At 43.1% G+C, this 137,177-nt stretch overlaps 19 protein-coding genes, 3 long non-coding RNA genes and 1 other non-coding gene across 44 annotated transcripts in view; 14 read left to right on the top strand and 9 right to left on the bottom strand.

The window, feature by feature from the left end:
- LOC105279968 (ankyrin repeat domain-containing protein 29) overlaps window positions 1-4,825 on the top strand; it is a 13,599-nt gene extending 8,774 nt beyond the window's left edge. The window contains exons 4-8 of the mRNA XM_011340104.3: window positions 1,597-1,695; window positions 1,819-1,917; window positions 2,369-2,566; window positions 2,708-2,803; window positions 3,224-4,825. Coding sequence (XP_011338406.1) covers window positions 1,597-1,695; window positions 1,819-1,917; window positions 2,369-2,566; window positions 2,708-2,803; window positions 3,224-3,421 — 690 coding nt within the window. The 3' untranslated portion in view covers window positions 3,422-4,825. The remainder of the gene's footprint in view (window positions 1-1,596; window positions 1,696-1,818; window positions 1,918-2,368; window positions 2,567-2,707; window positions 2,804-3,223) is intronic.
- On the bottom strand, window positions 4,440-11,401 carry LOC105279948 (condensin-2 complex subunit D3). The gene is made up of 2 exons (XM_011340076.3): window positions 7,480-11,401; window positions 4,440-7,360 (listed from the first exon to the last, which is right to left on the bottom strand). The coding sequence occupies exons 1-2, from the start codon at window positions 10,995-10,997 to the stop codon at window positions 6,886-6,888; spliced, it is 3,993 nt and encodes a 1,330-aa protein (XP_011338378.2). The 5' UTR covers window positions 10,998-11,401; the 3' UTR covers window positions 4,440-6,885.
- LOC105279958 (syntaxin-1A) lies at window positions 5,057-12,900 on the top strand. 2 transcript variants are annotated; one of them, XM_011340084.3, is made up of 9 exons: window positions 5,057-6,189; window positions 6,450-6,545; window positions 6,629-6,722; window positions 6,779-6,853; window positions 11,633-11,830; window positions 11,942-12,015; window positions 12,093-12,230; window positions 12,375-12,485; window positions 12,569-12,893. In XM_011340084.3, exons 1-9 carry the CDS (start codon window positions 6,157-6,159, stop codon window positions 12,647-12,649), a joined length of 900 nt encoding a protein of 299 aa, XP_011338386.1. In that variant the 5' UTR covers window positions 5,057-6,156; the 3' UTR covers window positions 12,650-12,893. The 2 variants fall into 2 exon arrangements, with proteins under 2 accessions (XP_011338386.1, XP_011338395.1); XM_011340093.3 differs by lacking the exon at window positions 12,093-12,230 and having other exon boundaries at window positions 12,569-12,900.
- On the bottom strand, window positions 12,480-14,684 carry LOC105279939 (lymphokine-activated killer T-cell-originated protein kinase). Its single transcript, XM_011340067.3, has 5 exons — window positions 14,426-14,684; window positions 13,980-14,213; window positions 13,597-13,893; window positions 13,157-13,378; window positions 12,480-13,066 (listed from the first exon to the last, which is right to left on the bottom strand). Exons 1-5 carry the CDS (start codon window positions 14,547-14,549, stop codon window positions 12,903-12,905), a joined length of 1,041 nt encoding a protein of 346 aa, XP_011338369.1. The 5' UTR covers window positions 14,550-14,684; the 3' UTR covers window positions 12,480-12,902.
- Window positions 14,685-14,956: 272 nt separating this feature from the next.
- Window positions 14,957-21,478, top strand: LOC105279984 (cell division cycle protein 27 homolog). 2 transcript variants are annotated; one of them, XM_011340136.3, is made up of 13 exons: window positions 14,957-15,157; window positions 16,204-16,279; window positions 16,383-16,530; window positions 16,605-16,988; window positions 17,069-17,390; window positions 17,482-17,670; window positions 17,750-17,996; window positions 18,083-18,263; window positions 18,370-18,595; window positions 18,693-18,820; window positions 18,924-19,245; window positions 19,330-19,477; window positions 19,625-21,478. In XM_011340136.3, exons 1-13 carry the CDS (start codon window positions 15,134-15,136, stop codon window positions 19,759-19,761), a joined length of 2,532 nt encoding a protein of 843 aa, XP_011338438.1. In that variant the 5' UTR covers window positions 14,957-15,133; the 3' UTR covers window positions 19,762-21,478. The 2 variants fall into 2 exon arrangements, with proteins under 2 accessions (XP_011338438.1, XP_011338430.1); XM_011340128.3 differs by having other exon boundaries at window positions 17,069-17,396.
- Window positions 21,479-21,666: 188 nt separating this feature from the next.
- On the top strand, window positions 21,667-25,647 carry LOC105279975 (ras-related protein Rab-38). Its single transcript, XM_011340116.3, has 6 exons — window positions 21,667-23,056; window positions 23,596-23,628; window positions 23,941-24,037; window positions 24,190-24,246; window positions 24,479-24,720; window positions 25,008-25,647. The coding sequence occupies exons 1-6, from the start codon at window positions 22,924-22,926 to the stop codon at window positions 25,130-25,132; spliced, it is 687 nt and encodes a 228-aa protein (XP_011338418.1). The 5' UTR covers window positions 21,667-22,923; the 3' UTR covers window positions 25,133-25,647.
- Window positions 25,648-26,592: 945 nt separating this feature from the next.
- On the top strand, window positions 26,593-29,718 carry LOC105280008 (phosphotriesterase-related protein). Of its 3 annotated transcripts, none has more exons than XM_011340177.3 (8): window positions 26,809-26,842; window positions 26,979-27,138; window positions 27,284-27,474; window positions 27,663-27,821; window positions 28,046-28,210; window positions 28,373-28,593; window positions 28,730-28,884; window positions 29,349-29,718. In XM_011340177.3, exons 1-7 carry the CDS (start codon window positions 26,809-26,811, stop codon window positions 28,865-28,867), a joined length of 1,068 nt encoding a protein of 355 aa, XP_011338479.1. In that variant the 3' UTR covers window positions 28,868-28,884; window positions 29,349-29,718. The 3 variants fall into 3 exon arrangements, with proteins under 3 accessions (XP_026827546.1, XP_011338479.1, XP_011338480.1); XM_011340178.3 differs by having other exon boundaries at window positions 28,730-28,906; XM_026971745.1 differs by having other exon boundaries at window positions 26,593-26,842; window positions 28,730-29,718.
- Window positions 28,850-38,249, bottom strand: LOC105279994 (G-protein coupled receptor moody). Of its 3 annotated transcripts, none has more exons than XM_011340155.3 (9): window positions 37,383-38,249; window positions 33,394-33,545; window positions 33,085-33,225; window positions 32,767-32,937; window positions 32,479-32,606; window positions 32,147-32,300; window positions 31,864-32,063; window positions 30,161-30,430; window positions 28,850-29,434 (listed from the first exon to the last, which is right to left on the bottom strand). In XM_011340155.3, the coding sequence occupies exons 2-8, from the start codon at window positions 33,519-33,521 to the stop codon at window positions 30,189-30,191; spliced, it is 1,164 nt and encodes a 387-aa protein (XP_011338457.1). In that variant the 5' UTR covers window positions 33,522-33,545; window positions 37,383-38,249; the 3' UTR covers window positions 28,850-29,434; window positions 30,161-30,188. The 3 variants fall into 3 exon arrangements, with proteins under 3 accessions (XP_011338457.1, XP_011338451.1, XP_011338464.1); XM_011340149.3 differs by having other exon boundaries at window positions 30,233-30,430; window positions 37,383-38,247; XM_011340162.3 differs by lacking the exon at window positions 33,394-33,545 and having other exon boundaries at window positions 30,233-30,430; window positions 37,383-38,248.
- Window positions 38,250-40,533: 2,284 nt separating this feature from the next.
- On the top strand, window positions 40,534-46,410 carry LOC105280019 (G-protein coupled receptor moody). 5 transcript variants are annotated; one of them, XM_011340191.3, is made up of 6 exons: window positions 40,534-40,753; window positions 40,826-41,075; window positions 42,147-42,368; window positions 43,574-43,812; window positions 44,025-44,334; window positions 44,546-46,410. In XM_011340191.3, exons 2-6 carry the CDS (start codon window positions 41,049-41,051, stop codon window positions 45,452-45,454), a joined length of 1,707 nt encoding a protein of 568 aa, XP_011338493.1. In that variant the 5' UTR covers window positions 40,534-40,753; window positions 40,826-41,048; the 3' UTR covers window positions 45,455-46,410. The 5 variants fall into 5 exon arrangements, with proteins under 5 accessions (XP_011338493.1, XP_011338489.1, XP_011338512.1 ...); XM_011340187.3 differs by having other exon boundaries at window positions 40,534-41,075; XM_011340210.3 differs by having other exon boundaries at window positions 40,535-41,075; window positions 42,064-42,368.
- LOC105280335 lies at window positions 45,776-56,338 on the bottom strand. Its single transcript, XM_026972088.1, is given in 20 exon segments — window positions 45,776-46,980; window positions 47,191-47,417; window positions 47,508-47,719; window positions 47,809-48,064; window positions 48,805-49,007; window positions 49,382-49,581; window positions 49,893-50,050; window positions 51,071-51,187; window positions 52,195-52,218; window positions 52,221-52,304; window positions 52,306-52,385; window positions 52,388-52,477; window positions 53,418-53,602; window positions 53,977-54,203; window positions 54,277-54,488; window positions 54,781-55,036; window positions 55,225-55,439; window positions 55,501-55,697; window positions 55,843-56,000; window positions 56,222-56,338. Coding segments are annotated over 20 exon segments (3,417 nt in total). The 5' UTR covers window positions 56,330-56,338; the 3' UTR covers window positions 45,776-46,772.
- LOC109611037 lies at window positions 50,057-51,050 on the top strand. Its single transcript, XR_002193358.2, has 2 exons — window positions 50,057-50,425; window positions 50,606-51,050. It is a non-coding gene; the product is annotated as an uncharacterized LOC109611037 (long non-coding RNA).
- A 4,933-nt stretch (window positions 56,339-61,271) lies between the features above and the next one.
- Window positions 61,272-68,103, bottom strand: LOC105280343 (zinc finger protein 512B). 3 transcript variants are annotated; one of them, XM_020031932.2, is made up of 3 exons: window positions 67,993-68,103; window positions 62,583-62,859; window positions 61,272-61,948 (listed from the first exon to the last, which is right to left on the bottom strand). In XM_020031932.2, exons 2-3 carry the CDS (start codon window positions 62,854-62,856, stop codon window positions 61,533-61,535), a joined length of 690 nt encoding a protein of 229 aa, XP_019887491.1. In that variant the 5' UTR covers window positions 62,857-62,859; window positions 67,993-68,103; the 3' UTR covers window positions 61,272-61,532. The 3 variants fall into 3 exon arrangements, with proteins under 3 accessions (XP_019887491.1, XP_026827409.1, XP_026827410.1); XM_026971608.1 differs by lacking the exon at window positions 67,993-68,103 and adding an exon at window positions 64,952-65,038; XM_026971609.1 differs by lacking the exon at window positions 67,993-68,103 and having other exon boundaries at window positions 61,272-61,945; window positions 62,583-63,977.
- On the top strand, window positions 64,165-67,024 carry LOC105280072. 2 transcript variants are annotated; one of them, XM_011340275.3, is made up of 5 exons: window positions 64,165-64,626; window positions 64,959-65,054; window positions 65,393-65,583; window positions 65,824-66,058; window positions 66,329-67,024. In XM_011340275.3, exons 1-5 carry the CDS (start codon window positions 64,618-64,620, stop codon window positions 66,755-66,757), a joined length of 960 nt encoding a protein of 319 aa, XP_011338577.1. In that variant the 5' UTR covers window positions 64,165-64,617; the 3' UTR covers window positions 66,758-67,024. The 2 variants fall into 2 exon arrangements, with proteins under 2 accessions (XP_011338577.1, XP_011338569.1); XM_011340267.3 differs by lacking the exons at window positions 64,165-64,626; window positions 64,959-65,054 and adding an exon at window positions 65,082-65,211.
- Window positions 67,107-72,026, top strand: LOC105280064 (zinc finger protein 627). Its single transcript, XM_011340254.3, has 2 exons — window positions 67,107-68,053; window positions 68,136-72,026. The coding sequence occupies exon 2, from the start codon at window positions 68,251-68,253 to the stop codon at window positions 69,817-69,819; it is 1,569 nt and encodes a 522-aa protein (XP_011338556.1). The 5' UTR covers window positions 67,107-68,053; window positions 68,136-68,250; the 3' UTR covers window positions 69,820-72,026.
- Window positions 71,221-90,105, bottom strand: LOC105280058 (histone-lysine N-methyltransferase setd3). The gene is made up of 7 exons (XM_011340242.3): window positions 89,608-90,105; window positions 88,518-89,009; window positions 88,303-88,426; window positions 73,686-73,800; window positions 73,468-73,620; window positions 72,924-73,247; window positions 71,221-72,828 (listed from the first exon to the last, which is right to left on the bottom strand). The coding sequence occupies exons 1-7, from the start codon at window positions 89,723-89,725 to the stop codon at window positions 72,703-72,705; spliced, it is 1,452 nt and encodes a 483-aa protein (XP_011338544.1). The 5' UTR covers window positions 89,726-90,105; the 3' UTR covers window positions 71,221-72,702.
- Window positions 76,307-88,240, top strand: LOC105280044. The gene is made up of 2 exons (XM_011340223.3): window positions 76,307-80,944; window positions 84,541-88,240. Exons 1-2 carry the CDS (start codon window positions 80,813-80,815, stop codon window positions 87,562-87,564), a joined length of 3,156 nt encoding a protein of 1,051 aa, XP_011338525.1. The 5' UTR covers window positions 76,307-80,812; the 3' UTR covers window positions 87,565-88,240.
- A 956-nt stretch (window positions 90,106-91,061) lies between the features above and the next one.
- Window positions 91,062-101,122, bottom strand: LOC105280084. Of its 4 annotated transcripts, none has more exons than XM_026971708.1 (10): window positions 99,893-101,122; window positions 99,173-99,730; window positions 98,993-99,096; window positions 98,590-98,878; window positions 98,221-98,347; window positions 96,411-96,558; window positions 94,994-95,907; window positions 93,346-93,910; window positions 92,669-93,230; window positions 91,062-92,582 (listed from the first exon to the last, which is right to left on the bottom strand). In XM_026971708.1, the coding sequence occupies exons 1-10, from the start codon at window positions 100,308-100,310 to the stop codon at window positions 92,416-92,418; spliced, it is 3,852 nt and encodes a 1,283-aa protein (XP_026827509.1). In that variant the 5' UTR covers window positions 100,311-101,122; the 3' UTR covers window positions 91,062-92,415. The 4 variants fall into 4 exon arrangements, with proteins under 4 accessions (XP_026827509.1, XP_026827510.1, XP_026827511.1 ...); XM_026971709.1 differs by having other exon boundaries at window positions 98,221-98,344; XM_026971710.1 differs by having other exon boundaries at window positions 99,908-101,122.
- Window positions 101,123-102,960: 1,838 nt separating this feature from the next.
- LOC105280165 lies at window positions 102,961-104,383 on the bottom strand. Its single transcript, XR_003406885.1, has 2 exons — window positions 104,291-104,383; window positions 102,961-104,207 (listed from the first exon to the last, which is right to left on the bottom strand). It is a non-coding gene; the product is annotated as an uncharacterized LOC105280165 (long non-coding RNA).
- LOC105280148 (G patch domain-containing protein 2) lies at window positions 104,380-107,499 on the top strand. 6 transcript variants are annotated; one of them, XM_011340440.2, is made up of 5 exons: window positions 104,380-104,724; window positions 105,269-105,444; window positions 105,562-105,913; window positions 106,004-106,206; window positions 106,305-107,499. In XM_011340440.2, exons 1-5 carry the CDS (start codon window positions 104,705-104,707, stop codon window positions 107,045-107,047), a joined length of 1,494 nt encoding a protein of 497 aa, XP_011338742.1. In that variant the 5' UTR covers window positions 104,380-104,704; the 3' UTR covers window positions 107,048-107,499. The 6 variants fall into 6 exon arrangements, with proteins under 6 accessions (XP_011338742.1, XP_011338735.1, XP_011338727.1 ...); XM_011340433.3 differs by having other exon boundaries at window positions 105,559-105,913; XM_011340425.2 differs by having other exon boundaries at window positions 105,269-105,450.
- LOC105280142 (mitochondrial import inner membrane translocase subunit Tim9) lies at window positions 107,471-108,320 on the bottom strand. Its single transcript, XM_011340409.3, has 2 exons — window positions 108,136-108,320; window positions 107,471-108,024 (listed from the first exon to the last, which is right to left on the bottom strand). The coding sequence occupies exons 1-2, from the start codon at window positions 108,181-108,183 to the stop codon at window positions 107,806-107,808; spliced, it is 267 nt and encodes an 88-aa protein (XP_011338711.1). The 5' UTR covers window positions 108,184-108,320; the 3' UTR covers window positions 107,471-107,805.
- A 1,629-nt stretch (window positions 108,321-109,949) lies between these two features.
- LOC109611039 lies at window positions 109,950-113,700 on the top strand. The gene is made up of 2 exons (XM_020032005.2): window positions 109,950-111,462; window positions 111,763-113,700. The coding sequence occupies exons 1-2, from the start codon at window positions 111,171-111,173 to the stop codon at window positions 111,861-111,863; spliced, it is 393 nt and encodes a 130-aa protein (XP_019887564.1). The 5' UTR covers window positions 109,950-111,170; the 3' UTR covers window positions 111,864-113,700.
- Window positions 113,701-118,321: 4,621 nt separating this feature from the next.
- Window positions 118,322-118,393, top strand: Trnat-cgu. Its single transcript has one exon. It is a non-coding gene; the product is annotated as a tRNA-Thr (tRNA).
- A 4,729-nt stretch (window positions 118,394-123,122) lies between these two features.
- Window positions 123,123-124,763, top strand: LOC113562393. The gene is made up of 2 exons (XR_003406893.1): window positions 123,123-123,788; window positions 124,611-124,763. It is a non-coding gene; the product is annotated as an uncharacterized LOC113562393 (long non-coding RNA).
- Window positions 124,764-137,177: the final 12,414 nt, after the last annotated feature.

The following is a 137,177-nucleotide window of genomic DNA, read 5'->3' as shown; positions in this document are numbered from 1 at the left end:
AGAAATAATGCTGATATGTAAAGGAAAAGCTCTACGCCATTTCTCGCAAAGAGAAAGATTAGAGTTAAGGAAATTATTCGCCTTGCTTCGGGGCACAGCGAGACAGCGAAGTACGTAACAGATGAAACTGGCGAGCTCGGCGGCACTCCTTCGACAGGAGCTTTTATGATAGTGAAAGTGCATTTTACCCAGTCGTGGTCGGACCCAGTGGTAGATTATTCATTAGCCCGAGTATATATGTATACAGAGAGACCTCAAAATGAAATACACGATTACGAAATTAATATCCATAGGATTAAATTCATAGTAAAACACCTAATGAATGAGCGAGTTCCGTATCGTTCTTTCCTCTGACTCAGATTTAAATAATATTACATGAGAGAGCTTATATCTTGATCAAGATTTAAAATGTCTTAACGGGGGACGTCACTGTAACGGTTTAAAAAAATCGATTTCTTTCTTTGCATTTTCTTAATTATATTTGCTAAAATTCGCAATATTAACGGAGTTACAGCAGTTTTCGCAGAGTAGCGCGTGGTCGGTCGCACCTGGCCGCATGCTACCTGAAAATATTCGATGCCTAATTCCAACGATTTGCAATTGTCCCCTCGATCTTGTCTCGTTGCGTTTATTCGAAGGAGCAACATTTCTAATTTCTAGTTTATATTTTACGACTTTTTCTCCGCGTTCCTGGAACAGGATCGAAATCGCCGGCACTCCAAAAAGATCTATCTGCCGTCGTGAAAGCGTAACAACCGATTCTAATTGCCTCGTCGTAGACGAGGTCGTCGTATAGAACTCTCAGAGTCCGCACCTCGAAACAGCTAAGCCAGAAACTCTGATTGTGTTTCGATCGACGAAAGTTTTGACGATTTATCGCCGCACTATTCAAAGCACACAACGCACGTGCTTTAGATGGCGGATAGTCACGCTTTAATGCGAGACATTATCTTAAATCAGGTGAAGGACGTGTACACGTATACGTACCATTATAAAACAGAGACTACGTTGCTTCTCTCTCTCTCCACTGCTTGGATTGTCAAGCTTAGAGTTGGCATTATCAAAGAAAAATTCATTAAAAATTGTAATAACATTCCTCTGGAAAAATAATTCGCTCGAATGCAGAAAATGAGGTGAGTTTTTCTCTCCTCTCGTAGACCCGTAAGGCCGTACATCATCGATCTTTTCCTTCTTAGTGTCTCCTAGCGTGCTTATCTGCGCGTCGTGCAGAAACTGTTACATTCTATCGCGTTTCCGGCTTCGCGAATGCGATCTCGTACCTCGCAAACGATCACAGACTGGTCCACTTAAACTCAAGCACCTGGATCCTCGAAGGCAGGGAGCAAAGTACTCCCGACGAACTTATTTCCTCGGGAAATGGAGTAAATGAACATCAATCCAAGCGGAAAAATAGTCACAGAAGATCTTATCGCATATCGTATATTTGCATAATTTTACTTTACAAGAAAGTAACTGGAAATATTTTTAAACCACCGGGAAATAAGTGGATCATCTTGCGGATTGTTGCACAATTATATACAACGGCGTAACAGTAAATCTACGACGTATACGATAACATCTGTCGTGTGTTCGAAGACCGGGACGACGGCACTGTTCTTCGCTGCCCAGGGCGGCTACATGGACATCGCGGGTCTGCTCCTGGAGCACGGCGCGATCGTGGATTCGTGCAGCATAGTAAGTGAGAGTCGAGAGGCCAGAAACATTTAGCGTGCATGCACGAGACCTCGCTCTTTGATAATCTATACGTTATCCTGTCGCTGATTATCCTATCGTATCATGTGATGCTGTGGATTTCAGGACGGCGGCACGCCGCTCTTCGTCGCATGCCAGTACGGTCACCTGGACGTCGTGGAGGGCCTGATAGAGAGAGGCGCCAGTCCGAACGCTCACATGAAGGTAGGAAACCCGGCTCTTTTATTCGTGTACACTCGATACATAAAGTTTCATGCATTAAGAATAAGGCTTGACGGCGAGACAGTTCACATCAGTTTTGTGCAATTTATTTTTAGAATGTCGTTAGTTCCGCTAAACGACACGCCGGTTATGTCCCACGTAGCGTATTCGACTGAGGTAGTCGGAGCGGTCTAGCTCCACAAGTGAGTAACTCCGAATTTTCAGAGCTCGTTTGACCGGTCGAGCGTGAACCGGCAGGTTGAAAATCGCCCGGCGATCGCTCCTCCACGCGTGCGTGTCCAATGTAAGTCCGTAAAAATTAAGTTTATCGCCCGCCTCGGAGTGATTTTGTTTAAACGCGCCTCAGTTGAACGCATCGCTATTGGAGATAACGGCGTGGCACGTTAGCAAGCAAGCGTGGAAGCCAAGTTAAAGAGCGATTACGACTCGTTAGGACGGCGCCACGGCGTTGTTCATCGCCGCGCAGAACGGCCACCTCCGCATCCTGGAGGTCCTTCTGGATCACGGGGCGAAGACGGACGCGGCGAGGACGGACGGCGCCACGCCGCTGTGGATCGCGTCGCAGATGGGACACGATCACGCCGTCAGGAGGCTGCTGAGAGCCGGTGCGAAGGTCGACGCCACTAGACACGTAAGCGCTGTAATGTAAATCGCGCGTCACGATGAGGAGACATCTCCGCTCGTCTCCCGTCACTGTTTTCCACGATTGCCGAAAGCAAGCGAGCTTCCTCGCTATTGTCACGCGAGTGTCATTATGATCGTTTCTTTGCAGGATGGCGCGACTCCGCTTTTCAAAGCCGCCCACAAGGGTCACACCGCCGTCATCGGCGAGTTGCTCAAGTATCGTCCTTCGCTCGGCGTGCTTCCGGTAAGCGAGAGTTCTAGCGTGTTAGACAAATATTCATGAGGTAATTCAGCGAAGCTGGTAGTCTGTTGACAAAAGCTTGCGATCTCTCTCTTTCTCTCTAGAGTTTTGTATACAGTTTTAGAATCTCTATAATTCTATATATTATACATCATAGAATTTTATGAGCTGCAGAAATACTTACAGAATCAAGATTAATAATTTCAAATCATTTATTCAAGCATTTGTAATTTAGCGAAAACACGAGGATTTTGACAAAATTAGTTACCTCGTCTGTCGACAAAGTAAAATAAAATGAAGCTTTTAAAACGTTAAAGATAACTTTCTTACAACAAAAAATAAAATTATTATTTTTATTTCGTAACACTTGGTATACTGTAAATTATTATGCGCAAGAAACTAAAATTCCTCTTACGGTTTTAGAACGGCGAAAGTGCACTGCATGCCGCAGCCTTGACGGGACACATGACGGTCGCGAGGCAGCTCGTGGGAGCGGGCGCTGATCCTTTGCTCGTAAATCAGGAGGGTATCACGCCGCTTCAGCTGGCCATGAGGCACTCGCAGACACAAGTCGCCAATTACCTTAAGGATAAAGTGAGAATGCGAACCGCGTCCTGTTAGCGATACTTCCTTCACTCTAACAGCATATCGAGAATCTCTAGATCGTGCGCGTTCCGATTCAAGGAGCGCGATACTTCTAAGCAGGACGCAGCGTGTACGAAGGATGTAGTCTAGCTTTAGCGCCAATAAGAATCTTGTCACTAGAAAGAATATAAAGAAACGTTAAGTCATGATGTTACATGTTTGTAATTTTATTATTTTATTATTGCAAAAGAATTATTAAAGTGCGCGTACTATTTGTTGATCTCTTATTACCTGATAAAACTCTTATCGGCACTGGAAATTGGCCGGGCTATTTTTTTCGCACGCTTGCCACGACGTCAGTGAACGCTTCAAGCGCGCAAAAGACGTGACGGTGAAAGAGAATGTGTTAATTTCCGTAGCGATGCGAACGAATATTCCGATTAAATCGCTAGAGACTGTAAACAGAAATCCGTCTTTGCGAGAGTGATCAAATTTGTATTGATCGTGCTCTTTTTTTCCCCTCCGAAGTCTTCGAAGCTTCCTGCTTTCGAGTACGAAGGATAACGAAAAGCGCGATTGAGGCAAACGAAGATCCATTGTTACGTAGTGTACATAATAATCACTATAGCATTCCGTTCCGTTAGAAATCCCAACGAAAGTATTTTAATACAATTTTCTAACTGTAAGTGTACAGGCGCGTGCAATGAAAATCAACATTATCGACGTTAGAAAATGATGGATCTATTTCTTTTCTTTTTGTGTCTTACTGCGACACTGCAGGAGTGATATTACGTAGAGATTTGACAAATTTCACTTTATTAGGAGCGATCTTGCGTAGGGAAAATTTATCAGTAGTCCGTCTGTGTGGTGTAATTGTCAAACAATTACTTATCGATTGGTTCGTCGAAACTGACAAGTTTACAAGACTGACTTGCCTTGAAATATAATATATATATATATATATATATATATATATTCTTCATTGTTCTATTGCGTAAGGGACAGATCTATCTATTCTACGTAAGAGATGTGCGAGAGACGATAAGGCTGTAGTCGGTTTTGCAACGCTTTTATTAACATTTACGTTGAAAGTTACAATTAACGGAAATAAGTTACGTTTTACTGGAATAGGAATATCGGTGCGCCGATATGAATGTTCCGCGAAACGCGCAGTGTCGCGTACGCAATAAGTCTCGGTAATCGAAAACGAAACGTATATGAACTCCTCCGTCGCGGAAGTCAGATTACGGTGATACTTAGAAAACTTTTTACTTCGGTACGATATTCAACTATTTTACGATAATTTTAGCACCACGCGTAGCGAAGTAATAAGTACTCGTGCCGTCTTCCTAACACGCAGCACCGGATTTATCGGTAGTATAATCTATTGTTATTGTTAACAGAGAGGTGCGAAAAGTTAATAAAGAACTTTACAAAGAGAGCGAACAATGCTATTAATATATAAATCTGTATGTTATACGTCCCATTAAAAAACAACTTCGATATTGCCTCGTTTCTTCGTGAAATATATTACATTTGCATATAAATTTATGTATTATAATTACAGCTGCATTGATATTGCAAATTGTACTTCTTTATGATTCTTCTCTTTTTTATTTTATAATAATACTATATATTATGTACTTTATAATTTTCTCTTATCTACATACGCAACAAATCGTTAGCCAGGTCCGCTTCGCGTATTATCACAGAACGGTTCACATGGTATTCGGAACACGGTGAACTGAAATTATGCTTCAAGCTGAATACCATGTTCGAAGAATGTGTCGAAATACGCAGTTTTTTTATTAACTGCACGCAGTAATGAAGAATGAAAATTAGCACAGCGAGTCATAAATTATTCGCGTTTCTTGGACAAGTTTAAGAATTACGAAAATAATCCTTTGTCTCATGAGTAAAACAATTCCATTATAAATATGGAATACGTTGATTTCGACTAACAAAAATAATTTAATGTAATAAACAATCTAGCGTAGTGTTCAAAATGTGCCTCATAAATGAACTTAGAGATAAGGGAAAAGTGATTGGCAGTTTTTGGTCCTACAGTGATCTAAATTAATAATAATAAATTAATAATATATAAGTAATTTAAATTAATGATCTAAATTAATAATATAAGTAATCTAAATTAATGATAAATCTTACTAAGTTGATGCGAAAGATTTGTCGTCTTTCTATAAAACTTTATCTTTCAAACGAAATCGACGATTTGCCAGGAAATGAAAAACAAAAAATCCTTGCGAATAGAAAAATTAATCACTCCTGGCATTTTGAATTTTTTTCCCCCAGCTGCGCGTCGTCATCGACTGCTCGAGCGATGAGCGCAAACGGAACAAAGCTCTCGCATCGACTTAGCGTACGTATCATCTCACCGGTTGAATTAATAAATTAGATGAAGAAACGCGCAGTTGTAATTGCTAAATATCGGCCTTGCCTTGCTGCGGCGCGCAGCTGCCAAGTGGCCATTTCCTATTTCATTTCAGATGCAAAGCGTGGTCCACGTATGGCCGCGTTACGCTTCTCGCTTTGAATACGCGCGTGCCGCGCGCAACCAGTCGGAGGCATGTGTACGCTCGCAACGCTGCGCTCCATCCCCGACGGCGTTGTACGTACGACTGCGGGTCGCGATGTGAGCGGCAAAATGTATTTTATCCGGCAGTGCACTGATAAGAGAGATAACGAGGCGTACACCGCGTGTACATCGGTTACGGAATTATCAGTTACATGTCGATTCCAATAGAATAATCATCATGGTTCGCGATCGCATGTCTGATTTACTTGCCGTTAGTATTCCCTTTTATCCTCTTCGAAACTGTCCGAAACGCGCCAAGGCGAGAGAAAGAATCCGATAATCAGTTAATCGCATTGTCTCGCACGTGTACAAATAACGCCGGGAGAGGAAAGGCTCCGTTCTCTAATCAGCTCGAGGTTTATCGCCATTCTTTCTCGCAAATAAGTGTTGAGCATACGAGTAACTTGAACGGACTCGACGAACGGACAGCCGGTGGGATTGTCACGTAACTTTACCGTGTAACTTCTTCAGAGCCGTGGTAACAGCAGCACCTTTGGCAGAGGATTCCTGCGGGATGTGCACCTCCAGATTGCCCAGAATAAGAAGCTCAAGGAATTGCTCGAGGAAGTATGTATACATAAGCGCTGCCGCGAATCGTCGAATCGTGCGCCTCGTATCTCGGTATAATAGACGCCCACGTGTTGACGCAGGTCGGGGAGATCCGCGCGCTGATCCACCTTGTGGTCGAGAACGTTTCTATCGTGAAGGAGCTGCACGGCAATATCCTCTCGCACACGAACAAAGGTAAGTGCCCGTACGGATGAAAGTGTGAACGTGAATTCTAATTTACGTGCTCGCAGACATGCAGAAGGAATTGGAGGTCCGCACGTGCACGATCTCGCAGACGGCTTTTCACGTGCAACGCAAGTTACGAGGTAGGTAGTTCACGCGGAGTTTACGAACGATTCTACCCGACAGCGTTCGTGCCATCGTCGATTGGGATCGCCGTTGGTTCGCGCTGCTCTTGCAATCTTTTGCGCGCGTCCGGGAAGACTTCCTCGCTCGCTGGCCTTTTCGTACGCGTTATCCGATGGCGAGAATCATTAAGACACGATTCGTCTAGATTCCTCTTAGTTGACGTGGGCGTATTGATGTCGGAAGGCTCTGGCGGTGGTGTTGGTGTCAGCAACAGTCTTTCCAAACGTACCGAGGGGCTCTTGACGAACGTATCGTAAGGTCCCGTAATTTGCAAGTGATTACTCGAATCTATCGCTCTGTCATTCGGCACGGATCCAACGTTTTTGCCCGATAAGGCCGAGGGTGAGAGACGGTGGAGTAGAACTCGGGGTGTCGGTCGCTTACGCAACTCTTGTAACGAATCTTTATCGGTGGATGGCGAACGTGTGCCGTCATCAGTCTCTAAAATCTTATCCTTCGATCTCCTGAAACATTACATAATCAATTTGAAAATAAATTTTAATATACTTGATCTTAAAATAAAGTAAATTCTTAAAGTAGAAAAATGACTTTTATTCTTTCGTATCTTTGTAATGGTTTTTACCGTTGGTAATGATCCATTTCTTTTTCCAATTCAGGGTATTCGTTTAACAAACTAAGAAGATGCTCCTTTTCATATTCCGAATAAATTTTGAATAGCAGACTCTCTACGTCGTCCTCCAGGGACGATTTCAGAGCGGCCAATTTCTTCTTGAGCGGGATCAACGTAGGCAACAAATTGTCCAAATGATGCTTCTTCATCGTCGCTACGAGGGCGTTCATCGCTGCTCGCTCGTTGTTGCTCGGTGCGCTCGGGGAAATTGTTTCGTCGAGCTCTGGCACGTCATCTCGGTGTTTCTCGCACGACAACGACGACACCTGTAGCCGACTGTTACCGAGTATGAACACCGTGTCCCGCAGAACACACGCTCCTTCGTCAACCGTAACGTCGACGGAATCACTGTCGCATATCTCGCGGAGTATGTACTTGGTCAGTTTCACCATCAGCTCGAGCTTCGCGGATGCGTCCAGGTGCTCGAGCATGAACTCGTAAATGACGTTGCGCTTGGCCGCGTTCGCTCTTCCCGGCAGTGTCAAGAGCTTCTTCTCGCGCTCGTGCATCCGGTGCCCGCAGAATCTACCCTGAGACTGATAATTGTTGTAGTGAAATATACTTTCCAAGAACTGCTGGGAGATGAGATTTTTGTTCTTCGCCAGAAGTCGCTCCTCTACCAGGAAGATGGTCAATTCGCGTATATCGCTGTTCGCGTCTGAAAGCATCGTCAATATGTGAAAGAAAAACGGTCCTTTCATCTTGATGAAATCCTCCAGCAGCAGTTGGATGAATATCACTACTATCGTCTCCCTCACCGCCGGATTTGAGTCCTTCATACTGATGCACATGTCCGGCAAGTATGGCTCTACCAGGGCAGTGAACCGCACGCAAATATCAGCCAGCGCCTTCGCCGCGTTGATCTTGACGGCGGTACTCCTCGGCTCGTCCGAGCTCGTCTCCTGGCGCATCAAGTTGCCGAATATCGGTGTGACCTCCTTCGCGACCTCGCGATCCCTCAGCGCCTGCTGGCAGAGTACTATCACCACGGCTGCCTGCAAGTCCTTCATCTCCCTGACCGACTCCGGCAGTGAGTCCCAGTGCTCCAACAATCTCTCCAGACCGCGCAGGGTCGACCAGGAGACCCTGCTGGTGCAGAAGAGCGACGCGTGGCCCAGCGTGAATATAGCTCGCATCTTCAGCGTGGAATCCTGCGCGCAATCCTCCTCATCCTCCCTGAACAGGTCTTGAATCTGCGCCTCGGACGCTCTCATCAGTTCCACCATCTTCAGCTCTATCACCTGGTTACTCCTATCCGCTGCGTGCAAATGTCGCAGCACACCGTACACGATGTCCAGGCAGATGCTGACCAGATTAAAATTGATCTCGAAGAGACGAACGCACCGGTAGAGATGTCGATGAAGGTCCTCGAGATAGGCGGAATCGAGGACGGACCAGGTGTTCCTCAGCACCTGCAGCACCAGACTCGCGTGGAAATCGTTCTTCTGTATGACCTGCTTGTAATCCGCGATGTACTTGTCTATATCCGGAATCTTCGTGTTCTCGGTCAGAGCGGCCAGCAGTATCCACGCGGCTACGGTGTTATCCGTGCCAATGTGCGACTGCAAATTTGATATCACGGACTTGCTGATGACGCCATTCCTCGCCCACAGGCTGCACGCCTTCGACAGGTGTTTCCGCATTCTCATCTCGCTCAGTCGGTTCAAGATCCTCCACGGCAGGGCACCCGCCGCGTCCGGCACGTACGTGGAAGCACTCGTTATCCTGCCGATCACCAGGCTCTGCAGGCATTCCAGTACCTTCTCCTGCACCTTAGCCTCAATGTCGTATATCTGCGGCACGACCGCACGCATCCACTCGTCCAGGAGATCCGAGTCATGGGGGAATCGTTCGAGGATCTCGGAGAGAACGTGCACCGCAAACTGGCGCACTATCAACGTGGGATCCCTGCAACGATCGCTTATCACGCGCGTCGTTTTATTCGCGAACGGTGGAAATATGACGGACAGGTTTCGCAGGATCTTCAGTGCGCTCCGCCGCACCAACGCTCGCTCGTCGTACACCCTGTCGAGCAGCATCGTGACGAACGTGTCTGATCCCGGTAAGGGATCGGTATCCTCTGACAGTGCCCTTTTCAGATCATCGAACGTAGGAAGCGCTTTGCTCGGAGCTGAGCCGTCGAGTACGCTCTCCAGGATGCTCTTATCAGCGTCGTCGTGGCAGTCGGAGAAAGAAGCGAGCGTCGCCATGGCTTTCCCTCGCACTAACGGCGAGCGGTCCATGCAACGGGACGACACAACGGCCACCAGCGTTCGTCTAATCTTCATCCTCGTGTCCTCGTCCAAGTCCAAGTGATTCGATAAGGAAGGCTCCGTCAGAAGTTTCCCCACGATCTCTTGCGCGAACAGTCTGCAGGATATCTTGCTGTTGTAGCAAAACGCTATCAAGTCCTTGAAGATTATCGTGAAGACGCCTCTATTACACACGTTCAGCAGCTTTATCAGGACGGCCGCTTGCTTCTGGCGTCCTTCCAGTCTCTCTGGACACTGGATCATCAGTTGGTGTATCAGCGTTACGATCCCCGGCACCGCCTCCTTCTCGTGACTCTTCAGCAAGCTCTTGAGGAAGCATATGCTCGCCTCGTGCACGACGATCGCGGACTTGGGCTGCGAGTTTGCGTGATGGTACAGCAAACGCGGTAGCATGTATTGCGTTATCAGCATTATGGTGAAGATGACCGTGCCGTGACTGTTGCTGCACAGCTCTCGCAGAGCCGCGTACGCGTTCTGCGACAGCGACGTAGTCCCGTTGTCAGGCTTGACGCAGCCCTCTAGCCGCGTCATGTCCAGCAGCGTGCGCACGGTCACGTCCAGGGTGTCCGCGTGTTCTTTCAGCCGGAACGACTTTAGCATCGCGACCAGGCTGGAGATGACCTCGTTCAATCCCTTCACGAACCTTGACCTCTCGGAATGCGGCAGACCGTAGTGATCCGAGGACAGATCGTCGTCGATGTCCATCTCGCTGTTTCTCCTCTTGACGGCGCCGAACAGGCCCTCCGACAGCCTCAGCGTCTCGATCGCTCGCTGGTACAGGTTCGCATGGTAGATCCCGAAAGCGTTGCTGCCAGGTATCGCGAGCAGCATGAAGTAGAGACTCGTGGCCTCGAGACAGGCCTGCCTGGAAGCATCGTCGGTCTCGGTGCGCTGACCAGTTCGCATTATGTAACCCAGCGTGGCAAGCAGACCGCGCACGTTGACGTTGAGCGTCATCAGGGCCTGCCACGAGTATTCCGACGGGTACTCACGGCCGTTCATCTCGGTGATCCACGTGCCCAACGCACGCCGGGATTCGCGCAGCTGCAGCCGCGCCTCGTCGCTCTCCAGGTGTTCCGCGTGCTCGTCGGGCGGCTCGTCGTAGGTGACGAACTCGCCGTCCCAGATCGACTTGACCCAGTCGTCATCGAGCTCGTCCAGCTTGAAGCCATGGTGTAATGCGCGCACTGACTCCATGGCGCGGCAAAATAATAACGAAAATTCAAAGCGTTCCTCCGCCGCGGCCGACTGACATCTCTACTCCGTGCGGGGCCAGTTTCGCGAGGCGCGCGTAAACATAACCTCACTTTATCTCGACGATAGTGCGCGATTCGGCGGGGGTTCTCAGGTTACCATTCTCTGGATACGTATCGATAATGATTTTACGGTTCCGCACTGTTGGTGTGCACGGCCAGCGAACATCCTCGCGGCGAGTCGATTGTCGAACATCTCGTTCGCCGTGTGCAAGCGAGCTAGACGCACAGCGTCCGTATAGAAGCGGGAAACCGAATGGCCAATCATGTTCATAAGCCGCTTTAAATGATGTGTACATATATATATATATGTATATGTATATGTGTATACGATATACATAAATAATGCATTAAATTTACAGGTATGTGAACTATAAATAAATTATTTGATTTACTTAGAAAAATTAATCGCTTAATTTGGGTTTCTTAGAATTAAATATAAAAAACACGATTTATGCAAAACTGTAAGACTAGATATTTATGTAGGAAATTTTTATATAATATTCAAGTGCTAATTATACTATTTATTTTCTTTTTTCCTTCCTACTGATTTAATGTTTCTAATGTATCGTTTCTAAGACATAGGAACTGGTATTACTATCATCGACGATTTCACTGCGGCTAGTGCGCAGGATGGATCCACATACACAAGAATTAAAATTTTGCAATACACAACAATGCTGCAATTATTTTCTGAAGTCATGAATGATTACAATACGTCGTTACTGAAATATCACGACAAGTGCCTCCTGCTCTTGCAGCAACAGCGTTCTTTACGTACGTATTTATCAAAAATTTTACTCGTCAGAAGATACATGTATATATTTTTTTCTTTCTCTTCCTATTACTTTTCAGTATATCAGTAATCGATGTTTGTTGTTAATTTAGTAAGGCGACAAGTTACCAGCACAGAATTGGACCACTTGCTGGATACTGAAGGAGCCAGCTTATTCGTTGACAATGTAAATATTTTACTTCTCACGTTACATTTGTCAGAAATTATTGTTTGAAATGAGCGATTAACACAAATTGTACGTAGATCTTGGAAGATAGCAAGGTAGCAAGGCAACAATTATCCGACATAGAGAGCAGACACAACGATGTTTTGAAATTAGAGAAATCGCTCACGGAAATCAGGGACATGTTCGCAGAAATAGCATTTTTAATCGAGAAGCAAGTGCGTACACGAACACTGCTTGGCACACGCACGATTAAAATTAAAATTTATATAACAAACTTATGATTTGCAAATTATATAACATTCCTTACGCCATAAAAATATATAATGTAAAGAAAATCTGAAATATGTTTCTTTTTACAGGGAGAACAAGTTAACAACATAGAATATTTTGCTAATAAGACTACGAATAACATCGACGGCGGACGCACTCAGCTGAAAAAGGCGGAACACAAGAGTCACACGTGTAGAAAAGTATGTATCAGATATTTAATTTCTTGTTCTTGCTCTGTACAAATGACAAATGTCATAACGCGCTTAATTAATTACTTTTACAGTGGAAGATCAAGATCACCATTATCGTGATAATAGTAATTTTTCTTCTACTTATCATTGCATCTTTTAACACTGCACGATAATATCGTTTTAAATAAAAATATTTCAAGTATTAAATTAAAGTCTGAATGCGCTAATAAATAAAAATAAAAATATTTCAAGTATTGAAGACCGTCTTAATTGCGCTAATAAATAAAAATATTTCAAGTATTAAAAACTGTCTTACTGCGCTAATATACCATAAATTATGAATAAAAATATATATACTTCATGTAACACACGTGTATCGCGTATAAAATACTGATATTAAATATACCGAATAATAAATATGAAATCTTATGTCTTTTTTCCTTCAATGCTTGCACATTTCTCGAAGTACTTTACCAGCGCCCTCGCGCTCGGCCTCAACTTGCAGTTAGCAATGGTACATACGAAGTACACTTCAAGTATGTTCTCATATTCTTTGTCCAGGTCAACAGCAGGTAGAGCTGGACGCGTGCCTAAAATCAGTTTATTTTATTTAATCCAAGCAATTTTCATATTTATGTACCACAAATTATATTCACAAATTATTCGTGAAAATTACTTACCATATATACTGCGCGCACGTGGCATCATCTTTTTGAGGAAGGCACCACTCTCGTTCATGTCAACGTTGGATACATCAAGTTCGTTCATCGACTCTGCGGCCGACTCGTCAAGGGATTCGCTTTCGTCAAGTTCTTCGGCATGAGGTACCGACAGGGATATCATCTCCCAGAGGAGTAGGCCGTACGGCCAGATATCCGCAGCGCTGGTCACCGGACCGTCCTCTGTGGAAGAATAAGATGAAAATTAAGATTTTATTTTTTTAATTATTTAATTTTTTTTTAATTATTTTTAGAGAAATATGACTCGTGATCTTGAATTTAAAGTTACATTAAACGTAACTTGAAAACTAAAGCTTTTGCGGTAACTACGGTTTCAGAAACTTTATGCATTTAATTTTTTTCCATATAACACTTGTTAGAAATGAGCAGGTGAGCCATACCTATCATAACTTCGGGAGGATTCCAGCAGTCGGTTCCGAGATAAGAGAAATTGCCCTTCGACCTATCCAGCTCCAAAGACTCGGTCAATGGCAGGGAGTTGCCGAAGTCACAGATCTTCACTTCCTTGAACTCGTGGGAGACCAAGATGTTCCAGCTCTTAATGTCTCCATGTAAGATGTGCGCGGTGAGATGCAGGTACTTCAGCCCCTTCGCAACTTCCGAAGCGACCCTCATGATGTCCTTGGCTGGAAACGGCTCGTCCTCCAGGAGATCTCGCCTCTCCTCGATCTTATCACCTGAGTCGCAGCACAACTGATGTTAACGCACAAACGTATCACACAAATCTTACGATTATTAAATATAGCATTCATGTAGTTCGTACCAAGCGACGTGTCCAAGGCTTCCATAGCCAGGCAAGGCTTCCCATCTGACCCAGTGGTGAACGCCCTGAAGCCGACGACGTTGGGATGGTTCAACTTCCGCAGGATGTTCGCTTCCAAGCGAAGGTAGGTATTGTTCACGTCGTTGTTCTTTCCTCTCATCCATTTCTTTATTGCCCAAGGTGAGCGCGCGAAGCCCACCTTGGGCGACCTCTCCAACATGTACACGGCAATTCCTGATGAAGAAGGTGAAAAATGACAAGTTATAAATTTAACAGATCAGCAAGACGGATCACTAGACAGAGATAGACTCAAGAAAAAATGGAATGCTGTATATGACGACACGGAGCGATGACAATGTCGATTAACCGCGTCGTAAGAAGTTATAAACTTCGGATTCAAGTTCCGCTGGTAACAAAAAAGACGCAAAAAATTTCGAGGAACGCACCAGTGCCATAGCCTATCTGTTTCAGGAACGGCGACGCTGGTATCTTGACGGGAGTGCTCAGCTCGGGATTATCCGTCACTCTGCTCCTGGTCTTCACCCGCGTGGGTGTCCTGAACTCGGCCATATCGGACGAAACTTGGCAAAATTCGTAAAAGCACGCGAAGCACGTGAACGCGGAACATTCACGGAGTGTAACCGTTGCCTCTCGAACAATTCGAATTTACGAAACTTGCGCAGGCGCGCGCTGCGACGCACGCGATTGGACGCGTTCAGCGGGCACGCTAGGGAATTCGTTCGCTTGTAGTCGCAGCCTTCGCTCTCGCTCGAGAACCAGCAGCGTCGTCTTTTTTTACGACGCATATATGCAACAGCGTATATAATTTTATAAATACACGTGGACATTATCGAAACGATTGTTTTCTCGCACGAGTTCCCGTGCACGCGCGCCCTGAGCCTGCAGTGACTTGCGCCTCGCCCGTCACGTCACTAGGGGGGGTCCCTAGGGCGGTTCGCGCCGGCCGTTGGCGGGCCTGCGACCTGAAATCGGTCGCTCGCTTCAAAAGAATCGAAGCAAAGATGGATTCCTGAGAAATTTTTATATATACAGCAGTCGTGCGACTTTCGGTGTACGTCCCGTCGTGAAATTCCGCCGCGTGCCGCCGCCCGGAGGACCAGCGTTCTTTTATGAACAGCCGCACGTCGTGAACGATGATCGTGCAGGAGCCGGTGCAGGTAACGGGCGCCCGATAATCCTCCCTTTCTCGTGTGCTTTCTGGTGTGATGTGACGTGCGAATTTACGTTCGTCGGGCCGCATTCACATTCGCTGTTGACCCCTCGCTGCGGCCGAAGCCGCGCACGTTTCCGCCGACCTCGCCGATCACGTCGTGATCGACTCGCGAGGCCGTTCCTCGCGCCGCGCGACCCGCGGGGCGATCTCTCACCGTCCAGCTCGCCCGAGCTCGGGGTGCGCGTTCTCGGGGTTGCTCGTGTTGTCGGATGCAGCGTGACGAGAAGAGTTCTGGCTAGAGATAAGCGCGAGACATCGCTGATAACGAGCAACGTGGTCGAGCGGCCCGTGCCGCGGGGATTCATGGACGCGAGAGCGAAACGCAGCTCTCCCGGACGTCGATTCGCTCGCGAGGGACAATTGCGAATTAAATTATTGCGCACCGCTCACGCGAATAATTGCGTTAGTAAATACGACGCGTGTGCGAGTGTGAATCGCACATCGGGACACTCCGCATTGTTATTTCATAATTGAATGCAGCGAAATGCATGTTTATTATGCTTTATCTTATCAACCGTACAACAAGGCAGTGTGAAAGATATATGTTATTTCTGTAGTGTTTGCTGCATTGTTAACGATGATTTAAAACATGAAGAATGGTTTTCATTCAAAGTTCTGCATTCTAAAGGTGCTAATGAATAATACATTGGCGTGTTATATCACGTATATGATATGTAATGGTGTTTAATTAGAGATGTTCTACGTTGCTTGAGTTTACGCTAAAATTTAAGAACACGCGTGACACTAACATTAGTAGTCATTATATTACAATCTTTCTCTTCTGATATTTCTTTTCTTAAATCTATAGCTTGTATTCTTATCACATAGTCAATTACCCGAGATAAAAATCTTTGAATGTAGAGGCAAATGTTTTCTTGTAAAATGCACACTCACAAACTTACATAAGCATAGAATTGTAATAAGTTTTCTGATTGTAATAAAGCTAGAGTCGTAAGAAATTATTATAAATATTGCATTTCTTGATTCCAGGCAGCCATATGGCATTGTTTGAATCACTATGCTTATCCAGATGCCATATTTCTGGCAGAGAGATTGTGTGCAGAAGGTAGGATTAGTTTTAAAGAATATACAAGACTAAAATTTTATAAACTCTTCTGATGCATAAATAAATTTATAATTTTGCATTAATATACTTATTTGTTACATAGTGGACACGGAGGAAAGTTTGTTTCTTTTGGCGACATGCTACTATCGTTCTGGCCGGGTTAGACAGGCTTATGCCTTATTATCTCAAAAGGCACCCATCTCGGCGCAGTGTAGGTTTCTACTAGCCAGATGTTGTTACGACTTGGAAAAGTAAGTGATATCCATTTTCCCTTCGTTGCTGCTAATACGCTGCTGCGAAGACACTCTTACTAAAAAATTCGTAGGTACGCGGAAGCGGAAGCCGCGATAATCGGCGGGTACTACAAGCAGCTGAAGAACATGGAGGAGATAATAACTCAGTTCGGGGAACAGGCGTGCTTTTCCCTGCAGATTATAGCGAAAATTTATTACAAAATGATGCGCACTGCGAGGGGCAATGAGGCGCACAAATTGGCGTTAAAGCTCAATCCCTTTCTCTGGCACTCGTTCGAGGAGCTCTGCAACGTGGGCGAGAAGGTGGACCCCGCCAAGGTCTTTCAGCTAGATAAACTAGATTCCTTCGCCATGTGCCACGGTACCGCGGCCACGTTTAACTACGTCGCTGAGCCGGATCTTATTGTACCTGGAAATAACGCCAACAGTACACCCATATCGAATGGCACTAACATGTATGTATATAACGTACATGCTCATATATAATAATAATAATGTAATTTTCAATAATAATATATTTTTTTATTTTTTGCAGCACGCCTATGCATATGTCGACGGCGGTACCGACGCTGATAAGTGGCGGCCAAGCGCGATTCCATTCCACGTCAGGCTCCTCCGTCGAGGAGAGCCCGCAGAACGCACCGGTGTACTATAGTTCCTCGATATCGCCGAAGCCCAAGCTCTCGCGTTACCGCAGCATGTTCAACAATCCCATGAGCCCTCTCACGCCTAGCTTCGGTATTTTGCCATTGGAGACCAACACACCCGAGCCCACCGGTCCGCCCTCGCACGCGACTCTCACGGAAGCGAACGACCAGAAGAGCCTGGCGAAGCGCGTCAGCAGTTTGAGAGCTCATGTAGGGGTGAGTGCGACGAAGTCGCGGCCTTTGCAAACAAAAAAATTCTTGTACGATAATTTCTTTTCATTTTCGTACTCGTATCTTTCAGCAATTAATGTCGAGGAAAGAGGCGCCGCTGCAGCAGGGCAAGTCAGTATTTTCCCAGTCGGGTAACGCAAGTAACACTGCCAATATCGTGACAGTGACCACCGCCAATCCGACCTCGCCTCCGTCGCCGACGTTCCAGGGCACGAACGTTCGACGCTCGTCGCGACTCTTTAGCCACAACTCAGTAAAAGTAAATGGCTCCTCCGTGTGACTTTTCTCACTCGCGTTGTCGTTCACTGATACGATTCGCGTGTTTTTTTTTGTTTCAGGAAAATAATAAATCGCCCAATAGGAACAAATTCGCGACGCCGAAGTCTCCGTCTAGGAAAACGAAGGCGAGGCTCGCGAAAACGAACCTGAACAAGACCAACTTCAACGAGCTGAACGAGAGGAACAGAAGCGAGAAGGAGAAGAGCGAGACAATCACGTCGGAGAAGGCCGTAGCTAACGCGAACGCGCTCAACACGCAGAACAGTAACATCCACTCTGGGATAGCGTTGCAGAAGCAGTCGGCAGGTACGTCAATCGCACCTTTGGCCCACGCCCTTTTCCCTTCATCGCTGATGAATTCAGTTAATATTTTATCTACGACCTTCTTTCAGAGGGACTGATGTCTTTGTTACGCGACTTGGGAATGGCGTATCAACACTTGAGTCAATTTAAATGTACGCAGGCCATTGAGATACTCTGTACACTGCCAATGCAGCATTACAATACCGGTTGGGTGCTCTCCATGCTGGCACGCGCCTACTTTGAAATGATGGATTATAAAAAGGCTGTTAGGTAATGGATTCACGTGATAATTGGCTGTCGAAAAGGGGGGACAAGGAACATTGAATCTGTTTTCGTGGTTTTTCTTAGTCCTCTAATTTTTAAATTTCCTTCGCAGTCTCTTTGCCGAGGTGCGGTTGCTGGAACCGCAGAGAACGGAACTGATGGAGGTATACAGTACCGCTCTCTGGCATCTGCACGCGGAGGTGCAGTTGTCCACGCTTGCCCAGGACCTGGTCTCGCAGGATCGTAACTCGGCGGCGGCGTGGTGCACGACGGGCAACCTGTTCTCGGCGCAGACCGAGCACGAGACGGCCATTAAATTCTTCCAAAGAGCCATTCAGGTGCGCTTGATTTTAATTCGCGACGGCGGAATTACAATAACGCGGCGAATTGTTTCGATGATTGATCACTTCACTCACGATCTTCCGACCGTTCCAGGTGGATCCCAATTTCCCGTACGCCTACACGTTACTGGGACACGAGTACGTCCTGAACGAGGAGCTGGACAAGGCTATTACCGCCTTTCGCAATGCAATCAGACTCGATCCGAGGCACTACAACGCGTGGTGAGTTTTCCTTTCTTCGATCAGCGGCGCACCTCGAATTCCGCTCTCTCACTCGTAATCGAGTAAAATAATTTTTACACGTTTGAAACTGTTGTCGTTGAAGGTTTGGGCTGGGAACGATATTTTCGAAGCAGGAGCAGTACAGCCTAGCGGAGCTGCACTTTAAACGAGCCTTACAGATAAACCCGCAGAACTCTTCGCTGATGTGCCACATAGGCGTCGTGCAGCACGCCCTGAAGAAGACCGACCAGGCGCTAAAGACGCTCAACACCGCGCTCACCAGCAATCCGGATAACACGCTGTGCAAGTTCCACCGCGCGAGCATCAACTTTTCCATCGGTCGAAATACCGAAGCGCTCAGAGAGTTTGAGGAACTGAAGAATATTATACCCAAAGAGTCTCTAGTCTATTATTCGATAGGAAAGGTAAAGGACTGATTCACTCAAACGACCCAAGTTTTCGATCATGAATTGTTTTTTCCTCTCACTTGAAACGTTTTTGTTTAACAGGTGCATAAAAAATTAGGTAATACCCACCTCGCGTTAATGTACTTTAGTTGGGCGACGGACCTAGATCCAAAGGGCGTTAATAGTCAAATCAAGGAGGCTATACTGAGTCCGAGTCAGGGAGACGACGACTCCCCACCGACGCAATCAGGTATCGCTGGCTATAACTTATAATTTATATTATTTATAATTATTACGATTGTGAATTTTATTGATTCTAATTTCTTCGAAATAAATAACTAGCAAAATTAATATTAAAATAATAAATAAATAAAATTTAAATTCGTTGCATTTGCAGACGAGCAGCAGGCACAGAACAACTCGATGGAGCAGGACGCCGAGACGAGTAGGGAAGGCGGTGCTACGCCCAGGAACTCCTCCGTAGAGCGAGCGACTCCGCAACTCCACGCTGACGACAGCGACGACAGTTTATGAGAGCAGAATGCGAGGCTGCCGTGAAGCAGAATGAAGCGACGTTGTAACGCGCCGCTATCCGTCGCCGTTATCGATCATCCGGTCGCTCTTCATTCTCCGCCAACTCGCGGGCACTTGCAGGATCGACTCAGTCACTGATCATTGATTCGTTGAACCTCCCGGGGAGTCGCTGCGTTACCCTCCCTCCGGCGTCTCTCGCGAGCTTGCACGCACAAATGCGGTGACGCGCTTGGAAGACTCGCGTTCTATCGCGTTTGCCTCTGTATATTTTTTTTACCATTCGGTCGGCTTTTGCATTTTTTTTCCTCCGTTCTTTCGATCATACGTTTCTCGTGCCTCGTTCCGCGGATCGAGTCCCTCGAGTGCGACGTGACAGCATTGACGGAAGCTCGAGAGATCGATCAGGCTCGAGCTGAGCGAAGGAGAACGAAGGGACGGTTCCCGTTCGCGGGCGACGTATCGGGGATTTTTCGATTGCGATTGTGGGGACTGCATCGACGTTGTCGCAAGGAAGGAAGGAACGTGTAACCGTAAGCATGTCGTACGTAGTTAGGTAGCGTAATTAATTAATCGTGCGAGTAAGAGAAGAAGACGAGGGCAGAGTCTTGTGTAAATGTAAATTATTATTATTGTGTATTTACAGCTATTATTACTGTATTAGTGCTACATTATTATTATTATTATTATTATTATTATTTGTATGATTATCTTTGTTGATTATGGAGATATCGTGGCCGCTCGGTGTAGGAGCGGTCACCGAACAATCGTGCAATTCTCATGGCGATCCTTCGATCGGAAGAAAAGAAAGGAATATTCGAATCGCAGATTTGCGATCCCAGATGATCCAGTAACCGTGCGACTAAAAATTCGGCTTCGATCTCGATTCGATATCCGGAGTTAGCGTAACCCGCCTCGCAAATGTCTATATATACACACACACACACACACATACACCGACACAGAGATATACGCGTACACTGAATGAATATATAAACACAAAAACGTTGGTCGGATTCTTTATTCTTACTGCTAAATGGAAATCTGCGACGTCGGTCTTCGTATCTATATTAAGTGTACAATTGCAACTTGTGTCATTATCAGTCTCACGGGGATTTCCCTGGAGCCGATACGTCTTGTATTCCCGAAAGAAAGAAGCGTACGCAAACGAGTACAGCCGTCTGCTACCTGCTCTGTAATCTCCAGCGATTTGAATTACATTATCGTATTATCGCGCGTAACGTTTTATATTGTACACATAATTTAACGAGAGACGTCTCACAGATGGAAAAAGAAAAATAGACGAACTGCCGACTGAGAAATGCATCCCTGTGTGCCGCAAGACGCGCGTATCCCTCTTACTTTCTCTATTCCTTCGTATCTTTCGTGTCTTTCATTCCGATTAATTAATTTATTTATTAACTTTCTTAGGGTCACTTCGACCAAAGTCCAGTTAATTTAATCTTCGATTAACGTGAGTTAATCTCTTCGTCTGTTTCTAAGGCAGGTAGTTAGAAAAGGACGAAGAGTGAGTTAATCGAAGATTAAATTAACTGGACTTTGGTCGAAGTGGCCCTTAGTCTCTCTTTCTCTCTCTCTGCATTTCTGTATTCTTTTTTATTTCATGATAGTTTCCTCTCTCTCTCTAGTATTTAACACTATTAAAATTAAATCTGTCTCGTTAAATCATTCTACCTGAAAATAAAAGGAAGCCAAATTATCATTGAGTTATGTTACTTCGAATAGAAATTTGTCTATGATTTGCTGTTGAGCGATATTAGTAACAAATAAAAAATTCTAATTTATCAGCGAGTCTAGTTTTTCGTCGAAAGCAGGGAGAATCGTAGTGGAGTTTTATGGAATTAATTCCTTCCTCATTTTAAATCGAGATGATTGAGCTGAATCGATCAAATACATCTTATTCATTTTGGAACGGAGCGATCGATTTTTATTTAACGTATACAAAGCAGGAACATTTTGCAGATCCTATTGTTACTATTTAACTGAAGGAAAACAGAGCAAAAAATAATTCCTTATTTTTATAGTCTTTAAATTTGCGTTTGCTTATGTCGTGTCTCAATAAGATCTCGCGGGTGTCAGCGCCTGCAGAATAGCAACCAATTTTTAGGCGCGTAAAGTAGGATTGCTATTACGCAGGCGTGCATTTTGGGTTGCAGTACTACAGGCGTCTTATAGCCTCAGTGGTCATTTTATTATTAATAACAAGTCACCTTGTTAGTTTCTAGAATGTCCGCTACGAGTCTCCACTGTTTTTGATGAAAAAATGAGGAAGTAGTATAACTCAATAATAGATGAACCATCGTTTCGAGTTGAATTTTGAAACGCAAGTCTTTGGTGGATTAAATTAATTTATAATATAATTTAACGGAACTTATAAATGAACAGAACTTCTTATTTGTAAAACTGTTCAACTCTGGACTAAACAGATTTTTATTTTTAAATAGTATTTCATGTAAATTAAACAAAGTCTCTATTTTCAGATAATGTTAAAATATGAGTACGGTTAATTTTACAAAAATGAAAAGGAGATATTACTAGATACGACTGTACAAATAGAATTGCATCCGAACAATTATTTTTGACAAATATAGGAAATTTAATTCGTAGATATCGGCACAAAACGTTCTTTTAAAAATACTATTTTATTGAGTTAAACATTAAAATTATTAAATTTATTATACATCACTATTATCACTATTATTATAAATTAATGAAAAAAACTACGGAAGTCTCCTTAGTTTATAATATAATGGCGATATTTTTAGATCTAGAGAGCAGAAATTTCTCGAGCTGCCGTAGCTTTTTCGGCGAAATGATTAATTAATCCATCAGAAGTTTAATCGTGCAGATAGACGATGTTAAAAGTCACCGAGGAGAAAAGAGAGAGAGAGACAGAGAAGGAGACTGATGGAGAGTAATGAAGATCGCGGCAAGTGTTTACTGCGATCTCAGATAACGCTGAGAAACGGTCGAACGACTGATAGGAAGATGATGATGCCGAGAGGGAGGGGGTGGGGCAGGACGGTGGACGTCGACCCATGAAATCAACCGTCTTTCTTGTCATCTTCTGTTTATCTGTCTTGGTTTTGCCATCGACGGGAGGGTCGGGTAGTCCGCAGGCTGTCGTTGTGAAGCGATTGATCGATGCGACGAGCGGATCGAACGTCGGGGAACATGTCTCTGCGAAAGTCCAGGCGGGACTCGGACTTCGTTCTGTCGCATGTCGGTCATAAGGAACATCTCTTCAAGCTCCTCGTCATCGGCGACTACGGTGTCGGTGAGTGGCGACCGCGAATCGTCGCCCGCCCTCGAACTCGCGTCGCGATTCGCACGTCCCGTGTCTTCGTTGCATCCGGAACTCCCGCGAAAATTCACTAAAATTTTCCGCCCCCCTCGAGTGATGCGATAGAAGAGCGCGATATCCATTAAGATAATCCTCCCTCCTATCATCTGCGATTTTATCAATCGTTCGGATTCTCCTTTCATACAAGCATGCTCGAAAATAACAAAATATTTGCATGTAAAGTCATCGCGAACACTCACCGTTAAGTTATCTTCAGCTTCCAGTAATCGGCTGCTACTCACTTGTGTAAATATGTTATATGTGATGCGATAAAATTATGCACGTACGTGCGGGGCTGCACACATGCAAGAGAATCGCATCTATCGGACTGTACGCAGTCCTGAGTTTTATCGGGATAGGTCACGTAATGTTTTTACGGATTTTTAAAAAATTTCCAGACTATTTATAATCTTGCGGATTACATAATTTTATTTTAAGTTTTGAAGCAGAAACTGTTTTTTTTTTTATTTCAGGCAAAACCGCGCTGGTCAGAAGATACACCGAAGGTAAATTTCTTCTCTTTTCTTCGCGTCGATTAGAATCGTTTCGCGAGAGGTCCTGACCTTTGAAAACGTATCTTCGCGTTTGCGCAAAAAGAGCAATGAGGACCGCATCTTTCGCGAGCAAATATTCCGGAAGTGCACGTTCAAAGAAAGAAACATGCTCTCTCTCTAAAAAGAAAGCAACGCCGGCTCATCCGCCTGTATAGAGAGGTCACATGCGTCGCAGCTGCGGCTGCAGCAGCTGCGACCACGATGCTGATCCGCGCGTCGACGCGACGGCGTCGCCGCACACTCTCGAAACACTGTCTTTTCCAGGGAAGTTCTCTTCAAATTACAAGATTACCATAGGCGCCGATTTTGCGATAAAAACGCTCGATTGGGATCCGCACACTAAAATAAACTTGCAGCTATGGTACTGTCGATACGCATAATTTATTTATCTATTTATCATCTTTCAATATTCCTCTCTTTCTCTTTCTCTTTCGTTATCTGTCTATCTTGTGGTTTCTCAAGTTCCTTAATAATCTCAAGATAAATGCAACTAAAACGGTGATTTCATTCCAGGGACATCGCCGGCCACGAGAGATTCGGATACATGACGCGAGTCTATTATAAATACGCGTAGGTATAACATTTTTTTTATACTTTCTTTTTTAAAATATATTTATTTTAAATATGGATAATTTATTATATTTATTATAAATATCTTATTGCAATCCGAACAGAAAATCTGAATAAAATCACGGAAGATAATCGACTATAATCGAAAATTTTAATTCTCACTCTTTATTTAATTAATCGATTTCAAATCGGCTTCACCACTTTTTTACTGATTTATTTGATCTCCACGCAGAGTGGCCGCGGCTCTTGTATTCGACATCTCCCGCGCAGCGACCTTCCAATCGATGAAGAAATGGCTGAACGATCTTCGGGAAAAAGTCACGCTGCCGGACGGTGCGGACATACCGATCGTACTTCTGGCGAACAAGTGCGACGTATCGGTCGCAGTCACCAACGAACAAATCTCGAAATTCTGCAAGGAGAGCAGGATTGACGCCTGGTACGCGACTTCCGCCAAACAGAACACCAACATCGGTAGGTGAACGGTCAAGGATGAGATTTTATTTCGAAGTCTTTCTTCTTTTCTTCAAGTCCATGTCTTCAAGAAACACTTTGGATGGGCAACATATCGTTTATTTTAACGCATTTTTTATTTTATAACGTATTTTATTTATTAACGTATCTGTTAAGTACGTTAATAAATAAAATACGTAATTAATTTATATTAATAAAGTAACGTAATTAATTTATAAAATACGAGTGGATTTTCCAGTCAATCTGATATCTAAATTACTGACCGCACGTTACGAAAATACTTGCAGATGCAGCGATGCACTATTTGGTGGAGAAGGTATTGAGCGCGAGAATCGAAAACGGTATACGTGACTCGATCCGGTTACGACACGAGTCTCCACCGAAGCGCGAGAAATTTGGCTGTTGCAAGTAGAACGACGGGCTTCGAGATTGTCCGAGATGCACATCAACGAAACGCAACGCGAAAGGAACAACGACGATGGAGATAATAACCGAGAAATCGTTACGACGATCGTCATGAGAAAGGAAATGCCACACGATGGCAGAAAGAGACTGTACAAATTGAGCGATTTTATAAATTGCAAAAATTTATGAATATTATCGTTGCACGATATTCTTTACTGTTGGTCCTTATTTATTATTGGCAAATGCCTTATAACTTTGCAATTCCGCCATAATTACATGAAAAAGATAACTACGACGTTTTATGATAATTATCATTCTAATTATGTGAATCGTATCTTGTGGAGAATTTTTAGCGCGTGTCAACAATCAGTAAAGAGTAATTTTCAAGATTCTCGGCATACCGCAAGACTCGAATAGCAATGACACACGTCAACACGCGCGAATGAATAATTTATAGAACATTATTCTGTCATGGTAAACAAGTTACGAAGATTATGCAAATATACTCGAGAACACAGACTATCACAAGGCTGAATTCTTCTCTTTTCCTCTCCATCTCGCCCGGAGGCTTGTCAGCTGGACGAATTAGATTCGTTTACGTAATGGAAATGTTATTAAGACATTACTGACACGGATATTTGCCAGAAGAAATAAATGTAGCAATAATTATAAGGGATAGAACTTATTCATTTCTGGGTCTACAGTATTCTCAATCGTCGAGAACTCTAGGCAATATGCCAAATAATAATATAGATGCCTCAGAACTCCTCAGAAAAAGAAACAATTTTTAGGGCTAGAACTTTTTCATTTATTGTTTTAAAGAATTTTAAATCATCGAGAACTCTAGGCAATATGTCAAATAACAATATAGATGCCTCAGAACTCCTCAGAAAAAGAAACAATTTTTAGGGCTAGAACTTTTTCAATTATTGGTCTAAAGTATTTTCAATCGTCGAGAACTCTTCGCAATATGCCAAATAACAATATAAATATACCAAAGCTACTAGGAAAAAGAAAAAAATTGTCGACCTCGGAACTTAGAAAACTTCAATTGCCGCTCTTTTTGTAATGCCTTGGTGTTATTCCAGATGTTACAAAGGCTTAATGTATTCTTATGAAGGCATCGATCACCTCGCACTTGTTTTACATTTTAATCATATCAATACTAAAATTATAATTTATTAAAAATGTCTTATTAATAATTATTGACAACTTCCAGGACTCGAGTTTAGTCTGGGAAATCTAGTTCACTCCAACAGCTGTTATTATTATCTAATCTATTAAATTAAAACAGCCAACAGTTACAATCAGATTCCAAATTATTAAGAAGAGAACGTACTTCTGTTATCAACGCGTCAGTTGCGCATATTCGAGCTGTCTGGCCTCGTTTATACACTGAAAGTGTTATCACTTAGCACAGTAGCTACTGATAACGAGCATTTGCCGACTGTGAAAATAACGGTGTTGTGGTCTTGGAATACGGTCTAGTCATGCTAGTCGTGGATCACGATCTGCCGCTATCGGACGTGGTATCGCGCATGTTTCTGTACTAAATGGAATATACAAGTGACATTGAGTTTACGCAATTCCAGAACGTCTGACAGTTGATTACGTTAGGGCAAGTCGACGTGGCTGTGTCTGAACTTTCGAGCTTTTTGATTCCAACGAGGATAAAGTGAAGAAATGGATAGAAGTCGTGCAGACACCGTGGAAACTGGTAAGCTGGAATTTGTACTCAACGGCGATCAGCAGTTATCCTGATTTTGAGACCACTCTATTTCTGGAGCCACTTATAAAGAGCTCTTGTTATATATTTATATAAATATTTCTGCCGGTTTTGTTTTATGGTGCAGTGCTGGGACGTAAACGATTGTCGGAGCTTGGCAGAACGTTAACGCACGAGCACTTCTCTCTGGACTTTCGCAAGTTTTACGTACCACCACCGAGTCATCTGAAAGATTTTTCGAATGACGAGCTGTCCTTGCGGAACATTGGGTATATCAGACAATATCCGTAAGTGAGATGAAAATATCTCTTGCACCGTATTTTTTATAAGCCTCATGCGCCTGCATAATTGCGTATTATTGAATAATACTCACTGAATAAATATTGTTCAATGAAAATTAATTAAATTAATTAATAAAATACTTGAAATCAGGTACAGTAACTTAGTTAACTTATCGTTCAATGACGACGGATCAGCGGCAGCTGTTCTCGAGGATGTTGAAATATTTAAGAAAAGTGGCGGTGGAACCATCGTGGAGAACAGCAACCACGGCTTGCAACGCGACATCTTTTTAATGAAAGCAGTTAGCGAGTCCACTGGGATCAACGTAATTGCCGGAACTGGTACTATTAGCAGCTTCTTGTCAATAACGACGCATGTTATCTCTCACGTACCACTCGACCAAACTATCTTCTCTTTGTTTGCTCCAAATATCTTTTAATTAGATTTCCTTCACGGAAAATATCTTAGTTCATATATTATTATTATTCCATTTACGATATAATTTTATTACGTTTTTGTAACTCGTCAGGATATTATGTTGCCAGTACGCAGAGTGCATCAACTCTCAGTACGTCGAAAGAAGAAATGTATAACTTGATGTACAAAGAATTGCAAACTGGTTGCGAGGAATGTCCCGACGTGAAAGCAGGATTTATCGGAGAAGTCGGCAGCACTTGGCCAATCGAAGGTAAATAGATATAAATTATAAGTTATAAACAGCAATAAATAGTAAATTATCAATTACATCTCGTTAGGTTGCGCATTTTCGTAAAGAATCATTTAATAAAGTCAGTAAAATAATAAAATAAAATAATTAATTAATTGATCGTGAACATAAAAATCAAAATGATATCTTACAAACTTTTGTGTTATATTTTGGAGAAGTATTTGTGTTGTATCACTGTATTTCAGATTTTGAAAAACGAGCTATTTGCGCGACTGGCGAGCTTCAAGCGCAATTGGGTTGCCCTGTGAGCTTTCATCCTGGGAGGAATGAATCTGCGCCCATGGAAATAATGCGGATCTACCAAGAGGCTGGAGGAGATTCCAGCAAAGCCATCATGTCGCACATCGATCGTAAGATCAACAAATTTCTTTCTGCTAACGATATAAATAATTTAAAAAATTCAAATTGAAAAATTCAAGATTTTTTAAAAATTGAAGTTGATATCGCAATCTTCTTTAACGTTTAATTTAATTTTCTGTATTATTTTAATTAAATAATGTCGAATTTGATAGGTACATTGACCAGCGTGGAGAAGCTCATGGAGTTCGCCGACGAGACCAAATGTTACATCCAGTTCGATCTGTTTGGTACCGAATGTTCTTTTTATCAGTTAAACACGACAATCGATATGCTGTCGGACGCACAGCGCGTCAAACGTATTGCGAAGCTAAAGAAAGAAGGAAAACTGCGCCGAGTCCTCATGAGTCACGACGTTCACACCAAGCATAGACTGGTACAGTTGAATTTTCGAGTTTATGTAATATAAAGATCATTGAGTCATTTAAAGATCAAAATTAATTTGAAAACGGCAAGAATGTAAATGATTAAGTTTTAGTGGATAAAAATTAAATTATTTTGTTAACTTTTAGATACCTTTCGGTGGTCATGGATATTCTCATATCACGAGTAACGTTATACCAAGCATAATGATGAACAGGGGCTTTACTACGGAGGAAATCAATACGATTACAATTGAAAATCCCAGAAAGTGGCTTACTCGAGAATAATTTATTTGCGGAGCAAGGTGTGTCTTTTCTCATGAAACGGTAATGGATTCTTATTTTATTGAGTGTACGTTGCTGCATTATAGTCTAATGTCCTTATTTTATACTCATTGCCTTAATTATACGAACGCGTTTTTTTAAATATAAAACGATACAAATTGCATTTTATTTACATACGATGCACGATAAGCTTTGGTAAAGGTCAGTATCCGGCCGAGGAGCTTTAGCTTCCTGGCTTTTCCGATTTTCGGAAATTAAATACGCGCGCGACACATTCGACGTTCGCGATACATCATTCATGAGCGAAAGAATAATTTATACAACGCACTATTCTATCGTACTAGACGAGGTACAAAAATCATGCGAACTGGCTCGATAACAGTAACGAGAGAGTATCAGTCTTCCTTTCTTCCTCGTGACGAAAGACGTTTATCCTCTCCTCTCAATTTTTCGACATCAGCCTTCGATCTGCGATGTCTTACAGCTCCTCCTGGAGTTGCGAACTTCTCACGGGATTCATGGCTATAGACACCGTCGACACCATGGTTTTGCTGAAGTCCTTTGAGTAATCTGTGGCCAAGGAGTAAGACGTGATTATACTTCGATGGCGACATCACTCGGCACTGTCGTGTCAAATGCAGAGAAGAGAGTAGCAATTGACGAAAAAGCGCTAGCCTAAAGCTGTCTTGAAGTAGTGAATGATTTGTGTTTCCTAAGATACAGTGGTATCATGATATGTATGGAAGAAATATATGTATACAAGGAATAAAATATCGCAATAAAATAGTGAAAGAAAGAAGTTAGATGTGATGCAATTTATGTAATTTACACATTTATAAATTATGGTTTGTAAAGAAAATATCTTAGAATATTCTTTTCTCTTAATTTCCAATTACAACATAATTGTCTCAATCAGTATCCTTCAACATAAATCCTTCACCGTGCTTCAATGATTAAAACTACGAGTCAATGATTAAAATCTTGCAACGATTAGAAGCAAGACATTCGGAAATAAATTTAAGCAATTAAATGAAAAGTCAATGATCCATCGGACTTTGTTAGTGCATTATTAAATCACGAGTTGCATTCCGACGACGACGACCCTTCGACGTCGCTCGCTCTGCCCTTCACCGAGGGATGAAGTTAGGGACGTGTTAGGCATAAAAAATAAAGAAATCGAAGATTAGAACTTGCGATTAGTCGGTGTTAACGTACGCACACACTGACCACTTATATTAGCGATATCAAAAAGCGGCAATCAAATAGAAAGCAGCAAACTTGGTGCCCTTGACTTACGAAGTGAGCGAGTGGTCGCTTAGCTCGGTCAGAGCTTGGTGAGAGTTACCGCGTGTCGTTGCTCGAAGTTACCTTGGGCGAAGTCCTGGTGATGGACCTGATGGCCAGCGCAGGGCGCGCTGCTTCCGTACGGTGTCAAACTCGCCCTTATCCACGAGCAGCCGATCACCCCGGCGTACGCCTGCCTGTACTGCTTGTTCATGATCACATAAATGATCGGGTTCACGCACGACGCAAAGTACAGCAGCAGATAGCCCAGAATGTGACACTCTGAAGCATTCGAAAAAAAAGCAACAGTTAACTCTGCTCTCTCAAGAGTAATATGAATACTTGATTATCTTCTGCACATATCAGACTTTATTAGGGGTGTGATTTAGTTTTGAGGGTTTTGCAACAGATGGCTGTAGTGTCAGTTTGTTCCAATAGCTGTTTCCGATAACTGTTGTTTCTTACAGTCTTGACATTATCCATGACATTTAGTAGCATTATAGCAATAGATGCAATAACGGTCGTGTTTATATCATCGTAAAAATACAACTTCCGAAACAGCATTTTCGACATGCGTTGCTTTTGTTTTTTAATCAAAAGAAAACTGCGGCTGACGGTTATAGAATTCTTGTGAAAACTTATGGTGATTCTGCCCCATTAATTAAGACGTGTGAATACTGGTTTAGACGCTTTAAAAGTGGTTATACTGATGTGAAGGACAAAGAACGCTCGGGACAACTAAGAAAGCTTGAAAATGCAGATTTGCAAGCATTAGTGGACGAAAATCCAACACAATCCACTTCAGAACTTGCCAGAGCATTAAATGTTGATCGTACAACAGTTACCAAACATTTACATGAAATGGGAAAAATTCAGAAAGAAGGGAAATGGGTTCGACATCAATTATCGGAAAGTGCCATTTGAACATTTGCATTTCGTTGATCGCCAGGCAAAAAAAGAAGAGTCTTTTGTCTCGGATTGTTACTGGGGATGAAAAGTGGATCTATTTTGATAATTCCAAACGCAGAAAATCATGGGTGGATCCAAGCCAACTATCAACATCAACTCCGAGACGCAATATTCACGGTTCAAAAGTAATGCTCTGTATTTGGTGGGATAGTGTACTATGAGCTGTTAAATCCGCATGAGACTGTCACGGCTGATCGTTATCGACACCAATTGTACAAGTTGAAGCAAGCATTCGACCAAAAACGACCAGCAATTGCGAGTAAACGACGGAAAGTGATTCTTCTTCGTGACAACGCTCGACCTCACGTTGCGTTATCAGTGGAACAAACACTATTAGAGCTTGAATGGCAAGTCTTCTCCGGACATTGCTCCATGCGATTATTATTTGTTCCGGTCGATGCAACACGCTTTAGAGGATACACACTTTCATAATTTCGAAGAAGTGCGAAAATTCGTCGACGAATGGATCAATTCAAAAGAGTGATTTTATCGTGGTGGAATCCATCTCTTGCCAGAAAGATGGGAAAAAGTTATAGAAAACGAAGGAAAATATTTTGATTAAGGTATTCATTCATTATCATATTTAAATACATGCGTTTTTGAGCAAAAAACCCTCAAAACTAAATCACACCCCTAATATATTTCCTTATTTATATAATTATTTATTGTTGCCTAATGGCTGAATTTCGATTGTGATTTGAATTATTTTTGTATATATAATAAAAAAATGATGCATCTCTTCTTACCGGGACATCTGACTTCCGCATCGGCCACCTTGACGATGGTGATTGGCAGGTAGCACGCAAGGAAGCTGAGGAAGATCACCAACACCATTTTTGTGATTCTCCACTCGCTACGCTTCTGCTTGATCTCTCTAATATCCCTGCTGGGTGTGTGAGGCGACTTTATCGTCGGTCCTACATGCTTCCGCATTCTTGATTCTGATCTGTAGTATTAGTGCATGGTTTTGATTGATAATCATCATGAGGAAATAATAGTGGAGGATATATGTGAGGAAATGTAAATTACTTGTGCACCACCCAGAATATTCTGGCGTAACAGCCTACAATCACCACGCAGGGTATCAGGAACCCCATGATGAAGAGGAATGTCTTGGAAGTGTGACCATGATGGTCCTTGACAATAGAGCAGGTCTCCAGATTGGAATCGTAGTCAAATTTACCTAAAGAGAGCCAGAAGAAGATAGATAAGAAATTGCAAGCGATAAATAATGAGTTGTGAATAATAAAGTAATATTAAAAAACGAAGATATTCTTAATCTTCTATTCGACTGAAAATTTATAATTAAGATTTCAATATTATTGAATAACGTTTAAATAATAATTGAAGCGGAAGCTTACCCCACACTTCCAAAAGCGTGGGTATCTGCATTCCGTAAGAGAACACCCAGCAGAAGACGATCATCGCGGCGATCCAGTATTTTTTATACACTTTGCTGTATATGGTATAGTGCGCTATCATAATGTACCTACAGAATACAAATTGTCAATTATAATTATATTTGATCTGATCGCACATTAATTCTCAAACAGTTTATTTGTCACGCTCAATCAAATTAAAACAAATTGCCTGATTGAATGAACCGAGGCATAAAAGTTTAAGTATGAAAATAAAGAAGAGACACACACCTGTTGATAGTAATAGCTGCAACAGATAGGAGACTGACGCCAACGTTTCCGTATCGAAAGAAGGGTACGAAGACGCACAAAAATCGTACATCCGTCCAGCTGGCGTTGATGAACCTGATGGAGTCGAACGGCAGCACCAGCAGGCAGAACACAAAGTCCGCGACGCACAAGCTATTGATGCAGATTAATGTAATTAACGTGGACATGAAGAAGAGCCACATAACGAGAATGTTAAAACTTGCAGCCAACACTCTACGTTAAATGGTAGCAGTATGTCTGTGTGCGCGATAATTACAGGCATATTGTCTGGATTAATACCTTATGATAAAAGCCGCTGCGACATTGCGAACTTTAGGATATTTGCAGAGAGCAACGATCGTCAGTAAATTACCGGCGAGACCGACGAGCATGATGATGATTGCTACCACTGCTGCGAAGGTCCTCAAGGGCTTTGGAAATCTGCAACGCATAAATCAACAATCGTAAGAACGATTATTTTTTTATTCATCAATTTTTATCGATTTCGTTAATTTTTCAAGAAAGATCAATATCGGATCAGCTGAGATATGCAGGAAGCCACAAGCAATTCCAGAGCACATATTGCGTGCACCAAACTGATCGACGTACCTTGACGATTCCGCATCAACGATAGTGCTGTGTGTAATGTTGTCCATGACGTGCGACGTCCACGTGGTCGCGCCATCCATCATTCCGGCTTTGGCGAAGGTGTTGAAGCTTTGTTCGAACGGTTCCATTTAGTCTCGTCCGACCTCGAAGGCCTGCGGCATTCGTGAACGGAAGAGCGAAATTAAATATTCGACCTGTATTCTCCTAGGCGGATGACTAAAGCGGATGACTAATCGCGCGGGCGACAGTCGCAGGAATATCCGTAGCGCGAATATTTCGGCGAATATAAAAATAACCGGGACACCGATCTGCAGATCGGCGTCTCGATCTATCACATATCTGTCGGCCGAGTGATTCGTCTTGGAGATGAAGTGAAATTACGGCGAGAGGCTGTAGAAACATAAGAAACACGATGTTCCTCCTTCATGATAGGCATTCATTGACAAGTCAACGCCTATCATGAGACCCGTTTGCGCTATTATTGCGAAACAAACGAGGCAGACACGGTATTCCCACGGAGGAAACCGCGATCTGAAATTCCGGTTGGCGCGCGACGCGACGCGCCGCGCCGCGATCTGATGCAAGGCGGATGCGACGACGCACTTGTTGCTTCAAAGCCTTTTCCTGAATTGCGACAGACAAAACCAGCGTGGTGCAACGAGCTATCGCTGTACCACAACGCGTTAAAAATCAACGCCTTCGTTAGTCTTGAGATATAACGTGGATTAACACTTACAATTTCGAGACTTTTTTAAACAATCTTTAATTAAGTATTACATATCAAATTAGAATACGTCTCAAGAGATTTCAATAACTGTTGAGTTACAACCAGACCCATAAAAAAGTATGAGGACGCCTGAAATAAGGTACACAGGAGTTTATTAACGGAATCGCCGTTAAAAGAGGCCGAAAGAAATTTACATCGCGCGACGCGCGATTTATATTAATCGCGTTCGTCCCGCACGTCAGTGTCTAGCAGAGATTACCGAGGACTCTAATTGTAAGTGAGGAACTCTCAAGAACGAGAGCCTGATGACGCGTGGGACGTTTGACATTTGCGTTATGCAAATCCCGCGCGCGCGAGGCGCATTAAAATAATTCTCCGGCCCAGACAATGGCGCGGCGGGGAACGGACACTCGCGTTAATCGCGAAGAAAGGAGACCGTAAGAATTCATTATTATTTATGGGCTGGTGACAACGGAAATAGCTAGTCCGGAGGATAACGATTTACCGAGGATAACGTTCTCGGAGAACGATACCGATTCTCCGAGATTGGCGGCATTCTTCGGCCCGCAGCCGCCCGTTGATGGCTTCCGGGCCAGCCGAGGTACTCCATAATTCCATATTCCGTCAGTGGCGTTTCCGGATACCTTGAATCCGCTCGCGATAATCACACCGACGTGACCAACGTGCGATTTTGCAATGTAAATTCGTAATATCCCTCATTCCAAAGCTTCCTTGTAAATCTTCCTTCGAGCGCCGTTCTCCGATCATTAAACCGCAGCCACGCGACAGCAAACGGTTTACGAATGGCTTTGGCTCATCGTTACATGAGTCATTTACATCACCGAGACGTGCAGAGAACGTTGCTCGAGTCTACCCGGAATGTACGATATCAATTATGAGTTAGCAGTATATAGCGTGTCAGTTTCCTGCTACTCGAGTAATTGCCTCTGAATATCGAGATCTTGTTTATCGTTCTGATTTCTTGTACTTGATAAACGCAGAGATTCTGAAGCAAAATTTATTAGCTGAGTTTGTCAAGTAATTTATAATGTCGTAATTTTTCTTGATTATTATATTTTTAGTATGGCTCTTTCATTATTGGATAAATCTGTGAAGAACTACTGCAAGGAGAATTCACGTCAATAAAAAATTGCGAATCTATATTTATCGATCAACGATAGCGATCCATGTGCAATGCATAGTCGCGGAGGGTGCGCTGGATTTGGTAAACTGGGGTCAAACTGCGGTGCATTAACCCCGATTGAGCTTAATTAAAGGAAATTAACGGACACCCGGTACTAGGCGTCCCCTCGCGACGAAAAAACTGATGAAAGCCACGAAAGACATGGGAACGCATCAACGCGTCGCGCCGGCCGTGTCGCTGTCCCCTTTACATGCACATACGCGTCTGCAAAAATTGACAAAATAATTTCATGTTATCGTAACTGCATCGTGAGAGAGAGATAACTGATTGTCAATAGCTAAACTACCGAAGAATCGCTATATATCGCACGGAAAAATTACGAAATCAAGGAAAAACTTCGAAACGAGTTTAATTGGAGAGCAATTTTTCATTTTTTGTCTTGACATAAAACAAATATATATTATGTATAAATTTTTATTTAACGATATACATCAGTGTTTTGACTTTATCTGAAGGAGGCAAGCTTAAACTCCGAGAAAGGAGTGTATATTTGACTTTTATATCAGTTCGATAAGTCAATCGGTGACGCGCTGTGACGGAAGACGCGGCGCGAAACCGCGAACATTATTTCTCGTTCTGTGGAAGTTCCTCGGTGACGGACTGACGTCACCGAATGATTTCCGTGTTAATCATGCGGCGAACGGCAATGAATGAGTCAAGTTGAGTCACGGTGAAAGTACCTGGAGCGAATCAGCGCCGGTCGCCGATGCGTCGATCGGCGTCTCGTTCGGTCAAGAGCGCATTCAGTCTTTCGCACACGAATTCGTATTTCCGGTGGAACGTTTGCGACAATCGCGCGTGAGACTCTAACAATCTATCTTCTTAATTAAAAATTGACAACAACACACAGTGAAATTATTCTTTTATTTGGTACTAAGATTATTACGTAATTCTACGTACAAATTCTGATTATCATAATGCGACTGTGTACGTCATTCAGTAATTAAAATTAAATTCAGTATTAAGCCTCGACAAAGCGCGATTGCTTGTTATTGCGTCACTAGGGCGCACGAAATCCAGAATAAATGATCGCATGAATCAGTATTTAATCTCATTACGTTCGCAACTTTTTTATGTGACTGAAATGGAGATCGAGCGGGATATAAATGTGCGAATACCGAGTGCGAAAAGATAGTGCGTGTACACGAGTCGAGTGCACGATCGTTGAAAGTCGATCAAGGCGCGACACTCTCATGTACCGCCCACGAGAGGACCACGTGGCGTGGATGTCAAACGTCTGCAAACGTACGGCACAAAACATGTGTCGTGCTATTCATACCGTGCATTAGCGGTAGATATGCTGTATGCCGGGTGATACTAAGATACCGGCTCGTTTAAAGCGGAAGGCTCCCTGGTGATCTTAATTTCTTAACGATCTTAATATCTAAATTTACAAGACAATTCCAAAGCAAATTCAAACAAAGCAGACAATCAAACCTGCAGGAAGCTTTCAAAAATTTTTGTGCATTCTGACTTTATTGGCGTAATTTTTATGCACTTTTCTAGGAACTAATTAGTCTTCAAAATACTCGAATAATTGCCTCAAGGCTTAATATTTTGTGTAACATGCAATTGCAAGTCTGTAATATATGATACACTGAATTATGTATGGGATCGTTTGTACGTGCGATTGAAGTACGTAAAGCTCCCTTGAATTTTCGCAGTAGCTTTGGTAGGATCCAGCTAATTGAATACTACTGCACGCGTCGTAATTCTCCCCACGTCATGTTTCTAAATTGCTCGTCAGGACCGTCGAACCACCCGCCACGGTTTTTTGCCCTGTTCTCGGCATTGGTCCCACAGGATCGCAGACCAACGCCGCCCTTGAGACCAGGCGGATCCAGGCGGGGTGAAAACCGCGATTAAACGATACTTCTTAGGGATTCAATCAGCCGGCTTTCAAGGTACTCGAATAATTGTTTCATCTTCTATCGTGCTTGCATTCGCGATTAAAAATCGATTACACACTTCGACAAGCTTAATTGACGCGTTAAAGCTTGAGACAAAGAAACAGTTGAGAAGAACAAGATAAATAAAACAGTAACGAGTATTACTTACCACTCGTCGATTCCTACTTCAGAGTAGCCATGAATCTGGGCGAGGTGACAGACAATCGAAGATGCAAGAGGAAAATTAATGACTTTTTTCAACTGAGGAATGCGAGAAGAATTCTCGATCTGCAGATGATCTCACGCGCTTCTCAGCGTGCGTTCTAACGGAGAATGATTAAAGTTGTGTAAGAGAATAATTTAATATCGTTATTTCCGTGAATCCTTCAGCTCTCGAGCGTCACGTGACGAAATCTTCATTGGCACACCGGCTGACTAGTATATTTTTATTTTAATACCTTCGGCTCTCTTCTCTTCCTCTTTGTTCTATTCGTGTCTTCGCAGTTTTATTGTACTAATCTAACTCCGTCGAAATTCAACTGATTTCCACAAAGTCCGATCACTTAATGCTTTCTTCCCTCAAGCAAAGGTAACTCAACGGTGCTGGGAAAGTTGTCGATTCTTCGCCGATGACGTGGCCGAATTTTGATTTCGTCGAAATTTTTTGTTATCGTTCAAAAAATTCCACAGAAAGTCCCAACTAAACGTCCTTCGTGTCCACTCGTGTAACTTTGTCGTCTTTATTTTAAACGATATCTCCGAGCGGACGACATTTCCTTTCCGGAGGACCTCACGCACGTAACTTGAATTTTTATTTGAAATTTTGCAAAGCAGTTTCCAGCCGAATGACACCTGTCTGTCTGTCTCGCGGACGATCGTGACTTCTTTCGCGACGACTCGCGATCTCGACTGCGCGCGCGATCGATTGTCCGGGGACCGGACCGACTCGCGGAGGGGACCGCCGCGCGCGATGTCGAGGGCACCGTGTATGCGTCAGCGTCACCGTGGATGGACTACTGCTTACCCAGCATTCCGTCAGATCGTACACACGCTAGATACGGGCCCCGAGTGCGGGTAGGCGGCCGCAGAAGGAGGAGGTTGTGGGAGAGAGAGGGAGAGAGGACGCGGGGAAACGGGCTCGGTCCTCGGTGTGGGCTCGATGACGAGCGAGACCACATCTGCGCCCAAGACCCGGGGACCCCTGGTGACCCTTTCGCTGTGACACACCGAGCTGCGCCTTTTCAAGTTGTGCGGAATGTGCTGCGATGGCAATATATCGCGTCCTTCCGCTTGTTTTTGCGTAATTGGGACGAGAATTATGTTATATGCGGGTGTGGTAAATTTCTACGTTTCGCAGAGGAAATCAGCTGAACGATTAAGATAGGCGAGAGATTCAGAATATTTTTTAAATGTTTTTACTTTTACTTCTAACATACAAGTTATTGTTAAACAAGAATAAAAGAATTGAAGATTGACTGTCTCGCGGCTGGCGAGATAAGCCGAAGTAGATCTCCCCGATGGGGATCGATTACGGTATCAGATCGCACGAGAACTTCTCGAATCCACTCGCGCTCGCCGATAAGATCATCGTACTCTCTCGATACCGCGGGCGTGTAGCCCGTTTATTACGTGAGCAACCGAGGAGACACGAGCGAGAGTGAATTAGACACAACGAAGTGGAACCGACCGGCCGCATTAATTGGAATGACTAAATCGAACCTCGCTAGATTTACGCGTCACAGAAGCGACCCGCATTCAACACAAGCGCGCCCATTTGTCCGGAATTAATTCGATCATCTTCTCTCCCTCCCCTTCCTCCGCTCTTTCAATTCATAAGCTCATCATTTTCTGCCGAGAAAAACAATATAATCTATCTATCTATTTTTTTTAATCGAATATATTAATAAGTTTTATACGTAACATCAATGATACGCTTGTGTGCGACGACCTAGATCTAGCGGATGTCCTTCCGGCTACAGATATGTGGTACGACAAATTAAAAACATATCATCAATGACAGAACACTTTGGCATTGGGGAAATTGGGAAAGATAATATTAACAATGTTTCGCCGCGATTATAATAAAAGTGAGATAAGAAAAATGTTCGGTTCTCAATTAACAACGCGAGCTCCAATGCAGGAGTACCGTAACTGAAGAGTGATAAAATATTTCCCTCAGAGATCAATTAATTTTAAAGCAAAAATACCTTCATTTAAAAGTAATATTGAGAAAGAAAGATACATATCTTAATTTGCTTCATTGCTTAATTTATTGCTTAATCAATTTCTCAAACTTTCTTTCTTTGGGACAGTTACAAATTAAGCTTAATCGATCGGTCACCGATAATTGCCGGCGGATGTCCCTTCGTTCATATCTTTTTATATTCTTAATAATTATATTATATTCTTGATGCAATTAATCGAAAGTTAAGATTTATTTAAAGGGACACGAGCGAATTGGTCGCTCTGCGACGACACATCCGCCAATTTACGGGAACGTTTGCCGTGCGAGCGGAGTTCGAGATCACGGCAAATCGAAACCCGGACAAGAAGCGAACTGGGGAAACGCGCTTCCGACCGACCCGTTCGCTTCCGGTCGCGGACGTTCGTACGCAGCTGGAGGCGCTCCCCCTCGCGTGGCGCAACTACTACTAACGAAATGCAATTATTTTTAAAAAGGATGTAGGGACGCGCTCGCCGCGGTTTCCAGGGGACGGTATACGCTCCGTGATCGGGCACGTAGGTGCTCCAGCTGGACCCGTAAGTGCCATAACGTCGATGGGACGACATGGGGCTGGCTGGCACCGTTTAACACTTTTGCTGCTGCGTTGCCGATCACGTAGGCACGTCCCAGCAAATCGTTTACAACTGCTTAACAAGACCGCGTCACTTGTGATCGATGTCCTCGATGCCACCAATTTGCACCCCCTAATTTCACGAAGAAGCATATGATTAGCAAAAATAATATCAAAAACTTAAGGTTTCCGTATTGTTAATTATAGGATTTGACTTCCGGATTGGACATTTCTACATTTTCAGTTTGCTTCGATGTTTCGTGAACGTTTCAATCTTCTTCATCAGGGAAAATATACACAATATCTGGTTGCTTCTTTTCCTGATAAAGTGGATTGAAATATTTGCGAAATATTTGCGAAAATGTCGGTACCAAAGTGACAAAAACACGACTTCAATTCGAAAATAAAATCCAATTACATGATTAAAATATTGCTTATTAAATATTGTATTGTATTGAAATGCATATTTTTGCAATTTATATTGCATTTTATCGCAAATACTTCCACTTTCTTTTCTGCTGGACCAATCTTCCAAGAAGAAACTTTTCCGATATCGCGAAGGAGAAACAAAATCTGGCGCAAGCGCGGTATCTGCGAAAAGTGCATATTCCTGTACATGATTCTCGTTGATAATGCCGTCAGTTCGGTCGCGAGTTTTGCCAGAACCGCTTCTATCAACGCGGTACCATCGACGCGGTATCTGCTTACCTTAATTGCGCTTTTACTGCTAAAAAATTGAGAAGAAGTAATTTTAAAAATTTCCGTCATGTAGAACGTCTTCTCGCTATATTTTGCGTTATCACGAAATCTATTGTAGAGTATCAAAACGTCACGGCAAAGCGATCCTGGGCGAGACTCATGATTTTGAATCGGAGCAAACGGCTTAACTCTGCAATGCGAAGTCCAAGATGAGACTCTGCAAGAAGAAATACAAATCCACGACACGGCTAACGTTTTCCACGTGTCGAGGGCAACGAGAATAAGTTGCTACAGAAGTCGCTCTCGTGCCGTTACAGATAATTGCCGTCGATGAGGCGGAAATGCGTCAATCTTTCCTCTTCACAAAGGTAAACGCAGCGTCAGAGAAGTGACTGAAATTTAGTCTTCTTTAATGTATTCAAAATTACTCTCTTATATTACTTCATTAAAATAAAAATACTTTTAATATATTTAAAAGTGTTAACATATTTTATAAATTTCATCTTAACAAATTTTATCTTGGCAAACTCTTTAATATATTCTGTCAAGCTTTTTGATACTTTATGCAATATTTTCGTTTGCGCATTCTGATATGCATGTATACGTGGCGAAATTGAGATTAATCTGAAAATGCAAACGCTAATCTGCTCCTTGGTGATGGTTCACGGGAACTATGGATGATGGTGAGGAGTCGGCCCGGACCGTAGAAACACCCGAAAGTTTACGCTCCGACGAAAGAGTTTATCGTCTCGGGTGGCGAAAATAGATCTCTCTGTTCCTCTTCGACGCTGCGTCGGCAGAAAAAAAGAGTCATTGGGACCAATACGCGTGCACACGTGAGCGGCGTGGGTCACATGCGCGTAAAATTTGCATCACCGGTGCCGACAAAACGTGATAATACGTGCGTCTCAGCTGTTATATGGAACTGCGCCATATAATGCATAAAAGATCAAACGGAAACGCAAGCAGAATACAGCTGTGTAAGGAGAAATACATGTTTCATAAAATTCGATGTATATATATTTCACACGCATGCATATTATGCTTTCCTCTTTGTTATGTTACGCGTGAAATACAAGGAATTAGCTTTTACTCATTGAAAATACTTGAAACTCATTGAAATAATAGTACAGAAATAATGCTGCCTTTTGTTTCTATTTCGCAAAGAATACGAATTATTAATAAAAATCAGAAGCTTGATGGCAATTCTCGATAATAAAGAAGAAACACCAAAGATTCCTTCTCATTTCGCAAATTATAAGTATAAAATAAATGAGGATAAAGGCTTTACTGACTCCAAAGCGTCGACTTCAAAGGATTCGCCTGACGGCATCGCGATGATCGTTTTGTAAATAGCGAAATGTAGAATGTCGCGATTCTACCTACGGCCCTGACATCGAATATTCGTGGTCGGCGAGAGAGAATCCAGCTTTCCGCAGATGCTGGAGTACTGGTGGATGGCGAGCAACGAGAGCAACGGACACAATGGCAGCAGCGACGTGGGGCTCGAGGAGGTCCTGCAGGACCCAGGATCGGTGATCCTGTTCGTCGGCTATCCACGGTGGCTGCTGTACTTCGCCGCCGCCTGTTGCATCCTCTTCATGCTGGTCGGCATCCCGGGGAACCTCATCACGGTGATCGCGCTGTTCCGCACAAAGAAGGTCAGTGTAATTGTAATTGTTCTGCAATCAATGCAACGACGTAATATCGTCTAAGAATAAACATGGGGAATCTGTTTTAAAATCATTTAAAAATTGCTTCTCCTAGGAAATTAATCGATTAGTTGATTTCTTGATCCGCTAATCAATTAGTTTGATCAAGCTAATTCTGAATTCAATTTAATTTAAAATTGAGTTAGTTAATTTAAATTATTATACATTAAATTGAAAGAAACTAGATGATTAGTGGAAATTATTTTCTCTACACAATGGCTTCGTTAGCATCATAGAAAAACAACAATGGCTCGTAGAAAGACGATACCGAGTTTGATATTATTACGAGTCTGTCTCAAGCTTTTCTTTCTAGAAAAATAATGCATGAAATAAATGCTTCGAGATGATCACAGAAAAATGTACAAGATACTGCGCTTTCCTGGAGATCTAGGAGACCTACGGAGATCATTTTGCGCTACTCGCGGCAATTTTCGCAATCCGTATTCGAGACAAGTTAAATACATTATACTGCATTCGCATTACACATGACGCACGGCTACTCGAGTTTCCGGTACGTTCTTGCACGCAGAAATCTTAAAAGTCGTCCGAGTGGTTCACCTCGAGCTATTATGCTTCTCTAGCCTTGCAAAGTGTTAATGAATACGTTGGTGAATTGTTAAACCACATAGATAATTCATCGATTAAACATATATTGTTTTACTATTACTTTCACAATATCGTTGCGTGATAAAATATATTTTTTTTTTATGAACAATCGGAAATGTCGCAAGCTACTGACGCAGGTTGTCGATACGATTCTACAACAAAGAACCTTTCCTTTCAATCATCAATGAGTTAAGTTTGGCATCGATTACGCGGAACCGCGGGCATATACACAATCGTGTGTTTTCACGAAGGTTCACGTACTCCGCTATATAATCGACGAGAACTAGAATTAAATCGGGAAGTCCCCATCAATTTCACTTCGTGTTTGCTTTATGAAATTTGAGCGGGGGTTTTATTCGGTAACTGAGCGAGTTAATTTCCGTGTCTTTCCGCGAGCACTTTGCTATTATTTATACATTACTGAGTATTTTTCAAAAATGTTTTTCTTTCCGTTCAAATTATATAATTAATGTCTTTAATGTGCTTATTACTACATAATAATTAGGTAAATAACAGATAATTAATTTGCGATACTAATCTTGTTACAGCTGAAGAATGCTACTGCAGTTTTTATCATGAATCTTTCGATATCGGACTTGATGTTCTGCTGCTTCAATCTACCTCTCGCAACTTCGACGTTCTGGCACAGCTCATGGATGTACGGTCCGCTTCTGTGTCGATTGTTTCCGCTCTTGAGATACGGCCTCGTTGCAGTCAGCCTCTTCAGCATTCTCGCGATCACAATCAATCGTTACGTCATGATCAGTCATCCTCGTCTCTACCCTACGTAAGTGGCCTCTCTTCTCCCTTGCGTCAACAAAATAATTTTATATATTCAACAAATATTGATAAAAATTAATTTTTTCCATTGTTAAAAACTAGTAAAACGCGTAAAATTTTTAAAGAGTTGTTACTTTCTCAATCGCCAAAATTTTTTAAAATTAGCAATCTCTCACTTTTTGTTATATCAAAAATTAATTGTTAAATGTTATTTCTTAGATTGTACAAAACAAGATACTTGATACCGATGGTTCTGATAATATGGATCGTTGCGTTCGGTGTGTTGATCGTCACGTGGTTCGAGCAATGGGGACATTTCGGATTAGATGCCGCTATCGGATCCTGTTCGATCCTACCGGATGTGAAAGGACGAAGCCCAAAAGAGTTCCTCTTCTTTCTCGCGTTCTTGATACCCTGCCTCGCCATCATCGTCTGTTACGCCAGGATTTTCTATATCGTTCGCGAAACCGCCTCGAAGAGCAGAGGTAGAGACAAGATCATCAACGTAGAGCCTACGGAAACCAGTGACGTAAGATCCGCTCATTTTTTGAAAAAAATATAATTATGATGAAAAAATTAGTAAAGTAAAAATCGGTAGAAGGACAAAATTTTGATGGTATTTAATTGTTCAAAAATCGCGAACTTTTTTAATTTATCAAGATGTATTATAATTGCGAACCGATTCATATCACGTTCGAATTTTAACGTGTCCTCTCGAATCGCAATTATTTTTTTAACAGCAACGATCTACATCCACGAGGAACCAGGAAGAGGAGCTCTCTGTCCTCTGCACTATTTCCTCACCGACGCAACCGATCTTTCTTCGTCCAGACGAGGAAGAAACGGATCTCGAGCTACCCTCGACATCTATCAACGAAGATACCTCGTGCACCAAGCAGCCGATCCACCACGAGCCGGATGTGGATAGCGCAACAGGATCACAACTAACAGAATCAACATCCAACGTCCAGGGAGATCCAATAAGTGCCAACATTTGCCTCGACCGAAACTCGAACAGCAACTTCAACTCCACTCTCCACTCGGGTCTGACGGAGGATATATCGTTCGTGGACGAGGAAGCGGACTTTGCGAAGACTTTCCAGAACCGGAACCAGAGTAAGCTGCAGCGGAAGTCGTCGAGGAATTCTTGCGGCCGGCTAGGAAGGCTGACCAGTCAGGCGTCTCTCATCGTGGAGCTGTCGCAGAGGATCGCTGGTGACGATCGCCTGGAACCACCGGAAGTCGCCGCATGTTCGGAAATATCCAAGCAATCGGCCACGAAGAAGAAGGCGCGTCGCAGGCAGTCAAAGTTCAAGAGCATCGGCAGAATGCGCAACATTGGCGAGTCCGTGCCCAGGATGTCCGCCAAGGACCGCCGGCTGCTGCAAATGATCCTTGTAATATTTGCGTCATTCCTGGTGTGCTACCTGCCGATCACCGTCGCGAAGCTCCTGCAGGACGCGATCGATTGGCGGGGCCTTAATATCGCCGGCTACATACTCATCTACCTGACGACCTGCATCAATCCTGTTATCTACGTTGTGATGAGCTCTGAATACAGAAGTGCGTACAAGTACGTGTTGCTATGCAAAGGCGAACGATCGACGAACAGAAAGCGGAAATCACCTGGTTTGCTGATGCCTGGTTGAATGTTAGGGAAATGAATAAATGTAGATGTAAGAATGATTAAATGAAATCAAAATGAAGTAAATAAAAAGATTCATAATTGCGGATAAAAATGGATGAAAATCTTTAAACGTGAATAAGAATAACTATAATATATATACAGAAATAGATGTAATAATAAATGTACGTCAATGTTTGATACAATGATGTAATGTACAATGAGAATATTAATTGTTGGCATTTTTCATATGTTTTTTTTTAATCGTGAAATATGATATTATTTTCGTTGCTAATGGTACTTTAATAATTGTTGACTTGCTAGTAAAATAAGTAGACGTAAAATAGCTTTCAAAAATAGTTTTATTAATTCTGACAAATACAAATTGAATAAAAGGGATGTATGAATTTATAATTTCTTTAATGGTGTCTATCATTCCTACTTAGAGCGCGCGCGTGTATTTATCATGGAATAATGGTAGTTATTCTTATACCTTTGCATCTTATCTGTTAATTAGACGATGACCAAAATCTAAATCTAAATAATCCTTCTTCATTAAGGAAAAAAGATTTATTCGTATTATCGTGTGTATATCTTCTGTCAGCGGTGCCTTAAACTTTTAATCGTTGCGAATATGTTCTCGATTTAAGACCGAAAATTGCTACTTTTACAAAATGTGAGCTTTAAGCTAGTTTTATATATTCTTGAAATTGTATTATAATATAATTAAATATATTCTATATTACAATAATTATAAATTATATCTTTGATAATTAACATCTTAAGAAAGAACCGCAATTAAAAATCGCTGATTTATACTGTACATATAAGTGCATTATCGGAAACAGTTATAACAGTTTAACATTCTTATAACGAGGTAGTTAAATAAGAAATTTCGTATATGTTACATGTTATATTAAATCTTATTTATACGCTCTTTACCATTCACTTGAGTTTAGCATTCTTTAAAGCAAAAATAAATTAATCTGTCATTCGGAATCTATACTCTTTTCCTATATTCTCTGAGAAAAGTTCGCTCTAATAGAGCATATTATATCTTCCCTGACAATTGGTCCTTTTGGTCCTTTTGATCCTTTCAGTCCATGTTTGATAATATATTAACTGGCAATATATGATCGTTCTCTCATTTTATTAGTATTACGTTCCCCACTTAATATTGATTTAAACAAGTTTATCTTTCTTTTATCTTCGTATTCGAGAAAATTGATTTAAAATTGTTAAAAATATTAAATTTGTCATAATGTCAGTTAAAAATGTATCTAAAGGACTGAAAGGGGACGGATTAATACTGATATTAGCCTCTCGCTAATTGTATTCAATTTCTACCCAAGATTAGGCGGTATCGCCGCTTGTACCGTGCTAATATTCATGCCAGGTGGCCAGTTTTTGTCCATCTTTTCATCATTGGAAGCGGTCTTCGGTGTGATCTTCGTGATGTCTAGTGAGTCGCTGTCTTTATTCTTATAGTGTAGCACTCCAGCTGCAATCCCCATGCCTATCCCTCCGAACACCATTATCCATTTCATGAAGCTGCAAATCGATATAATAAAATTATTACTTTTTCTTGCAATATCGATAAACAAATTTAAAAACAATTATGAGTTGTTATTCATTTATGAGAATTATATATCTATATTGTTGAAGAAATCAATTGCTTGATGTGTCATAATTATAAGATTGAATAATTGTATATTAACAATGCATTAAATATAATTATGCAAAAAAGCAAAGAGCACTTACTTAACCACCGCAATCAGCTTGAATACCAACTTCACCTTGTTGACGTACTCATCATCGAGAAGTATACCTTCCTCCACCCAGAAGAGCGGTAGCAACGCCTCCGGGAAGTTCTTCATCAGCTTGAACTTCGCTACCGGTTGTATGAACATGTTGAACTGCAGTCGCTTGTGTGCGAGTAGCGGCGTGGCTGTCATCGGCTCGAAATCCATGTCGATTTCATGTTCCTCCTGTTAATGGAAACGCTCATCCAGTGTTCATACAAGCTGAGCAACAACTTATTTGAAACCTTAAAATGTCGTTGATGACATGTTGTTTACCTGAGTCGGACGCAAGCCGTCCACCATTTCCAAGTACTTCGGGTCGGATTGGTAAAAGTGCGGCAGGGATCCGATTATAGGTACGCCCAGACACTTTGTCATGTCGTAGAGATTCTTCGTCAAGCAAGTCTCCGGGGTCGGGCAGAAACACTTCTCCCTAGGATTTGTGCTCATGTCGCCCAAATCCGCCGTGTAATGGAGGGTGTTGACGCCTGTAAAATTCGAAAAGAAATATACAAATATAATGCAACAAAAATCTGATTGCTACTTGCTATTTTACTTGTCCACGTCGAACGCATACCTTTAACTTTGCTGTGATGGCTATAATGCGCACTGAGACTGCGACAGATCTCGTATCCGAACGATACGATGTCGTCGTCCGGTCCGAATAGCGCTGGGAAGATTGTTGAGTCGGTGCCATTGAATTCGTTGCAATGGTCCTCCGGCCAGATGTCTAACGCGGGTTTTCCGGCGAATTCTAGGACGCGGCCAACATCCTTGTAATTCTTGGTCCCCCGCAGGACCTTCATACGGTCCGGCCTGACGCTGTGGTTTTGCTGTAAAAGTTACAGTCACGTTTAGATTATGTGAGAAATGTCGATGATCCTCTCCTTGTATTGCTGCGTTAGGTATTCTTGCGTGATATCTGCGCGATAATCCGCTTCTACTCGCAACGGAATTGCGGTCAGATGCCGTAATAACAGCACGTGCGTCTATCTCTATGCGTGACTCACTTCTTTTTTAACATTCAATTAGCCCGATGATTTATCTACTCATCAACTTGCGTCCGGGAGATCGGAAGTGCTGAAGCTGCACTGGAATTGGAACTGATGAATTCAGTTGAAATTTATTTTCTAAAATTTACTCAAAATCTGAAAAAATTCTTTGAAATATACTAAAGCACCGTTTTTAAAAACTTATAAAGTAATAAAAAACAATTCCTTTAATATCTTAATTACAGATTATTCCAGCTGATTCACGATATTTAAGAGACTCTAATAAACGTTGCTGGAAACAATTATGGCAAGACAAGTAAATGAGTAGTCTTCGCTTGGATCTTTCAAGAATCTTCAATCAATTCACTCAGATTTAATAAATGCATCTACGATCGTGTCTCCAGTCGCAGTATATATCATAATAATAAAATCAAAGATTTACATTTAAATTAATAAAATTAATAAAAATAAAAAAGTTATTACTATTACTATAATAATAATTATTATTATTATCGTAATCACTATCATTGTAATAATAATCATTATTAATCCTCTCTAAAACAAGGGCTGCTTTCTCTTACCCCGCCGAAGAGGGAGAACTTGTAACGATTCTCGCCGTCCGGTACCAGATCCTTCGCTTCAGTCTTCAGCACGTTGCACACCGCCGCTCCAGCGAAGTCCGTCACCGTGCAGTCGATGGGCAGACCGTCAAAGAGTATATCCTTTGCTTTGGCTTTAATGAATATAGAGGATGGATTGTGGAAGATACTGTTTACCGCCTTGCCTGAAATATTCAACAGAAAATTTTAGCTTGCACGATTACCTGAAAAAGAAGAAATATCAACGACACCGATCGTGTTTTTCATTGAAGCTAAGGTATTTTCTTTTATTTTCTTTTATTTCCCTCTTCGTGAAGATGAAACTTAATCGCCCCCGCGAGCGATGCGACAACGATCAAGATCTCATGAGTAATTCACACGGTCACCAAAGGTGCACGTACGCTACGTAGAAAACCATATCTCACGTTCCACTTTAAACGTTCCGGCATGCGTTATAGCCGACCCTGTGCAATACGAGGCCCGACCGCAATCGATACGCGACATTGAAAGAAGAAATAATGGAAGCACCATCCCCCATATATAAATCGTACGTGCGTACCGATAACCCCGATCGCGGAGGCCTTCTCCCTCAGGGTGGCCTGCACCATGCCCAGGATCATGAGGTGCGGTACCACCAATTCCTCTTCGCCCGTCAATCCATTGCTCTTCTTGGGATTCCAGTTCCACGTGTTCATTAAACTGTACTCGACGGTATCATCCGCCTCATTGTCGACGAGGTCCAGCTTCACCTTCCACTCGCTGAAGCAGATGTGTGTGTGTCCGAGTTGGACAATTTTGGTAAATTTTGAAGAAACTTACGAGAATCCAAGAATATTTTCTTCTTGCGGATTTAAATTCAGATCGATAAAGGTGAAAGTGGATACGTCCGTAAAAGTGAAGGGCAAACATAGAAAAATTTTAGTAATTTTTGGTGAAGATGCGGAATAAGTAAGGTAGCGGTAAAATAGTAGATTTCCCGCTTTCAATCACAGGTTGTTTAATGATATTAATTTGTTTTTTTAATTTTCTTGCACTCTCTTGTATCATGATTGTGGTTACAAGTGACTCACTCGTAGAAGAACGGCCCAACTTCTTGCAACTTCGGCTTTTGGCCTTGTGCAATCTCCTCCGGGTTGGTCACATTGAATACGTAGACTTTGAAGTCCAGCGCAAACGGGACGGTAGTCCACATGTCGCGTACCTCGTTACCGGGCTTCAGACAGATTTGCTGTAGTATACATTAGACCTTGTTAGTTTGCGATCAGAATAAACGAGGTAAAAGAAAGATACGCGCTTCCAAAGATTTTATAATTTTAAAATACAAGATCTCTCTCTCTTTCTTGGTCCCTCCATGCTTTAAATATGGTTTCAGATGATTTTAAAACAAGGTCCAAGAAGTAATTAAATAACAGGTTGAATTAATTCCATTATCCTTGGATCGGAGACCAAAACGCAATAAAACAATATGATTGTTATGTTACAATTGTAACTATTATAACAGCGGTTAATAATGTAGGATTCAAGGATTTGCCAATGTATACTTTCGCACAATGACTTGAATGTTTCGTGATGTCGAACTGCAACATCCACTTAATTCAGGCATGTATGTAGAATTTTTAAGTATAAGTTGAGATTTAATTACAACAAAAATGAAAATTAATATTACAGAAACGATTAAACGAAATATTATGTAACAAAATTGTACACAAATATGAAAACAATTAAATGTTTCTCTGTAATAAGAAAAATTTGTTAATATTCTCTAAATTTGGTTTTACCGCAGGATGATATATTGATAAGAATGAAACTTAGAAAAGCAATTACTAACACATTCCTAAGTTAATTACTCGAGGCACGCAAGAATAAAAAAGCATGATAATCTACCATAAAATTATTGAATAAATAATGATTTGAGACTCTCGTCGCAATTAGTTGCCCAATAGTAGCAATTAGCGCGGTATATTACCGTAATTGTTAGAAAAAATTAAGCTTAATTCGCAAATAAGAACACTATGAAGTCTAGTTATTTTAGCTGTATGCACTCTAATAATAGAAAACAATAATGTTCCGCATCAAAATGACATAACGTATATATGATGAAAATTAATTTTAATGCATAATTCCAGAATTGCTATATAAAATAATAGTACACATTTCTCTTGTAGGTTTTTGCAAGAACAGCAAAATATGTAATATGTAATTATTTAATTTAATATCAGAAACAAAATTCATTAAAAATCTTGCTTACCTTTTTGATCCCCCATTTAAGCATATTAGGAAATCCGCACCAACCGAATAAAATGCCGCCGACGAACATACATACACCGCCAATACAGAGCTTCTTTATGGACACCATGCTAACGCTCTGCAAAAATTCCGGGTAATATTTAGACACAAAAGCACGATCGAATCAAAACAGATATTCTAAACGTATACACAAGAATTACAACGTATTATTGCATGATTATTACTTATTAGAATTTAATATTAATCAATCTCGACACCTTTCACCATTCAATTCAGAAATATCATAACGATGTTTTAAAAAGTCTTAAAAAGGAACGCTAGTTATCAGAAACTTCGTCTCTGAAGCACTTGTGCTCTTCAACAGACATCAGCTTCGTTTCCGCAGATTTGCAGATAATTCTCAAGTCACGATTTCGATATTAAACAATCAAGACCTTAGTGTGAGCTTCGAGGACCCGGAGCACTCTGTCGAACAATCTGCCAAACGGAACTACATACAGCAACTTCGTACGTTTTAAAATATCGTGAGTTCTTCGAAGTACGCGAACGGCACCGTCATATACACGTCGTTTCGAGACTTTTTGCTTGTTCTTATTGGTTTTTCGCATCACTGCAATTTCGGATAAAAACCATCTTTTGCTCACTGCACTGTCCAAGTCCGTCTGGTGTAATCTTTAAAATTGTCTTAATCAGTCTATCATCGTTCGTGAGAAATTCTCTAATGTGTATAAAATAGAACGCAATATGTATGAAAGCGTATAAAAGATATCGTTAAATATTACCAAATACATATGGCATTAAAAGTATTATACGAATAAGGACATCGTCAAACTGAAATTCATTCGCACATTTATCCATCAGCCAATTTCCGCGTCGATCAAAATCACAAAGGGAGTCGTACGATCGCGCTAAAATCCCAATTGCTCAAACCCTCCTTCACTCAAAGCTTCCTTTTTGCGCAGAACACAGTATGAGTCTCATTTTCTTCTCGCAAAACGAGCCGAGCATAGTGTTCGAAGTCCCGTATTTCGGTTCTTATCGATAGTCGAATGAAGAAATAAATTCGCGGATCGCGACGCGGAGTGGGCAACCCTCGACCCTCTTCGAGTGGTATCGTCTTCGCACCTGTGCGGTTTCCTCCTGGCCGATTTCTTCACGCCACCCTCGTCGCCGTGGATCGTGCGCGGCTCGTCGCGTACCAACTGTCCGCGCGATAATGACACCGACGTCTTACAGCAGAGCCGGCGTCGGCGTACTCCTGCTCGACCCCGTCGTAGACTTCTTCCGCGTCTCTAATGGAACGGCATCTTGAGCATCGGATACACTGACGACAACGACGACGATGCGATCGAAAATGCGCAATTTATGCTGACTCTGCAGGTTCGTGACTCGGTCACGTTGAGAGACCCTCTAATCAGAGTCACGAAATGAGAGTTGAATTAAGGCAGACGCGAAAAGCGATGGCTGTCAATTTTTTATACTGCTGAATAATGTACATTGATTTGGTAATTATATATGATACATAGATCGAAAGTATGTAAGAGTATGTTATTATTTTGGAAATATAAAGTAGAAAATTAATTAGATAAAGATACGTTATGCATTATTTCAGCGTTATTTTAAATTGCACGTTACCTTAACTTGGTCGTCCGTTTCGTATTTTTTTCTGCAGAACCTTGCAGAAATATATTGTAATCGATAATTTTCCGTTTTACAATTAAAATCGAAAATATTATTATTTCTATAAAATAGTAACTGTTTTGCGATTAGAGATCATAATAGAAAAATTAAACAATCGCGATTATACTAAAATTCCCTATTTTTATTTAACTTTCTTAAATGGAAATCTTTGATGAATACGCGTGATCGGAAAACATACATAAATTACAATAATACGATGTATTGTAACGGCTATGCTCTAAAATTAAAGTGTTAGATTACGTACTATCCTCATAAAATCTAAAAGTAATATTTAATTCTATTTAAATCCTGTTTTAAATACTCTAATAGCGTGTACAATTACGGCGGCGTTTTGCTGGTATAGTCACGACTAATCCATGAGAAATTAATCGATAGAGAAGCAATTAAGAAGCATTAATTTTTAAATATAATACTATTTTCTATAATGCCTAAGTATTATAATAATGCAACAGTAATTATTTAATTACACATCGCGATAATCTACTACTAAAATAGATATATCAAAATATTGCAATTCACGTAACAATCCTCTCTGAATTATCATTTTCAACACATCACGAGCTAAATTATTAGTATCGCGCAACTAATGTCACCCCGTTTATTATTCAGCGTTTATACCAGTGACGAGCTATCATCATTCCCTTATTAATCAATGTTAAGTGGTATTTCGCTAGCTGGTATAGTACTGATACTTGGTTTCTGGTGCATATTATTTTCCTCCTTGCTTTTTGTCGACGGTACAACATTTTCCGTATTTTGCTCTTTGCAGTATCTCATAGCGGCGACGATCATCATGCCTGTTCCACTCAACATAATGAGCCACATTATTATTCTGCAAAGATAGAAAATAGATAAGACAATCACGATGGCTTTAACGTAAAAGTACTTAAATTTGCTGCAAAAAGGCACTACTTTGCAAGACTGTCAATTCTCCGTGTTCATTCCACGCATACAATGTCAGACATTCTTGTAAAGTTATTAAACACAGAATGATTTAAAAAGTTATTAAAATATGATGTCATAAGAAAGGTGGAGAATTTGTCAAGAAATCTATTATTAAAGAACGTACAAAATATAATATATCTTATATTTTTCTTAATAGTAGTGGCTTTATTATATCTTATTATTGAATAAGAATAATGAGAAATATATATTAAAAAATACAACAATAAGAAGAAATATTTTCGATTCGGTAACACTACTCACCGCGCGACCAAAATTTGCAAGTACGCAATTTTCAGCGGTTTTATGAGAATATTCCCGAGCTCGAGTCCGTCCTCTATCCAGAATATCGGGAAAAGCGCTTCTGGAAAAGAGTCCATCAGCTTGAGCTTGGGAACGGGGCCGACCAACACGTTGAACTGAATCTTCTTGTACGCTCTTATTGGCGTGCCTGTCATCGGCTCAAAGTCGAAAGTCATCTGGTGTTTCATCTGTATAGACATCGTGTTTCGTCAGTCCTTATCAAATTGTAAAATTGTTATTATGGCTGTTCCGTAGACTTACAGGATCGGGATTCAAGCCGTCGATCATCTCGTAATACCGCGGATCGGAATTATAAAAATGAGGCAGGCTTATTCTCATGGGCACGCCTAAGCACGGTCCTGCGTTGAACACGTTCTTTGGCATGCATCCCTCGGGCTCGACACACAGGCACTTCATATCCTTGTCCATGGTTGGATCTCCCATGTCTGACGTGTAGTGCAATGTCTTGAAACCTGCATGGAAAAATTCTATAAGTCGAAATTGTCTGACAAATTGTCTTGTTAAGTTAATTATTAAATTTAGGAAATATCCAATTTTTAATGTTTAATATCACACGTGTCTTATACCACAGGGCCAACGTAATTTAACTTTTCTAAATTTGAATTTAAAATTCTTTAAAGCTATTGTTTAGATATATTACTTTGAATCTAATGAAATTATTAATAAATAATAGATTCTTGTATTAAAGAAACATTTGTAGAATCTATTCAAAGAAGACAGCTCTCCTTTATGAAAAAATTATACCTTGGACAGTTCCTGGTCCAACGTAATAGGCGGCTATACTTCGGCAAATATCTGGGAAGTGTGCCCAGACATCTTTTTCCTTGGTGAGGAACGGTGGAAAGATGGTTCCATCCGTACCACGAAAATCGTTGCAAGGACTGTCGGACCATACGTTCATCTTCGTTTCATTTCCTAAGGTCAGCACACGGCCAACATCTTCGTAATTCTTGATGCCACGCAGTACTCTGATGCGTTCCGGTAGATAAGATCCGTTTGCCTAAGACAATATAATAAATTTAAGAACTGCGTTCATACAAAAATATCATTAAAATTATTCTCGCAGAGAGACATGGAAATATAAATATTCGAAATATTAAAATAATGACGTATTTTCGTTTTAATGACAAAAGCACTATTATTTTATTTTTCTATGTAATAATATTTTGGAATAAAACAAATGCGTACCACAGCAAGATAACCGTATCTAATCAAGTCACCCTCTTCGATTAATCCCGCATCTTTTCTTTCCTTTAGAGATGCACATACTGCGGATCCAGCAAAGTCCGTTACGGAACAGTCGAACGTTATGCCACGAAAAAATAGATCTTTCACAGTGGTTTTGATAAATATCGACTCGGGTTTTTTGAAAATACTCTCGAGTGCCTTATCTAAAGCCAATACTGTGTGTAATAAATTGTAATGATATACATATCTTCTTCTTTAATTTTTGCAGATACATACTAACGATTGCTATCGCTCCTGGCTTGTCCCTTAGAGTGACCAGGACTATCGCTATCATAATAGGATGAAACGAGCAGATCTCCGTTTCCTCTGACATGATGCTCTTCTCCCGATTAAAGTGCCAAACTTGTCGTAAACTATACTCGACACTGTCATCTGCATCTCGATCTTCGATGTTCTCCTTATCGCGATACAAGCTGAAAACATAAAAAATTAAATATAAATGGGAAAATCAGATCCCGCCCTTTATAAATGATTTTATTTATTCATGATAATAATAAATTAATTAATTATATAAAATCACTACTGTGATTTGTATTATGTACATATAAAATTACTCACTCATAGTGAAATGGTCCTATTTCTTGAACAATCGGCTTCGCTCCTGACTTGATTTCAATAGGATTAGTCACGTTGAAGACATAGATATTAAAATCCAGCGGTTGCGGAAGTTTCTCCCAAAAACCGCGCATTTCCGAGCCCTTCTTCAGTCTAACTTGCTGTAAATTTATGAAATTTAGTATTTTTATGAATGAATTTAGGGGAATGAATTTCCCTTTTCTTAAATTGCATTATGTAAACGGAAAATGTTATAAGAAATAAACTCTTTTATATTTTTAGCGCATAAAATATAATAATAACTATACTATATTTTATTATTTAGTATTTAGAAACAATTTTTGATAAGTTGAAAATGTTCGGTATAAAGGTTATTACTTACAGATTTAACTTGCGATTTCAGTATAGCAGGAAATACCAAACTGTAGCTGATAAGTCCGATAGAAAATGTGCAGGAACCGACAATTCCGAGTTTTTTTATAGACACCATATTATAAATCTGAGAACACACACCACGAACACTTTTTGGATTAAACTTTCTAGGCCATTCCTGATAACAAATTATCAACACCTTGTAACGCGTAGCACGATGCTTAGGATTCTGCCGATCGCAAAAACGGATAATAAATGCTTTAAATTCAGATTACACATTTTGTCGTTCATCCCATGTATAACACGACATGTCACTTTGTTCTTCATATATAGCCGTGCAGAAAATAATTCTTAAAAAATTTCCATTTCTTGGAAATGTCAAAAATCTTGGTTTTCAAAATAGACGCAATATTTGATTTTTAATTTTAATAACATCTCGATATTTAAAATAGATTTTCAATTTTTAATAAAATGTTAATTTCTAAATTCTTCAGCTTTTATAAAACCTTTAATTTTTCAAATTTTGTATTGTAGTTTTCAGAGAAAATACATTTAATTAATTTTTAAAAATCTGACAAACTCAAGTTTTTAAGTTAATAAAATTTCAATTTTTTTAATTGACGAAATTCTGAATTTTCAAGATTTTATCTCGATCTTCAAGATTATCAAAAATATCCTCAATTTCTGCAATTATCACTCTTTTAATTAATTTTCTTAATCTTCAAAAATTTTATATTTTATAGTTTCTTTTCTTTTGTCACATTGATAATATTATATATTATCCTCACGAGACATCTCTTGCACACCTGAGAAAAGACTTCTTTAAAGAATTCGTGTGGTCGAAGAATGTTCTCTTCCTTCGACGCGTCTTGCGTTTTGACTTCTAAACCTTCGTTGGTCCTCAGCAATTCTTATCGATGAACTACCCGTTCCTCCAACTTGTTTTCACATTCAGTTTTCATGTTCTCACAAATACATACTTATCTTTGATCGTCAACTCACCCTGATTCGTTGGCATCAGTGCTTCGCGGCTGCGCGATCAACAGCTTTTGGATAGATTTATTGGACTACGATAAAGATACTACCCCCACAACACTACAAGGAGTTCTTGTGGATATTGCGCGATATTTATATTTCCTGATTTTAGCGATTTAAAAATAGTTGAAGCAATTTTATGTCAAAAATTGCAGCTAATTGCAAAGTGCGAATAAGGGGAGGATATAATTATCTGTGAATTTGAAATGTGGCAAAGTTTGTATCGATAAAGAATATGCAAAATGCAAAAAAAATATTAAATTTGTGATATCAAAACGAAGCATGTATATTTAAGATAATATAAAATTCAACATTTTTTTATAATCATATTTTTCATAAAATTTGGGATTGCTATTTTGGGGATTTCTGCCAAACAATTGAAAATATTGATATATATAAATGTCCAAATGCAAAACAGAAGTTTATAAATAATAAATTAAAAATAATCATTTAAATTCTTTAAAGATTCAAGGAATTTAAAGAGAGATTTTGTTTAATTTTTAAACAAAAAATTAACTGCAATTATATTATTTCTTAAATAATATAAACTTGCTATATATGTGAGTATACAGAAATGTCTAAAAATAAAATATTCATTTATATATCAATATTCTGAGATATTCTATTATTCAGCTAAAAGAAGACAAAAATATGTTCGATTTTGGCATAAAAGATTCACCCAATAGGTATAGAGAGAAAGGCAGAATAATTTTATTCTGTAAGGTAATCTGTTTCAACGTTTCAATTGGCCTCCGAGTTCATTTCTTTCGATCGCGACGATACTTCTCGCCTTTAAGTCGGCATAGATCTGCGCCTTTGGTGTCAAGTATAACGCCTATAGAGCGCGAAAGGCGCCGAAGGATCTATTAAATATGAGCTCGCTATAGATGCTGTGCAGCACTTGCTAGCCTGCGAGCAGCTGTTATCTACCGTAGACGTAGTTATCATAACCGAGGTCCCATTAAAAGAAACCGTATATACAAAAGGAAGGTAAAGCTCATGCGTGAGCAGAGTCTAAAGACTCATTTGTTACTTTCTTAAAGAAACTGCTTCGAAACTTCTGCAAGCATGGATTTCCAAAAAGTAATAATCGATATATATATAACAACTATAGAAACATTTGCGAACGCACGACGCGAACAGAAGTATTCTGACAACTAATTATGTTTAAATACAGTAATTCTCCATCCCCTAATTCTCCCAGAAAAACGCAAAACTTTTAATGATACGAATATATAAAGAAAGAAGAAAAATATATAAATTATACCGATATATATCTCTTTTACAGTAGCAAAAGTGATTAATATTTGAACCGTTATTAGCCGAATTGAACAGAAATACAAATTGTAATTTTCGCATTTTTGCAAGCAGTAAGTTCTCTCAATTTAGTTCAGAAAAATTTAGTTTTTATATATTTGGAATATTTCGATTTATAAAAAATGAAAAAATAAAAATGCCATTAAGAGAGAAAACACTATAGCTCAATTTTATCTTTACACATTATTTTTTTCTTCTCAAATCTCCCGCTTTTAATTATTAATCTCAAATAATCTCATATCATTAATTTTAAATAATATTCCGACTTAATGCATGTAATAATAAATTACATAATTAAATCGTAGAACAGAATATTGAATGCATAAGAGAACTCGGTTCTTTCGACGGCGATTTACGTCACGCAAACTATAAGTTACACTCAACGTCCGCATTGTTACTTAACTTCGTGTCGAGTTACTTAATAATTACTTAGCAATTAGCTGCAATTTTTGGCATAGAATTACTTCAGCCGTGTTTTAATCGGTTAAAATCAGGAAATATTTCCCAAAACTCGTGTTCAACCACCGAAAAATCGACGAATCTTCGCGTGAAAAAATTTTTCCCGACGTACTGATCGCGACCAAAATTTTCCATCGTAAGTACGATACATATTCATATTCCGGATCGAGAGAGAAAATCCGCGTATCTCCGTCGCTAAGCGTACGAATACTGAGAGCTATGGTATCTGAAGAGATAGCGGTTTACCGTAGGTGATGCCATAACGGGGGGGTTCTCTTTCAGAGCATAAAACGATCTGTCGGATGACATGAGCCTTTTCTCGAATGACAGGAGGCGAGAACGTCCATGTGTTTTCGCACTGTATTTGCGGAACGAATGGTCGATAGTCAGTAGTACATCGCAATCGTTCACATGATTGCTGATATATTGGGATTGAGTATAGTTAACCCTCTTAGCTAGGGGTTGTGTGTGTGTGTGTGTGTGTGTGTGTGTGTGTGTGTGTGTGTGTGTGGTGTGTGTGTGTGTGTGTGTGTGTGTGTGTGTGTGTATGGATCTGGCCATTTATCATCGTCGGTATTATTTGTTCGTTAAATAATTCATTTCTCAAAACAGCTGTTAATTGTGTTGGACTAAAAATAGCTTCATTCGCTATGATGAAGCGTTGAAGTCTCTGATTTCGTACAAATAAAGCTATTGCAATATACTTGAAATAATGAACCATGTAATATAATATATTATGTAACATGAACAATGAAAATAATCAGGTAAAATATTTGAAGCATTGTTAATCAAATTTACTACAAATTTTATTTTAAAAATGGGCTTTAATTTAATTTTATAAATTACTTATCGCCTTTTAAATCCTATTAAGTAGCAATATTAAATAATTATCTTTGATGCCAGTCCGCAAGATAATTTAGCTTATTTTTTTCCCATTTAATGTGATAATTGACATTAATTAATATTAAAAATTATTAAGCTCTGCGCATTTTATCGATGCCACTCCTTCACTTTACTGCTCGTCTTGCAAAAGATATTCATCTCGCCAAATTTTTAAGGAAAAAAATCACAAGCGATTGGTGACAATCGAAAATTAATTTCTCGAAATTGACTGAACAGTGCAATCGCTCAGGACCTATAGACGCGAAAGTAACATCATATATGTATACTTTCTAACACGAGCATATGGTAGCGTGTGACGCCTCAGCTAACAATAAGCATTTGCTCGTCAAGAATGCATGAGAGAGCCGCTACGTGGAAAACGCGACCTTTTCGCCTTCATTGTATAGTATAGTTTTCCGGCTAGGCGTTAGGTGCGACATTTTCCACGCCGCATCGCTCGATGCGCAAGTACGGGAAGGAGACACGAGGACACGCGATGCCGTCTTATTGGCCTGCGATACCACTCCCCGACATTATGGTGGTTTGCTGGATACGCCAAATTTCTCTCGTCCAATATTCGCGTATTTTTGGCGAACGTTCTTCATGTCTAAACTGTGTTAGAGCTTGAAATGTCAAGTTATTATTATCAAGATGATGAATATGGCTTAACTGTTATTGAAGCAATGAAATTTCATTATTTCAGTTTCGAAACTCTGTAAAATAAAGTATGCGCTTATATACAACGTTTAAATAATCATATATTTAATTGTATATTTATTACAGTGAAGAAAAACTGTTCTCACGAAAGATAATAAATTTTAAACGTACCTTATTCGCTAAAATGTGAGAGTTGTCACTTTTCGTATGACTCGCCACTTACTTTGGCTTTTATAAAATCTCTGAAATAAATTGTTACGTTATTAGCATCTTAAAATTAAGTATATTGCTACTTAGACTTGTTTAATTAAACAAGTTAATTAAACAAGTATATGAAGTATAATATAAATCAAATATTATTTTAGGCTAATGCGATTAAAGGGCAAGGACGTTTCGCATGACGCTACAAAAAAGATTCAAACTTTGTAAACTTTTCCGTTAAGTAATGTACAAATGCATAAGTAACTTATTTTCAACTTGCAATCGTCACACGTGCCTCATGCGCAACATTCTTACTGCATTAATGATGGTAACGTTACTTACTAATTGAACGAGCTTGTAGCGTCGTTCCACGATTTCATGGATGACTAATATCACCGTTAGAAAGATAATGTTCGATGACAGAAGTATTTAGTCAGCTCCATCGTTTCAACTGACTAAAATTCTTCACAGATTTGTATCACAAAAAATAGAAAAATAAGATCGGCAAATTTCTCTTAAAATCACATTCTTTTTATTAGCACAGCAAACATGTACAAAAGTTCGCAAACGCAATCAATGGACTCAATTGCCAATGCACGTTTCGGAAGATTCAGGCAAGATTAAATCTAATTAATAATACAGGAGTCTGTACAAAACGTATAAAACCGCGCTTACATCATACAAAAGAATCGCGGACAATTAAGTGAAGTATAGGTAGACGAAATCGGAAGACAATCGTCGCCGATTCAACGCCGAAAACGCATTCGACGTCACCATCCATGTGATTTGTAGTGCGCGTGTATGGCGACCGGTACCGGGTACGGTTTGGGTATGTGCACCGGCACGGCCACGTGCACCAAGTACGGCCGGTCCACGTGCACGATCTTCTCGAGGGTAACCGGGTACGGCTTGGGCACCGGAACTGGCACGTGCACCGGCCGATCAACCGGAATGTGTATCGGCTTCTCCACCGGTACCGGTACCGGCCGATCCACATGGACGATCTTTTCCACGGGAACAGGGTAGGGTTTGGGCACCGGTACTGCTACCGGTACGGCGCGGTCGACGTGAACCGGTACGGGTACGGCGACCGGCACGTGCTTCGTGACCGGCACCGCCACGGCTACCGCAAACGGATGCGGTACCGGGTGTGGCACCGGCTGCGGAACCGGCACGGGTACAGCTGCTGCAAGGAAGGGTGAGGTGATATTCTCACAATTGTAAATTCATTTGTTAAGGTAGGTATGCTGTTTGTTACATATTAGATCGGTGCGTAAGTTGTTGTCGAGATGGATCGATGAATGGATCGCCTCAAAAGATGACTCCTTCTTTCGACATGACACTCGCATGCCGGAAAAATGGGAAAAAATCGTGGAAAATGATGGAAAATACTTTGATTTCTGCTGTATGGATTGTTCCATTTCAATAAAGAAAAATTGCAAAATTGGCAAGAACTTATGCACCGACCTAATACTATATGCAATCTTTTGTAAGATACATGCTACTTAAAATTTATTGTTTTATTATTAACAAGTGGATTTTTATATATTTGTGTTCGATTAATATAACGATTAAATGAAATTTCTCAAGAGTAAATATAAAGAGAATTAATTAAGAGATTTAACTCTCTAAATAAAGTCTTAGAAGATCTTGAGTTGGAAAGTTCGTAAATTATCTAGTGACTATTATGTATTTATGTATGATCCATTTTAATTAAATAACATTTTTGTTATTATACAAAAAATTAAGTTAACTGTATTAAGATATCTTCAGATTGAATTTAAGATCGACAAAGAACACGTGGTTCCAGGTGTACTAACCGACTGGGTGCCCAATGGCAATGGGTGGTTGCGGTTCCGGTACATGTCCCGGTACCGGATGCGCAAGATCTGGCGCGGGAACTTCGTAAACCGGGGGCGAATGAACTGGCGGGCCGTACACGTGTTCCGGGTGCTCTTGCTGTATCCCAAAACCGTATCCCAAGTCGTCCAGACCTCTTTTGCCATGTTTCTTCCCTTGGGTGGACGAACCAATTCGTGCATTCCAATTCTTCTCGACAGTGACAGCTACACTGGTAGCCAACACCAGTGACATTACCTGAGAACATAGAACAAAAGCTCAAAAGCTGTCTGACAATGAGAGTACACTCATTCCATCGCAATTCACAGTTAATACACAAGTCACTGAATCAACGTTCCCCATAAAAATTCCCATCTCCCGTCACGATTTTATCTGATGAAGAAATTCCGTCAGACGACGCGATAAGACAATGGTAAGACGATGATAAGAGAAACGCCAAGATTCGCGCCGGTACCAGGATGAGCTTCATGGCTGATCGCTCGAGTTCCACCTGCTGGCCGCGCTGCCGACAAAAAACTGAGTTCGCTTCAGAATCGTGACCCCCCCATATATATTTATAGGGCCGATCCAGCCGATGCGACGCATCACCAGCCAAAGAAGAGGAACGATCGCCACGTGCGATCCTATAACAGCGATACACTTTCGCTGTTGGCCGAATCTGGGTGGCAGCCAAATAGCGAGGCCGCTTTTCTCTCCTGCGAAGTCGAGTGCGGGCGAGGATGGAAAACGTGAGGGCACACATTAGCGATGCTAAGTCATACCGTGAGGTTTTACGACGGATTGGTCTTCCAGATCGTTAGATAGCCGCGATCGCTCTCGATACGTGAGAGTTGAATTCAATGTCGCGCGCACGCCTTTGGAATCGTGCGAAGAATCGTGCATTACATGCATCAATGATGTTATTATAAAGTATGCTATTATAAAATTTATTAGGCGCGTTATGAAATAAACGCACTCCTCTAAAATAATATTTTGGAGAATAATTAAAAATTTCTACTTAAAAGTGAAATTAATATAATTAATATAATTCCTTTTAGAATATATTTGGTCAGAAAATAAAAACATAATTTGATAATCAGTTTACAATTAAAGGCATCAACGAGACAATCAGTTAAAGGAGTCATTGCAAAAGTGAATCGTAGCGAAATTAACTCTTCAACAAAGTAATTAATAATCTTTCTCAACTTGTGATAAAATCAAGCTCAATGTATGCGGGGCAATCAAAGCAATCGCAAACGGCAGCCGTTGCGACTCCGGAGAGCAGGCGGTTTCCTTTCTCGGTGCTCTCCTCCTTTATTCGGTCAACGAGATCGAGACGGGTGCACGCGTTTTCCGCCTCGCTTCCGCGTCAGCCTAGGACTTTCCTAACTTTCATTTTCTAACGCACCTCGGCCGTTCCTAATGCCGGCCGTGCTACCCGCCATTCATTATTCATCGTCGAGACCGAGCCAGCGAACGCGTAACAACGGCGCACACACCCAATGACGCTGGCCAAGGTTCGCCAGCCACGTACGCGATGACGCGGTATAACGCAGGAAGGGCAGACACAATCCGGTGGACATGCAATTCGAGAACTCGAAGAAACACGTTGCCGATTACGAAGAAACGAGGAAAACGGCGCTCGAATTAGAGCGTGCGTTTCTTCTTGTCTCTTCTTCTTCCATTGATGCATAAGTTCTCTCCGATTTTGCAATTTGTCAATTTGTTGAAATGGAACGATCGATACAGCATAAATCGATCAAAATATTTTTTATCGTTTTCTACGACTTTTTCCTATCTTTTCGGCAACGTGCGAATATCACGTCGAAAGAAGGAGTCATCTTTTGAGGCGAAGAACTTATGCACCGACCTATAATAAACCGTAGATCACCTCCGTCTTCCGCTCCTAATATTAAGCCGTCATGTAGGTATTATTGCAGCACGTGGAATTCTTGAGCGTTTCCTTTTCACCGTACGTGCTCGGAAGTGCGGTTCAAGCATAATTAAGTAGAAACAATGATGTGGGTAAGTAATACGAGCGTCTTGAGGGCGTCGAATGTAATAATGGTAGTAATAATGGTCAACACCGTAATGAGAGTGTGATCGAGCGGCAAACTGGCGCCGTTCTTGAGAGAAGAATTATGTCAATGTTAAATATTATTATGTTAAGAATTATATAATGTTATATTCGATAATATATAAAAAAATTTTAAAACAAAGTATATTTCTTATTTGCATAGTTCTTGTTAAAATGGAATATATTTGTTGTTTTGTTAACTAATTAATTAATTATTGTACTAATAATTCTGATTTTTAGCTAATAACATACACATTTATTCTCCTTCCATACCGTGAAGCTTCATTACACCCATTATCTTGAAATGCCGCCGCGAACTGGATCCGTCACGGGCAACTTTCATCACCGGAAGCTTAGGATGTGCCGATCAACCAGAGTAAGTTCCCGACTCGATCGTAGACGGCAACTTGACCTGCCCCATGATCTGGATTTGTCAAACTCTCAATAGTCCGATCCGCAAATATAAAAGGCTCTCGCTGCGACGATCTTGCGAACAGTGCACTCGCGACGAGAGAGCAATGCTGAAGTCCCTTGTAAGTTGCGATAATGTTTAATGAGAAAGTGTTTTGCGGAAAATGCAAATAATTCGAACGATTTGTGACTTCGTAACGTTTTCATCTTCAGTTGCGAAATGCAAATATATACGCAGCAAATTAATGCTGTCTTGTATAAAGATCAAAATAATATTGATAAATAATTTCTGCATTATTTCAGCTGTTCCTGGTACTACAATGCACTTACGCGTTCGCGTCGGTGCCGGAAAGTGCGAAACAACAGAAACGAGGTGTCATCGGTAATGACGGGTGGATTGGTCTACCAAATTCGTATGGATATGGGCATCCGTGGACAGTGGATCACTCCCCATGGAGAGGACTCAAGCTGTCCGACGTCAACTTGCACGCGGGGTAACAATATATCTAACATATATCTTCATTTAATTCTAATTTAAAATTTAATTCTTATTTATTTCTCATTTAATGCATCAGAATAAGATTCAAATGGTATTTAAAGTACTTGTACTGAAAGTATTTGTACTACGCCTAAATTGTAAAAAGGCTACAGTTGTTTACGTTGCATTAATAAATGCGAACAGTTGTGCATAATTAAATGCCACATTTACATTAACATTTGTCATCGATCGACAGATTGCACTTGGGTGGTGCCATTCCTTACGGGAAGGGTGGTATCACTCTGACACCCGGAATCCTGAAGACCCTCCCAGTGTACATAACGAAGCACGTGGTGCTGGAGAAACCGGTACCAGTTCCGGAACCGGTGATAATAGAGAAACCGTATCACATACCGGTGGAGAAGGTGATTCCGGTGCCGATTGAGAAGATAGTCCACAAACCGGTGCCCGTGCCGATACCGGTGCCTCAGGTATAACGTCTATCATTTTTTAAAATAATTTCGTTAAAAGAGCTATTAAATTCGTCACAATTTTCTAGACGTATCAATTGAACTGAATTTTGCAATTTAATAATAAACAATATAAATTGCGTTGCAACTGATATCATATAAAATACCGCAAATATTATAAAACTATTATAAAAAATATATTTAGAAAACTTTTAAAAAATTCTATTTTTGCCACCCACGCAATCGAATTGAGCATTACCTATATTAATCGATCACCTTTTCCGTGCGCAGGCGGTGCCGATCCCCGTGGAGCACCCAATACCCATCCCAGTGAAGCAACCGATTGCAGTACCAGTGCATCAGCTATTTCCGGTGCCCGTGAAGCACCCGGTACCGCTGCCGATTCCGGTTCCAGTTCCGATTCATGCGCTCCCGCCGCCGTCGCTGCCGCTGATCGCGGCGCACGGCCTTGCTGGCGGCATCTACGGGCGCGGCTACGCGGCCGGTCACCTCTTCATGCATCCGTCGGTACACTTGGGCCACGGCATCGCCAATCCCGATCACGGCTTCGGTCATGGCTTCGGTCATGCATTCGGTCACGCGTTGACGCACGGTTACGGCCATGATTACGGCTATGTTCACGACAATGTCCACGCCGATCATCTCCATCATCATGTCCACGGACATGAGCACAAAAAGAGAAAAACCGACAAAAATTGAGGAAGCGATAGCTCAGCGATTTCTTCCGATTTGGTGGAAAGAAAACGCGTACGTTCGAACGCGCTTCCTCGAGGTTTCTCGGATTTGTCGGGATCGCAAAGCTCTTGCGGAGGATATACATAGCTACCTTCCAAGAGAGCTTTAATGCTTTCCACGAAGCTATAAATGTGTATTAGAGGCTTTAGAAATTATAGAAATACTTTTGTAATCTTCCTTCCTTTTTTTCTCTGTAAAGCTGAAGCAATAAACTCTCATTTCGTAAACCCATAAATCATAAATTTGTACTCGGTACGAGCTAGGATTATTAAAACGTTACACCGTGACTAATTTTTGAGTCAAAAGAAGATATTGCAAAATGCCGTTTTATTAAATATAAAAAATTTGATCGCCTTTCTGCAAAATATTAAAGCGTTCTCCTTATTGCAGGCGCGTTTCCTATAGACAAAGAAGCCGTTTCTAAACACGCTAGGCGAACGCATGGCTTACAACTGTCATCAATCTTCGCGTTTGAAAGAGCAGGAAATACCTGAGTTTGCCGACTCATTCTTCTCGCGTCTAAACGAGCGCTATTTTCACCAGAAAATCGGCATTCTCGCCACTCGGGAAACGAACGAGGAGATAAACCGCGGCTAAAATCAGCGCCAGACTGTGCGCGATTCGTAATTCGCGATTCGCGATTCGTGATTTGCAGAGATTTATGGGACATTCGGGAAAATTTGTCATTCGTCACTGACGGATCGTCAGTGCAAACTTTCCACATTATTCGCGATTCGCGGTTTATCATTCATAATTCGAATGAATTGATTCGAATAATTCGCGTCCTTTGAGTTTTAAAAAACCGCTCGGCTAGCGAATGGCAATCGCGCCTGACGAATCGGCGAATTTTTTCCTTCACGTTATTCAGAAATCTACAAATTACGGATCGCGCACAGTCTGGCGCCAGCTTGACTTCTGTCAGAGTGTCAGCTCCGCGTCTCGGGGAACAGCTGATCCAGCTTTATCGGGAGAAGAGGAAGGAAGGAACGCGGTCGCTCTCTCTCGCTGGGTAAACGAGCGACGAACGTTAACAGGCCGGGCGTACTCCCCGTGCGGCCTTATCTGGCGCGCTCAGGACAACAAATAAAAGGGATGCCATGCCGTGTTGCGGAAAAATCTGGATTACGGAAAAATCAATGGGGGTGCAACGTGACAGCGCATCGCGCTGAGTGACAGGCTACCGTCGTCCTCGTCCTCACCGTCGTCGTTCTCGCCCTGGTCGTCCCGTCCTGGTCGTTGGCACGCAAGCGATCGCGACACGTGAGTAGAATGCAGAGAGAAATCCCCCGTAGGGCTCGCGAAGTCGCACCTCCCTCACACGTCGTTGACCGACTGTTAACAGGATACGGGCCGTAGCGTCAGGTTATGTCTCGGTTATGCTCGCGACCCTATAAACACGAGCTCGAGCGCGACCGCGGCGACTCGGGCCGCGGTTGAACCCATCACACGCACGCACGATGAGGCGGCACGACCTGAAGGCCGACGAGGAGTGCGAGAACGTGCGCAGGAAGGCGAGCAGCAGGAGCGCGGAGCACGAGAGGCGAAGTAGCAAGAGCCACAAGAGGAAGGAGCACGCCGCCGGTGGCCGAAAGTCCAAGAGCGGCGTGGTGGACAAGGTCGTGCACAAGGTGGAACCGCGGGAGGAGAACGAGGAGACGCCGATCGAGCTGCTCTACCTGGGCAAGGACCCGATCGCGTCCGGCGTGTCCTGCGACGTCGAGATGGAGCCGTCCGTGTCCAACGAGGACAACTACATCCTGGTACCGCCCCTGGACGCGTTCAAGGACGCGGAATTGAGCGTGGAGAATCTGCTGGAGCAGAGCATGGACAAGATGGCGAAGAACCAGAAGAACGCCAGGTGGAGGCAGAGCTACAACCGGATGGTGTTCCTGCGCAAGCACGCAGCCAGCAACAGCAACGAGTCGACGGCGAGCGAGGACATCAGCCAGAGCACGTCGACGGACGAGCACGAGCGTATACCGAAGATCGAGGACATCACGTCGTACGAGGACGACGATGAGGAGGAGCAGAACGCGAAGAGCAAGCGGGATAAGAAGTGGGAGAAGAAGCTGCACCCCCTGTCGCTGCGCTACACCGACAAGAAGAGGCCGTACCTCAAGTGCCCCGCGTGCGGCGCGACCTTCTTCAGCCCGAACACCTACCAGAGGCACCTCATCTCCCACGTGTACAAGACGTCGGAGAGCTACGCGTGTAACTTCTGCAACTACTCGAACGCGGAGCCCGGCATGCTGTTCGCCCACCTGACCAAGCACCAGAACCAGTGCGAGTCCTGTAACGAGAGCCTGCTGCGCAAGGACAATTACGAGAAGCACTTTCAGTGCACGAGCGGCACGCTGGACTGTACCCTGAAGCGCGACCATCACGGCATGTTCGTGTGCGCGGTGTGCGAGCTCGTGTTCGACCTGTCCGCGCAGCTGGAGAAGCACTGGTTCAAGCACACCTGCAAGAAGCAGAAGTCGTATCAGTGCAACGAGTGCAGCGGTCTCTACGAGAACACGGAGACCCTGAAGAATCACATATGCCTCAAGTGTCCGATCTGCGGCGAGGTGTACGAGAGCCTGCACCGGCTGAAGATACACACCATGTGGACGAAGCACAACCTCAAGTGTCCGATCTGTTCGTACGAGTTTATCCTCTCGATGGACCACGAGAAGCACATGGCCCTGCACAGGAAGGTCTACCAGCCGATGAAGGACTACATGCACTGTCTACGCGCCGCCGACGGCAAAACTTTCCAGTGCAATCTCTGCGACAAGATATTCTACGCCCTGCCGACCCTCCTCACCCACCTCACGGAGGAGCACGACGTGGGCAACGTGAAGGTGGAGGAGGAGGAGGAGGAGGAAGAGGCTATCATGGACGAGGACGACAGCTACGAGCTGAAAGGAGACGCCATCGACATCGTTGTGGTTCCCGACTTTAAAGACTCCGACGGCTACTTCGACAGCTGCAGCGACATGGACTCCACTCTGCAGCAGGAAACTGATCTCTACGACCCGTCATAAGACTCGTGCGTGTGTGCGCGCGCGCGATTCCCTTCGTCGGGTTTTCCACTCAAGTCGCGAGGACTCAAGAGAGCGAAGGACTCTTCCTCCCTCCTGTGAACAATTGTTAGCTTTTATTGTCAGTCGCATCTTCTCGAGCGTTCTCATAATACCGATACTCAAACCGAACTACCAAATGGAACTGATACACACGTACAGATACACTGGCACACGTACAGGTGCACAGATATATACACACACACACACAGACACAGACAACTGTAAGTGCCGTTTATAAAATATAGATGTAATTAACGCGCAAGGCGCTATTTTTAAAGGTATATCGTTTTGCTTCGGAGTTTTGATATCGATTTATATCTCGTAGAACGATGGTATTAATTTTACATTCGACATAGTCCATCCGCGTCAATATTATTACGTTACGATTATTATGTATGACACTTGCCTGCTGCCTTTTCTTTTTTTTTCCCTTTAAGCAAAAAGCGTATCGACGAGACGAGGGTAATGATAACCGATATTATAGCAATCTCAAGGTAGATACTGACGAAATCGATCTCTGCGGAACGATCTTGCAGGACTGCACGTATTTTTCTGATGAATGTAATAGCGAATTCGGCCGGCCAGACTCCGCGCTAGATACTGTAAATACATAAGATTACCAAAGTGCAAAAGCGTAACGTACGCGTCTTGTGATTGATGAGATAACCGATGATACATCATATATTTTGTACGATATATGATTAATTATGCTTTCGTGCACTGAGGTAATTCCACGTTGAGACCCCCCAACGCGCCCCTAACGCGCGAAACCCGAATGCGAAAAGCAAATTCGCTATGCACTACCATCGGAAAATTTAGGCGATAAATTAATATTAGCGATTCCGATCCGCTTCGCGAGGACGAGCCTCGGGAACGGCAAATTATATGATTGCGAGGTGCCCCAGCTGGCTCCTCGAGCATATTCCCTTTCGGCGCAAATATAATTCGTTGTACCTTGATATTTGTTTGTACTTTATACTTGTTAGAGAACTTGAAGAACGTTTTATGGAATTCTAGATAAAATTAGAGAACGTAAATTTATATAAAATTATGCGCATTAACCGCGGAAAACTGCGAGTCGACGTGAACGAGAAGAAAGGGGAGCGTCACTTTTCGTATATATATATATTGCGTATTTATAACAAAAATAATAACATGTTTTTATATATCGAGAAAAGATTTCTTTAAATGGATTTACGATTTACGGTTATTAGGATTATTTTTGAACGACGTACAAGATAAATTTGATTTTATATAATTTATTAATATTAATCACATACGTTATAATTTCCCTATGTTTAGGGAGACAAATCTAAAGTTCTGTTTGAAATCGTTTTTTTCCCCTCTATATACGTTCCTATATTTTTTTTCCGACGACAGCGCGATTGATTTACACCTTTAACAGCCTCGAAATATACAGACGAAATATACAAATTGAACGCTGCGAATACATTCCGCTATCACATGCGCGGTTTCATGCGGAATACCCGTTCGAAAAAATTTGCATCACAGATGCAGAGTGAATGAATTCCCTTACCGTCTGTAAAGATACATATTGATCACATCAGATTTCAACTTCGTTATATATGTGTGTATATATATATATATATATAATATATACATATATTATGTATACGTTGCGCGATGTATACTTATGTAACTCTCGTTTTAATCATTTCTGTGTCGGAGTATATTTTAGAAAAAGCGAGCTATCCTGCTGTAGCCTGACCGTGTCGTCCTGCTACGATTATTCAATTTGAATTAATTAATTTTTGAAATCTGGTGTTTTCCATTCGTTTCTCCTAAGGTTACCGCGCGCATCGTTCCCGCATTCGATTTACAATACATTCAATACAGTAATAACACATAGATCTGTTTTCGTGAAACATGGAGCCGCGTTAAACGCGATGACGATGATTTTGCATCGTACGGATATATCTATCTGGTGACGCACCTCGCATGGTCGCATTTTATTTATTTGTTTTTCTTCCTGCGTTCAAGTTTCTCGCTCAGCGTCGTCAGGAGACAGTTTTACAAGCGTATGTAAGTCTAACGTGTCGTAGGCCTACGGTATTATTATTATTATTATTATTATAGTTTACATGAAGAATCTCAGCTCTGTTACGTGTACTTCTCGTTTTGAAAAATAAATATTCATCAACAAGTAATACTCCCTCCTCTGTACATACAGATACGTCACGCACACACACACACACACGGTGTTTCACGATGTGTATATATATCAAAGCGGCGAGCAAAGTATCGTTCTCAAATAACCGGAGAACGCTGAAAATCGCTCGAAGAAGTCGGCGGTTCGATTCGTCTCGCAAGGAGGAGGAGCAGGCGCGAACAAGCTGCGCGCGCTCGAGGATCCTTTTTCTCGCGGAAGGCGAGAGTTTGATCGAGATTGATATTTATCGAGCGCGCGCGATTATTGTACAATTACACTGTATATCACTCACGTAGACGTGCATACGATCGACGACGAGATCGCGATTCTTCTCTTCGAAGTTCTCTCTGTATTTTATACGCAATCCTCTCGCAACTGAAACGTGCGCGTCCACGCACACACACACGCGCGCGCGCGCGCGCGTGGAGCAGTCTCGCATTTAATAGGCAATAGTCGTACTCTCTACTATACATACGATAATTCATCCGCTTCTATATATATATATTTTACTTTTATACTTGAAATCGTCGTTCTCAGAAGTATTGTAAAAATAAAATTGGGTTTCTCTCGAGATGCCTTTAGTCATCTAGTAAGAGTGACTACCTCTTTCTCTCTCTCTTTCTCCCCGACATCCTCGCCGAGACGCACCCGTCCATCCACAGCCGACCTGGCTTTCAGGCCTTCATCCACTGCTCCACGTAATCGAGCGCGCCCAGGAGGATCCTCTTCTCCGTGACCCTCAGCTGAACCGCCATCCTCTTCATCTGCGGCAACGTGGTCTCCAACAACTCCAGATCTTCCTGCATTAATAAATAAACACACACAGTGCGTTGATAACGGAAGGAGAAGGTAGGAGCAACAACGCTGCAATATCATCGGGCTTTCCCGCTTTCACCTTCAGTGTCGTCGGATAATTGGCGGTTAAAAGCTGCAGCCTGGTCAGCAGGAATTTCCTGACGTTCTCCTCGACGACCGTCTCGAGCGCGCAGTCTATGTGCTTCAGATCGGAGACCTTGTCGGAGCGCAGCCAATGCGCGAGCTCGGCCTTTCGCATGCTGAACACCCGCAGGAAGGCTAGCAGCGTGTTGGAGATGGGCTCCGTGCCCGGCTTCAGCGGGAATTCCCCCACCGATGGCAGATATAATTTGTTCAATAGTTCTATACGCTCCTTCTGAAGAGGATCCGCCTTGCTGATGCCTAGACGAAGCTTGAAGCTGTCCTGCAAATCGCATCCTTTTAAATAATTTGTTTAAACACAGAGATTACATCGCAACTTGTGCGTCTGCTGCAAATCATAGAGTTCTCCTCGACGCTTATCTCTCTCTGGCAGAAATAATTCTAGACGCTATGCTTTCTTCAAATTTCAGTGTTAAATCTTCTCATTATTACAGATTTGATTTTATTTCCGACATTTTTCCATCAAAACGAATTTCTCGTACCTGTTTGTTATCCATGTCGACGAAGCCCGAGTGCACGAAAAAGTCGGAATTCGTCCTCGGCCCGTAACTTATGAATATTTGCTCCCCTTTTTTGAAACCCCTCAGCGCGTAGCACTCGCAACGATCAGCCGTCGCGTTGAAGTCCGTCGTGACCTGTGAAGAGACGCATTAATTGGGGGATCTATACGAGCTCAACTATAACCGTGTAGTAAACTTACCCTGCCGTCCTCGTGGTTGCACATGTCCCACATCGGGATCAAAGCATGGATCATCCGCGTGCCGTCGGAACTAGGGATTAAGTTCTGCCTCGTCATCACCGTGGAAACTGCCCAACTGAAAAATTCATTGAACATTATTAACGTTGCGTAATATATCCGTAGTTCAAACATATTGTTCAATTTTATTATTTTATATATATATAATTTTTTTATTATATATAATTTATATTTCATAATGTACAGGATGAGGCACCTAAAACAGTCCACCTGAATATCTCGGCTGTTATTGGTGATAGAAAACAATGTGTCAGACCAAACTTACATGGTTTTGAGGGACACATAATTTGTTCTAAATAGTTTTTTATTAGGTGGACGCGTAGAGGTCATATGAAGGTCAACTTCGATTTTTTAAATGGTATGTAAGAAATACGATTGTAAGTACGTCATGTTGACACACGCACACGACAATAGGCAGCACTTGCTGGATACCTTTGTCCAAGTAGCCGAAATACTTTACGCGAGGGCGCGTTGTCAGCGAGCGCTTGAGACGAGCTAGTCGCGGAAGTCGGAGCGAGCAGTCTGAGATCGATAATCAAATGAATAGGTAGTGCGAGAATCCATAACGAGCGAATCATCCTTTGTCTGTATCAAGTTCGGTATTAAATATAAGATATTGTTGGTGTTGCTAAATCACAAGTATTCTGACTATTCTCCATTCAAGCTCCCGATCCAAATCTACTCCAATAAGAAGAGATAATTTATAAGCATAATAACGGCTTATAGAGATAAAAAAAAAATATTACAGGTATGATATGTTTTTTTACGTACCATCTAGTAGAGCGTTTGAAGATGCGCACATTGATCTACGGGTCAAAATCATTCAAGGTCACTGAAGGCTAAAATTTCTAAGTGCTAGAACTTTTTCATTTCTGAATTTACGGTATTTTTAATAGCAGAGGACTCTAGGCAATATAAAAAATAATGATATCATCAACTCAGAACTTCTCGGAAAAGAAAAAATTTCTAACGGCTAGAACTTTTTCATTTCTGAATTTACGGTATTTTTAATAGCAGAGAACTCTAGGCAATATAAAAAATAATGATATCATCAACTCAGAACTCCTCTGAGAAGAAAAAAATTTTAAACTCGAGAACTTTTTCATTTCTGAATTTACGGTATTTTCAATAGCAGAGAACTCTAGGCAATATAAAAAATAATGATATCATCAACTCAGAACTTCTCGGAAAAGAAAAAATTTCTAAGGGTTAGAACTTTTTCATTTTTGAGTTTACAGTATTTTTAATAGCAGAGAACTCTAGGCAATATAAAGTAAATTATTTTCCCTTGCAGTTGGCCTTCAGTGACCTTGAATGAGTTTGACCCGTAGATCAATGTACGCATCTTCAAACGCTCTACTAGATGGTACGTAAAAAAATATATCATACCATTTAAAAAAACGAAGTTGACCTTTATGTGACCTCTACGCGTCCACCTAATAAAAAACTATTTAGAACAAATTATGTGTCTCTCGAAACCATGCAAGTTTGGTCTGACACATTTTTTTCTATCACCAATAACAGCCGAGATATTCAGGTGGCCTGTTTTAGGTGCCTCACCCTGTATATAATTTTTTTATTATATATAATTTATATTTCATAATATATATTTATAATATGTAATAAATAATATTATCTTATATAAATATATATCTAATCTTGCCCAACGACAAAAAACAATAATTTAACAATTCGAATGACGACAAACTGATTTCTTTAGATTCCTTAGATCTTCGTCAACGATCTAAGCTGAGGAGTGAAGAAAGAAGGAAGCAGAGGATGCAGGCTGACGCGAAGAATCATCAGCTCAGTCTGGAAGCGGTGATTAATTCCGCGGTGAAATCCGTTGTCCGTCAAAAGAGCCGCATTACGACGAATGCACGATGTATTTGCGAATCGCGTCGATCGCGAGGCGTGACGCGCGGCGTCGACTTTCGCCTTCGGGGCGAGATTGAGGAAGAACATTGTTAGCTCGTTGCGGACGAGCGACTGGTTTTCGGGCACGCGAGAACTTGACCCAGAATTCCGGAAACGAACGCACGGGGAAGATTCATTGCCGCGAAGATTACTGCGACGCCGCACGGCCGCGGACTTTCTCTCCCTCTGCCCGGGAGAGAAACGCGCCGTCGTTGTCCTCCTCGTCCTCCTCGTCGTCGTCATCCACGTGAGATATATCGCATGTTACTCTCGTTCGTCCGAGATTTCATCGGCCGTGCATAACAAGATCGGTGCATCGGTTCCCGACCATTGTACCGGTTGCGTGATCGAGCTCTTCCTCCTCGAATAAATGAATTCCACTAAACCGTGTCAAGCTAATAACTGAGCCTGCACGCTCATTATTCGTTGTGCTACAATCTTCGTTACTCTTAATAAATTTATTTATTATTATGCGATCTACATTGTATAATTCCAAACAGAATTAAGAAATTTTTACATTGTCTTGAATCGGTACCTTATATAAAATAGAGATCAAATATGCGAATATATTATATCACTTGGAAAAAATATTGTAACACGTAATTTTGATTTAAAACTGCATAATATATGAGAGAGAAAGAGAGAGAGACTAAAACATAATTTTATCTATATACTAATAATTTAACTATAATTTCGTGTATAAAAAGCTGTTATGCCTGAAACGAAATTCTACATAATTCTGCGTGTCAATTTATAACGTTTCCCTCGAATTCCGTCGGAAATAGCATATTGTGTAAAGCTGACGTCAGCGAAATTGATCAGCGAAAAAGTCAACGACTCTACAAAGTATTACGAGTTGATCGAGAGATAGGTCCGAGCAAGTACGCCGTCGGAGTTTCTCTGTGTGCGATATACCGCAAAATTGATACGCTGGGCGGGCAGCTATGATCTGTTATACCGCGCACAAAAATTGCGAACGAATAAAGTAGGTAGCGCACAATTACGTCGTAATAACGAGCGGAGTGAAATTTCAGCGAAGAACGCTGCTCGTAACAATCGTAAAGAGAGAATCGGGCAGATAAAAAGCTTTTATACGGTTATAAATTTTCCTAGTTAATATATTCGAACGACGGAGCGAGTGCTGCGAGGACCGGATTTGTTACAATCGCATGAAAGTTCGAATCCGTGTGAAAGTATGTGCGTCGCCTCTCGTTCGCGAGAAGCAACGCGACTCTTACAAGTTCCTCGGCTCAGGAGAGCACAAATACAGAAGCAAGTGATATCGTCGAGAGCAGCAAAGCGCGTTCTCCAGTGTTTCGCTCGAGAAGAGAATCCACCACTCCGTTGCGAATTGCTAATGCAAAGCAACTGTTTTGCAACTGTAATTGAACATCGTTGAGTCCGGTACACACGTACAGTGCTCACGATGCCATTCACATGGCAATGTTACAAAGAAGCCTATGGAAAGGTCTAATACTGTGTAAGTCACATAAGTACATATATAAAATATCGAATTTTAAAAACTTAGCTTTTTAAATTTTAAGAAGTTAATTTTGAATAACGCACGGCTTCTTCAAAAAATATGAGGATTGATATTTGTAATATGTATTCTAAGAAGAAATCAAATTAAAGAGAGACACTACACTTGAGAACTCTACATATATAGAGAAAGGATTCAAGCTCGAAATAGCTTGATAGAAGAGGAACTTGTCGTCTGGTACATGATTATGTTCCCGCGTGCCGACACGTTGAATTGGAAAGTATCGCTCGCGCGCTAATATCATCCTTGTGGGTTAAGAGAACGCGAGCTTCCATTAGATGCACGGTAACTAAGGCGATCGCTATTATTTTCAGCATGAAACGTGTCCGAGGTCGGTCGGTCCCTTCGCCTCTCGGTATAGCTCGCGCTCGCTTATCGTGTAGAAAGTGTGCATAGAGAAGATCTCACGATCTCCGATTCATCCAGCGACCTTCCCACGTGCGCTCGAGTATGCATCCATCCGCGGTGCGCTCACGATAAAGCCCATTTCAAACGATCTGCCGGTGACGAGCTCGTCACCAGATCATCTTACAAAATCAATTAAAAAATTAGATAAAAATTGTGCAAAGCTCTCTACGTACGTACAACCTTAAGGCTCCACTTCTTTTCATTTGTTCCATTAATTACCTAACAATTATCATTAAAAATTCCATTAGTTATTCAGTCAGCATCAAATGCCTTAGTTTACTGTGTCATATCAGGCGCAAACTTTCAGTCTATAAAAATGAAATATAATTGTAATATACAATTTTAACATTAAATATACATCTCTCTTTTTTATGTGTCACAGCACATAAAAATAGTCCTGAATTCCGTCACGGTTTACGGATCGTCTAGTACGGGCTTAAAGCGACGCAGTCGGTTGTCGATGCCTATCTGCACACTCTGGCGAAAGAACCGCGTCGTCATTACCGTCCTCGTCATTGTCGTTAAGTTGCCGTGTCATTCTTTTGCCGTTCATTAGCGGCGAACTCGCGACAATCGCTCCAGTCGGTCTCATCCCGCGTGTCATTAATTCCATTCAGCCGCATTATGTGTTACTCGCGAGTTACTCGTATGTAATATCCACCTGCGTAATGCGGTAATCGATAGAAACTCCCTGCGAGAAATAACGGATTTACACGCGAGCTCCTCGGAGAAGCGGTGGATTTCGTTATAAGATCGACTTGAGGTTTCCTGCGCGCTCGCGTGATCTCTTCAATCTCTGTCACGTAACGACAATCTCAGCTCAGAAAAAAGAAAAATCAATGATACATGCTTTAGCAATTCGCTATTTTAACGAATAATAACACAAGGACACAAATATGTAGGGAACATGGATAAATGCCGAAGAGAAACAAAAGTGATAATGACTGTCATTAAACCGCCGACTATTAACGTTGAGCTTCTGGTACTAAAGACACTGTTTACGCAAAATGTAGGATAATACGTCACGAAAAATTATTCTCGAGAAATTATTATATTATAAAATGCGTTCAATTTCTTTGGATAAACGTTTCACTTCGAAATGGAGAGAAAGGAGGAGAGAAATCACGAGAGTTAGCCACGTAAATTACGCGTAAAAAGATAGTTTGCATAGTCGCGTGGGTTACCGTTGATTACGCGAAAACGACTGACACGATTTTCTTTCCTTCTGCCGATCGTAATTTCATGTATATGTATAATATATATATATATGTATATGCAACGTTATAGAAATACTTAATGTAACACGCGGCGTTGCGGAACAAAAAAATATATAAAATCTTGCCCACTGTTCACGCTACTTCTTGGCTTTCGGGCCATAATATGGTCTCACTTCGCCAGCTATACTGTGTAATCAACGTTAATGCAATATTTTCAATGGATAACAATATAAAAGATAATAAGCAGCATTATACTTTCGCAGGTATTGGCGCAATTCACATAGTTCAATGTCGTGTTTTCAAGCATGAGGAAACGCGAACGTGAACGTTAACGAACAGTGAGCCAGCTGAGATCCCACGAATGCAAGTTCCATCGCAATTAAAGGTCCGCTGCGACAGACCTACGCGGCATTTGCGTTAACAGGGTTCTCGCTTCGAGTCCCCTAACGACTTCCTCCTTCCCGCGTAAACCGCGCGATGCGGTCGTGCTACCAGGGATTCCGAATAACCAATACGCGTATAAAATCGCGATCTCGGTACATAAATTAGCAGCCCGTGGATTCTCGATGCGAATCGATGAGAATCCAGCATCACCGCGTAATTACATCTCTATATGCCGGCCATTCATCACATGAGAAGCACGTATCCTCGCATTCTTGCACAATTTTAAGCTCTCTCGCAAGGTATGTACACTCTACGAGAAAACTTAACTTGTACGACGGATAGTTAAAAAGTATACGTTTAATGCAATTTTATTTGTAAAATGTACAGAGCTTCATTAAGCTCTATGACCACGTATTTCTTTAATAGATATATAAAAGCACGCAGAGAAAAGATGACAGAGAAATATGTAATTCTCTCAACATTCTCCTTTAATTTTTGCATTTTGAGATATATGTAACCGATATCTCTTATGTAGCTAAATTAAAAAAAAAATGTTTATTATATAACATAGATCTCTTATATAGCTGAACACGTGCTATTTAATATTCTGTCCAGAACACGCTGCTTTCTCCAGCATCACCTCTTTCGCCTCCCGTGATGCGTTGAAGACGCGCGGCCACGACGTTTAAGGCGGAACATCTTGCAGCACGTTTCCCGATTTGGATGGCATTACGTGGGCAAGTGTGCGGCGCTTCCTCGCGGATCGTGTTATCCGTCGATCGCGTCTGGGCAGTCACCAGATTCGTCTTCTCTCGTCTGGGGAAACATCCCGTCCGTCGTAAGCGGACGCTACGGAGTAGCAGCGGTGGAAGATTCGCGGCGGAGGAACTCCGCTCCGCTCGTGAGTTTCACCGACTTACTTAGGAGCGCGCGCGGAGAAAAGCACCGTCAGTCCGCAAGGGCGATTCGACGAGAGCGCAAATAGAAGCGAGCGCGAAAGTTTCTAACGCGAGACACGCAAGGCTCTCGGCTCTCCCTCGAAAGCCAAAACGAAAATGGAGAACGCGTTCGCCGATCGCGACAGCCGAGAGAGAATTTCTCTGGCTCGGGAATAGGAGGAGAGTTCATCGAGCGAGAGGGTAGAAAAGGGTGCGAGACGGTCAAGAGAGGATTTTCCCAAGGAAAAACAACATCGCTGGCAAATAGGAGTGATATCTGACTAGAGCAACGTAGAAGGTAGCATACGATGAATTGAAACAGCGGGATACGTGCGGTATTAATTAACTGGCAACTAAATATCTTGTGCTAAATTAGCTAGCAGTGCAAACGCTCGCTCCATCGGTCCAACGATTGCTCTCGTGCGATCCTGTTAATTCTGGCATTGCATTCGGCAAATCGGAGATTAAGTGCACGCTCGTCTGCATGGTTCTTAAGGAGATCTTGGGTTTGTGCAACAGGAAGAACGCGATCTTCGTTATTCTGTGCGCGGCGGTCATCTACGTTCACCTGATCAGCGAGGACGAGGAGGCAAAGTGTCGCCGCGGAAGAGGGTCGCGGTGTCGCGAGGACGAGGAGGCATCGAGGTTCCTGATCGCGCTGCAACTATGCGGAAGGCGGTCCCCGTGCTCGTACTGATCGCGTTCGCGTGTGACTTCTCAGCGCGCGACGTTCTGGTCGACGGCAATCCCGCCAGGAAGCCGGAAGCTGCGGTACGGAGCGACGACTATGAGCATCAGGTAACCGCGACAAGCGTTTGTCTTCGATCCGATGAGCTCCAGTGGGATTCTCTCGGTGCATTACGGCATTCCTGAACATTATTCGTGCAATAAGTGGGACGTCATGCGTGTAAAGATCTCCCGTCTACCCTCAAATCGAGGATTCGAAGACGCGTGATCGAAAAATTAGCAAACAAAAGGAGGGAAGAAGTTAACTTGTCGTGGTTTAATATTTTATATGATATTAATAGTTCTACCATAACTTAATTATTCTTATCACGCCGCTCGGAGAAGGATGATAAAAAGATCGTAAAATCTGAATTGCGATAAATGAAGAAGGATGAAAATTTAATGTGCAATATTAATATTTACCGCAACATACTTTTTATAGACGTGAGAATCTTTTCTCATGTGTATAAAACTAATGAAAGGAAGTGATTTATAATATATGTACGATAGGTATCGCACGAAGGGGGAGTATATTACGTTAGAAAATAATCCATTGAACGTCATTATCGAGGACTTTACGGATGTAATTAGCGCGAGAAGGTTTTTTTGATGGTAAATTTCACGGTTTAGGCGCGAGAAAGTCAATGACCGTATCGATCATGGAGCCGAAAGTAGTTGCCCCGACTCTTTTTCAACCGGTTCTGATTTTTTGCGTAAACTAGTACATTGCGAAATTTTGTGACATTTCTGCAGCGAGAACATTCGTCACACGGTATCTCCGAATGATTCTGAATCGCGGACAGGAATATATGTACATGTGCGTGTATATCACCCAATCTCTCTCTCTCTCGATTGCGGAATGATCATGACGTTCGCTCGACTGACAGGTCCGGCAAAGCTCCACCGTAATTCCGTTTGTTAGGCGTTATTAAACTCAAGTGATTCAAATTAGCCACGGGACGTAAGAATTTACTTTAATTCCGTCCGCAGTCTTCGTGCTGAAAAATTGTTCTTGCGTCGCTTCTTTCACTTGAAATTAACTTTTCGGTTTCTCGCAACGCTGGAATTATCCAGCGTCGAAATGAGCATCGCGCCTTTCGATCTACGGTCTGTAATTCAGGGAAAGTTCCCGATCCCGCTGCAATAGATATACATCTGCTTGTGTTCTCGCAATTGCCGTTGTGTGCTACGACGTTATCGGAATTGAACGGCGAGGCTGCTCTGTCGGAACGTTATTTCTCCCATAATTTTTCGTCGATGCGCCTGGCCGCGGGATCGACGCGCCGCGACGAGAAAACTCACGTAAACCACGAGAGAAAGAGAAAGCTGGCACCGCGCGCGGAAAGTTCGAGACTTTACGATCGTTTTGTCGCATATTTCGCTGTATCACCAATGCTGACAAAAGATATCAAGAATACAAATAAAATCTAGCGCGGACATCCCTTAAACAGAGAAGCTTCGTAGCAAGTTCCTTAAAAAGACCGAAACTAATACGTAATCACTACCTTGTTAATGCAGTTAAGCAAAAAGAGTAAAGAGATTAATGAATCATTCTCAATTAATACTACAAAATATTGTTAAACTTTCCAAGTAATTGCAGCCTACGTATGATTAAAAAATTTCCAAAAAACGCGTGATTGCGATGACATTATTCTATCCATAAAATCCTATAATTTTACGTTTCATTATTATAAAAGGTAATGATTAATCAAAGAGCAATGTGGTTTTTATGTCGGACCCGAGGATGTGAAAGACCTCACGTCCGCTGAGAATTGAAGTAAAACAAACGCGGGATGTTAAATAAACGCACAGAACGCGGTTCGCGCTCGAATGAAAAGAACGTTGAAAAGTTGCACGACAGATCGGAAGCGAAAGATTGTAACTCAAGCGGCGATAGCAGGAACGCGTGTCCATGGTCTGAAAGTGAACTCGCGGGGCGAATATCATTTCTTGAATCGAAACAGTCCGCTGATTCATTTAATGACGCTTAATGATCACGCTTGAAAGATTAAGCCGAGATGAGGTACATGCTGCAACCGTAACGTGTTCACCGTGGAAAACGATAAATCCTGAATCAAATAAAGGTAGCCCCTTCTCTTGGATCATCAGCGAGCTGATAAACGAGGTGCGGGTAATCACGTAAGATGAATTCCGCTCGATTCGCGAGAGAATAATTGTGAATAACGCGGTGTTCCCACGTGGCTCGCGAATACACGCGTTGGACCGCGTGGAAAAATGGGAACGCGCTTACGCGGCGTCTTTTTCACGACGAGAAAGCGAAGTGAAAATCACTCGCGAAAGCACGCAGCCTCTGCCACTTTGCATTAATGCACAGTTACGAAATGCTTTAATATATAATAATATAACGATAACGAGTCAATTGGATGGACGTCTCCTTACGAAAGATAAATTGCCTCCACGAATAGATTTGCTCAGATCGGTCGAACGTTATTTGCATCTGAAGCGGCGCCTTTAACTTTAAGAGCGTAATGAGATATTTCGACGATGAAGAATTTTATCTTGCGTGCTTGCAATAATAAATGAGTGTAATCCTAAATAGTTACAAATATTCATATTAAATAAATTAAGAAAATTACTAAAAATAAATTAATACATACAAATGCATATCGAGATTATGTTTGTAAAAAGATAACATTATTTTACTTGCCGTAAGTGAGATAAATAAATCAAATGAATAACAATTAATCTTGCGTGATATCTATAACAAATTAATTTCAATGGAAATCGCTCGTTTCACCGAAATGAGAACGGAAAAACTTCTTCTAACGGTGATTCGCACGCAGCTCCCTATTTCGCACATTCTCACGCGCGCGCGTCCGGCTTGCGAAAGTAAAAGCGAGAAATCGCCGAATCTCCTTGCACTGTTTGCCGCTTGAGGAAGATCCCGGCGAATAATCGAGAGATACGTGAGCGAGAGATCCAGTGCTCGCGACGCGTACTTCCGCGGCCGTTAACCAGCGCAACGCATCGCGGTTTTCAACAATTTCCAATGAAAACGTCAAATACAAAGATAAAAATATCTCAATGTCGTTGAGCGAGCGCCCTTTCAATCTGAGAATTTCGTTTTGAACGACAACAAATCATGGTAATTTGTTCTTCTTTTATTCTGGTTTATCTTGGTTGAATATCAGTTCGCAATGTATGCAAATATTCCGTGACGATGTTTATAAAAGAGCACTGCGATCATCTCAATACTTTCTATCGTCATGGTCGTTGCCCTTTACTGTTATTCACGATCGCACGCTTGGTTTAACATCGATTTCCTGCATGATTTGCAAAGAATCGCAATCCGTCGAAGTTTATTCTCGCAGGCGGTTTCAATAAAATAGCAAACGTTGTGCGGTTGATTTTATCTCAAGAAATTTAATCTCATGGAATAAACGAATTGATTCCTCAAATCATAATTGAATAGGTACTAACTAAGAAATCAGAACAGTTTTCCGATACCAAATAATTACTAAATTAAACGCTGTTTATACTGTAATATTAAAAATCAGTAATCTATGATCTCTCTCTCTCTGCAAAACAATAAATTATTTACATAAAATAATTCTATAACGTATTTTTCTCTTTGATGAAAAATATTGCTTGCAATTGATAACAGAATTATTAATACAAGAACATTGAAAAACTCCTGATTCTTTCAGACGGACTCACGTGGACAGTTCGACGACGCGGAAGCACCGCGGAGATCCATAGAAGATCGCGGCCGATCAAATGAACCCATAGGCAAATGGAGAAGCAACGGCGAGGCTCTCGAGCCGAAGTGGCGCGACGGCGACTCCGTGCCCCTGCTGCCGTTCTCACATTACCGGTCCTACTCGAGGGACGACGAGGCTGACGACGCCGAGCACGAGGACTATCCGGCGACGAGTCGTCGACCGTCCAAGTATCGTTATTCAATCGATCAACCGAATCGCTCGCGAGGAAGTCCGGGCAGGCGTGCTCCGGCTTACGACTACGACTACGACTACGACGTGACGTCCCGAGATCGCGACTTCGACGACCGCGATCATGATTATCCGCGCAGGAGACCTCGTCCGCACGGTTCGACGATTTACGAGGAAACGCTCGAGAACGCGGCGAGCAGCGACGGGAAACGAGGCCGTAACATCGTTGACGCTTCACCGAGCGACCAGCAGGCCACCTCGAGGTACCATGAGGCCTTCCAGGCTCGTCCCAACGAGTACGCGCAGGAGTTCAATGATGAAGAATACCTGAAGCCACGCCCGAGGAAGAGGAGACCACCACAGAACTACGAATTCGCTCTGGCGAACGCAGCCTCTACCGAGGGAGACGAGGCTCTGAGAGATCCTTCTGAATCTTCGTCACAGCTGACGAGCGGGAATCCACCGGTGACCACGCAACCATCCGACAACAACGCGCTCGAGCTGAAGATGCTGTTGAAGATGCAACAGGAGGAAGGCTCAAGCCTGTCGGAGATCCTGCAGCGCAGGAATCTCACCCTGAGCGACCTATTGGAAGGAAAGGCTGACGTGATCAACGCTCTCAAGGCGAGAATCACCGATTCCGAGTCCGAGGAGTACATCGAGGAGATGTCAAGAGTGATGTCCAACTCGCTGATGAAGATCGCTTCGACCACAACACCGCCCACCGAATCCGCGCAGACATCTATGAGCACGACGACATCCGTAGCGACTTCGAGTGCGCTGGATAACTCGGTATCTGAAACGACGCCTGCTTCGAATGAACTGAAGAGTCATGATACAATTTCCTCGAATAATGCAAGTCGAATTGTTAAGAAAGAATTAGAAGACGTCGAGGGAGCGACGCAACCCGTGCACGACTCCTCATGGCTGAAGGCGACCACGTCCGCGATCGTCTCGACATTGATCACCACCACGTCGACGTCCTCGCCAGTCGCGGTGAACTCCATGGAGTACTTCCTGAACGATGACGGCAACGCGGAATCGACGAGCGATCAACGCAGCGCGGCGAGACTCGAGAATCTCGACGAGGACGAGATCATGGAGTTCTCGGACTTCATGGACTTCAAGAAGGGAAAAAGCCAAGCTGCGCCGGTCTTGCTGAGCTTGTCAAGCGGAAAAGTCACGTCGCAGCAGACCTCGCCTCGAGACATCGTGTCCACTTTGAGCATCGAGCACATCCTCCATCCCACGGAGCGAATCAAGCTGATGAAACACTCCCAGGATAATCGCGACACTGCCGAGGATGGCGAAGAAGCGATTCAGGGTGAAGCTCGATCTGCTCTTCTCGACGAGACATCTATGGAGGACTACAACGCGTTCATCGAAGCAGAATATCAGAACGATGCACCGATCGATATCCCCGAAGAAGACAGAAGGCAAAGCGAGGAGATAAAATATGATCCGAGTAAAACTGGCACTCTCGTGAGTTCAACTGAGAAACAACGGATCGCGAATCCTGCTGATGATCGGAGAGGATCGTACGACAAGAATCACTCGACCGAGTATCACCAGGTGAACCAATCAATGGAGAGGATTCGGATGTTGGAGAACCATCGAGGTACGAACGGCAGACGTTACGAAGAAGTCGTGTCCGAGATCGAACCGGAAGCGCGGGCGGAGATCTTCGAGCTGTTCGCGTCTGGTTCGGCCGGCAAGCGATTGGAGCGGCTCTTGAAATCGAGAAACATGAGCGTGGAAGAATTGATAGCCCTGCGCCAGAGAGGTTCCAGTAAAGTCCACTTGACAGAAGTGTCACGATTGCAGGTAGCCGATCCGAAAAACCTGCAAGCCTCGAAGACCTCCGATGTAAATAATAAAAAGATTGTCTCAGCCACGAGTAACTCCAATAACGAAAACGATTCAGAAGAGGAAAACAAGAAGAATCAGTTTAGACAGGACATCATAAGTTATCTGCACGACCCGTTGTTCGATCGCGATCTGGAGAACACGTCGCTATCGAGATTGCTGGACCTTGTTGAGCGCGACAGGAACACGTCGAGGGAAATAACATTCCAGAAAGAGGATCAAAAAGGTACCTCGAGCACCGACGAGCACGGTGAACTGGAGAGCCCCCGTCACGCGATTGAGATTGTCGATCTACTGACAACGTTCGGTTCCCTGCCTTTCGCGGAAGACGTGCGGCGACAATTCGGAATCGAGTTCGGCAACGAGGCGAAAGCGGAGCCTCCGATAGACAATAATAACGCGAACGTAAGGTTGATCGGCGACGAAGAGAACATCGTTCGATCGGACAACACGTCTGACGAGTTCCACGCTGGATACGTGGAGGAGATTGTCAGGAAGGAGCCGAACGTTGTGAGAACGATCCACAGCGAAACGAGGAATGATGCGGAAGAGAACAAGACCCTGTCGAGGGTGAAGCCAAGCATAATAGCGAGCGGCGTGATCCTGGGCGTGACGATCGTCGTGTTCCTGGCGATCTTCGCCGTGTGCAGAATTCGACAGAAGCAGAGGTACACGTACAGAAACACGTTCTCGCGCACGGTATTCCAGAGCTCGATCGCGGCGGCGAGGAAGCTGTCGAACTCGAGCAGCCTAAGCGCCGTAATGGTCAACGTCGCCGCAACGTCGACGACTAGGCGACCCGAGAGAACGGAGATGCAGGAGACCGTCGAGGAGTTTGATAGCAAGAGCGACATGGACAACGACTCGTTGGACGCGAACGATAGCTGGGAGACGATACCCGATTACGCGAAGTGATTACTCGCCGCCGGCGCAGTTGTAAGAGAAGTCTATCAATTAGGAGTGCAAAAGGTGCGTCGCGTTTGTTAAGTAAAGGTGCAGAAAAATTGCATGAATTTTCGCGAATTAAATCGTCGCGTTGAATTTTTGATAATTTTGACCGTTCAATAATTAGTACTTTTTCTGAATCTCTTTTCTAAAATATTCGTTATTTAAAATAAAATTTGATGAAGGAGTGACGGATCTTTTGTACTATAATCTGCTAGAAAACTGCCAGTATTTTTCCATATGATTATCAAAGCCCACAGGCTCAGGCCCACAGTGTCCCTAACGAGCACTGTGGCACGCTAATGTTGATCGTTAAGTTAATCGCTTATTTTTCCGGGGAGAGAGTAAAGTAGTTTCGCAATGTATATAAGTATTTTTTCTAAATTGCGATTGTCGACGAGTCAGAATTATGACAGAAAATTTGTAATAAAAATATGTAATCAAACTGTTCTTTTTATCGTCTCTAGACGTTCAATCGTAATTCAGTATCTAATGCGACTTCGTTAAATTGATAAACAGAAGCCTTGCCTATAAAAGTGCTTCAAACTTCCATATAACGTAAGATTGTATTTATTTATAGGTTTATGCGCGTACGTCATGTATAAATTGTATTTTATATAAAATTTTAAACTTTATCTCGATATCTTATACTTGTGATTATTCTTAATTAATCCTAACTAAGACGATACGAGCACACTGTTTACTCACCAGTATCTCTCGTAGGTGAAAACATCCCTGAGTGCCGCCGAGACGGCGTTATTGTTGTTCTGGAACAATCTACTGAAGTAGGAATACTGCCTCGCGATGTTCCGACATTGCTTCAATGCAACTTCTGCGCACATAAAATAGATAAATCTAAGAATCAAAATACTCGAATTCGATTAAAAAATATTAAGTCCGACAAAAATAATTTCTCGACGTACCTAGCGTGGGACTGCCCTTGAGTTCGATCATGTCGTTGGTCTTCATGTACAAAACCGTATTGTAACTGCTTGGCAGCATATCCAGGTAGGGCTTCCACGTGGAGTTCTCCTTGAATCTCTCTATGAGGAGCGCTATCGCCAATGCCACTTGCGGCATGTGCTGCACCAGCGGATCATTTTGCAGAACGGCCAACTCCGGCGCCGCGGTGCACGTGCTGAAGATGAGCGCCCGCGGTATCTCCAGGATCAGCTGGTTCTCGGTGAAGTCCGCCTCCGCCTTCAGTCCCATATCGCAACCTGGGAACTCGGCGATGCTCACGCCGTCCATGCGCACGCCGTTCTCCACGAGCCAATTCGTGAACTGTTCAATCCCCTGGGATCGCTCGCACGACTCCGTCTTCATCTCCTCCAGGCGTTTAACCTTCAGCAGAACTTCCGATATATCCAAGTAGTTGTTCCATAATTGCGTCACGTACGCCGGATTGCTGCTCACTGCAAATAATGATGGAAAACCGGCGCGTTAGAGCGAGTGATCCCCCTCGACGGCAGCTGGAGAAGTTAATAAAAAGCCATACATGTCGGGACGAGGAATGGGATGATGCTGTGTGAAGGACAAGGGATTCTTGACATGCATTTATTTTCCCAGATTTAGAGGCTCAAGAGAGCCTAATCGTGCATCTGTTCCTCATCTGTGCATCAAAAGTTAGCTGACAAATGCTTCCGATCCCACCAATGTGCAACAGGGATAACACACAAGATAATGACACAAAAGAAATGCTTAGCGTGCATGTACTCGATCTTTTTCCTGGACTTGAAGGTTCTCTAGTTCATTCATCGGTGAATTATTAACAAGTGACACTTGACCTTTTGGGTCCTAATGATCACACATGTGCAGGGAAGAAGCATGGAACAGTAAAAGTACAAGGGAACCTTGACGAGCGTTTGCTCGAACCGTTTTCGAGATTTCAAGCTCCAATATTGAGAATCTAATTATACATAGAACATCGACTGTTTATTGGCAAACGCTTCGCTCGCTTGCCGAGCTTGGAGGTTCTGCCTCGGATGACGGCAAAGGGTGACGATTACTCACGATGAAAGAGTTTCTTGCATAGGGCGTTAAGCTCGTGCCTCTTCGCCGCAGATATTTGCCGCTGCTGCGGTGACGAGCCGTGCTGTTTACCCTTGGACGATGCCTTCTTCCTGCCCATTTTTGTCTACTATCTCACGGCGCTCTCGTGGCTCCCCGTCGCATTCAGATACATTATAATGCGTAACGCGCGGCGCCCACGACGACTGGCAAGAATAAACACTTTTCACTGGAACGAAAATAGCACGCACGGACCACCCGTCGCAGTCGCCGTCGTTCGGCTAGGCGCTCGCGAGCCATTAACCTTAAAGCGGGAGAGGAACGAGTCGTCGCTCGGACGCACGCGACATAACCTCGAAACGCCGAGGCGCAGACCTACGCCTACCCTACCGTCGCGATTCTTCCCATCTCGACTCCCCGCGCTCTATTGATTTTCGATTTCTGCCGGGGGTCACCTACTTTCGTGACTGGGTCTAACTTCGCAGCTGGATCGCACTCGATCATCCTCACCGGTGGTCGACAACCCCAAACAATCCCGGAATATTTATCCCGGGGTGGTCAGAAATCTTTAATACTTTCGCTGCGCAAGGAGTTTACTTCTCAATTCTCGTGCAGTTATGAAAGTCAATGCGAAGGACAATGCATTTGATTCCGTAATCGATATCGCGCCCCGTGCCTCGCGATTTTTTTAGATCAGTTTGAGAGGAACTTATCGATTTGTTATATCGTCGAAATCGATTCATCGTTTAAATTTCCTCAACTTCCCTTCAGAATTTTATAAGAATACGGTAATTGCTTTTGCTTAATTAACATAATAATTATGTTGATGCAATTATAATCAAGAAAAAGCTCAACATTGTTGATATAACAAAATTTTATATAAATTTCATATTATTTATATAAATTGCGATATATAAATTACAAATATCTGAACATATACACAAGAGAAAATTATTTTAAAAATTATATAAAAAAAGGAAAGACTTAATATTGATTGAAAATATGAATATATCTATTAAAATATTTAAGCTACGTATTCTATATTGATCTCAAAAGAATAAGTGACTCAATGTGATTTTTATAAATTATATTAATGTAAGAAGTATCTCTCATTACATCTCTCTCTCTCTCTCTCTCTCTCTCATGTAATTTGTTAACCGGCAACATAAGGCCCGCTTTATACGTTGATAAATTAATCAAAGTTATATAAAGAATATAACAGAACATAATACAATAAAATGTATAAGCGAATATACATGAATTTTCACGCTGCAAAGCAAAAGAAAACAATTCGTGAACTTTCCGAAAGATACAAATGACAAAATCAATATATATATGTATATGTGTGTTAAAATGTATTTATTCGAGAATTCAGGAAAAAAATGCTACGATGCAGAAATCCGTGAGTTATCCGTGTACGTGTGAGATTTGAAGTGAATCATAATAACGTTGGTTAAAACATAATTTTAACGTGTCTAATCTGTATTGGTTTAAAACGTCACTTTACTACATTTCTCTAACACTCTTCATTACCATAGTATAAAATATATATATATATATTTTATACTATGGTATATATATATGGTATATATATGTATATGTATATGCGTGTATATATCCATTTCTCTAATATATTTCTTACAAAAAGAAAATAATGAGGCAGGGTCGCAGAAGTAAAGAAACAAGTTTGTGCCTTCCTCAAAAGGAATATAGACACAGTCATTATTGAAAACTTACAGTTATTATATGCGCATTTTGTACTCGATTACACATTAATCAATAATTCTTCGTAACATTTGATTATGCGATATCGTGCAACAAAATAATAAGTATATTACACATTCTACACGACATTACCCCCAAGATTTTCGCCAATATTCCCTTTGCAGCGGAAAACTCGTATCCTATATTATTAATATTAAAGATACAGATACAGTTATACATTATCATAATATACGTGTACTACTTTATACAGCATAATCTCTAAATAGAAGGTGTGCAGATCGTGTTTGGATTACTCGCACGACTCACACCCTCGTCTACACTAGCAGAGACTCGAAAGTGATATTACATAAAATTATAAACCTAGCTGTGTTTCCAATATTTCATGTCCTTCCTTAAGTGTCTTAAAACAAAAATATCCAACGCGCAAACGAGCATCGAAAATTCGCTCTACTCTCGAACATGTCTTTTTGCGTGTATGTATGTGTTGTCGATTGTGTAGCCGATGAACGTACGAGACGATAAGAGAATCCAAAAGTATCCCCATACTTATGGTGTGATCTTGCTGGATTTATTTTCGACGCAGGTACACAGCGCAGCAACACTGTTAATTCCTCGAAAATCCTTCCCCCGACTCCTCCGATTAAAAAAACAGAGTAAAATTGTGATATATGTGAAAATCAAAATTTTATTTGATTTAATTTAAATTGGCCCGTGCACCGGGTGAGTACCAGGCTGCCGTGTCGTTTTGCTTGGCCGACAAAAGGATGGAGCGTGATACGTGGTCCCGCGTATTTATCACAAAAGCATCATATACCACAGCGGTCGACTGTTGAGTGTGTACCGTTACGTTGCACGAAAGATCGATTACTAATCATCGTTGAAGATATTATAAAACTCATGATATATAAATATATAAGATACTTTCTATCCAAATGTCGCGAATATCAGAGCACGTGACACCGTGCGGACTATCACACGCAGAATCAACTTTACAAAGTTTTGTCGCTCCAGCAATTAATTATTAATGTACTTCAACGTTCGGTCGTTCAGTTTTATCCTTTCCCCAAACTTCGTGTCGTCTCTCTTCTATTGCGTCGCGGTGTCGGAAATGCTCTGCCGCCATGTGGCGTGGAAGGGAATTTTCAGGATCTTGACCCGCGTCTTGGGTAGCGCGGTCAAGAGGAGCTTCTGCAGCTGCGGCAACGGCAAAATGTCGACCTGTGGACTCGCCAGATGCGGCTGTTTTTCATCGCCTGTAAGAAATAAAATATATATTTATATTAATAATGCTAGATCGATCGATCGATAACCGTCGAACCTGTAGGACCCCGAAACCCACCTCTCGGATTCTCGTTCTCGTTCTCGACGTTCTCGATTAGTCTTAAGCAAGGAACTGGCTTTAGAACCGGTATGGAATCACCGGTAACCTGCTTGTTCATCAGGTTACACTGATCGACGAACAGTTCCGTGACCCTGAGTAGCTCGAGCGTGACGCCCCAGACGAAGTGCGTGAGGTTATTCGACAGCTCGGTAACGCCCGCCAGCACCATGTTGTTGGACGTTGCCGACTGGGATATGTAAGTCGGTATGATCAATAGCCTCTTGATATTCTTGCAATTGGCGAGACACTTGTCGAAGCCGTTCTTCACGTCGAAGTTCACCAGCTCCATCTGATTGAGATTCTCCAATCTCGACACGCCCTCGAGGATGTCGAACGTGCAGCAGGACCCTTGGCCCTTCTCGAGTCTCAGGCGCTCCAGTTTGTTCAGCTTCATCAGCACGGTGGTACCGAACTTGTCCGGGAAGTCGGAGCACTCGCCCAACTCGAGCGTCTCCAGGTTCGTTAATGTCTGTATCACGTCTATCTTCTTTTTCCCGAGCTCCTTAACTGACGTCAAACTCTGCGAGCAAAGTCATCACGATCATCATGTATTGTAACGTTCTTTAATAAATAATTAAATATAAATATAAATTAAAATATAAATTAAAATATAAAATATGACTAGAAAGCCTCACCAGTTGCGTCAACTGCGTCAGCTCCTGCAACGGCGTGAGATTCTGTTGCAACGACATTCCGCTTATCGCTTTGAGACGCAGCTCCTGGCACCGTTTCAAATTCCCGACCGACTCCAGGTTGAGGGAGTCGCACTTGATCGACATTGCACTTAATACTTCCAATTGTGGACAATTTTTGATAACTTCCTCGACTACCATAACAGGACACCGGCACAGCTCAAGCTTAAGCAGGCTCGTCACCCGTGGTATAGTCGTCAAGAATTTCCTCCAGATACTGTCGGACTCGCCGGCGATCAGCATTTTCCTGAGATCCAGGTGCTGCGTGCCGCGTCTCTGCAACGTGTCCGCCAGACCGTCCCAATCCGTCACCTGGCTGTTCTTCATCCGCACTGTCTTCCAGAGGGACGGATGTGCCGCGAGGTCACGCCACATTTTGCAAACTCGCGCGGCCCGCAGCAGCTCCTGGACCTTGAGATATTGAAAGATACGTAGCAGGGCGTGATAACCGGCGCAAACGGAGCCCATGAAGTTCTGCTGCTCCGCTTCCTGTTGGATCTGCCTTCGTCTGAAAATAGTCGAAACAATGCACGCTTCAGGACACGCACTCTTGCCTCTAGCGCTCATTGAAATTCACGAAATGCGGATAAGAGCTTATTCTTAAAGAGGTTTTTGACAATACGGTGATTAAAAATCACCGCTGATCATGCTACGCCGCGGAAAGCTTCTGAAAAAATAAATTCTTATCGAGAATACGCATATTTCTACGAGAATGATAAGGTACAAAGCAAAGAAATAATCAGAGAGGTGAGTGTGGGACGGGAGAGAGTGAGACGGACTGTGAGAATTTATGGGAAAACGCACTAAGATTTTTTTTTCGGCTCGCACACATGTCTTTATATCTGCAAATATAAAAAGTAAAAATGAATTAGATTTCTTTTCCACTTGAAGCACTTATCAGTAGCTTTATTTGTAATTGCAGCATGAACGTGTATACGTGTATGTATAAACGTCTATTATTTATACATAAATGTGCATCATGCCATCTTGAGAATAGACAATTGCAGAAAATTCATTTACCTTGATACTACAATTACAAAAATTACTGAGAGAGAGAAAGAGACCAGCGGGTGTCTTAATTTACTTTTCACATTTATTCGAGAATATTTGGCCGCATTTCTAAGAAGCTAAGGCAGTGTGCTTCGATCAGACGAGATAAAATCAAATTCATTTTTAACATTTGACTTTTATATTTCCAAATATAACAAACACAAACAATGTATATTGCATTTACAATTTTAAAATCGCTTAAAGTTGCGTAAAAAATATATATACGTATGTAAATGTGTAAATAAGTAAACAAATTCTTGTAGTAGTATTTACAGCATAAAACAGTGAAAAAAGTATCTTGCATCGTGACAAATGCAATGTAATAAAAAATCTACTTTTGACAATATCAGCTTTGTACAGTATAGAAAAAAAAAATATATGTATAAACCATTTTCTGGCACAAAAAGTTTGTAAATACAATATGTACAAAGCAACTGCCAAAACCTCAAAAGAGAGTTGCCGTTAAACTAAAATCTCTTGGAGAACAGATTCCAAATAAGAGAAACCAAATAAGAAGTGTATACCAAGAACGTATACTTACTTGGCAGCTTTAATTTTTGTTACTGTACCCGCTTTAGCCGGTAACGGCTCGCGAATCGTTTCGGTTGCCTCTTCATCTTCTTTATGAGAGTCTTCGGTGCTTAGCGTGTGCATCAACGCGGCTATATTTTCTAACGCTTCGTGATCCACGTCCGCGTCTTTCTTCTCAGACGTGCAGTCGACATTAGCAATGCAAGGTTCGTCCTGCGCTCTGATCTCGAGCGATTCTTCCTTCCCTGCGGTATTGGTATCGTCTCTACTGTCTTTATCGTCGGACACCTTCGTCTCAGTCATTTCGGTCGTGGTGGGAGACGCAAGGTCTACCGGATGCACCGTGTCCTTCGAGACCTCTCTGCTAGGTGCAACGTTGTCGGATATAACGTTCTCGGGTAGGTCAGTGTTCAAGGACCTGGCTGGAGGCGTACGTAGCTTCGTCACGTTGTTGTCGACGGTGTTGGAGATGTCGGTAAGCGAACCGTCTTGAAGCATCGGCGGCTTGTCGCCAATCTTGTCCGGCTTCAGGGTTATAGCCGGCTGCACCGCCATTGCATTATTTTTCGGCACGACGATGTACCGTTTGCCGCCCATCAGAGCGATATTTTGCGCGGGTTTCGGCATAGTACCGTCGTGACTCTGCAAGAACTCGTTCTCCGTCTGAGGGAACCACGTATTTTTGTTCTTATCTAAATTCGACATCGAATTCGCGGACGGTACTTTCGCCGCTTTGGCAGAACTCCTCGTCTGCGCCTCCCCGCCGTCAGATCTTGAGATTCGTTGTAACTTCGGAGGGATCGAGTTACTCTGGTACTTCGATTTCGCGTTCTGCGCGCCTAACATACTGATCGGAATCAACGGCGGCGGCGTCAGAGACGGATTGTTCGACGTGTGAGATTCCTTGATATCCGGCTGACAGTTCTATAACGGATTTAATTTTGATGTAAGCGTCACGAAAAATTATATTTTACAAATTATATGTCGCATAGGGAAAAGAATTTAATTATAATTTTTATGCACGCAAATAATTTTTTAAATTCGACTGAACTGGCAATTTATTAGACGGTAAAGTCACAACGTTTCGACCTCGGGTTCAGGTCCTTCTCAAGTGGCACAGTCAAGTGGCAATGCTCTCATCAAAAACAGAATCGTGACTTTACCATCTAATAAATTGCCAGTTCGGTCGAATTTAAAAAATTATTCGTGCGCGTTTGAACTCCTCCGGCGAATCAAGGACTTTAATTTGTATAATTTTTATAATTGCAGGAAGTTTCTGTGAAAATTAGTACGTACGAATACTTTTTGCAACCAACATTTTATATTTTAATTTCAATTTAGTGTTAAATTTATGCTTAATAAATAATTCAAGGTTCGTTATCGAACCTTCGCGAATTGAAATGTCGAGTAAGACTGTATAAACCTACCTTGCACACGTATTCTTCACTGTCCACAAATTCCACACCACCGACGCATTCAGGGTGGTACAAACACAGACAAACTCGACACTGTAAGCTTGGTATTAATCCCATACTGGTCGAGCATCTTATGCTGCATGGTTCTTGAACTTTGGGCCTACAAGATGTGCGTTGATGCGGGAAAGGGATTCAGGAAAACAAAAATGCAAGATTCCCATTAAGGATGCGTGATGTAGGATAATTGGGAAAAAATGATTATGAAAATTATAAATAGAACAAGATTTCCTTCAAGTACAAAGATAGCAACGTTTGTATGTGTATATCATGTAGCATAGCTCTCTTTAAAGTTGCCTTTCATGGTTATGCGTGCACTTTGTATACGTGCATAATTATGTATATGCCCATTTACGTTCATGAATATGCGCTAATGTTAAGCTAACGTTTCATATAAAGCAAAATTCAAATGATGTATTATATTATCCATTATTATTTGAAGCAAAATGTAGAATTCTAATATAGTGATGCAGAATATTAAACTCTGTACGATGTAAAGATTTCAAAATTATTATTTTCTTGATAACAAGACCAAAAATTTTACACATTTAATTATTTATAATAAAAATAATTTTGTTTTGTTTGCTGTATTATTTTAAACAAATTTCTATCGTTAGCATTCCACATATCTATAATCATTAAAGAATATCAAATATTAGTCTAAAGGAATTAATTTTGAGCAATGCAGGATGTTGGTGCAGTTGATATGTATTCTTCTAATCAGTATCAGTACAAACGTTTCAGTCGACACATTCGACCTTCTTCAGTGTAACTTGAAAAGGAATAAAACAATACAATCATAACAAAACGCAATCATTCGCAAAAAAAGAAGAGAAAACTTTAAGGATCTGTTATAGAGAGGTCGTTATTAATACATTACAATTAAACGCTAGAGGGTCGATGAGGATACTATAAATAGTCAAGAACGTGTACTTACAAAAAAAGAAAACGTCGGATTAGTCGTATAATAATATATTCTAGAGGTGTCATATCGCAAGCGTCTGGCTACGTTGGCGGTCACAATAGAGATGAAGCCAGCTCGACGAACGGCGCTACGGGATAACATTGTCGTACGCACAAACAAACTCAAAGGCAACGAGGTCATACTGAAGGAAACTTATTCAAGATAGGCAGATAATCGTCGGAAAGGAGTTCAGTGTCGTATTGCAAATTTAGAGGCTTTAATTGTCTTTTAATGTTGATCATTTCTGACACAAGTCTTCTCTTAAATGGCTCATAACCATCTGCCTATCGTTCGTCGAGCTGGCTATAGTATCCTCATCGACCCTCTAGCGTTTAATTGTAATGTATTAATAACGACCTCTCTATAACAGATCCTTAAAGTTTTCTCTTCTTTTTTTGCGAATGATTGCGTTTTGTTATGATTGTATTGTTTTATTCCTTTTCAAGTTACACTGAAGAAGGTCGAATGTGTCGACTGAAACGTTTGTACTGATACTGATTAGAAGAATACATATCAACTGCACCAACATCCTGCATTGCTCAAAATTAATTCCTTTAGACTAATATTTGTAATTTTATTGAGCTAGTTTTTCCTTATATTAAAGAATATATTTTTCATTTCACTAATAAACATTGCAATTAAAATTTTTGTCACGTTTTCGTTTATAAACATAGAATTTTCTTTGTTCTGTGCTCTTATGAGTTTCCTTAATTAAATTTATATTGAAGATAATGCAATATACGCTCATAAGATAAATGATATGAAATAATTAGATAACGATTAGATAATTAAGATACTCACGTTAGTAATCGCTTAGTTTTAACTGGCGTAGCTTTCTCAACTGGTTGCTGATTCCGCCTTGTGCTCGCCGTGCTTCGTTGAGGCAGAAGGGGCATCTCACTCTCTTCGGTTGGTGATTTTATTTCTGCTATGCAGGTGTCAGAACAAACTCGTGAAAATAATGACTTCATGATTAGCGCAATGGGAGAGAAAATATTTTTTATATACTACAATATATAATTAAATAATTTCAAGGAGAGAAATATAAATCTTATAAAGTAGAAAAATTCATATTATTGATTTAAATATGATTTAAATAAATTCATATTATTTAAATATAACGTGAGCACGCAGCACATTCAAACGAAACTCTTGTATGCGAGAACGTACTTATCTGAGGGGTTTTCTTTGCAGCTGCTTTCGTCTTGTACGCCGGAGACGCCGACGCTTTCGTCGCCTTGACAGCTTTCGCAGGGACCGACACGAGCGCGGGAGTAGATTTCTGAATCTCCGCCGGTGCGGGCGGTTCTTGCTGCGCCGTCTTCTTAGCCGCAGGCTCCAGCATCGACTTCCTCGTTGCGAGTTCCATTTTCGGTTTTTTCGCCGGAGGCTCCTGAGCTGGCTTTTTCGGCGCAGGTTTCTTACCGATAGATTTTCTCCCCACCCCTCCCATAGATCCCTGCAACGTTCAGATTATCGATATCAAATCTTCTCATCGAGCATCATCCAAATCGCGATATTTCGAAAATAACAAATGAACAATAAAATTTTAATCTAAAAGCGGAGAACGTACTCGCATTCGTTTGGCGTCTCGAATGATCTCTTTCTCGGGATCGTCGAGCCCGATGGGTTCCTTGAAGAACGTGAAGTTGTCGATGGTCAACTCCTTCGAATTGACTGCAAAATCAAAGCCAATGTTAACGTATCTCTTAACGTGTATTAATTAAAACTACATATTCCCTTGCGTACTCACGAGATTCCGCGACCTCTCTGAAGCTCCGAACCTTCTTGCCCTTTGGTGTGTAATAATATATGTCCGCCATTTTCTTGAAGGACGAATCGTTACTTGCCCTGAACACGAGCTCTCGTTTCCATCCGTACTTAAACGGCTCCTTGTACAGGGGACTCGTCATGTCGACGACAGTCTTTTGCTTACCGAGCGGACTGGCACCGCGAGAGATGCGACTGCTTCTCGACTTCTGCGACACCGCGGACGGGCTGCTCGCCGCCGACGACGAATTTGCGGACTTGGTCGGATCCACCTCGGAGTCTATGCTATTCGATATATCGATAGAGTCTGTCTCCGACTTATCGGACTCCTTCTCCTTCTTGATCTTCCCTGTCTCTAAGTGCGCCGTGTCATAAATATTGCTCTCCTCCCTCTTCAGCTTGATTATGTCAAAGGTGTCCGTCTCGTAAATGTAGGTCCTCATGTCGTCCAGCTCCTGATCATCCTCTCTCTTTACCCTACCGTCGAGGCTCTTTGGGTATCCCAGGCGCTTAAGTTGAGCCTCCGCTATTTCTGCTTCAGCTATAATAATAATAATAACTCAGTTTCCCAACAGTTGCGTTATAAAATTGGAAGTAACACCAATATAAACGGAGTAACACAAATGTTATAACGGTACCGGTTACAGGCATATAGCTATATACGCTACGTAGTACTAAACAAACAAGAACAGTGATGTATTACCAATGTGAACATTACCAATGAGTTTACTCAGGACGTGGCTGCCCGGCTGCAACTCGAGTCTCTGGCGGTCGAAGCCGGTGAACTCGCCCGAATCCTCGGAGCTCGCGTCGTCGAAGGCCTCGGAGAATTTACGTTTACGCGCACCGAGCGTCTCCGTCGCGTCGGCCTCGAGCTGGCCGCCCGCCGAGTTGGGCTTGAATCTCTTGAGTTTCCTGCGCGGCGACGGCATATCGGACTTCCTGGTAGCGCCCTTCAGGTCGCCGTTCACCTCCTGCGCGTCCGCGTTCTCACCGCTCGTCGGCTGCAGCATCTTGTTGCTCGCGTCTTGCGTCTCCACACCAGCACGGTCGACGCCTTCGAGGTTAGGATCCTCGCGCGGTGCTCCGGCGTTCCCGCCATTCACGTTCGCGCCGTCCATCACAACGGGTCGTCCAAGTCGTCGGACAAAGCGGCCACCTATGTCGAACGCGGCGTCGGTTTTTCCGCTAATCAACGCACTCGATATCGCGCACTGACGTTATCGCTTCCCGAGCCTCGAGTTCCGTCAAATAAATCGGCAGCTTGATGCAGCACCGCGAACCTCTCTCTCACTCTTTCCCCTTCCTTCCCCCTCTCTCTCTCTTTTTCACGCAAACTGCAATTTCGTTAGCCCCGCGTCTACCCGCCGCAATCCCGCGCTCATCTGGCCGCGGATGCGCACCGGGCGTGCGCAAACGACCACTGCGTGCTATCACACAATCGTGCTAGTCGATCTTGTCGCGCGACGATCTCTGACGATTGTCCGCGGACGGATCCGTGCATTACGTCGCCGCTAGCCCACTCACAAAGGGAAAGTCGCCACGTCGGCCATACGTCGTGCACACACGACTGACACACCAACTCCCCGTGCTCCGAAGATCAGAATCCCGATGCGACCGCGGAGCGTCTGTCCGCGCGACAGGAAATGGCTGTGCAAGTATGCTCAAGCCGCGTTCGAAGCACCGCGTTGTCCGGATCTCTTATGCCGCGTCGACATTCACTCTAGCTCTAGCAAGTAGAATATACCCTTTGACTATATACCTATGGACTGCTAATGGGCAGCCATTGTGCGATCCAAGATCTCAGCGCCACCAGGTACCAACGGCCAAACCAAGAACTAATAATCATATATTTCGTGAACATTGTTTTAAGAATATAATATTCACATTCTCTTATACTACAATACAAAACCAAATATTCATGGTTATTGTATTAATAAGAGTTTTTAAATGCTTTTTGAACAGTAAAATCGTTGCACTTTTCATGTTAAATTGCAAAATAACTTCAAATTCTTTTCTTACTTACAATAAAGCATTAGGTACATGAGAATGTAGTACAATAAAGTATACTTGAAAGGAAAAAATTAAGAAAATAAAAACGTAATCTTAAGAGACTAGAAATCAATTTTATTATATACTAGCATCCCCCGTCACGCGGGCTTTGCCCGCGATATTATGTGTAGAATTAAATAAAAACACATTTTACCCCTTCTCACCCGTTAGGGGTGGAATTTCGGAAAACCCACCCTTAGTGAGCACCTACGTACTAGAATATACCCTTAAAATTTCAAGTCGATAGATGCAGTGGTTCGGGCTGCACGTTGATGAGTCAGTGAGTGGTATTTGGCTTATATATATATAGATTACACTTACTGCCCTTTGAACAAAATTAGTTTTGTAAAATCTTTACGGACATGTTTTACATGTAAGTTACGTGTCAATTCTTTGCCAAACCAATATAACTTTATTTTTAAATAAAACTCTATTATTGTTTTTATTATTTTATGTTTGTGATTTTCTAATAAATCATTATCTATACGTGCGCGTCAAAATTGGTAAAAAGATTTTGGATATTTATATTTCTTATTACGTGCAAAGTCATTCTTTGAAATGCGTGTTTTATTTTCTATTCTATAAATATTAAATATTTTTTCTGTAGTGCTCGTTATTGTATGAGGTATGACCTCAATGATTAATCGACGTCCGTTCGTAAGTAAGTAAGGAGAAACCTTTCAGTTTCAAGGATCCGTGCATCATCAACCATCGGAATTGCGGACCGATAATCGCAGAGAATTTAAGGAACCAAGTGTGAATTCTTTATTTCGAGACGATTTTTGTATTCCTGTTTTGGCTTTGTATCGTGTGATTGTACATGATTTGATGCAACAATAACGAACTATTTTGTTTTCACTTAGAATTTGTCACTTATAACACCTCACATGCGTCATGAAACCACAGAACAAATGCTTCAGTCAAAGGTATATGTACGACTATTAGTTCTTGGCTTGGCCGTTGGGACGTGGGTGCGCTGAGATCTTGGATCGCGTCTTTTACCAGAGAGAAGAAGCCTGAGAGCGGTCACGCACGCGTTTTAACTGTAACGCCTCAAACGTGGACATATGCGTTCCACTTGACGCTCCCAACGCTCGCGGCGTCATTCTATCTTTATTCAATATTCAGTGAGCAATAAAGAGAGAATCACTTCAATCACTTCAATGTCCACGTTTGAGGCGTTACAGTTAAAACGCGAGCGTGACCGCTCTCAAGCTTCTCTCTGCTTTTACATTACCTAAGTGGTAACGTTAGCAGTCCATAGGTATATAGTCAAAGAATATACCTGATAGCCAATGAAGGTGCCGTTTCAGGGTGCCGTTACATGGAGCGTAACTTGCGTAAGCGTAACCTGCGTAACCTAGTAATTTTATAGAAGTTACTATAAAACTTACGCCTAGTTAGTTTACGCTTTCTACGCCAGTTGTCAATTACGCCGAATCCAATTTCTGGTGGAAAATACGCTAAATGCATGTGTGTGACAGTGTGTGTGTATCCTTTTTTGACTCGCGATCGCCGTGCCAAAATTTCTGAAAAAATGGATTAAATTCGGGTAATTAAGAAATGCATCTAAATTCTATAAAGGACTATATTCGCAGCTCACTTTTATCAATAAATGCGCGTATTTATTTATGATATTCTATAATTATATGTAGCGTGAACTATATACTAAATGCACGCATTTATCATAAAAGTGAGCTGAGAATATGGACCAAACTGTTTAAATAATGCATTTAATTACTTGGATATAAATCAGTACATCGGTTGCATAGTATGACAAAAGAATTTCAATTTATGTCCGATAACTATGGTATATTCATTTGCATGTCTGGACTATTTTCAACAGCTTACTGCAGCTTATACGTTTTCACTTATGTATTTCCTTTTTAAAATACAGCATAAATGTGGATATTGTGGGTGGCTCTTTAGCTTCACCACAAATTTTATTGATCATAAGTGCTTCAAGCAGTACGTTGAAGGAGAAGACCACATCAGCATCGATGAAAACCATATCGTAACAATAAGTATAATTTGTTGGCAAGAACCGCTAATACAAGATTAGAATCCATGTTTAAGAGATTCCAGGTTTTTTGTGCTAGACACGCGTCGTCAACCAGTCGACCACTCCGTATACTTTATTTAGGTTATTTCACGCATACTCGTACATACATTACACACATATATTACGCTTCAACACATTCTTACATCAAAGTATCTATTTCACATGACGCGTATTTAGCAATACGCTTAAATAATAACAACCAATCGATTTATTTCTGTTGTATTGTACAACAAAAGTCCTGATCTGTTATTGGTCAGGTTTGTTACGCTTTATGCGCATTTAACGCAAAGTACGCGCCATGTAAAATGGAATTTTCAGAATAGCGTACATTCTAGTAATTTACTAGAATACGCAGTGTGCCTATTCTAGCTACTCACTAGGTTACGCAGGTTACGCTTACGCAAGTTACGCTCCATGTAACGGCACCCTCATGCAGCGAAATAATCGCCGCGAATGATGGTCACGTGATCATTCGCTGTTCGCCAGCGAGTAATCGCTGTTCGCTGAAAAGTTTCAGCTTGTAGCGAATATTCGCAAGGAGCGAATGTCTGCTCCAACTAAGAATGTTAACTTTTCAAATTGAGTTGCAGACATGCGTATGTAATTATTAAATCTCAAATCTTCTAAAACGAGTTTAGGTAGCACAGCATGAAAGAATCCATGCACTTTCCTTTCTTGAAAAATGGGTGCTATCCAATATTTCTTTTTACAATATCTTTTTTTTCCACTTTTTCTCAAATGTAAAAGTGTAGCTGCAACTGCAGCAGCTTTCCTTTTCTGTACAATATAATAATAATTTGCTTATTGTACATATTGTACATATGCAATAACCACTGCAGTTGGTGGTTTACCAAGTCCAGTTTATAACCGAGTCGTCGTCCATTACAAAGATTTCAAGATTTTCCTACGAAGTAATAATTTAATCTATATTTGTTAAATATAATATTTAAAAGCATTTCAAAACAACTATGTATAATATTTTCTTACTATTGTTGACACGCAACCATACAGATGTGACGCTCACAAACTATTCGTGACGAATTATTCGCTACTCGCTAAAAATCATTCGCAGCGAAAAATTCGCTGCATGAAAAGGCACCTTGAGAGGCCTCGTTTCCTGGGGATCTATTGGGCACTCGAGGGAACGAGCTTTTCTATTGGCCGCCGCACGCGCGTCCAAGAGTCCAGATAAAGAAGCCGTCATATAGCCATTTTGACGGCGATCAACGATGCGATTCACGGCGATGTGCGAGGTAAACATACGCTACGCGCGGTGAAAATAGTCGGGCGACTGACAATCCACGAGTGCTTGGCGTTTACGCGCGGCGACACCCGTTCACGTTCATTGTCGGTCGGCAAGCGGACCGTGTTCGACAATGAGACACTTTTGAGGCGAGGCTCATGGACATCCCTTGTAAGAGGTGAGTGGCAGGATGTTACGTATTGTCACACACCGACGAAAGATAAAGGCCGACGCATTCGCACGATTTATTTCGATCCCCTCCTCGGCAATCGACGTACCGTAGATATACAGGCCTCTCCTTCGGCCGCAGCGTATGTCCCGGACGCTGACAAAGCCTATCGCCGTGTTATTCCGTCGAGAAGACGTATCGCGAATTAATCAGCTGTCCGGCGAGAGCCGACGTCGCGGGAATAGCTCCGATACATGAATGTGTCTAACGCTCGAGAGCGTTCGAAAGTCGCACTTTCTCCTACGATGCCGAATCGATATCGGAAAAAGGCTGTTGCATCAATGCACATTGTGTGTTGAGCTCGAGCGCGACATGAATTGGCAGTATAATTAAAAACACATTCGAGAACTTCATTGTCGCATCACTGCGAACGCGATGATCGTGAAATAATCATAAAATGAATAAGTGGCCGTGTAAATTGTCAGATACCGTGATAGACATCAGGTTGGACGGACAGCTGACGAAGCCTAACTCGCCTGACTGAATTTTTCAGCAAAAAGCGCATCCTTCAAATGGAGCGTGTTTTGAAGGCTGTGCCGGCGGATTTAAGAGTAAAAATGGAGGCTCTTGTGCACGATCTGACTTTGGCACTGGAGGAGAGCAGCAACAGCGTGAATCTCAGGCGCAGATGGGGCATCAGGAGGAGGGCCCGTTCCACGGGGAATATTCGTAAGTGTAAGGGAACGAAATATATAGCGCGGTGCTACAAATTGAATTTTTTCTAACAAACACCTGCAGCACGTGTTCAGGTGTGTAATAAAAAATAATGTTACACTTTTGCAGCAGCCCTGAGCATGAACAGACACTCGGATGACAGTTCATCCTCCATCTGTGACATTCGTATCCCGAAAACTGCGAATGTCTCGAAATACCAGTCCGACAGCGACGACACTAATCAGACGAAACGCTTCGCGCACTTCTCGAACCTGAATAACGTCAGTAACATCGAGAGCGACTCGGTAAATGAGAACTTCGTGCCCAGAGCGAACCCGAGGCGCAAGAGAAAATTCAAAAGAATGGCTATCGATTCCGACTCGAATGCGTCGACCTCGCAAGCCGTCGCGATCATGTCGACCACGTTTGGCGGCAAGAAACGCATTTTTCGGAACGATTGTAAGAACAGATACAGTGCCATATGGTGAGAAACTGATGCACACTGTCTTGCTCTCTCTCTTTCATCTGAAATATATAAAATACACACTTGCGTAATTTTTGTTTTGCGTTACAGGTGCGGAAAACGTAAGAGGTCGTGTCGAGAGCGGTCGATAGACTGCGAAATGAGGGTGCCGAAACCCACGAGGAACGCGAAGCCGAAAAATCGGGATAAGATGCAAGGCGAGGAGACGGTGGATTGCTCGCGCATATCCAGCTCGAGCATCTCGTCCAGCGACTCGGAAGCGGGTCTCATCACCAACGACGAGGACAGGGAAGGTAGGAACAGAAACGGAGTGTCATAAAATATATAAATAAATATAAATATAAAATATATAAAATACATAAATAAATATAAACGTGACGAATTCATCAAGTCTCCGACTCCCGCGCAGGAGACGACGAGCAGTCGGATTGGATCGGGGAGTCGAGCTGGCGGGAGGACGGCGAGAGCACCAGCGAGGACAAGGTCGCGTCGGACTCGACCTTCCAGGTGATCCTGCACGGCGGTTTCGAGCACGCTGTCGCCGAGACCAAGCGGAACTACAGGCAGCGAATACAGCACATTCGCGAGGGCCTGAGCGGCAGGGAGATTCGCGCCGGGCGGCGGCACGTCGACAACAAGCCCGGCTACTCCATCATAACGTCGGCCAACGAGAAGGTCTCGCGGTTCCTGCAGGATCCCACGCAGAGCGAGCTGCGACTGCACCCCATGCGGCAGCCCGAGCGGGAGAAGCTGCGTCGGCTCGCCAACCTGTACAGCCTCAGCCTCAAGGGCGACCTGGGCTGCCCGATTCTTTACAAGACCCGGCACACCACGCAGGCCGTCTGCGTGGATCAAGTATCGCTCAACAGATTCTCCGACTACAAGAGGCTGCGAAAGACCCCGCCGAATTCCCCGAATCCAGACTCCACCATGCAGACCGACGAGTCGCAGGTCTCCTCCAGCACGAGCTTCGGCCCGCAGGTGAGCGCGAGCCAGGCGCAGAGTGCGGACGGCGCACAAGCGAGCGCGCAGACGTTCGCGCCGTTCTCCGAGGGGGAGAACGAGAGCATGGACATCGAGATACACCAGGCAAGGCCGAGATTCTCGGATTTCGGACACTCCAAATCCAGTTAAATATATATATATATATGTATATTATAATGCGATTGTTATTTCTAATAACATATTTATGTACACACGTGCGACAGATGCATATGCACTCCTCTATTTTATTGTTTTGTATATATTTTTATCTTGTAAAAATTTATAACGTTAATACTCGTAAACGATCGGAGTATGTTAATTACATCTTTAATAATCATATCGTGTAGGAGAAGAAAACTGCGAGAGGTTTAATATAAATATTTCACAGCAGCCTTGAATTAATGGATAAGTACATAGTTATGGGAATCATATCATTATGGATTGATACTGAAAATTGTATTATATGAAAATATATTTAAAGAGATGAGAAAGAGAAGGAGAACCTGGAGAAAATTATGATATATTTAGGGAGAAGTATGAAATGGTCGGGGATTGACTTTACTTCCCTATTCATAGAACGATAAATAAAACAAGTTTACTTATATAACATGTACAGTAAAATTCAATAACCTTACTTTCGTAATTTACATAGTGCAAATTTTTTATGTCGTAACGTATCGCAAAGTATACAATTATATTTTATTTCAGATACTAAAAAGACATTTTTATATCCAATAAATTTCTGCGAAATATTGAACTAGGTATCTGCGTGTAAAATTTAACCGAATTAACACTGTCGTAAGGAACTTACAAGTAGTGTCCCTCTATAGTCCTTTTGTGATACGATGGCAGAGAAATTTTGATAGATCGCACAACTTTTATTTACAACTTTATAAGAGTCCATTTGCCTAACCTTTCTTCTTAGCTGCCATAACATTTTCATTAGCGGTTATTTGAAATTCTTGAAAACGTTGGGACACCCTCTGATTCATCTTCAGATATTTCTCCATACAGTTGAGGGCACACTTCTCCTCCTTGGCTCTCACGTCTCGCGTTGTAAAATCGGTCACGCAGTCGATGAAGCATATCTCCGAGAGTTTGTTGTACGAAGTCAGAAAATCTCGAAACTAAAATAGAAATAGTTGATCTCGACGCGTATAATAAATATTTCTCACATGTAACTAGACAGGCTTAGGTTACCTGCACAAATACTCAACACAAGTGCTGCAGATACGTACAGATTTAATTTGTTCAGCGTCCACGTCACCTGGAACTTGCATCGCCATTATCGAAATTCAATGATTCCTGCAAAATATTTCTGTCGTCAGTTTCTGCCCCTTGTATTTATAATAATCTTTCGGTCGTCTCATCGAACGGCCGCTTTTTTGAGGTTAAGAACGATCGGCACGACAGCACGTGCGCACATGGTTTAGGGACGCCATCGTCTTCCACCATCGTTCCTAGATTTATTTCTAGATAGATTTATTTCAGTCTCTTTAGTTGGCAGCACGCTCGTCCATTTGAAATTTCAAACTACGAAAATCGTCGTCGCGAGGTGCGATTCATATAATTCGACATATTTAAAACAATTTGAAAACAATTGTGAAATATTAGGAATATTATCATTCCATTGTTCTTTTCGTTGTTCTTATTGTTTTTCTCTCGACAAGATGCGCAAACGACGTAGAAAGCTGACACATGAAAGCCGGCGCGCGAAATCGCAGATTCAGCTGTTGAACCGCAGCTGCGTTTAAAAAGTGAGTCCGCGGGGAAACTTTGGCATGGAGGTCGAGCGCGGTGAAAGTCACACGGAACGGGATCGACTAACGTCGTCCGATCGCCGACGTCGGGAGGAAACGCGGATGCCAACCGAGTTCCGCGCAGCAGGAAATAAGCGGCAGATGTTTCGTATCGCCGATGGATCGAAGCGCGGGGACCGGTTGTTCGGTCGTCGTTGCGACGTTGCGCCTTCAGTCTCGGAATGATGGTAGTATATCCTTTAGCATTAGCAATATTAAACATTACCAAAAAATAAGTAAGTTGGGACGTGTGAACTTTGCATTGCTTCAAGAAGCTATAAATTTCTTTAATATTTAATATCTGAATTGGAATTTTATATTTTATTATTAGAGGAGAATCCCCTATTATGAGATATGCTCCTAATATGAGATAATGGAGCTTCTGCTAAACTAGTGAGCACTATCTGTTAATTCCACCATAAACTTATTACTCTTGGTGTAAAATGTATTTAGTGAAAAATTCATTGTTCGTTATTGCGTTTAGCTTTTGCAAGAAAAGGTTTGTGAAATTGTGAACATGTCAAAGGAACTTGAGGTAAGTCTTTAAACCTTGTTTATTACATAATAAAGAAATGGTTGGCAATAAATTCAGTATGCAATGATAGAGTAGAATCGTAGTAACAGGAAAATACGCGATTTGTTGAATTGCTTAATTGTGAGGTTAGATTTCATGATCGCGGAACCGCTAGGCGTGTAGCTCGTATAATGAGATATTCAGGGTACTCTTAATATGAGATAATTATTGCTCGAATATGAAGAGTATGTAGTGTAATACGAAGAAAGAAAATACTACGTTAAGGTTAAAGAAAAGTTAATACGAATTTATATTACGAATTTTTGTGTATTTAATTTTTATAGAATCTGACTATGGAGGTTAGAGAAACGAGGAAGCGTTGACAGTGGAATCGTGAAGATTTGGCGAAGGCTGTGGCAGCAATATTTTTATAAAAATATCTAATAAAGTTTTTTACTTGCAATACTGATGTATTTTGCACTTTTAACACCGATTTCTCAAGGTATCTTATATTAGGAGCACACTTTCGCGATCTTGCGTAAAGCTCTTTTTTCAAATTTTTTTAATTTTCAGAAAAAATAATATTTAAATTAGATTTTTCATTTCACCAACCTAAAGCTTATTAAATTCTCTTCAAGAGAACGTATTACATTTTTAAATTCTGCCTATAGATTTCCTTACATTCGGCAAAATCGATATGGTATCTCATAATCGGGGACTTTCCTCCATAATTTATAATCATCTCCGTAAGGATGTAAAGATAAATATTACAGTGATACATTAAAATATATAATAATACATTCTCGCGATGATTTTTCGGATAAATCGCCGGACAACTCCGCGCGCTCGTAACGTCAAATATTTTTATTTCCCCGCGGTGTTTGTGGTCAGTGGCGGGAAATGAAGGAGCGTCAGGGTGTTTCGCCGCTCAGTTCAGGCAGGTTACCGTAGCGTTCGTTCCGCACGACCGTCCTCGTAACGTTCCGTCTCCGTCACGGTAGCGCGAAGCGGGAACAGCTGATAGCTAAGGGCGTCTCGCCAGCCGAACCGGGCTCAAACGAATAGCGATAGAAAAGTCTCGCGCGCGCGTTTCGCTGGAACATCCTTTCGGAGCATTTCGGAGTGCGTTCACGCTAAATCGCCGACGCGCGCCAAATCTTGTTCGCCATAAAGCGCACAAATAAGCCAGCGAATGCCATTACTCCGATACATCGCGAGTGATACGTCTTAAGGTGCTAATTCATGAGACGCTGAAAAGCAGCGTCGAGCGTCGTCACGTGACATCACTTGACGCTAGCGTCAGAGAAAAGAAGTCGAATGATTTCAGCTTCAAGTGTCAAGGTAGCAGAAAAAACAGCGTCAACTGATTAAAACGAAAGTGAAAGAAATATGAAAAAAATAAAAAATTTTCATTATTAATTATCAAAAGCGATATGTTAATTACGAAAATGATATTATACACAATAATTCAGTTCTAATGAGTGTGTTAAGAAATATACCAGTAAATACTGTAACCTAACATTCACGTGCTAATGTGACGCTGAAAAGCAGCGTTGAACGTCGACGCTGGAAATTCGACGCTGAATTTATTGGCGCACTATTGGCGCGATTTGATCACATGACCTGTTTTGACACTAAAAATGAGCGTCGAGCGTCAACATGAAAAAGCACCTTTAGAATCATTCGCCGTGCGGCGTCGCATGCAACACGTTAGAAATTATAACCGTTGTCGCGAGTCGCCGGCATTGTTGACATGGCCGTAAGTTGGCAATTAACGTTGTTACAATTGGCAATCATTTAAGTCGTTAACCTTTCATTGAGGAGACGCGTGTTACTGTGGATTACAAAATGGCCGCGTGTAATGTAGGAAAGTATTAATTAATATCGTCATTAATTAACGCCCTGAGGAATATCATTATTTCAGGGAGCTAGATCTCGCGATCGCGAAAGAAGCGCCGTCATGTCCTCGAGAAACGACCGATGTCCGATCAACAGGAGAAGATCCTTATCCGCGGTGACGTCGTCGCGGAAGACGCAGTCGTCGCGAGAGGGAAAGAATCGCGCGGCAAAATCGCAGTGCGGCCGCGAACGACGAAAGGAAAACGCGGGGACGACGCGCGACGACGACGATCCGATTTGCGTCTTGCGGAAAGAGATACACGATTGGCGAACGTCGGGACGCGTGATAAGTGATTTCGAACGGCCCGGCCATCTCGGCGAGGATGAAACGGAGGAGAGGCCTCTTCCTCAAGGTAAGAAGCCGTTACTGTAATTTTCAACATCATTAAATAATTTAATAACGCGTAATAACATTGAAAATCAAATAATTGCTGCGATTGTTAATTGCACGTTTTTAAAATTATTATTACAGTTATTCGTTCGTCCAAATTTATTCGTTTCGAAAATCGTGCATGTAAAATTGTAAATGATAAATTTAAATCGGAGTAATTGTTAATAATTGAGAATAATTGAGTGAGAGCACGAATCGGTGAAATTATCGTAAAAAGCTTGCCAAATTCAATGTGGAAAAATTAATTAATCTCAATTTTTAGAAAATCATAATGAGAGCATCGAGAGGAATTTACCGGAACCAAACACCTTCCACGGATTGCCGAGTTCCATCGCCATCGATCGATCGACGCGGTGCACGTGAGTACATTTTAATTTCTGACCGTGTGCATGAGACGCACACACACACACACACACACACTGCAGTATTTCTGTTATTTGACATTTTACACGCGCTTACGTGAAAATCCGTGGAAATTTCGCGGAAACGGATTATTATTCTATATTGTACATCGAAGCGATTATGTGTGATTTATTGAGGATACGGATGATCATATTTCCTCGTGATGCATTACGATAAGCGACAGGATAATCGCGGATAACTTGCTCGGTTGGGTAGCGAAATGTTTTTTTTACCCTTTTTTTCATCCTCGTCCAGATAAACATAACGTAATATCTGCGATTTCGCATAATTCATAATTCAGCCGACCGTTTTATTCTATTTCCACCTCGCAGCAATATTTACGCGAGCGCTTTGTCCCGTCGAACCGACGCCGACGAGATGTTGGAGCCGCTTGTCTGCTCGCTATCGAGCGCAACTGTTTTCTTACCATAATAATTTATAACAAGTACCGGTTTTTGCGCGGTGCAATTCCCCGACGCGCGGATAATGATCACGCGAGTGATTTCGTGTTAGTGTTTCAGCGGCGAGAAACGAACGAAGGTAAGTGAGCAACAACGTTTCCCCGGGTAATGCATGAGACACTCCCGCCTGGCGACTACGCGTTTTTGTTTTTTTCACGTGAACGTTTTCCATGCGCGATTTCAGCGTGATCGATTCAATCATCTCTCTCTCTCGCTTTCGAGCGCCTCGAGAAAAAGACGCGAGGGAAAAGAAAGAGGGCCGGTGCCTTTCGTTACGTAAGTAACAGTAAATATAAAGAACGAGAGAAGAGAGCACGCCTGTGCGTCTTCGCCCACCGTGCTCGCGCGCGCCGCCGCCACGGCCGAGGACTGCGTCATTCTGGAATTTTCGAAAGTTTCGTCCAACCGGTTTTCGACCGCGCGCACCGGGAGACCCGTTCCCGGCTCGCGGTCCCGATGATGCTCGCGCGGTGAGATGCACACCGCGTACCGTTTGCTGGACGCTCGCGCGGAGATTGTTCACTGCTCTCCCCGATGAGAATCGCGGACGGCCAAATCTCCACATCTTGTCGATAGGCCACGAGTAGAGTTCCACGATGATTAACGTAAGATATTTACATCGCGCTTTATGTTATTTATAACATTTATAAAATTATTATTATCGTTATTTAAATATGCTCGTCGTGTTTGCGAAATTAATCGCATTCACGAGTACCAGGAACGCGCGCAGCGAGGACCGAGGAGGCGGTGACGCGACGACACGTGCGGGAAACGGACGCGCGAGTGTGCAGATCGCGGGGCGTGCGATCGAATTGAAATTCAACGAGGTGAGGAGGAGCGGCTTTGCCTCTCCACGGTCGAGGACGAATTCGGCGATCCCCGCGCTCGTCATTCGTCGCACGGCCTGGCGCCGAAAATATTTCTACTACACGAGCACGCGAACCGCATGCGTTTCGGCTCATTAAGCGCGAACTGGCTATTGTTCTCACTAACCTACAGCACTGCGCGGCTCATTATCATTTTTCACTCGTAACGCCACTGTTAAAGGTCCAATCGTCGAACCTTCTTTTTGTGTTTGTGTGTGTCTCTCTCCTTCTTCCTTTCATGTGCGTCCCATCCGGCAAAAATAGACGATTAGGTGTGACGATTGGCTCCTTGGACTAAATTGGATTATCCTTTTGGACGTCTCGATTCAAGAGCAATTTAGTAGTCGATGCCCCTTACTAGATTAGTCTCGCAATCGTGATCACTTGGATGCTTTTAAATCGTATTTTTTAATATTTTTCTTTGATGTAAAAATATGGAAACAGAAATATTGGGACTCTAAAGAAATAATTTAATATTGATTTAATTTAATATTTGGTTTAATTTAATAATGATTTAATTCAATTGATGTGTGTGTGTGTGTGTGTGTGTGTGTGTGTGTGTGTGTGTGGGCCGATGGAATCGAGGTTGAATTGAACAAAAATCAAAAGAATGCAATAGGAATTTTGCTCCATTCGAAATTGACGTCGGAAATCTCTTAACGTTGGAAATCCAACCTGTAACATTGAAATAATTCAGCTTTTATTTCATGAAACGAATTCCGTATTAATTTCTTGCAGCAATTCGCACGGTTTGCGCAGAATACTGTTATAGAAAACGGATACGATATTTTTCATGCTATCGGGACAATTTAATTTTTAATGCAATAAATATTCACGCTTGACTCGATTGTAAAATCGAGGCGGCGACAGGAGTAATTCGATTTGCAAGCAATGTCCGTGCAAAATACATACATCCGGCGATATTATATTTCCGAGGCGCAGTAGTTTCTTCGAATTTTCTGACGTAACTTCGGTCAGCGTCAGCGCTAGAAGTACCAGAGACGAGTTTCGTACAACTTGCACGGCGTGCACACGCGAGAGGTTCCGAGCACGGTCAGCTCATCTGGATAATGATGTAGGTTAGGTTCCCAAGCGGTATATATCGCAAAAATGGACATTCTTCGCGGAGCCGTGGCGCGCAAAAAGCGTAAACCGGTTTGCCTCGTAAATGGCACACGAGCGTGCGAACGGGAGACACACGGATAAAGGAGCATGCCGAGAAGATGCAGCAGCAGCAGCAGGAGGAGGAGGAGGATGCGCAGAGCTAGGAGGAAAGACGTTTCGATCCTCGGTGTTCCTTTGTGCGAACGGCTCTTCATGGATTTTTGCGGTTTCGACGCGCGCGAACCTAAATCGCAATCGCAATCACAACTGTTATGACGAAACGCGTATTTATGATGAAGGAAATCCCGCGCCGCCTCCTCCTCCTCCTCTCTCTCTCTTTATTTCATTTCAATATGCTCGTTTGAAGAACATTTTTAAGTGCCTCGCATTGCACGGGTTAAATTCTCGAAACTTACGAAACTTTTCGTGTGACATAATCTTTTCGTAAATTCAACGAAACGGTACGCGTCTGCAATTTTGACACATTTGTTATGGCTCCTTTGGTAAATTTGAGGGAGAAGTAATTGACGTTGTCCCTTCGTGCCTCTTGATTTGCACGGCGTCTGGAGAACCGGTTCCTCACTTGTCCAAGAGTTTACCCTAGTTACACCCAACTTACATCCATGACATTTACACTCGGTGCTTTTTTTGCATCTCTATTAGCCTTCTGTATACTTGGGGGAGAAGAACGTCGGAGAAATTTGCATCACATATTAGTCACGCGTAGAGGAATGCGAGCGCTAATTGTCCAGCTCCAGAACAAACACGCGTGTTCTCTATTCTTCTATTTTTCGAGGAAGAAATTAGACAGGTAGGTGAGGAACGGAGGAACGCCACACGAAACTTCACGTAATCCGATAATGCCCGACATAGTCCCCTTCGTCCGAGCGTGTCCTGTTAGCCTGGTTTTACGGCCCGATAAGACGGATAACGTAGCTCGCGCGCTAACGTATAGTTGTCGGACGGACGAAAAAAAAAGAAGAAGAAGAAGAAAAGAAATGAGAACTCTTCTAGGCGAGTTGTGTGGCAGACGACGAATTTCCGGTTTCATCGTACGTTGACCTCGCCGCGCTCGAGAGACCGTTCTATGTAGGTTATGTTTGTCTATGCTTTCTCCACGAGAATCCATGTCCGCCGACAAAACCGACCGGCGGCTGACGTCACGGAGTCGGGCGCGCGCGCGCGCAGCGTTGCTTGAAAAAGGAAGGGAAAAAAACACGTAAGAGAGGAAAAAGGAAAAAATGTCGCGGCCGGTCGATCCCGCCGCCGCACTTCCTTGGCTGCGCATTATCGTCGTACAGGTCGCTACGGGCGTGACGCAGTTAACGCTCTAAATATGGCTATCCGCGATTTTCACCGCGCATTACCGCGCGCGGTTTCCTCGTGCGGCGCGGCGCTAAACGCGACGCTAAACAAAGGCGGTAACAAAAAAAAGGAACCGAACCCAACGCCGCGATCCGTGAAGCGCGCGTCCGTATTTCGCGTTTACCGCTAAACGCAGTCATCCGATCATCGCGACGACACCGCGCGTGATTCTTATGCCGGATGAGTCACGAGCGTGACGGTCGGCTGCGGCACGTTTGCCGGTAACGTTTAATGTTAAAACGCGGAGCAAGAATGAACGCAGCGCGGCAAATTGATGATGATGCTCCGGTCTTGAGTTACATTGGATGAGGAGCTAACATTGCGAAACTTAACAATGGACAAGAGTGTTCGGTGTAACGGTAGGGCGTGAGATAAAAATCATTTGTCTCTGTTGGAGCAATAATAACGCGAACCTGCAGCGTGTGCAGACGCACGGCTGCGGTCACTGCGATGCTACGCAACGCGCGACGCAATGCAACGCAACGTAACGCAACGCGGCGACACGCTCCACCGAGTAGAGTTCGCCAGCCAGCCGCACGTTTTTTACGTAACGCTACGCGTAACGCTGACGCGTGACGTCAGTCCGCTCGGCGTCGCGCCAGCCGACCGCCGACGACGACGACGGTGGCGGCAACGGCGGAGGAGGACGAGGAGGAGGAGCGAGCGGCACGGTCACGGAATTCTTGCGAAGAAAGCACGCACCGGGCACAGCCGAGCGCGGCCGAACGTATCCGGCGACCGACCGACCGACCGCGCGGCGTTCCGCTCCTCCGCGCCTCACTTTACGTTGCACCGCTCGCGGCATACTTGCACGAGGCGGCAACGTCGCGAGCGTCTGCTAGGTTCAAGGGTACGGAGACGGAGGTTGGCTTCGTCTCGCCGTTCCGCGACGGCGGCGGCGGCGGCGGCGGTGGCCGCCGCCCCGCAAACGGCACGTCAGGCTGCCGCTGCTTCGCTTCGCTCGCGTGTGCGAGTTTGCCTCGTTCAACGGGATACTTCTCGAAGGAGCCGCGGGACGTCGCGCCCCGCGTTCGCACAAACCACGGGAATGTGCAGCGATTGCAACGAGCACCTTCTTTGTAGTCCGATTATTACCATAAATCGTGGGGAATGAGAGATTTTGTTTTGTATTGCTCGGTAGCGATATATTATATTGTTAATTATGAGACACCTTTTTTTATTCTTCTTTAGCGATATCAAAACGTTATCAATCGGCTTGAATATAAATTTCTTTACTACTTTAGATATCTCTTGGTATCGCTCAATTGCTTCTCTTGAAATTGGTATATTTGTTATCTCGAATCTCGAAAGACTGAAACACCTGGTCTGGATGCACGTTATGAGAGACAATTGCAGCAATGTATAATAGATAAGAAGATGACTCAATGGTAACTTTCGGGCTCGTGCCCGCTTTAAGCACAGATGCATCGCTATAATTTTGTGTGCCACGTGCAAGCGAGACAATGCATGTCTCGTGGTCAAAGGATCATCTGTTCTTGTAATTGGAATCCTTGAATTTACAGGCAATTGGAATATTGCATGGAGTAATTATGCTTCACGCATCCAGGAAATGTATGAAAGATTTATTATAGATTTATGTGCGTTTATGTAAACACTGCAATATTAACATATGAAACAATAAGTCTCAAACAAGGATAGTTGTATTCTTAGATTTTTTACTGATATATCTTCTCTCTCTCTTGACTCTTTAATTTTAAGAACATCTAAAATATAAAAACACGGAAATAAACGAAAGATTTTATAAATGAATTCCATGAAACTAAGCTCATGATCGTAAAATAAAATTTTTTACATTAACATTAAAAAGTTGATTAGGTAGATTAATATTTCATCAGCACTTTCAACGATTTCTTACGAAGGAATTATTATCTAATTAATACATTCTGTATTGAAAATTAGTCGTATACGAAATTTCTGAGACTTTTGAAAGAAGAGAATTAACTAGATATCTTTTTATCAAGGCGCATCGACGTTAACGTACAGGGCGAAGATGCAAAAATTCTCAGGCGCTCTAGAAAAATTGAGTTCTTTGTTCGTGCGTCTATATTATACATTGCGCATTCATTGGATAACATCTGCTTAATAGTACAATGGTCTTACGAACGCGTTCCGTTGGATCCCTTTTATTGCGTCTCAAAGAGCTTCGCAGGCCCCCAAAAAGGGTCGCCCCTTCTTGAAATCTTTAAGACGGCTCGACATCTGTCCTTTTCGGTTGGCCGAAGTAGGGAAAGAGAGTTTGCACGTGTCCCTCTTCTCCAGGGGAACCTAGAAGCGGAGCTCATTGTGTATGGCGCAAAACGGGAAGTGACAACTGACATCTGCCTTGCGTCACGCAGGATTTGTGGGTCGAAATTATTTTTGGAAATCCGTGGAGGATCGTTGCAGCCGCTAGATCACCCTTAAAAGGTGCGACGTCGACGTCTGCCACACTATAGGCGAAAGGAGAGAACAGAAATCACCGGTACTCTTGATTAATATCAATAGGGTGTGATTAATACGGGTGACATGCGCACAAATCAACGTTGAATGAAATTTGGACGCAATTTGAAATAGGATGAGCATCTGTGCCTCATCACATGTTGGTTAACCATGAAAAACATCAGCCTCTTTAGCTCAGTGGCAGAGCACTGGTCTCGTAAACCAGGGGTCGTGAGTTCAAACCTCACAGGAGGCAAATTTTTTTATTTCATGAATATACATAAAATTAATCATGCAATTGTAATTTTTAGCATCATTTTATTCTATTCTATTAGTATAATTTTATATTTAGCATCAATGAATTTATCAAATAATTCTTATTTGCTTATTTTTTAATAATATACACAAAAAATATTCATCCTACAAATTTCTACAAAGTGATAGAGATATAATGATAAATATATTTCTAAATATTTTACATTAAATTAAATTTATTACAAATTTCGTAATCAGGCAAAAAGTAATTTGCCTTTACGAGGCCAAGAGGTTACTAACAGCTAGATTGATAATCATTCAGCTTTGGCAAGACCGAACACGTATCTTCGTTAAAAAGTAAAGGATGGAGGAATAGCTAGTATGAAAGCATGAAATGGATACGTTTAAATTCTCGATAAAGAAACGATTTACGTGAAACTCGTGTGCGAGGAGCAAGATCGATGCCGGCAATTAAAACGAATCGCGCCCCGAGCGGAGAAACGGTAGACGACGAATCGGCATTCAATTCGCATTCGCATCCACGAATGCGAACCACGTAGTCGTGACCGGGGGTGAGGGGGACGGGGGAGCGAAACCCCCGACCGCGTCCCGGTTCTCGATATTCAGGAGTGTTACTCTGAACAGCGGCGTTTCCGTAAAACGTCCACGAAGCGAGAAAGCCGGGAGGGTTGCAGGATAGGTGGATGGGCGGATTCGGGGGTTGAATGTTCCTGGGAACGCTCCGTCGTGCTCTCCCTCCACCGTACTCCCCGGGTTTTCCGTTTTCACGGCGCGCGCTGCCCACCGGGAAGCCGAGAGCGGAATACTAATTTTTATGGAGGCGAAGAAACGCGCGCGCGATCGATCCACCACCGCCGCTGCCGCCACCGCCGCCGCCGTTGCCGCGCGCGCCGGGGTTGCACAGCTTATAGCGCAACGGGGGTGCATGACCGAGTGCACGACACCGGTTAGGGGTTAACAGCGCGCGGTGCAGCGCGTCGCGCCTCTCCTCTCTTCCTCTCGCTTTCCTCGGCGCGGAATGTCGTTAACCCTTTGCACTCCACTCCGCGTCTTCTATCTTCTGACGCAGACAACCGGCAGCGCGGGCGCACTCGCCAGCACATCGGCGCCTCATCGATGAGAAAACGAGCGGTGGTTGAATAAAAAATTTTCCACCGTGCACGCGCGCAGCGAGGAAGCTCGCCGCGTATTCGAGACGCAGAGCCAGCAGCGAGCTTTGTGCACGAACGACCTCGCGAAAGCGTCGCGATTTGATCGGAATGTATAAATGTCATCTCCACGCCTTGTCTCATTCGATCGCGCAAGAACGCGCGGAAAAGAACGCGCAGCACCGATTCGCGTCACGTTCCGAGCTTAATTCATCGAGCGAGCATCGTCGCGCGCGGGAGCTCCTCTTTCTCCGATCGTGAAATCTGGCCGTGTGGTAGGTAGTTACAGCACTGGTCGCGATCAAAACCGGTTTTACTCGATCGGAGGACTTTAGGCGATTGTTCGCGACGTGGGCGAGGTAATGGTTCGTCGAAATCGGACGAAAACCGAAGTAGCTCGCTCGTAGACGCGAAAGTTACAGGCGCTATCCCGCACGGTAGACCGAAACCGGCGGATTCGGCTACGAAAATTTATGCGAGCCACGTCATGAGATCAAGGACCGCTCTTTCCGAATGAGGTGTATTCGCCGCTTTTAAATGATCCGTCCGAATCACCGTGGGCTCGCGATTACACACGCGCCCGAAATTTACATACGCGTACGTTGATGACATAACGTTCCTTTCCCTTTTCTCGTTTTCATTTCTACCGTCACGTGCCGTTTCTCGATGGGTTTCTGGCGAAGTTAATATGCACGCGAAGTAACCAGTGCCTTTAGCGTTTATCGCGCGCGAGATTTACGTCCCTTCTCACGGGGAAAATGTAAATCCACCCCCTCTCTCGATGCAGCGTGCATCTCATTGGATTGTTCTTCTGCTCGCCTGAAGAACTTGGAACTTACGAGTTCAATCTCGCCAATACGCACTGTTTTTCTCCTTTCTTCGAATTCCATTGTCGATATTACATTTCCCATTCGTAATGTCAATCGTAGCTCGACTGGGGGTGAATAGAAGATCAAGAGTACGTCCTGCGTAACGAATGGTATTTAAAAAAGAAAAACAATTACTTTTGTTAATTACTTGCGTCTCAGACACTTCTCCGCTGTCGCGTCATTAGGCTCCGAGCGTTTTACGTAATTCAATCTTGCGTATAATATAATTTAAATTAATGTTATTCGGGCGGCGGTTAGCGTTGCTTTATATCATTAGGCAAAAGTGTCAATGCACGAGGGAGATCCTCCTCCGGCAGCAGAGGGTACCGAAAATTCCGGACCCGTCGCTGCATCTCATCGTACTCTTATCCGCGCCGCCGCTACGGTATGCGCCGCGTATTCTCCTGCCGCTATAGTACTCTAGTATTCCGCGGCGTGCTCAGGGCATCCTCGGAACTACGGGGCTCTACGTGACCGGCATCGCGGGCATCGTCGCGCTGGCTCTCCCGAGAAAAAGAGACGCCCGCCGATCCGCGCGAATTGCAAAATATTCCGTAATTACGGAACGCCGGTATACGTGGATGCGCCGGAAGAGGGAAGAAGGGAAAAAGGGATCGGAACCAGCCGCGTGAAATTACATTCATCCTCCTCGTCCGTCCCGGATGATCACTTGGACGCGGGCGTGTCCAAAAAATTGCTTACTCCGATAACGTAACTTCAAGCTCTCCTGGGCGAGCGAAACTGCGTGCAACGCGGAATAAAAAAATGTCTAATGATTCAAAAATCGCTCTGACGACGACCGACAACGAGGTCTCCTATTTTAGAGGATTATAAAAGATTTATCAGCAGGCGGAAGGGGCGCGATAACGTTGGTCGACCTTCCAAGAATGGAGACAGCCTGTTCTAAGCTAAGCCTAAGGTACCGCAGATTAAACGTCATCAGGGCACGCGCGCGGACAAAGCCCGGACCTCCGTCGCGGTCTTTATTCGCCGGGCCGATCCTTACGCGAGCCATGGGCTCCGTATCTCGGCGCAGCGGGCCGATAAGCGCCTTATCGCGCACGACGGCTACGACGCCGACGGAACGTTCGTCGTAGCCGTCGCGAGGTGACGCCGAGGGCGAGGGTGTTATCGGTATCGACACGCGAGGACAACGTGACTCCCCGTGCCTCGCCGAGCGAGCCAGCCCCGCGCGATCGATAGAAAAGTTTCGCGTGTACGCAAGTTTCACGCTCTCTCACGCGAGCGAACGAGTGAGCGGGCGAGCCGCTGCAGTGCCAATGCGCGACCGCCTGCGCGCGAAATTTGTTTTATTTTCTAGAAAAAAAATACATATCTTTTAAACGCTCTTGATAAAAGTATAGTTCTATGACAAATTTGTATGATAATTATAATATAATAAGTATAATAATTAAATTTGTATAATAATTATAAAATATATCCATAAAAATTTTCAACATAAGGAAAGCAGAAAGAGATATTATTTATTGTTATATAAAGAAATTGTGTTGCTATTATGTATTTGTAATGAAACATTAATTGCTTGATTAAATAAGTTCGGTCTTACAATTTTCTTAAAATATATAACTGTTTAGCTAAAAGTTATTTATTACTTTGAGTTCGATTTCTGTATTAAAATTGACACTCGTATTTCGTATTATTTTGTATTATAGATAGTATAAAGTGCAACATACGCATACGTATATATATGACGAACGCTCATGAATTTATAAAGGTGTATATCTCTGTACGAGGAGTAAGGGTGACGCGATACAATTGCGCAGACGAGGAGAGGTTCCGCAGCGGTATAAATATCTATCGCAAAGGTTTTACGATATTTTGCATGCGGAATGTTCATCGTCGTCTGTACCTATCGTGTTCCTCGACGATAAACCACCGGCGCGATGATGTGTGTCGTTGTATTGTGCATTGTAGTACTAGCGTGATACTATATCGCCGCATTGGCAAATACCACTTTAACTTTTCCGCTTACAGCCGCGCGAGTTCGTCTTTATTCATAACGCTGCTGCTGCTAGAAACTTTCAAGTTCTCCCAGAAGAAGAGAGTGTCTCCCAGAGAGAGAGAGAGAGAGAGAGCCCGTGTTCACGATGGTTCCCTATTAGAATTTATTCGCTCCCCGAACTCGGTCCTAGATCGGATCGGAACCATTTATTTGGCGAGGAGACGTTCGTGCGAACATCGTGAATTCTTCACGAGGCTCGCTCGCATGTGCTCTCTCGCGATTCTCTCACTTCTGACATCATAATTTAGGTATTTCGCGCCGCACTCGCAGTTCACGCGAGCTCGCGTCACGGACTCGCGAAGATCGACCGTATCGTTCCCACACGGACTGGCTTCTGTAATATTTAAAGGTTACAGCCTTGGAAATTTCTATGGCAACTATTTTGAGTGAATCGCGCGGTCTGAGAATTTTCCGTGGGGCATTACGGCGGGGAGGGGGGAGGGGAGTAGGCGCGCGCGGTAGCGGACAGGAAATAGTTAAAATATTAAAATTTCCGAGAGCGCGGCACAATGCGCTCTCGCGTTTCAGACGGGGCACCGTAATAATATGCGTAATGTAAGATAGGGTCCGGGGACGCGCCGCGGAAAGCCGCATAATGCGAGGTGCTGGCGGAGTGCAGCCAAGTCCCAAGCAAGCAAGCACGCGGTGCAGAAGAACAAGCTGACCTTGAATTCTTCCTTTTCGTCGTCGTCGGCGCTGAGGACGAACGCCGAGAATCGCCGCGGCAAGAGCGTACTCGCTCGGGCGCACAATGAGCCTCCCCTTCGCGTGTTAAAGCGAGAGTCCGTCGTCGTCGTGAGGAAACGCGCCCGGTACGACGTACGTCGAGAATCGCCAATGTCGTCGCAATTAAATTCATATTGTTGCAAGCGTTTCAAAGCGATCCGTTAATAACACGCTTGCTGCGGCGACGATGGCACGAAGATGGGCTTCGTTCGTTTCTTCGAGCGTGGACACTGTGAAATTACCGATTATTTTCTTCGCGAGAATGTCATTTTAACGAAAAGGAATTTTCTTGTTGTTATAACTAATAATTGCCCGTAGTCACGTTGGCTGTAGGAGCGTTAACTACGTCGATACGCCGCGGTTTTTTTCAAGTCGCTGGCAGCGGTCGCGGTGTCGCGAATGAGTCACCCGTCTGCAATAAAGTCGCAACAAACTAACGCGAAATTATAGTTGCAACGATGCGACTACTTTCCATAGTTGATAGTTGCAACCGGTACGAGAACAGCGCAGTAAAATCGCGTGACGTAGTGGCGGGCACGGTAATATCCTTCGTCCCGATTTCCCCTGCATCTCGAACGGAGCGGACAAGCGCTAAGCGCTATTACAAGAGTACGTTACGTGAATCTCGTTAAAATATGGCAGAAGTTAACGCGCGCGAGAACCCGTTGTACCTCCACGTTCTTCTGTATCTCACGATTGTTGTTGCTCGCGAGATAGCCTTGCGTTAAGGAACATAATTGAATTTCCCACGGTTAAAGTTAAATTATTATGTTACGTGCGTTACGTGAAATCCAAAAATATCGAGTTCGTCTCTGCACGAGCGTCTCTTTCTAGGCTGTTCGCAATTATTAACAACCGATATATAATAAATAATCGCCGACACCGATATCTTTCTAAAACACAAAATAGTTATTCTGAAACGTGATAATACCTCTTCTGCATTGAGATAAGAATAGTGCTTGTGATAATTTCGGATCGCTCATTTGATGATATTTTTTGTGCCGTTAATTGTCGTCGATAATCCACGTGCAACGAACGTTCGACGAAACATCGCCCATCCGGCATCCGGAACAGCTGGATCATCGCGCGATACGAAAGCCACGCGAGAGGAGCGGCTGGCCCGGCTGGCCCAAGAAGGGCGGCTATGATTTGAAGCGATAACATCTCACCCGAAAGCACATTTTACCCCCGTCTAATCAAACGTGGACGGTGGTTGCCAGCAGCTGTTCCTTCCACCAGTCGCAGACGTTCCGCTCGTACACGGCGACACCCGTTCTCGTGCATGGACGCTCGTTGCCTATTTCTTATTCGTTTATCAACGTATTCTCGATTACGCTTGCGTTTTTTTATATTTATAAATATGAACTGTATTTAATTGTATCATTTATAAGTTTAATATTGATTTTTTATTTTTTTTTATTTTCCTTTTAGAAAGCGACTTTTATGTAAAACTAAAGTTTGGGGTTTTTTCACGCTTGAGAAGGATCGAAATAGTTGGGTCGAAACGTTGCGTGATTTGTCATCACTGTATAACCAGTTTGTGGTCGAATAAATAAATTTCTATATATATTGATTCACTGGTGATAAGAAGGAGTATTATTTGAATAAATATGAACGTTTAATAAAATTGTATATATAAAATATATGCCTCGCGTATTAGAAACCGCTACCTGGGACTATGCACGCGACGGCATTAGATTATCATGCGTGCACACGAAGCCAGAAATGACGACGTAGCGAGAATGCATAATCGCGTCACGTTTTCCCATTCTTACACGTGACTATACGTATGCATACGCGTACGGAGAGGCATATACACACACGTACACACATACGTGTCGCTGATGCCGCCGGGCGTGTGCATGTACCGTGCTTCATGCCACGTGTTTGTGAGACAAAAAGGGCAGAGAGAGAGAGAGAGAGAGAGAGAGAGAAAGGAAACAGAAGAGGATGCGCTTGTTACACGCCTGCCTCACGACGCGCGGAAATATCCTCGGGAGGCGACGTTTGCGCTCGCTTTTTGTCGCGATGGCAATCGCTTTTCTCGGACCGGTGAACCGAGTCGCGACTTGGGTCCTTCCACGTTCCGCCTGATCGGGAGAGACAAAAGTGTCGGCGTTAGATCAAGATTCACGTTTCGCGAATAACATCTGAAAGATCGCCGAGAGAGAGAGAATTGAGAAGCGAATTGATTTTATGACGTGCTATGCTACTCGGGACCATTGAAAAGTAGAGAAATTAGAAAAGATGATCTTGCAGGCTGTCGCTGTGTAGATTGATCAAGCATCGATTCCGAGTTTCAGTCTGTTGCAACGTGCACCTGTGTCGAAAGATTAATCCCAGCTTCTCGCGACAATTGCTGGTGAAAACGCGCGAAAGTAATTCGCAAATTGCAGGTGCGCAAACGTGCGCGCGAATGCGAGCTCGTTCCACCGTCTACCGGGCGTTAGTCATAGCTAGTAACCCACATTTATGATAGAGACCGCTTTTATAACGCTTTCTCGAGTAAAGGCACCCATCTGTTGGAGGCACCTGACTCGATTCACCTGCCACAGGTATGTAGTTAGCTGCGACGCGGGCTGCCTGCTTGCCTGCCCGTCTGCCTGCCTGCCTGCCTGCCTGCTTGACTACCGCCAGCCTGATCCAGCCTGATCAGGCAACCGCCTGGCGACGTCAGGTGTTCCTTCAGGGAGTCGTTTAACGGCACAACGCGACTGGAAACAAAGAATGGCAGGTAACCGGCTGCAACCTGGCTGGTAATCCTGCGTCGTATTTTTCCGGAAATCTCTAGACGCGGAAAACAGACTTCGAAAGTTCGATGCTTCTGATGCAATTTTGTTTACGATTACGGTTTCTTTGTCAGATAACGATCGCGAGCCTTTTAAATGGCTGGATGTCGTAAAATATTATTTATGAGATACGTATAGCCGAGGTTTCGTAGACGAGTCTAAGTTTTGGAAAGTTTGGAATTGGAATTAGGTATATTTCTCAAGCTGGATTGAAGACGAATCTTCTGAAAGAAAAAATGAAGTAACCAGAAACTTAATGTAGTGAAGAACTAGATCAAACTCGATTCTAAGTGAGTCTAGAAATTGTTTATGACGAAAACATTTGAGGATTCGATTTTAATAATATCGATTTTAATCGATAAAATCCAGCATTTTTAAGTGTGTCAGCGAAAATATGAATAACACATTTCTTGGATCGTAATACGCGAATAGAACCGATGGGATTGTGCCGCTTCAGTTGAACATGATACATGAGAGAAAATCAAAACGCCAGGATAAAATGAGAGAAAATCTTTCAGGCGAGCACGTTAGTTGCCTACGGTCTCCGATGGGCTTTCCGACAGCGCGCTATTGGCTTCACCTGACGTGCAAAGAATGACCGTGTCATTATGCAGCACTTTCCCACGCAACCGGAGAACACGTCGACGTGTATGCTATCAGAGTTCTCAGCCGACGGGAGATACGCGAGACTGCGCAAGGTAGCGCACGGTTGCGAACTTATGGCCGTTCACCTAAGAGGTTTTACCTTTTAACTTTGGAACATGTACACCTCGTGACACGTAACCGATCGACACGTTCTAGGAAAGAAAATCAAGTACGTATATACACAAGGGTACAATAATATCCTATCTTTCAGGCAAATAGGGTTGTTACATCAGCAGACACATTGCGAAATTAAAAGACACAAATTGTAGCCCAAATCTCCAGGATGCCGCTTGATCACCAAAGTATTCCAAATTGCTACCGCTATTACTTTAATGGCAGCTTATTCGATCCAACCAAGAGAATCGGTCTCTTGCGGTCAATAAGCTGACAACAAACTATCCGCTGCAATTTCCTGCTCTCCATGAACTCTCTAGGAACACGTAAGACACACGTAGCAAATATGCATCGAAATACAGTCTCTGGAATGAGAGTCAAACGAAGTCGCGAATCGAGAATGTAATTTTAACCGTTCGCGATTCATTTGCAGCGGACAATGACAGAGAGGAAAGAGGAGAGCACGCATCGCATCGCGGCGTATCAAGTGTATACGTCGCAGAAATTAAAAATGCAAGTGAGAAAAAATGCGTGACTCGTTCAAGAGAAAGAGAGAGACAGAGACAGAGAGAGAGAGGCACGCGAAAGGTCCGTTCGTGCGGCGAGACATTTAGTCGGCCGGGTCCGGGGATCTCGCGTGTAATATCCGCGACACACGCGACCACGAAACGTGGGACACGCGACATCGCGTTTCCCGTCGAGTTTCATTTCGCTTCGTTTCGTTTCCTTTCGTTCCGTTCGCCACCCCAACCTCGGCCGCGCCGTCACGCCATCTCGCCATTAAGGCGGACCAGTGCAATATGCACTTTTGGACGTCGCCGTCCCGAGGCGCGGGCCGAGGGCTGGCCGACCGGCCGGCCAGCCAGCCGATCGATCGGCTCGACGGCCACGACGAAAGTCAAACGGCGAAAATAAGAGAACGGCGAACCGGTGCAACATCCACCTTGGGCGAGCGCTCGCTTTCGCCACGTTTCGAGGATCGCGCCGAGCCTGATGCGCACTCGACCAAGAGTGCGAGCTGATCGGGCCATTAGCCTCCTCGGCAGTTGAAACGCCGATGCCTCGTTTGCGATTCCACGTGTCCAAATTTTCTTTGAAATTAACATAAAAAGTGTCATTAGACTCGCCGAGAGACTGGCGGTGTTAGAGGCTGCTGATCTCCATTTGCCGTAAATGGTCTTCAGGCAGGTGCACCAACCGCCTGCTCGGCGAATAGGACCCCGTCATGAATTCAGTCCTGATGAGGTGCCCAACACTCTCTTTTACTCCTTCCTGTCTTTCTTCCTTATTTTCTGTCTCTCTTCTATTCATCCTTTCCCTCCCTCCGTTTCTTTCTCTCTCTCTCTCTGCCTGCACTTAGCGTCTCTCTTCTCCCGGCCTGTTTACAAACACCCGTAAACTCGGCCGAATATATGACATCATCGCGCAAGCTCGCGCAAGCTCGTGCAACGCGTCGGCCGGAAGAAGGGCGACGACGACGACGACGACGACGGAGGAGCTGCTCTCGCGGCCGCTATCGATCGATGCGAGAGAGCGACCCCGGCCCCTGGTACTTTCGTTTTCTCACGTTACACGCACCTTCGCAGCCGACAATGAACGCAGACACGCGCGCGCTGCCCGACCCAGACAGGGAACGAAAATACTTCACCGATTGCCAACGGAAATATTGAAATCGGTGTTCTCCTCCACTTCTTCCACGATAACTCAGCTCGAACTTAATCTCGATCTTTAATTATAATTGAGAAAGACGTCTGAATCAGGAGTAATCCCAAGACGAAGAACTCGGTTTAGCTTAAGCGACAACCGTGTCGCGCTCACGTGTGAAGAATCACGTGCGAGTGGACGCCGATGTCACGTGGCAAATGTACACGTCACGGATGAGTTACGCGAGATGTGTGACCCGTGACTACCCGCAGATGCGATCCGCAGTCATCGATATTTCGGATTGCGCGGCGTTGAAGCTGCGCCGATCGCTCGCGAACGGATCGACAGGGCCGAAAGCGTGTCACGGGAGCGGCGCGGGTTAATGCAACGCGCAACGTGGAGTAACGCGACGGTGTGTTATTATCGTCACGCTCGTCACCGCGCTCGTCACGTACGCCACGGGTCCGTGACTAGTAACGAGCGGAGAACGCGCCGTGACGTCACCGTTATCAGCGGCCCGTCAAATTAGGTCGGACGCCCGGGTCGGGGCCCGGGCCCCCCCATCGTCCCGACAGATGGGCTGCTCGAACGCCGAACGTCGATTTAAATTTTAAAGGATTCGCAAACACGCTCGAGTACGTCCCGACGCCGAGCACGATCGCCGTCACGTGGATCGGCACGAGCGCGCGGCTATTATCCATCACAATGGCGGACTGCCGGCCGCGCTGGCGCCATTATTGTCCGGCAGATTCGGAAGATTGGCCGGCGAGAGATCGACCCGATCGAGAGTGCGAATCCGCACTCTCCACGGTCTTTTGTGCGCCACGGCGACGTGTCTATTAATGAGATGGTGGTTAAAGGGGCGAATCGCACAATGACGGTCTGCGCGATTAATCTTCTGGTTAACGACCCACTGCTCGTCTCTTTAATATCTGCGTTGTGGGCGACCCATGGTACACACGTGTCCCTCGGCGAGATAATTTGAATATCTTTTAATTATATTATAATTATATATTACGATAATTATAATATCTTTTTTTCATTTTTTGAAGAATTGAATACATTTTGGCAATCAGGAATAGAGATTACGGAATTATTAATTTTGATTAAACGAATCGATACTTTGAATGTCCGATGATTGGAAATTTCTCTCAAGTTTTGAAAAGATATTCTTTTATGAGATAATTGTAAAAAATACATTTTTAAATTTTTCGTGGTGATGCAAGTTTACTGCAAATTATATTTCATTCAAAACCTACGATTTTTTTGCTACGTAGGATTTAAAAAATTTTTTACCGATGACGCGCACAATTTTAGGAGTCATCCTGTCCCATTCTTTCCACTTTTCTTATTTTTTCGTGGCGCCTCTGCCTTTTATCCTGTATAACTGCAAACTACCATGAAAAAGAAGAAGAAAAGAATTTTTTCGTTTTTCGAATCTTTTTTTTTGTGAAAGTTTTGAAGAGCCAAATTCGTTTCGAAAGCGAACGAAAGTTTGAGCATTGTCGAAGACAAGGTTGATTTGTGTGGTATTTATTACTACAATAGGTATACGCGTAGATATTTTAGCCGTTAATGATCCTACAGCGTAAAATGTGTCGTAAAAGCTGAAACGTAGTACAATTATCTAACTGTCCATTTAAAGTCCAATATTCGAACTTGTCTGACTCGACGGTTGGTTCTATAAAATTAGCTCGTGATTACACTCCTTTAAACTTAGAACGCGATAAGGCAAAAATACATAAAACATTCTACATATGTTACTATAATAACACTATCTATTTGAATTTGCATTGCACAAATAAGGTAAAGAGTCAGTGAAATTTTATGTGACAAGGTTTAAGTTTAACAAATAGCGAGAAAATCATTGGAATCAAAATACATTGGAAATTTATATATAATACACAAAAAATTATTTATTTACAAAAAATAAAATATATGATAAGAAAAGATATGATGCACAGAGTTTATATCTAAACTAGCATAACATGGAGGAATTATCAAAGGAAAGGAATATAATATTGTACAGTGCGCGTTGTTTGCCGTGCGCGCCACTTAAATCCATGATGGCTGCGGCGAAAAGGACGGTAGTCGGCGAGAATTGGCGGCGGCAGGCACGGAGTAGGAAAGGAACGAAAGGGAGAAAGACGCTTCGTTAGCGATACAGTGGCTTCTATTTCGGAGCGGCCGTTACTCCACGGATTTCGCAAACGCGAACGCGCTCGAGCAGTGAACGTGAGCGGACCGAGCGAGCCGAATGAGCAATCGGCGGACGAGCAAGCGGCAACGCGCGATATCCTTCGCTCGATCATTACGCCAACCGATACGGGGCCAAGGACACGGTCGAAGGCCAATATTTGAAATGACACGCCGTCAGTGTGGATCCACACGATTCGCGCGCGCGAGAGAGCTCGGAAACAAAAACGGTAAAGGGAAAGAAAGAGAGCGAGAGGGGGCGACGAAGAGAGAGAGAGAGAGAGAGAGGGAGGGAGGAGGGAGAATGCGAAAACGAAAATCCGTTTACAGAACCTTCGCGGGGAGTGTTCCATCTGAAAAGGTACATGAACCTCCCTTTCTTCTCCTCCTCTTTCTCCGCCCCCTTCCACCCAACAGAAATAACCTAACGCAACCTCGGGTCAATATCGCAACGGACCCTTGAAGCGCACAACATTTTCCGTGCGGTTAGTAGCTCGCAGCTGCCGCTTTTCCGTGAGAAGGTTAGTAGCGGCCTGCGCGGAGCGGATTGATTTTCTCCGGCCGACCAGCGGCCGGCTCGCCCGCGCGCGCCGTGTGACGTGACAGAATGGTATTATCCGCTCCCAGCTACCACCCGCCACCGCTGTTTTTTCCACAATCGGCGGAAGAGACCGTCGGCGTGTTGTACGATTACGCTCGCGCGTAAAAGTCTGTTTCAGAGGGAGCATGGACCTTCTTCCTTATAGATTTTCGTGTTCCCTTGTTTATTCGCGCTACTACACGAGTCCGTTCGGAGTCGGAACGTCACGATTGCGTTACATTCAACACGAATGGTTCAGTCATTCAACGTTCCGTCCATAATATCCTCTTCTGTAGGACAATCGATTAATATCGATATATCGATAAATAATATCATTGAATTCCTCTGGGATTCTTAAAGGATTCTTCCCGAAGAATTTTAAATAATTGCGATTAAAAATGATGTAGATAAAGAGCTGCGTTTCATCATAACTTTACTTGGAATTAAATCGCGTTAAATATTCGAATATTAAATATAAAACTAGAGGGGATTCCGAATAATAAATATAGCTGGAATAATCTGATATTCGTGCAGATTCCGGCCTCGGATCTCGAAGATGGAATTATCGCGCAGGTCCACGGGCGTGTACCTTCACGAAACAATTTCTCTCTCACGATCATTAATCGTCGTTGAGACGGCAGATTAATGCTTTGCAGAAAAATATCGCGAACGTTTCCGCAGGGATGAGGATGACGCACAATGAGGAAAACCATGCTGATGCGGTCTGAATCGCGGTCTGAATCCTTACGTTACGTTACGTTACGTTACGTCGCATCGTATCGAATATAGTGAGTTCTAGTGGAACTCTCGGAGACGCGAGTATGTGATCCCGCGTAGAATCACGCTCGTCATCGTGCGTGCGTGCATGCGTCGTGCGTGCGTGCATACGTGCGTGCTGCGTGACGAAAGGAATGCCGAACGGAAACACAACGGCGGGTCCAGAAGCCAGACGTCCCGAATTTCCGGCGAGAAAGAGAGAGAGAAAGAGAGAGAGAGAGCTCCAACGTGAGCGCGCGCGCTCACTCGGTACGCTCGAACCGACAACGTCGCGCGTCGTTCCGGCCCTGACGGTGTTGCCGGGTTGCACGGCAGGGTGACGTCACGAGATATACGACTCTGGGGCGAGCACGTAAAGCGGCGAGCCGGTCAAAGCCTGACTTACGCTCGAGAAAGTACAACGATCCCTTTGTTGCGGGCTGGGGATGAAAGAAAACCGGACGGATAATCCTCCGCGGCGCAGTTAGCGCGAACGGAGTATCGCGGAAAAATACGCCGCGAGCAGGAACCCGTTCGGCGGCGAACGTTAACATTTCATGTATTCATCATCGTATCGAGTCGTTATAAATATTCAATTCCTCGAAAAAAAAAGAACGTAATATTATTTCGTCAAGGAGGCTTTTATCGTGTCGTCTTCCTAATGAATTCCGTGGATTTTAGCACCCGGATAGAATATCGTTGTTTGCGTCGTCACGCAAAAATCGAAATATCTCGCGCTCTCGTGCCGGCGAGATAAGCATTTTTCCCGTGTATTTTCATTCCGTGGTGTATAAATCGCGATTCGCGAAAAAATATTAAAGCTGATCGTACACTTGTTATCTCGCGGTGCGAGATGCGAAAAAAACGTCTATTTGCCGTCTCCCTCCTGTGGCGAAGTGATAGCGTAATTTTCATCAGACTATATTCAGTCTTGATAAAGTGACAGCTATCTGACTTCCTTTTATAAATAATGAATTTTCTGAGACATTATCGGTCGGTGCGACACGCATACTCTGCATCGCAGTCTCCATCGATTTAAAGAGCTTAGGTCACAAATAACCGAAACGAGATATATCTTACGTCACGAACGCCGATAACTGCTCATGTTTTTTCAATACTCTGCCATTTTCTATCTCACCTCTCGTTGCTTCGCGACAAAGGAAAGAGATTGTCATCCAGGTCCATTATTATCGTGTGCTTTATATTTTTTTTATCACCGATATCAAAGATTCTATTATCGCATTGCGAGTTTGAAAAATACAACAGGATAATATTGTGTTGGCCGTTTAATTTTTTAATATTATTTGTAAGAAATACGATTGTAAGTATGTCATGTTGACACACGCACACGACAATAGGCAGCACTTGCTGGATACCTTTGTCCAAGTAGCCGAAATACTTTACGCGAGGGCGCGTTGTCAGCGAGCGCTTGAGACGAGCTAGTCGCGGAAATCGGAGCGAGCAGTCTGAGATCGATAATCAAATGAATAGGTAGTGCGAGAATCCATAACGAGCGAATCATCCTTTGTCTGTATCAAGTTCGGTATTAAATATAAGATATTGTTGGTGTTGCTAAATCACAAGTATTCTGACTATTCTCCATTCAAGCTCCCGATCCAAATCTACTCCAATAAGAAGAGATAATTTATAAGCATAATAACGGCTTATAGAGATAAAGAAAATATTACATATTATAACATTACAGTATTTTTTTATCACTCGTCTAAGCGTTTTGTTCGACAGAGAGCATTCGATTTCTCAGGAAATCCAGATTCGTCCAGATTTGTGTTTGGCATAATAAACGTGAAGTATCTGGATCTCGACATTTGGAGATTTGCGTCGTCGGCGGGAACCCTCGTCGCCGTCTCATCCTCGCGCGAGGAATCCAGGAATCGATCGGACGGCGACAGACACAGACGTGATCCGTCTGTCCGCGCGGCGATCCGCGGATGTGTCTTTCGTTCACGCGCGCCGCTTATCGGCGGAAAATCTTCCGCTCGCGCCGGCAGATTCTTATCGAAGCCGGAGATAAGAGGAGACCCGGGGACCGGGGCCGGCGGGGGCTTTTACGTCGGGAACGGGATAAACGTATCGAGATAAAGTAATCGGCCGTGCATTACGTCCGGCCGCTATCGCACGCGGTAGCGCGAGAAAACCATATCGCTCGCACGCGCGTGGATATCAAAACGGTTTCTGACGCGTCCTTCTTTTTTATAAACACGTTCTCCCCGTACCTTGATAAGAAGAGGCCAGGGCGAGTGATACTGCCTTCATGGTTGTTCCTCGCGTACGCCACACGCGGCTACGTACGCTGCGAGTATTCGGTATTTCCGAATCGCGAGCGCGGTAGTCGACTCCAAACTTGGCGATTGTTCCGTCAGATTACATCTTTTACTGCCACCTAGATATCTGTGTGATCTTTTATTCATACGGCTAACATTATTCAAGAAAGTGAGTATCGTGCCTCGGTGCGACTGATTCAACGCGCGAAAAAGATTTCTCGCTCGCGCGAGGATGACGCATTATACTCGCGCACGAAAAGCCAAACGTGGATTCGTTCGGAAAACTTTAATGTCGTCCCGTTCGTTCCGTGCTCTGCAGTGCAATAAAATTAGAAGCCAGACGGCTTGCCCCTTCAATTTACAGCTGCGCTCGTCGAGCATCGAAAGCGGCGTCGCGTCGTAGCGTTCGACGGTGATCTTCATTCTTGTCTGTCTGCCGTCTCGTCTGGCCGGAAGTTACTTTGCAATGCGGCGCTAAAATTGCCCTATCGGCCGACCTGAGGGACAATGATAATGCTGACGAGCGCGGGGGAAAGAACGTGCAGCGTGACGCGACACATGACGCGACGAAACACGAGATGCGGAATTTGCGAAGTCTTCGTATCGCGTAGTTCCCGCGCGCTTACTTTGTACATTGAAAAATTGCTTTAGGTACAACTGTAGCACTGAAACATCAAATACTATAATTATAACAATAATTCTATAATATCAATCTCATCTGAAGACATTTAGACATATTTCTAACTACATTATTTCTGCCAATATCACTGACCGCTTCCTCTCCGTCTGTTTTTTCACATTGAAAAAAGGCTCGACCTTTTCCCAAATCTTCCCAAAGACTTTAAACCAATTGAAAATATAATTTCTATTTACATCGCGATGAGATCCTTCAGAATTCAGAACACGCTCGGCCGATTGGCGCGTGCCAGAAAGGATAAAACCGCGATAAAACACCGGTTGGGTCGGCGTTTATATTACGTCGTATGCTGATGCGGCTGGTTCAATCTGTTACTCGTCTCCGTTATCTCGTCACCGGTGTGTATTCTTGGTATATTCCGAGTCGATAAATAATGTTTGGCTGTTCCACGCTCTGGCACACGGCGGTAACGTGGCCAAGTTATCCAGAGGTCAGGCCAAATTTACCAATCGCCTGGGCCAATCGTCCGTTTCGATTCGATTGCCTTTGCTCGTCGTTGGATTCGCGTGCTCCTTCGGCTCGCGGTGGCCGCGAGGGACGGACGCGATTCAGCCTTCGGCCTCGGTATCGGTACCCCGGGTGATAAGGGGCCCGATTACGAGTCGCGATACGATCGCGCGCACGTTGTTGACACCGGGATAAACGCCACGTTTCGATAAACGTCGTCTCGGTGACTGATCCCATTTATTTATTACGCGAGTATCCTCGGTTCTTCACGAGAGAGGACTGATTGCCCGCTAGTTGTTGCATAATCTATTATGCATTATGTAATCTATTATTCACGCAGGCTGCGGATCTTCCTGAATGACTTTTTCTGCGATCGCCGTTACGTGCGGACCGACTCGATTGACTCTCCGGGCCCGTTCAAAGTGTACAACGTGCGTGCATGATATCACGGAAAATGGCGCACATAATTTTCCACTACGTCCGTGCGGCTCGGTAACAAACAACGATTATGACACGCGACAATTTAATAACTAGACGTAAGATTTAATGAATATTCTTTAGTGCGGCAGATACGCATTATCTCTTGAAATGGTAATGGCAGTAGATTGGCTCCTCTTTTTCTCTCTGCAAGTCAGCAATTGAATAGTAACAGAGATGCGTCTCTTCGAATTTAAGAGCGGAGACGATGACGGAAATGGACATTGACGATTGCCGATCTATCTAATTGCGCCTCGTCCTCGTGGTCAGGGCGAGGATCGTCGTTCCTCACCCTTGCTCCTCCCTCCGCGGGAAGGAACTCGCGTTACGTGCTGTATACGCTCGTGATGTCAGACTGATGTCATTCGCGCAGAGGATGAGCGATGGAGAGGCCTGCTCGCGCTGCACGCGATCGGCCGCGACGGCGATGTTCACGAAATTGCACGTGACGTCACGTGTGTCGTACTTTTTCGCCCGTGTCGAGAGACCGGAGACCGAGGCGACGACGTGCCAATCATCGTAATCGCGATTGCCGTAATTCTCTCTCGTTAACGAACACCGCGCGCGCGCGCGCGTGAGCGTCATTAATGAGCATGTAATAATTCGAGATATGATGTAAAGCCCGCCCGCCCGTTATCGTCGTTATGTAAATAACCGATACAGATATACAAGGCGAGAGTGTGCACGATGCCGAGCGAGTTTATTTCGGCGCCCGCCGTAAGGCTTCATCGCGAGTTTTTAATATAGCGGTGATTACGAAATTTGCGTACTCTCTCGCTGCCTCGCGGCGAGTTATATAAATCGTTATCAGACTTCAGCCAGACGAGATATCCCGCGCGTCGACGACGAAAACAAGGAGGAAAGGCGAGATACGCCGAGCGCGTCCCATCTCGTGGATTTACGATTCACGCGGCTTCCGATTAGCTCCCGCTCTGATTACTTAATTTTGTTATTATTACGGGCGTTAATTAATTATATTATTGACGCGTATTATTGTGCGAATAATTACCGTTAATTACGAGTTATCGTTCGCGGATTTCGATGCAACCTGTGAAGTGTGTGATCAATGCGCGTTGAAATATCTCCGCGCGCGAAATGAAAGAGAGTGACGCACACGCAGGGCGTGTATATCTCGCCTCGTCTCGACAACATTGGCGATAATGCATTCACGAGCACCTACACCTCTCGGCTGCTCTTATCGACCGTTATCGCCGCGCTATCGCTGAGAAAAACTGATAAAATAACGCGCCATTCGCGCCAGCAACGCCGCGGTGATAACGCGATGATCATTGTTTATGCCGCGGAGATTACAAGACGGACGGAGGCGATGAGATGACGGCGCTAGCGATATCTTTTTTTAGCATTCAAGTT

This window comes from Ooceraea biroi, chromosome 8 (genome assembly GCF_003672135.1).
Source record: "Ooceraea biroi isolate clonal line C1 chromosome 8, Obir_v5.4, whole genome shotgun sequence".
Taxonomy (NCBI): domain Eukaryota; kingdom Metazoa; phylum Arthropoda; class Insecta; order Hymenoptera; family Formicidae; genus Ooceraea; species Ooceraea biroi.
This window is presented reverse-complemented; position numbering and strand designations above follow the sequence as displayed.

Excerpts from the sequence above, each read along its gene's own strand:
- LOC105279958 (XM_011340084.3), top strand. The coding sequence starts at position 6,157 with ATGGTTCGCGATCGCATGTCTGATTTACTTGCC. Across the intron at positions 12,231-12,374 it reads CATTTTTAATCGAGAAGCAA|GGAGAACAAGTTAACAACAT; the intron begins GTGCGTACACGA and ends TTCTTTTTACAG. Across the intron at positions 12,486-12,568 it reads AGAGTCACACGTGTAGAAAA|TGGAAGATCAAGATCACCAT; the intron begins GTATGTATCAGA and ends TTACTTTTACAG.
- LOC105279948 (XM_011340076.3), bottom strand. The coding sequence starts at position 10,997 with ATGGAGTCAGTGCGCGCATTACACCATGGCTTCAAGCTGGACGAGCTC. Across the intron at positions 7,361-7,479 it reads GAAATGGATCATTACCAACG|GAGATCGAAGGATAAGATTT; the intron begins GTAAAAACCATT and ends GTAATGTTTCAG.
- LOC105279939 (XM_011340067.3), bottom strand. The coding sequence starts at position 14,549 with ATGGCCGAGTTCAGGACACCCACGCGGGTGAAGACCAGGAGCAGAGTG. Across the intron at positions 13,894-13,979 it reads AGCCTTGGACACGTCGCTTG|GTGATAAGATCGAGGAGAGG; the intron begins GTACGAACTACA and ends GCTGCGACTCAG. Across the intron at positions 13,067-13,156 it reads ACGTGCGCGCAGTATATATG|GCACGCGTCCAGCTCTACCT; the intron begins GTAAGTAATTTT and ends AACTGATTTTAG.
- LOC105279984 (XM_011340128.3), top strand. The coding sequence starts at position 15,134 with ATGATCGTGCAGGAGCCGGTGCAG. Across the intron at positions 16,280-16,382 it reads AGAGAGATTGTGTGCAGAAG|TGGACACGGAGGAAAGTTTG; the intron begins GTAGGATTAGTT and ends TTTGTTACATAG. Across the intron at positions 17,997-18,082 it reads GTTGCAGAAGCAGTCGGCAG|AGGGACTGATGTCTTTGTTA; the intron begins GTACGTCAATCG and ends ACCTTCTTTCAG.
- LOC105279975 (XM_011340116.3), top strand. The coding sequence starts at position 22,924 with ATGCGACGAGCGGATCGAACGTCGGGGAACATGTCTCTGCGAAAGTCC. Across the intron at positions 23,057-23,595 it reads CATCGGCGACTACGGTGTCG|GCAAAACCGCGCTGGTCAGA; the intron begins GTGAGTGGCGAC and ends TTTTTATTTCAG. Across the intron at positions 24,247-24,478 it reads CGAGTCTATTATAAATACGC|AGTGGCCGCGGCTCTTGTAT; the intron begins GTAGGTATAACA and ends ATCTCCACGCAG.
- LOC105280008 (XM_026971745.1), top strand. The coding sequence starts at position 26,809 with ATGGATAGAAGTCGTGCAGACACCGTGGAAACTG. Across the intron at positions 27,139-27,283 it reads GGGTATATCAGACAATATCC|GTACAGTAACTTAGTTAACT; the intron begins GTAAGTGAGATG and ends ACTTGAAATCAG. Across the intron at positions 28,594-28,729 it reads TTCACACCAAGCATAGACTG|ATACCTTTCGGTGGTCATGG; the intron begins GTACAGTTGAAT and ends GTTAACTTTTAG.
- LOC105279994 (XM_011340149.3), bottom strand. The coding sequence starts at position 33,521 with ATGGAACCGTTCGAACAAAGCTTCAACACCTTCGCCAAAGCCGGAATG. Across the intron at positions 32,938-33,084 it reads GCAGCGGCTTTTATCATAAG|CTTGTGCGTCGCGGACTTTG; the intron begins GTATTAATCCAG and ends CTGCATCAATAG. Across the intron at positions 32,301-32,478 it reads CACGCTTTTGGAAGTGTGGG|GTAAATTTGACTACGATTCC; the intron begins GTAAGCTTCCGC and ends GGCTCTCTTTAG.
- LOC105280019 (XM_011340191.3), top strand. The coding sequence starts at position 41,049 with ATGCGTCAATCTTTCCTCTTCACAAAG. Across the intron at positions 43,813-44,024 it reads CATCCTCGTCTCTACCCTAC|ATTGTACAAAACAAGATACT; the intron begins GTAAGTGGCCTC and ends GTTATTTCTTAG. Across the intron at positions 44,335-44,545 it reads AGCCTACGGAAACCAGTGAC|CAACGATCTACATCCACGAG; the intron begins GTAAGATCCGCT and ends TTTTTTTAACAG.
- LOC105280343 (XM_020031932.2), bottom strand. The coding sequence starts at position 62,856 with ATGTCACTGGTGTTGGCTACCAGTGTAGCTGTCACTGTCGAGAAGAAT. Across the intron at positions 61,949-62,582 it reads TGCCATTGGGCACCCAGTCG|CAGCTGTACCCGTGCCGGTT; the intron begins GTTAGTACACCT and ends CCTTCCTTGCAG.
- LOC105280072 (XM_011340267.3), top strand. The coding sequence starts at position 65,098 with ATGATCTGGATTTGTCAAACTCTCAATAGTCCGATCCGCAAATATAAA. Across the intron at positions 65,212-65,392 it reads GAGCAATGCTGAAGTCCCTT|CTGTTCCTGGTACTACAATG; the intron begins GTAAGTTGCGAT and ends GCATTATTTCAG. Across the intron at positions 66,059-66,328 it reads TGCCGATACCGGTGCCTCAG|GCGGTGCCGATCCCCGTGGA; the intron begins GTATAACGTCTA and ends TTCCGTGCGCAG.
- LOC105280064 (XM_011340254.3), top strand. The coding sequence starts at position 68,251 with ATGAGGCGGCACGACCTGAAGGCCGACGAGGAGTGCGAGAACGTGCGC.
- LOC105280044 (XM_011340223.3), top strand. The coding sequence starts at position 80,813 with ATGCGGAAGGCGGTCCCCGTGCTCGTACTGATCGCGTTCGCGTGTGAC. Across the intron at positions 80,945-84,540 it reads GCGACGACTATGAGCATCAG|ACGGACTCACGTGGACAGTT; the intron begins GTAACCGCGACA and ends TGATTCTTTCAG.
- LOC105280058 (XM_011340242.3), bottom strand. The coding sequence starts at position 89,725 with ATGGGCAGGAAGAAGGCATCGTCCAAGGGTAAACAGCACGGCTCGTCA. Across the intron at positions 89,010-89,607 it reads ATGCAAGAAACTCTTTCATC|TGAGCAGCAATCCGGCGTAC; the intron begins GTGAGTAATCGT and ends CATTATTTGCAG. Across the intron at positions 73,801-88,302 it reads TTCACCTACGAGAGATACTG|TTGGGCAGTTTCCACGGTGA; the intron begins GTGAGTAAACAG and ends TGAATTTTTCAG.
- LOC105280084 (XM_026971708.1), bottom strand. The coding sequence starts at position 100,310 with ATGGACGGCGCGAACGTGAATGGCGGGAACGCCGGAGCACCGCGCGAG. Across the intron at positions 98,348-98,589 it reads AAAGAAAACCCCTCAGATAA|CAGAAATAAAATCACCAACC; the intron begins GTACGTTCTCGC and ends ACACCTGCATAG. Across the intron at positions 95,908-96,410 it reads GTGAAGAATACGTGTGCAAG|AACTGTCAGCCGGATATCAA; the intron begins GTAGGTTTATAC and ends AATCCGTTATAG.
- LOC105280148 (XM_011340418.2), top strand. The coding sequence starts at position 104,705 with ATGGACATCCCTTGTAAGAG. Across the intron at positions 105,451-105,558 it reads CACGGGGAATATTCGTAAGT|CAGCCCTGAGCATGAACAGA; the intron begins GTAAGGGAACGA and ends ACACTTTTGCAG. Across the intron at positions 105,914-106,003 it reads AACAGATACAGTGCCATATG|GTGCGGAAAACGTAAGAGGT; the intron begins GTGAGAAACTGA and ends TTTGCGTTACAG.
- LOC105280142 (XM_011340409.3), bottom strand. The coding sequence starts at position 108,183 with ATGGCGATGCAAGTTCCAGGTGACGTGGACGCTGAACAAATTAAATCT. Across the intron at positions 108,025-108,135 it reads ACGCTGAACAAATTAAATCT|TTTCGAGATTTTCTGACTTC; the intron begins GTACGTATCTGC and ends TTTCTATTTTAG.
- LOC109611039 (XM_020032005.2), top strand. The coding sequence starts at position 111,171 with ATGTCCTCGAGAAACGACCGATGTCCGATCAACAGGAGAAGATCCTTA. Across the intron at positions 111,463-111,762 it reads GGAGAGGCCTCTTCCTCAAG|AAAATCATAATGAGAGCATC; the intron begins GTAAGAAGCCGT and ends CTCAATTTTTAG.